Source organism: Trachypithecus francoisi, unplaced genomic scaffold (genome assembly GCF_009764315.1).
Source record: "Trachypithecus francoisi isolate TF-2019V2 unplaced genomic scaffold, Tfra_2.0 Lachesis_group20, whole genome shotgun sequence".
NCBI lineage: Eukaryota > Metazoa > Chordata > Mammalia > Primates > Cercopithecidae > Trachypithecus > Trachypithecus francoisi.
In genome coordinates, this window is record NW_022681466.1 from 42,481,980 (window position 1) to 42,591,118 (window position 109,139).

The 109,139-nt window shown below is 46.6% G+C and overlaps 1 protein-coding gene across 10 annotated transcripts; it reads left to right on the top strand.

Annotated features, from left to right (window-relative positions):
- The first annotated feature begins 314 nt into the window (after positions 1–314).
- Positions 315–101,767, top strand: PECAM1 (platelet and endothelial cell adhesion molecule 1). 10 transcript variants are annotated; one of them, XM_033183966.1, is made up of 17 exons: positions 315–513; positions 35,377–35,538; positions 35,625–35,651; positions 47,782–48,075; positions 50,798–51,103; positions 54,606–54,881; positions 57,615–57,863; positions 60,342–60,617; positions 64,380–64,667; positions 66,037–66,144; positions 67,529–67,556; positions 68,571–68,644; positions 71,504–71,557; positions 73,781–73,843; positions 81,680–81,736; positions 94,211–94,233; positions 100,428–101,767. In XM_033183966.1, the coding sequence occupies exons 2-17, from the start codon at positions 35,421–35,423 to the stop codon at positions 100,455–100,457; spliced, it is 2,271 nt and encodes a 756-aa protein (XP_033039857.1). In that variant the 5' UTR covers positions 315–513; positions 35,377–35,420; the 3' UTR covers positions 100,458–101,767. The 10 variants fall into 10 exon arrangements, with proteins under 10 accessions (XP_033039857.1, XP_033039856.1, XP_033039855.1 ...); XM_033183965.1 differs by lacking the exon at positions 315–513 and adding an exon at positions 17,762–17,840; XM_033183964.1 differs by lacking the exon at positions 315–513 and adding an exon at positions 27,083–27,235.
- The last annotated feature ends 7,372 nt before the right edge of the window (positions 101,768–109,139 follow it).

A 109,139-nucleotide genomic window follows, 5' to 3' on the forward strand; every position in this document is an offset into this window, starting at 1 on the left:
ATGACAAGTGACCTCTGGAATGTCTTCATTGCTCATTATATGCTAATTATAATGGATTAGCATGCTAAAAGACACTCCCACCAGTGCCATGACAGTTTACAATACCATGGCAACATCTGAAAGTTATATGGACTGCCTCAGTTTCAAGAATTCCTTCCCCTTTCCCAGAAAACTCATGAATAATCAACTCATTGTTTAGCATACGATCAGGACATAACCAGAAAAACAGCCAACAGCAGCGCTCGGGGCTGCTATGCCTCTTGAGTAACCATTCTTCTGTTTCTTCACTTCTCTAATAAAGGTGTCTTCGCTGTACTCTGTGGACACATCCTGAGTTCTTTCTTGTGTGAAATCCAAGAACCCTCTCTTGGGGTCTGTATCGGGACCCCTTTTCCAGGAACATCTTGACCCTTTTCCAGGAACATCTTCCTGGCAAAGCACAAAAAGACATTACCAGATAGACCCTTGGCCCGAAAGAAAATCATCTGTGCAGCACTAATTGACCGACTTTGGGTAAGTAACGGGTACATTTTATCCTGGTTAAGGGACAAAAAGTTGGGTTAGAAGCCCAACTTCGAAGGGTTAGATTCCCCCCTAAGACATAGTGGGTTAGAGGTCCTCCTCAGTAAGGCCCCTCTTAGTTAAAAATGGATCTAGTGGCTGGGCGCAGTGACTCATGCCTGTAACCTCAGCACTTTGGGAGGCTGAGGCAGGTAGATAACTTGAGGTCAGGAGTTCGAGACCAGCCTAGCCAACATCATGAAACCCCGTCTCTACTAAAAATACAAACATTAGCCAGGCATGGTGGTGTGCACCTGTAATCCTAGCTACTGAAGAGGCTGAGGTAGGAGAATCACTTGAACCTGGGGGGTGGAGGTTGCAGTGAGCCGAAATAGTGCTACTGTACTCCAGCCTGGGCTACAGAGCGAGATTGTCTAAAAAAAAAAAAAAAAGAATTTGGCACTATGGGATGCTAACAGCTATTCTCTTTGGATTAATCCACCTTGTGTTCTTTGCTGATGACTGCGGGTTTTTTCCTCCATCAAAGGGAAAATTGAGATCTGAGGGGACTCCTGGAAAAGATCCCTTTGTTACTGACAAGCAGTCACCTGAACTTTTGTTTCAGTGTTGCTTTGATGGTGGGTCTTTCTATGGCCTTCCGGTGCTTCTCATCTCCCCTTCTCTGCCACAGGCAATGCTTTACTCCCTCCACTTTCCTCTCTCTGTCTTCCTTTCCTTTCCTTTCCCTTTTCTATCTTTTCTGTCACACAGGGTGACTGTCCACTCTTCCGTCTTGCCCAGAGACCACATGTTGAAACTCCTGGTTTGGAGATCCTTCCACTCCACTTTGAGTAGATCAAAGATAACAGGGGCCAACAGAAGCAAGTTTGAGCCTTGCCAGGTGGATATTGGGTGCTCAGCGGGGTGGCTAGTATCTATGTTTTGTCACATGTATTTTGCTCCAGCCAGAATGAAAAATGTTAATTTGATTTCTCCATGCAGCCTCTTGGGCAGCATCTTGCAAAATTGAGAGGCTTTTGCTTATGGTTCCATGAAACAGAAAAAGATGATTCTCTTTTGTCGCATGGCTTGGCCCCCGTAGCTATGGCACAGCAAGCAGGGCCACCAAAGTCACACAGAGAAAGGGAACCTAGAAACTTGGCATGCTGGCAAAAGGGTAAGGATTTCTTACCAGTCAGAGACCAGGTGCAGTGACTCACACCTGTAATCCCAGCACTCTGGGAGGCTGAGGTGGGAGGATCACCTGCGATTGGGAGTTTGAGACCAGCCTGGGCAACATGGTGAAACCTCATCTCTACAAAAAGAACCACAAAAATTAGTTGGGTGTGGTGGTACACGCCTGTAGTCCCAGCTATTTGGAGGGCTGAGGTGGAAGGATCACTTGAAGCAGGGAGGTGGAGGTTGCAGTGGGCAGAGATCTTGTCACTGCACCCCAGCCTAGGTGACAGAGAGATACCTTGTCTAAAAAAAAAAAAAAAAAATTCTTACCAGTCAAGCTTCTGGCCTCTCTCTGTGTGCAAAATGGTTGAATAAATGGTTAAAAAAAAAATACTGTGTTTCCTCTGCAAGGTTTTGATTAATAGGAAAAATTATTTGTGAGGCTAGTCTTAGGCTGTAGTGAATCTGGTGTACCTTGTGTCATGAATTTGTCTTTCTGTGTTGTTCTGTCATGAAGAGAGGGGTACCACAGGATAGAATGTGGACTTGGGACCCCTATAAGCCCACTATTCAAGCTGGCCCATCAGATTTCCAGTCTTGAATTTTCCTTTCTTAGAGTTACTTTTGGAGATTCCAGATCTTATAAAACCGCTCACCATCTCTTTGAAAATACCTCCTATGCCCATGATTAAGTCACAACTTTAGTTAAGGCTCATTGGTTTCACCTAGGAGATTGCCATTGGTAAAGTTCAAAAGCCAGAAATACTGTCTGTTTGTCCCGGCTAGAGTCTGGTAATAAGAGATTTGGTTAAAACTCAGCTAAATTAAAAGTGGATATTCAAGCTACACATCTATCTGTCTGTCTATCTATCTATCTATCTATCTATCTATCTATCTATCTATCTATCTATCTAGATACCTATTATTTGAGATGACATCTCCCTCTGTCGCCCAGGCTGGAGTGTAATGGCATGATCTCTGCTTACTGCAAGCTCCACCTCTCAGATTCAAGCAATTCTCCTGCCTCAGCTGGGATTACAGGCATCTGCCACCATGCCCGGCTGATTTTTGTATTTTTAGTAGAGACGGAGTTTCACTGTGTTGACCAGGTTGGTCTCGAACTCCTGACCTCAAGTGATCCACCTGCCTCCAGCTCCCAAAGTGCTGGGATTACAGGCCTGAGCCACCTCACTCAGCCAACTATGCATCTATCTAAAAGGCCTTTACAGTTTCTTTCTCTTCTTAAATCAAATATTTCTTTTTAAAAAGTTTTTTTCTTCTCAGTCAACTGAATTGTTTTCTCCATTTTGTCTTCTTGTCACTCTTGATGCCCACATGAGAAGACCTGAGATAATTTCTAGGAACCTGAGACAGACCCCGTTTTGGGAAAAACCTGTTTTCCTCATGGAATGCCAGAAGTTGAAAGCGGAGAGATCCCTCTCAAAATCTAACGCTCTGCTCTGTTATGCATTGCATTACTTGATGTTTTTGACTTTTGGGGGTATCAGAAATGACTGCATTATGAGAGAGCTTTTAGTATTGGTATGTAACAACTTGGTGGGAAATATACTTTTAGGGATGGCTAATGGCAGCTATGGGGGGTACTCGGCTCTTTCTATGTTTGGATCAGAGTCATCTTCTTGGAAGTTACATGCTTTCCTGACCCTATTCCTCAAAGGGCTCCAACCTGAAGTTAGTAATCCAGTTAAGAAACTTAAAAACTGGGCCAAGTGGCTCACGCCTATAATCCCAGCACTTTGGGAGGCTGAGAAGGGTGGATCACTTGAGGACAGGAGTTCGAGACCAGCCTGGGCAACATGGTGAAACCCCATCTCTACTAAAAATACAAAAATTAGCCGGGCCTGGTGGCGGGTGCCTGTAATCCCAGCTACTCGGGAAGCTGAGGCACGAGAATTGCTTGATCCTGGGAGCTCGAGGCTGTAGTGAGCCAAGATCACGGCACTACACTCCAGCCTAGGTGACAGAGTGAGATCCTGTCTTAAAAAAAAAAAAAAGGCCGGGCGCGGTGGCTCAAGCCTGTAATCCCAGCACTTTGGGAGGCCGAGACGGGCGGATCACAAGGTCAGGAGATCGAGACCATCCTGGCTAACATGGTGAAACCCCGTCTCTACTAAAAATACAAAAATTAGCCGGGCCTGGTGGCGGGTGCCTGTAATCCCAGCTACTCGGGAAGCTGAGGCACGAGAATTGCTTGATCCTGGGAGCTCGAGGCTGTAGTGAGCCAAGATCACGGCACTACACTCCAGCCTAGGTGACAGAGTGAGATCCTGTCTTAAAAAAAAAAAAAAGGCCGGGCGCGGTGGCTCAAGCCTGTAATCCCAGCACTTTGGGAGGCCGAGACGGGCGGATCACAAGGTCAGGAGATCGAGACCATCCTGGCTAACATGGTGAAACCCCGTCTCTACTAAAAATACAAAAAAAAAAAAAAAAAAAAGCTCTTCTTCTGTGTGCATATTTATATGTGTTGTGTGTATCATGTTTATATAAAAGATCTCTAGTTAATTTGTTTAAAGAAAAATAAGCACTTAAGTATTTCTCAGAAAAGTAGAAACTTTAATGCCTTTTAGTTCACATGACTTAAATAATCTTTGGGAGATAGATAGTTTTTTTTTTTTTTTTTTTTTTTTTGAGGCAGAGTCTCGCTCTGTCGCCCAGGCTGGAGTGCAGTGGCCGGATCTCAGCTCACTGCAAGCTCCGCCTCCCGGGTTTACGCCATTCTCCTGCCTCAGCCTCCCAAGTAGCTGGGACTACAGGCGCCCGCCTCGTCGCCCGGCTAGTTTTTGTATTTTTAGTAGAGACGGGGTTTCACTGTGTTAGCCAGGATGGTCTCGATCTCCTGACCTCGTGATCCGCCCGTCTCGGCCTCCCAAAGTGCTGGGATTACAGGCTTGAGCCACCACGCCGGCGGGAGATAGATAGTTTTAAAGATTATTGGTAAAATAAAAATTGTCTTCAAAATTTAAACATTTGGTCTAAGTTAGGCAGGTCAGATATTGTGTTTACTAAACTACACAAACTGCTTCTATGACTTTTGGAACCATTAGAGTCTCGGGAAGGCCTGGGGATATGTGAGGGTAGCCATGCCCCTTGGCCATGCTGGAAAGAGTCAGACCTTATCTGCACTACTCGCCAAGTTTTTCACCAAAAATAAAAGTTGCTAAGAGTTACACTGGGACATGCATACAAGGTGTGTAAGAAAAGTCCAATGTTTTTGGTAAAAGTTTACAAGAAGGCATGGGAATGTGGATTTTTTGGCCTAGTTTGGAGGGTTAAAAGATTATTTTGGCTGAGTGCAGTGGCTCACACCTATACATCCCAACAGTTTGAGAGGCTGAGGCAGGTTACTTGACCATTTGAGTCCAGGAGTTCAAGACCAGACTGGGCAATATGGCAAAACCATGTCTCTACTAAAAATATAAAACTTAGCCAAGCATGGTGGCGCAGGCCTATAATCCCAGCTACTCGCCAGGCTAAGGCACGAAAATCTCTTGAATCCAGGATACAGAGTTTGCAGTGAGCCTAGATCATACCACTGCACTCCAGCCTGGGCAATGAAGCGATTCTGTCTCAAAAAGAAAAAAAGAGGAAAAAAAAAAAAGGACTGTGAAATTTAAATAGGATAAAGCTGAGGTTTGAGCAAGTTGTGGATGGTTGTGAAAGGTTAATCTCATAAAAGAAATTCTATGTGTGAACATATTGGCTAAAGTTAAAGGGGGTATTATTCAGTTTTTTCAATAAATCAAATATTGAAATAAAAGCATAACAGTTTTCCTTGGAACATTGATCTGTTTTTTTTTTTTAAAATAAAGAGAGAAAGCAAAAATCTTATAAAAGGTTTATGAGAATCTTACCCCATGGTGAATCATTAAGATTGTATAGATTTGTCTATAAGGTTTTATTAAGAATTGGGTTTGACATTAATAGTACATTAATGCAAAAGTGAAATTTGACTTTCTTTCTTGAACAACATTTTCACATAATATTAAAAGACAATGAAAGATTTTTGTTTGCTTTTAAATAAGCTACAGGAAAAAGAAGGGAGGAAAAAGAGACATTATTTGGAAAGCTGTTTGCCCGCTATCAATGAGTAAAGGTTTTTTGCCTTTTAAAAATCTTTGAGTTATCAATTTGACTAAATAAATGACTTATGGTGACCTGGGATTTTATTTTATAATATCAAGTGCTTTAAATCTCTGATATTTGACAAACTTTCCAAAATCAAATTCTAAATGATGTCTTTTTCTGACCTGATTAATCATTTTAGATGTTAAGTTCCATAAGTTCAAAATGAAATGTTTGGCCTATTTGGTATATTAAAATCATACAGGAAGCATGGTCAAATATAAAACAGTGTTTGGCTTCCTTTGGATTTTATTTGTATGAATGTGTTGTTGATTTTATGCTCCAAAATTATGGGAAACTCCTGTAATTCTGACATGACTTATTATTGTATACTATCAGTAATTATAACTGCAATGTAAAATTGTTGCATGCCACAGAAATAACCAAAATTTCTAGTCAATTGTGTCTTTAACCGTGGCTGCCCTAAGACTTTTTGTCATTGTTAACTAAAAGTATCTGAGACAGGTCTCAATCAATTTAGAAAGTTTATTTTCAAGGTTAAGGACATGTGCCCAGGAGACTGTGCCATTCTCCAAAGATTTTGAGGGCTTCAATATTTAAAAGGGGAAGGATGGATATTGCGGGAAGAGGAAGAAACTTTTAAAACGTCTGGGTAGATAAGAGACAAATGGTTGCATCTTTCTGAGTCTTTGCCCAGCCTTTACACAGTTTACATAAGGCAGGGGAGTAGATGAATAGTTACTTATGCCATTGTCTGACTCAGTAAATCTGCATTTTTACATACGATAATGTAAACAGTAGGGGAGCCGAAGCAATCAGATATGCATTTGTCTCAGGTGAGCAGAGGGATGACTTTGAGTTCTAGTCTTTGTCCTGCACCTGTGAAAATAAGCTATCAATTTACACTGCCAGCGTGAAATTCAACAGAACGGTTCTAAGGTAAAGCTCTTGAGACCCCCAAGGAATTTACTTGTGGGCAAATTGTAAGGGAGGTATATGGCTCTTTTTTTTTAAATCTTTGTAGCTATCTTATTTAAGAATGGGAGGGGCCGGGTGCGGTGGCTCAAGCCTATAATCCCAGCACTTTGGGAGGCCCAGACGGGCGGATCACGAGGTCAGCAGATCGAGACCATCCTGGCTAACACGGTGACACCCTGTCTCTACTAAAAAATACAAAAAACTAGCCGGGCGAGGTGGCGGGCGCCTGTAGTCCCAGCTACTCGGGAGGCTGAGGCAGGAGAATGGCGTAAACCCGGGAGGCGGAGCTTGCAGTGAGCTGAGATCCGGCCACTGCACTCCAGCCTGGGTGACAGAGCGAGACTCCGTCTCAAAAAAAAAAAAGAATGGGAGGCAGGTTTGCCTGATGCAGTTCCCAACGTGACTTTTCCATTTTGCTTAGTGATTTCAGAGTTCCAAGATTTATTTTCCTTTCACATCATCTACAGCCAATTGTCTTGTTTTGATCCTCTTCAAAAGGTGGTTTATAATCAGCTATAGAACTCTGACAAGTACTCTTAAATGCAAGTTTATGATAACTTTGGAACGTGTGCCATTAAAATGGAGAGGAAAGAACTTCCAAGACTCTGTTGGAAAACTAATGAGTCTATAAGCATTCAGCAAAACAGGAACTAACTGCGTAGACTGAACTAATAAAAAGCCAAAAAATCTTCTTAGTTTTTTCTGCAATTTAAACTGACCCTGCTTATTCCTGTGAACCAACCAGTGATTTCTGGCTGCTGCTCAGAAAAAGAGAGGAATGAGTAACATAAAAATCTGGATCAATATCTAATTCTGGGCGCAGACGGAATTGGCTAGCCACTCCATCTCAGCTTGGTTCCAACACAGTTGTCTAATTGGTGGAAAGCCTCCTTATTTGGTTTACTTTGGATAATTTCTTAAATTGAACACTTATTAATCTTCTAAATATCACCTTTTGTCAGAACTCACAGTTATGAATGACCCTGACCATACTGTCGCTCTCTGACTAAGCTCCTCTCTATCCTGAATATAAGGTAACCTAATAGGCAGGAATGCCATCACACGTATTTCTCCTAAAGAAATTACAGAGGATGGATCCTCATCGCTCTACAACACTTAGGATGAAAAGTCCCCTTGTAAAAGGGAGGGGGAATGTGTCAGAGGCATTGGAACAAGAATGACTCCATCTTGAGTAGGAGCTGGGTAAAGTGAGGCTGAGACCTGCTGGGCTGCATTCCTAGGAGGTTAGGCATTATCTCGAAACTAATAGGGCTTATTTAGAATCGAATGGCTCCAAAGCAGGTAAGTTGAACAATTATCAAATTAAAGAAACATCCTGGCCAACATGGTGAAACCCTGAGTCTACTAAAAAAATACAAAAATTAGCCACGCGTAGTGGCACATACCTGTAGTTCCAGCTACTTGGGAGGCTGAGGCAGGAGAATCGCTTGAACCCAGGAAGTGGAGGCTGCAGTGAGCCGAGATCGAGCCACTGCACTCCAGCCTGGGTGACAGAGCGAGACTCCAGTCTCAAAAAAAAGAAAAAGAAAAAGTTAAAGCAGTTTATGATATTAAAGCATTTAGCAAGGCTGGGCACGTTAGCTCACGCTTGTAATCCCAGCACTTTGGGAGGCCGAGGTGGGTGGATCACCTGAGGTTGGGAGTTTGAGATCAGCCTGACCAACATGGAGAAACCTCATCTCTACTAAAAATACAAAAAATTAGCCGGGCATGGTGGTGCATGCCTGTAATTCTAGCTACTTGGGAGGTTGAGGCAGGAGAATCGCTTGAATTCGGGAGGTGGAGGTTGCAGTGAGTCAAGATTGTGCCATTGCCCTCCAGCCTGGAGAACAAGAGCAAAACTCTGTCTAAAAAAAAAAAAAAGGCATTTAGCAAATATTTCAGAGGCATTCGAACCAGAGCAACTCCCTCTTGAATAGGGGCTGTGTAGAATGACGCTGAGACCTGCTTGGCTGCACTCCCAGATTAGACATTCTTAGTCCCAGGACAGAAGATCAGTACAAGATACAGGTCACAAAGACCCAGCTGATAAACCAGGATGCAGTAAGAAGCTGCCAAAACCCACCAAAATCAAGATGGCAAGGAAAGTTGCCTCTGGCTGTCCTTGCTGCTCATTATATGCTAATTATAATACATTAGCATGCTAAAAGACACTCCCACCAGTGCCATGAGAGCTTACAAATGGCATGGCAATGTCTGGAAGTTAACATATATGGTCCATAAGGAAGAGAAATCATCAGTTCCAGGAATTCCTTGCCCCTTTCTCAGAAAGCTCATGAATAATCCATCCTTTGTTTAGCATATAATTAAGAAATATCCAAAAATAGCCAACCAGCGGCCTCGGAGCTGCTCTGCCTATGGCGCAGCCATTGTTTTGTTTCTTTACTTTTCTAATAAAAACTTGCTTTCACTTTACTCTGTGGACTCACCCTGAATTACCTCGTGTGAGATCCAAGAACCCTCTTTTGAGGTCTAGATTGAGACCCCTTTCCAATAACAAATCTATATTTTACTCAAACCAAGGAAAAGGGTGTGAATAACTGCAGTTAAGATTGTAACAGCTCGGCTGGGCACGGCGGCTCACACCTGTAATCCCAGCACTTTGGGAGGCCGAGGCGGGCAGATCACGAGGTCAGGAGATCGAGACCATCCTGGCTAACATGGTGAAACCCCATCTCTGCTAAAAAAAAAAAAAAATACAAAAAGTTAGCCGGGCGTGGTGGCAGCCGCCTGTAGTCCTAGCTACTCGGGAGGCTGAGGCAGGAGAATGGGGTGAACCCAGGATGTGGAGCTTGCAGTGAGCCGAGATCGCACCACTGAACTCCAGCCCGGGAAACAGAGCAAGACTCCGTCTCAAAAAAAAAAAAAAAAAGAGACTGTAACAGCTCAATGGGTTCACCTTGCCCACTGCCTAGTCAGACTGATTTATTAAGAGAGGAGAACTGCAATAGAGAAAGAGCGATTCACACAGGGCCGGCTTTGCAGGAGACCAGAGTTCTATTGTTACTCAAATCAGTCTCCCCAAGCTTTCAGGCAGCAGAGTTTTTAAGGGCAACTTGGTGGGTTGGGGGAAGCCAGGAAGCCAGGAGTACTGATTGGTCAGGAATGAAATCCACAGGGAGTAGAAGTTGTCTTCTTGAACTGAGTTCCTGGGTGGGGACCACAAGATCAGATGAGTCAGTTTATCCACCTGGGTGGTGCCAGCTGATCCACCAAGAGCAGGGTCTGCAAAATATCTCAGGCACTGATCTTAGCAGCAGTTTAGGGAGGATCAGAATCTTGCAGCTTCCAGTTGCATGACTCTTAAACCATAATTTCTAATCTTGTGGCTAATGTTAGTCCTACAAAGGCAATCTAGTCCCCAGGCAAGAAAGAGGTCTGCTTTGGGAAAGGGCTGTTAATGTCTCTGTTTGTTTGTTTGTTTGTGTTAGAGATGGAGTCTTCGCTGTTGTGCCCAGGCTGGAGTGCAGTGGTGGGATCTCAGCTCACTGCACCCTCCACCTCCCAGGTTCAAGCAATTGTCTTGTGTCAGCCTCCAGAGTAGCTGGGACTACAGGTGACTGTCACCACACCCAGCTAATTTTTGTATTTTTAGTAGAGACAGGGTTTCACCATATTGGTCAGGCTGGTCTCAAACTCTTAACCTCAGGTGATCCACTTGCCTCAGCCTCCCAAAGTGCTGGGATTACAGGCCTGAGCCACCTCACCTAGCCACCACCGCACCCAGCTTGTCTTTATTTTAAACTATAAACTAAGTTTCTCCCAAAGTTAGTTCAGCCTGTCCAGGAATGGACAAGGACAGCTTGGAGGTTAGAAGCAAAATGGAGTCGATTAAGTTAGATCTTTTTCACTGTCTCAGTCATTTTGCAAAGGCGGTTTCAAGATGGCCAGGAAAATCTTACACATGGAGAGTTCTTTAAAGTCGTAAGTTAAGGCTGGGTGTGGTGGCTCACGCCTGTAATCCCAGCACTTTGGGAGGTTGAGGTGGGCAGATCACCTGAGGTCAGGAATTCGAAACCAGCCTGGCCAACATGACAAAACCCCATCTCTAATTTTGTAAAAATACAAAAATTAGCCAGATGTGGTGGCACACACCTGTAATCCCAGCTACTCTGGAGGCTGAGGCAGGAGAATCACTTGAGCCTGGGAGGCAGAGGTTGCAGTGAGCCGAAATCGTGCCATTGCACTCCAGCCTGGGCGACAGAGCAAGACTCTGTCTCAAAACAAAAAAAAAGGACGTAAGTTAATTACTGGCTTTAGGGTGGAGCCTTTTAAGGAACAGGGCCAGGAAAGTATGCAGTTTCCAGGGACTAATAGGCAGGCTTGGATCCCTAAATAAAGGGAATCCAGCTATCCCTTATAGGAGTCTTATCTCTCGGGGGTGAGGGGGTGGGTATGTTTCCATACCTTCTAGGTGGTCAAGAGCATGGTTCTCTGATCTAAACATGCAAAGAACTGAATATTCCCCCATAACTGCCATTAGCCATCCCTTGAAGTATATTTCCTACCTAGCTATTACACACTAAGGCTAAAAGCTCTCTCATAATGTAATTTCTGATACCCTAAAAGTAAAAAAAAAAAAAATCAGGTAACACAATGCAAAACAGAGCAGAGCCTGACTTTTAACCAAATCTCTTATTACCACTCTAGCCAGGACAAATAGCCGATATTCCTGGCTTTCGGACTTTACCAAAGGTAACCTCCCAGGTGAAACCAGTAATACTTAACTAAGATTATGACTTAACCATGGATGTGTGTGTGTGTGTGTGTGTGTGTGTGTTTTGTTTTTTGCTTTTTTTTGAGATGGAGTCTCGCTCTGTTGCCCAGGTTAGAGTGCAGTGGCACAATCTCAGCTCACTGCAACCTCTATCTCCCAGGCTCAAGCTATCCTCTTACGTCAGCTCCCCTCGTAGCTGGGATTACAGGCACGCACCACCACGCCCAGCTAATTTTTGTATTTTTAGTAGACACGGGTTTTGCCACGTTGGCTAGGCTGGTGTCAAACTTCTGACCTCAGGGGATCCACGTGCCTCGGCCTCCTAAAGTGCTGGGATTACAGGCGTGCACCACCGTGCCCAGCTGAACCAAAGTCAATAAGGATCTAGGTAGGCCCTTAGCTGCCTGCAGAAGCGATCTATCCTAAGAGATGATTTGTCAAGATTTTGTTAATGGAGAGAAGACGATTCCAGAAAATCTGGGTGTTTACCACAGGCTGCGCACAAGGAAAGAAGGGAGGCTTTGGGATTCCTTGTAGGGGCAGGGAACTAGTAGGGGCTCTGGTGACTCCGTCTTGCTGTCTTGTATCCAGAACGGCCTGGGCTGCCACCTGGGAGAATGCTGTACTCGCTGGGTCCCAAAGTGATGCAAGGAGACCCCCAGATCTCCCTCAGGGAAGGGGTTGCTGAGGATTCTGGGAAGACTACACCAGCTGACCTGGGTGAACTTGTTTCTTGTTTGTTTGTCTTGCTTGTTTGTTTGTTTGAGACAGGGTCTTGCTATGTAGCCCAGGCTAGAGTGCAGTGGTGTGATCTCGGCTCACTGTAACCTCCATCTCCCAGGCTCAGGTGATCCTCCCACCTCAGCCTCCTGAGTAGCTGAGACTACAGGTGTGCACCACCACACCTGGCTAATTTTTTATATTTATGTAGCGACAAAGTCTCACTGTATTGCTCAGGCTAGTCTTGAATTCCTGGGCTCACGTGATCCTCTCACACTGGCCTCCCAAAGTGCTGGGATTACAGGAGTGAGCCGCTGTGCCTGGTCTCAACATTTTTTTCTTTAATTTCAAGTGACTCAAAAGAAAAACAAGGACAAATAAAAATAAAGTGTTAAGGCATAAACAGTTAATGGGCAATCAGTTCCTTCCTAGCGCATTTGAAATTACAGACACTTGACAATGATGCCATCTAGTGGAAGATTAGCAGGTCAGACGAAACTCATCTATTTCTCCTGATTCTTGCTCTGTCAGTCCATAGCTGTGAATAAGTGAGTTTTGGTGGCCATCCCAGGAGTGGAGTGGTGACCTCCCAATTGTGGGGCATCAGCACCCAGGAACAACATCCTGTGAATGGTCTTTCCTGCTTCTCTGAGTTTGCTGGGCTCTCCTCTGGTCTTTCAGGTTCCAAAGAGAAGAATCTAGCACTTACTGAGTACCTCCTGGTTAAATGTCAGTTCATTAGATGGCCAGCTGACTCCATCCTCATGATGACCCTGTGACGTGTTCTATTTCACACATGAAAAAACCCAGCCTGGTCAACATGGCAAGACCTCATCTCTACAAATAATTTAAAAACTAGTCAGATGTGGTGGGGTGTGCCTGTGCTCCCAGCTACTGGGGAGGCTGAGGCAGGAGGAGTGCCTGAGCCCGGGAGCTCAAGGCTGTAGTGAGTCGTGATCACACCACTGCACTGCAGCCTGGGCAACAGAACAAGACCCCATCTAAAAAAAAAAAGAAAAGAAAAGAAACTAACTATAAAGGTAGTCTGTCTCTTTGTAGGAAGGCTGAAATACTTGTTTGTACATAGTGCTAGAAGAGCCTTACTGTTGGAATTTACAGAGGGAGAAGCTGAGATATTTGCTCAAAGTTGCTTGCTATTCAATGGGAATGGTGTTTGGGCTGAAACTCAAGTTTTTTGGGCAAAAAAGTTGCAGTGAGCACTGCAGCCTCGACCTCTGGGGCTCAAGTGATCCTGCTGCCTCAGCCTCCCCAGTAGCTGGGGCTGCGGGCATGCTTCATCACACCTGGCTAATTTTTTTTATTTGTGGAGACGAGGTATTGCCATGTTGCCCAGGCTGGTCTCCTGAACTTAAGTGACCCTCCCTCCTTGGCCTCCCAGAGTGCTGGGATTCCAGGCATGAGACACCATACCTGGCCTGTTTTATATATTTTCAATGTACTATTTCTGTATTACATATTTTATATACTTTTTAACATCAATAGTTTGTCTGTATTAGAAATAACAATGTAAAAGTGAAATAAGCAATGAGAGTGTCCAAAGCTATTTTAAAAGTGTTTAGGGCGGCCAGGTGCAGTGACTCTCACCTGTAATCCCAGCACTTTGGGAAGCCAAGGCAGGTGGACAGACTTGAGGCCGGGAGTTTGAGACCAGCCTGGGCAACATGGTAAAACCCCGTCCCTACTAAAAATACAAAAAATTAGCCAGGCATGGTGGTGCACGCCTGTAATCCCAGCTACTCGGGAGGCTGAAGCACGAGAATCACTTGAACCCAGAAGGTGGAGGTTGCTCCATCTCAAAAAAAAGAAAAGAAAAGCATTTAGAAGCTGCGACTGATAAATTACAAATAGATGTGTTTTCGTCTGACCTGCTAATCTTCCACTAGATGGCATCATTGTCAAGTGTCTGTAATTTCAAAAGGGGGCAGGAACTAACTGCCCATTAACTGCTTATGCCTTAACACTTTATTTTTATTTGTCCTTGTTTTTCTTTTGAGTCACTTGAAATTAAAGAAAAAAAAAAGTTGAGACCAGGCACAGCGGCTCACTCCTGTAATCCCAGCACTTTGGGAGGCCAGTGTGAGAGGATCACGTGAGCCCAGGAATTCAAGACTAGCCTGAGCAATACAGTGAGACTTTGTCTCTACATAAATACAAAAAATTAGCCAGGTGTGGTGGTGCACACCTGTAGTCTCAGCTACTCAGGAGGCTGAGGTGGGAGGATCACCTGAGCCTGGGAGATGGAGGTTACAGTGAGCCGAGATCACACCACTGCACTCCAGCCTGGGCTACACAGCAAGACCCTGTCTCAGACAGACAAACAAACAAGCAAAACAAACAAACAAGCAACAAGTTGAAGTTCCCTTCAGAAATATCCTACTATTTCAAGCCTATAGAGGGTAAACCAAATGAGTTGCTTGTTAAAAGAATTTAGTCCTTAGATGAAAAATACCATCAAATGCATGTAGAGTTTCTTTTAGTCCTGCAGAAATTCACCCCTGATACCTTGATTATCACAGAGAAAAATGTTTTCGGCTGCTTTAAAATGTTCCATAATTCTGAGCAGGCTGGCAGTCCTACCTTTTCACCGTCAACAACCCCTCCATTATTTTTATTATGTATTTATTTATTTTATGTTTTGAGGCAGGGTCTCGCTCTGTTGCCCAGGCTAGAGTGCAGTGGCACAACCATGGCTCACTACAGCCTTGAACTCTGGGGCCTCATCCCCCCAACTCAGCCTCCTGAATAGCTGGGACTACAGGCATGCACCACCAAGCCCAGCTAATTTTTGTTTTGTTTTGTTTTGTTGTTGTTGTTTGTTTGTTTGTTTGTTTTAGTGATGGAGTCTCACTATGCTGCCCAGGCTGGTCTCAAACTCCTGGGCTTATGTGATCCTCCTGCCTCTGCCTCCCAAAGTGTTGTGATTATAGGCATGAGCCACCACTACTAGCCCCTTCATTATTTGTATTTTATAAATCTCATTATTGGGAATATTTTATCCAAAATAGCATTGACTAAGTAGTCAATGATTTTTCTATTTGTATTTACATGTATATTTGATTAATTAAAGTCCTCAGTAGATAAGGGACAACCTTGCTAGGATGATAAAACTCCATCCCTGCTGGGCGCAGTGATTCACGCCTGTAATCCCTGTTAGCCACTGTGCCCAGCCTGTCCTGTGATGTTTCTGACCTTGAGTCTTGCCCTCTGCAGGCCGTGGGCACCGGGAAGACAAAGCTAATGTGACTGTTTAGAATGTATTTCCTATCAGCAGGGCACAGTGGCTCACGCCTGTAATCCTAGCACTTTGGGAGGCTGAGGCGGGCAGATCACCTGAGGTCGGGAGTTCAAGACCAGCCTGTCCAACATGGAGAAACCCCATCTCTACTAAAAACACAAAATGAGCCAGGCATGGTGGCCCATGTCTGTAAGTCCAGCTACTTGGGGAGGCTGAAGCAGGAGAATCACTTGAACCTGGGAAGCGGAGGTTGCGGTGAGCGGAGATCGCACCATTGCACTCTAGCCTGGGCAACAAGAGTGAAATTCCATCTCAAAAAAACAAACAAATAAACAAAAAAGAATGTATTTCCTACCTTGGTGGCTTCTATGGGTTCCTGGGCAGCTGGGATGGTTTTTGCAGTTGTATTTTGCTAGAGGTGATAGTGGGGAGGAAGTGCATGGAAGGTAAAGCTGGGCTTTTTTTGTTTTTTGTTTTAGATGGAGTTTTGCTTTTGCTACCCAGGCTGGGGTGCAGTGGCATGATGTTAGCTCACTACAACCTCCACCTCCCGGGTTCCAGCAGTTCTCCTGCTTCAGCCTCCCTAGTAGCTGAGATTTACAGGCACCTGCCTCCAGGCCCAGCTAATTTTTTTTTGTATTTTTAGTAGAGATAGGGTTTCACCATGTTGGCCAGGCTGGTCTTGAACTCCTGACCTTAGGTGATCCATCTGCCTTGGCCTTCCAAAGTGCTGGGATTATAGGCATGAGCCACCCCGCCCAGCCAAAGCTGTATTTTTTTAAGCAACAATATTATTCTAGGCATTGTGCTAAATTTAACAGCTTTACCTACCATAAAGCTCACACATTGTAAGTGTATAATTAATTCAGGGTCTCTTAGGCTTGCACATAAAATACAGGATATCCAGTTAAATGTGAATTCCAGGCTGGGCACAGTGGCTCAGGCCTGTAATCCCAGCACTTTGGGAGGCCTAGGCAGGCAGCTCACTTGAGGTCAGGAGTTTAAGACCAGCCTGGCCAAAGTGGTGAAACCCCGCCCCTACTAAAAATACAAAAATTAGCTGGGTGTTGTGTGTGTACCTGTAATTCCAACTACTTGGGAGACTGAGGCAGGAGAATCACCTGAACCAGGGAGGCGGAGGCTGCAGTGAGCCGAGATCGCGCCACTGCACTCCAGCATGGGCAACAGAGTGAGACTCTGACTCAAAAAAAAAAAAAAGAAAAAAAAAAAAGTGGCCGGGCGCGGTGGCTCAAGCCTGTAATCCCAGCACTTTGGGAGGCCAAGACGGGCGGATCACGAGGTCAGGAGATCGAGACCGTCCTGCCTAACATGGTGAAACCCCGTCTCTACTAAAAAATACAAAAAACTAGTTGGGCGAGGTGGCGGACGCCTGTAGTCCCAGCTACTCGGGAGGCTGAGGCAGTAGAATGGCGTAAGCCCAGGAGGCGGAGCTTGCAGTGAGCTGAGATCCGGCCACAGCACTCCAGCCTGGGCGACAGAGCCAGACTCCGTCTCAAAAAAAAAAAAAAAAAGTGAATTCTAGGTAAACAGCAAATGATTTCTTTTTTCTTTTTCTTTCTTTTTTTTTTTTTGTTTTTTTGGAGACGGAGTTTCACTCTCGTTACCCAGGCTGGAGTGCAGTGCAATGGCGCAATCTCGGCCCACTGCAACATCCACCTCGCAGGTTCAAGCAATTCTCCTGCCTCAGCCTCCCAAATGGCTGGGATTACAGGCATGTGCCACCATGCCCAGCTAATTTTGTATTTTTAGTAGAGATGGGGTGTCTCCATGATGGGCAGGCTGGTCTCAAACTCATGACCTCAGGTGATCCACCCGCCTCAGCCTCCCAAAGTGCTGGGATTACAGGCGTGAGCCACTGCGCCCGGCCCAGTAAATGCCTTCTTAGTGTAAGTATATCCCATGCAATATGCAAGGATGCTCCATCTGAGACATACTTATATTAAAAATAATATTTGTTGCGTATCTGAAATTTAACTAGGCATCCTGTATTTTTATTGACTACATTTGGGAACCCTACAATTTGTGAAGACAGAGTTATACAAGCAACACCACAATCCAGTTCAGCACATTTTCTTCACCCCCAAAAGTTCCCTCTAGCCCATTGGCAATCGTCCTCCGATCCCTCTCCAAGTCCCAGGCAACCTCTGGTCGGCATCCTGTCTCTATAGATTTGGAGAAGACTGTATTTTTAAGTGGAGAGACTTGGCTGTTACATAACTTTGTTTAAAACCCGAGTATTTGCATGAAGAGTTTTGTTTCATTTTTTCAAGCGAAACCATGCAGGAGAGTGGCTGCCCAAGGTGGGGTTTGTCTTTTGCTGTCTGAGTGGCCCCTGGGATGCAGGTATGTCCCTTATTTAAATCTCTTGGTGTTTACAGACCACATGGGTAACCCCTATTGTGGCAAGGCTGAGGGCCTCTTCACCCGTCACTGAGTGTGGGGACTGTTTTCAGGCCTGGGCAGGGCAGGGAGTCTGGAGGGGATATCAGGCGATCAGAGGGGCCATTCAAGAATGCTGCAGGCTACACTGACAAAATGCTGGTCCTTGGCTACCTGGGACCAGTCCTGGAATGACTTAACTAAATTAACTATTATGAATCAAGGTGCCTAGCACCATGCCTGTTGCCTAAACGGTAGCTGGAAAATAGTCTCCCATGAATCCAGAGGGACATTTGCTCCACACCTAGTAGGGCCTAAACCTCTAGATCTAGAGATATCCATGAAGGATGGCTCTTGCTTTAAGAACTTAATTCTTTAGTGACTAATGTTTCCAGAGCATTAACCACAGGCAAGCATTTTCTAAGTGCTTTACATGTGTTAACGTCCAGTCCTCATAGACACACTGTGAGGCAGATGCTCGCATTCTCTCCATCTTGCCTATGGAGAAATCAAGGCTCAGAGAGGTTAAGCAAATCCCCTGAGGTCACACAGCTAGTCTGGGCCTAGAAGAGCCTTTTCTCCTACTACTACTCTGTGTTGCTTCACCATATGGTGTAAGTTCTGTGGGAGCCCAGAAAGCAAGGCATCTGAGCTACTGGGAAGGAGGGATGAAACAACTCCCCTGAGGAGTTAGCTGACCAAGGAAGCAGGGAACAGTATTTCAAGCAGAAGGAACAGCACATGCAAGGGTTACAGGCAAGAGACCGTGGCCTGCATAAGGAGTGGCTGATGAGGTTTGGGATAAGTGACTTCCCAGAGCATTTCAAAAACTCAAATGTTTTCTTTGGGGAAAATGGTCTGATTTTGGCAAGAGAAAGAATCTCAAAAGAGAGCCTTGAGACCTTCAGGAGCTATTGTTAACTTGGTGAATTGTCTCTGGTGCATCTCTCTCCCTCACAAGGCCTGTTTCTTCTTCTGTGATAAAAGGGCTAATAGCACCTGTGCTGTGGGCTTATTTAATAGAACACAGTCTTGTGTAGGGCATAATATAAGAGAACGGAATGGAATCATGTAGGTGGCATGCATCGAGAGCTTCACATGTGGCATGTGGCCACCCAGTTGTGGCACAGCCCTGGGCCCCGATGCATTTTTTTGGGCATCCATGCTTTACTGACATGTTGAAGAGGAGCTGGGAATTTGTTTTCCATCTGGCAGAGTCCCTTCTGTCTTCCTCTACCTGCGGTTCTGGGGGCTCAGTCTGGAGAGGTGCCAGGCCGCTAACCGACTCTGGTGTTGGGAATGCATTTGCAGGGAGCCAGGGGAAGGGAGCAGTCTTATTGCCGGCTCCCTCCGGGCTCCCTTCCTGGTGATTTATCACTATGGAAACTGAGCTCCTTTCCTCTTCGCGCTGACGGCTGTTGGGGGTGCACATTGTTGATGCCGTTGCCGCACGGGTCAGAAGTTCCTTCCTCTTTCCTGCTGCAGAAATGCCACAGTAACCTACGTGGCCCAAGAACTGCAGCTTACACCTGAAGAGCCCAGTCTTGGGAAAAACAATCTCATCGGATTCCCCAGGGCTCACGGGGGCCTTCTGGGTAAGCAGAGCCGGCCTGAGAACAATGTCAGGGGAGAACAATGCAGCCACCGGGCTGAGCTGGTGGCCCTGCTGTTCCTCTTCCTTCAGCTTCCCTAGCTGGGGGTTAAAAATGGACTTACAGGCAGTGGCAGATAGCATCATGTTAGGCGGCAGAAAACTGAAACTTAGAGTCTCTTAGTGTGGGCAAAGTCTCCCGTGACAGCCCACTTGCGGCCGGTGCCCAGCCCTGCATATGCCACCCATGACATACACCCACCCACTGCATATGCCCACTCACTGCATATACCCACTCACTGCATATGCCCACTCACTGCATATGCCCACCCACTGCATATACCTACTCACTGCATATGCCACCCACTGCATATACCTACTCACTGCATATGCCCACCCACTGCATATGCCCATCCACCACATATACCCACCCACTGCATATACCCACTCACTGCATATGCCCACCCACTGCATATGCCCATCCACCGCATATACCCACCCACTGCATATGCCCACCCACTGCATATGCCCATTCACCGCATATCCCCACTCACTACACATGCCCATCCACTGCATATGCCCATCCACTACACATGCCCACCCACTGCATATGCCCACCCATTGCATATGTCCTTCCATCACATGTGCTCACCCACTGCACAGGCCTGGTGAGAGCTGGCTCTGCTGGACTTGGTCCGGCCCTCAGTAACCACTCCTTAGAGGCCAGTGCCTGGATTAGAGCACCCTGGGCATGGCATCACATGTACCTGTGCCAGGTCCTAGACTCAAGGACACAGGGCAAGGGGGGATTCCAGAGACAACAAAGGAAGCTCCCTGGCCAGGAAGTCCTGAGACACTGCCAGGCCCAGCAGTCCCCTTGCTGGCCACACAGACAAGACAAATGGCCAACCTCAGGGCCTCAGGGTCCTTCTCTGTAAGTTGACCTAAGGGATTCCTCTGTAGGCCTCATCCTATGGGGGATGGGAGAGAGGGAGCTAAGAGCACTTCCTACTTGCCCATCTCTCTCTTAGAGAGGTTCATCTAAGAGTAGTTTTCTGGGGAAACTGGCCTTGAAACGACCTGGGAGAAAAACATTTCATTTAGGAGTTGAGGCTTGTCAATGACATCTCACAATAATTTGCAGAAATCCCCTTTACCTCCCCGAATATACAAGATCTTTTCTAGGTGGAAAATGTCCTTGTTTGTTTTCCATTTAGAATTTCCCCTTTCTGGGAGCATATTTGCTCCCTCTCACCCTCAGAGAAAATTTCCAAGTTCCTTCCACATTCTAAAGAGCAATGTGAAAATTCAAGGTTTTTTTTTTTTCTTTTTGAGACTGAGTCTCGCTCTGTCGCCCAGGCTGGAGTGCCGTGGCATGATCTCGACTCATTGCAACCTCCGCCTTCTGGGTTCAAGCGATTCTCCTGCCTCAGCCTCCTGAATAGCTGGGACCACAGGCACAGGCCACCATGCCTGGCTAATTTTTAGTAGAGACAGGGTTTTACCATGTTGGCAAGGTTGGTCTCCAACTCCTGACCTCAAGTGATCGTTCTGCCGCGGCCTCCCAAAGTGCTGAGATTACAGGTGAGAGCCATGGCACCCGGACTTATTTTTTAAATAGAAATATTTTTATTGAGATAATAGCACATTTGCATGCATTTGCAGTAAATAATACAGAGATATGTACCAGTTTCCCCTAATGCTAACATTTTGCAAAACTACAGTATACCATCACTACCAAGGTTTCTGGTTTTTGTTTATTTGTTTGTTTTGTTTTTGAGACAGGGTCTCGCTCTGTCACTCAGGATGGAGTGCCATGGCCCAATCATGGCTCAGTAGCCTCCACCTCCCACCTCAAGCAATCTTCCCACCTCAGCCTCCTGAGTAGCTGGGACCACAGGCATGTACCCCCAGGCCTGGCTAATTAAAAAACAAAATTTATGTAGAGATGAGGGGGTCCCACTATGTTGTCCAGGAGGGTCTCGAACTCCTGGGCTCAAGTGATCCTCCCGCCTCAGCTTCCCAAAATGCTGGGATTACAGTCACGAGCCATAGCGCTGGCTGCAACTGGTCCATTTTTAAAAAGCTCTAATTAAAGCACGTCCTTGACATTTGGGAGGTATCCATCCGCAGGCCCAGATGTTTTCTCACATTCTGAGTATTAGGAATGTTTACACAGGCTCCTGACATGGTCCTAAATCACATGAATCTCATTTCTGTCTAGAAGCACCATATCCTGTGCATATTCTCATACCCCAACTTGGCTACCTTTTTGATTTTTATGTATCTATTTATTTTAATTTTGTTTAATCAGGTAATGAAGCTGTAAAGAAACAGGAAACATGAAGACAGTTGTATAGAACAAGGTGAAGGATTACATCCTTGAATAACCTTGGTGAATACATATGTTATATTCAGTGTATTTCAACTATTTCAGACTTTGATCCCTTCCATCTTTGTTCTAGACCAAATATTTTTCTATTGTGGAGCATTTCAAGAAGTCCTGAAATGTTTCCTTTCTTCTTTTCTTTTCTTTTTTTTTTTTGAGACAGAGTCTCACTCTGTCACCCAGGCTTGAGTGCAGTAGCGGGATCTCAGCTCACCTCTGCCTTCCGGGTTCAAGCAATTCTCCTGCTTCAGCCTCCCGATTAGCTGGGATTACAGGTGTGCACACCATGCTCAGATAATTTTTTGTATTTTTAGTAGAGATGGGGTTTCATCATGTTAGCCAGGCTAATCTCAAACTGCTGACCTCAGGCAATCCACCTGTCTTGGCCTCTCAAAGTGCTGGGATTACAGGTGTGAGCCACCGCACCCAGCTGTGAAATGTTTTTCTTCTAGAGGCCCTGTGTGAGGAATTGGGGCTCAGGGCTGAAGGCAGGCAGCATCACCACTTCAGCTGTGGGATCGTGGGCAAGAGTACTAACCTCTCTGAGAGTCTTGTTTCTCTCTTGTGAAAGGAGAGTAATAACAGTAACTGACTCATAGGATTAAAGGAAACGTGAGAAGTATGTAAGCACTCAATAAATATTAGTTATTATTGTTTAAGTAAAAGCTCCAGAGTGGAGTCTTATAATTTTTAGGAGTACAATCATAACTCTCATACAAATATAAAATGAACATGTGTCAAATATTTTATTTAACTTATCAATTAATGAGTGAACCAGTGAAATGCTATAACTTACTCAAAGGAGAATCAAAGAGCATATGTATATATGCTTAGATTGATCAATTGATCATTAGATACACAGATATCTACCATCAGGGATGCTAAAATGAATTGGCTTAAAAAATGTAAAACTGGCCGGGCGCGGTGACTCATGGCTGTAATCCCAGCACTTTGGGAGGCTGAGGTGGGCAGATCACCTGAGGCTGGGAGTTTGAGACCAGCCTGACCAACATGGAAAAACCCTGTCTCTACCAAAAATAGAAAATTAGCCGGGCATGGTGGCACATGCCTGTAATCCCAGCTACTTGGGAGGCTGAGGCAAAAGAATCACTTGAACCCAGGAGGCAGAGGTTGCAGTGAGCTGAGATCGTGCCGTTGCACTCTAGCCTGGGCAACAAGAGTGAAACTCCGTCTCAAAACAAAAGATGCAAAATTGCTCAGTATCATTAGGGGAATTATCAACTGCATCATCCCCACTGGACACAATTTGCATATCTCTGGACAACCTGGAAAATTATAAAATATCTCAATGACAAATATCTCATAGAGTCAGATAAGCTGGAATAATGCACTAGACAGTGTCTAGTTTTTGTTGAAGACACCCAGGAACCTTTTAGGCCTATTTCAAACCCTTTCACAATTTTTCCTGATGCTTGTTCATTTGATATGAGGTCAATCAAAGGACAATACTTAAAGTTACCCATATCCCTATAGAATTTTATGATATTGAGGCCCACAGTGGCCTTATGAGGAGCAATCTACAGGCTGGTGAGCTGAGGCTTGGGCTCACATGAGTTCAGAAGTCCACAAATCTCCCCCAGGGTAGCTCCTCCTCCCTCCTCCCTTTCTTTTTTTTCTTTTCTTTTTTTTTTTCCTGAGATGGAGTCTCACTCTGTCACCCAGGCTGGAGCATAGTGGTATGATCTTGGCTCACAGCAACCTCTGCCTCCCGGGTTCAAGCGATTCTCCTGTCTCAGCCTCCCTAGTGGCTGAGATTACAGGTGCCCACCACTATGCCTGGCTAATTTTTGTAATTTTAGTAGAGATGGTGTTTCACCATGTTGGACCAGGCTGGTCTCGAACTCCTGACCTCAGGTGATCCTCCCGCCTCAGCCTCCCAAAGTACTGGGATTACAGGCATGAGCCACCGTGCCCTGCCAGCTCCTGCTTCCTTTCATGGCAGGTGGTGCAAAGCAGGATTGATCTTGGACCCTCAAGGCCGAACTAATGAAACTGTGCTACGTGGAACTGATGCGGGGCAGGTGAGCTCCAGAACTGGGGCTTAGCCTGGCAAGGTTCTTGGCTTTGCCCAGCAAAGAATTCAAGTGCAAGCTGGGGGAGCCAGTGGTGTTAGACAGCAACTTTTATTGAAGTGGCAGTACACAGCAGCAGCAGAGGGGCTGCTCCTTGTGAAGCAAGGCTACCCTATAGGCAGTGTGCCCAGAGCACCAGCTCAGGGCAGTTCTCCATCATATGTGTGCCCATTTCTAGTTATATGCAAATTAAGGGCCAGACTCTACAGAAATTTCTAGAAAAAGGGTGGTAACTTCTGGGTGGTCAGGTCATTGCCATGGAAAGGGGTGGTAACTCCCGGTGTTGTCATGGCAATGGTAAACTGACATGCACACTGGTGGGCGTGTCTTATGGAAAGCAGCTTTCTCTCAGTCCCTGTTTAGCTAGTCTTCAATTTGATCCAGTGTCCGAGCCCTGCCTTTGGAGTCTGGTCCCGCCGCCTACCTCACAACATTTGTACAGCACATTTAAAAAGTAAAACTCGCCAGGCGCGGTGGCTCAAGCCTGTAATCCCAGCACTTTGGGAGGCCGAGACGGGCGGATCACGAGGTCAGGAGATCGAGACCATCCTGGCTAACCCGGTGAAACCCCGTCTCTACTAAAAAATACAAAAAACCAGCCGGGAGAGGTGGCGGGCGCCTGTAGTCCCAGCTACTCGGGAGGCTGAGGCAGGAGAATGGCGTAAACCCGGGAGGCGGAGCTTGCAGTGAGCTGAGATCCGGCCACTGCACTCCAGCCTGGGTGACAGAGCGAGACTCCATCTCAAAAAAAAAAAAAAAAAAAAAGGCTTCATTGAGATATAGTTCACATGCCATACCATTTACCTATTTAAACCGTGCAATTCAATGGTGTTTCGTATATTCAGAGTTATGCAACCATCACCCCAATCAATTTTAGAACATTTTCATTATCCCAAAAAGAAACCTGTATTCTTTAGCTATCACGCCTAATCCCCCAGCCCTAGCCAACCAAACTACTTTCCATCTCCATAGATTTGCCTTTTCTGGACATTGCATAGAAATGGAATTATATAATATGTGGCCTTTCATGTGTGGCTTCTTCCACTTAGCAGGTCTTTAAGGTTCATCTATAGTGTAGCATGTATCAGTATTTCATTCCTTTTGTTGTTGTTTAGAGACAGAGTTTCACACTGTGACCCAGGCCAGAGTGCAGTGGTGCAATCCTAGCTCACTGCAGCCTCAAAGTCCTGAGCTCAAACAAGCCTCCCATCTCAGCCTCTAGAGTAGCTGGGACTACAGGGGTACACCACCACACCAGGCTAATTTTCAAAAATTTTTGAGGGAAGTTGGTGGCAGGTGAAAAAAAAATTTTTTTTTTTGTAGAGCCAGGTTCTGGCTATGTTGCCCAGGCTGGTCTTGAACTCCCGGCTTTAAGCAATTCTCCAGCCTCAGGCTCCCAAAGTGCTGGGATTACAGGCGTAAGCCACCATGCCCTGCCCAGTACTTTATTCTTTTTATTGCCAAATAATATTCCATTATATGGATATATCACATTTTGTTTACTCATTCATCAATTGATGAACATTTGTGTTGTTTATACGTTTTGGCTATTGTGAATACTGCTTCTATAAAGATTTGTTACTTTTTTTTTTTTGAGACAGAATCTCGCTTTGTTGCCCCAGGCTGGAGTGCAGTGTTGTGATCTCGGCTCACTGCAAGCTCCGCCTCCTGGGTTCATGCCATTCTCCTGCCTCACCCTCACGAGTAGCTAGGACTACAGGCGCCCGCCACCACACCCTGCTAATTTTTTGTATTTTTAGTAGAGACATGGTTTCACTGTGTTAGACAGGATGGTCTTGATCTCCTGACCTTGTGATCCACCCGCCTCGGGCTCCCAAAGTGCTGGTATTACAGGCGTGAGCCACTGCGCCTGGCCCTATAAACATGTTTCTATGTGGACATGTTTTCAGCTCTCTTGACTATATCCCCAATAGTTGAATTGCTGCTGAACCACATGGTAACTCTAGTTTTAATTTTGGGGGAATTGCTAGCTGTTTTCAAAGTGGCTGTATCATTTTACAATGCCATAGTAGGCTATGGGCATTCCTGTTTCTCTACATCCTCATCAATGCTTAGCGTCTGTCTTTTTGGTTATCGTTATCCTAGTGGGTATGAAGTGGTATCTCACTGTAGTTTTGATTTGCAATTCCCTAATGACTAAAGATGTTGAGCATCTTTTTATGTGTTTGGGGTCTTTTTTTTTTTTTTCAATCTTCTTAGGAGAAATAATCTGCTCAAATCTGGTTTTTTTGTTTGTTTGTTTTTGTTTTTGTTTTTAAGACGGAGTCCCATTCACTCCATCGCCCAGGCTGGAGTGCAGTGATGCGATCTTGGCTCACTGCAACCTCTGCCTCCTGGGAACAAGCGATTCTCCTGCCTCAGCCTCCTGAGTATCTGGGATTAAAGGCGTGTGCCACCGCCCAGCTAATTTTTTGTATTTTTAGTCGAGATGGAGTTTCACCATATTGGCCGGGCTGGTCTTGGATCTCCTGACCTTAAGTGATCCTCCTGCCTCAGCCTCCCCAAGTGCTGGGATTACAGGCGAGAGCCACCACGCCCGGCCCCTTTGCCAATTCTTTAAAGTGGTTGTGTTTTTGTTGTTGAGTTGTAACAGTTCTTTATATATTCAAGATCCTAGACCCTTATCAGATATATGATTTCCAAATATTTTCTCCCATTCTGTGAATTACCTTTCACTTTCCTAATGCTATCCTTTGCAATAAAAACATTTTTAGTTTTAATAAAGTCCAATTTATCTATTTTTGTTATTTTGTTGCTTGTGCTTTTGTGGTTTTGAGAACAGAATGCACAAATACCTGTTTTGGCTTCAGTGCCTGGGACATGACTGTGCTCTTCCCCAATCAGCGGCCAGGCTGTTGAGTCTGGCTCTTCAACTCTCCAAGACTAATGAGATCTGCAGCTACAGGTGGGGGAAATGGAATGGCCGGTGAATCTCATTTCCCATCACCATCGTCATGAAAAAGGTGATTGGCCTCCTGTGCCTGTTGCTGGTAGCCCTCTGACATGTCTGTTGCCCACCTGCCTCCACCTTCCTCCCCCCACCCCACCCTCAGCTGCTCAGAAAAACCACTTCCTGAAGTTTACTCCAGCAGGCAGCTTTTTTTGTGTGCAGTTAATGAGTTGCTATGTTTCGGAACTGCGTTACTTACCTGGTATTTGAAGGCAGGAGCGCTGCAGGTAGAAATGACTATGTGTCTGTCCTCCTTCAATTCCACTTGGCTGAGGAGAAGAAGTGAACAACACCATGTGAGAAACAGAGTCCTGGGTGAGTTTAAGCCTGGTGGGAACTCTTGGGGTCCCTTGGTTATGTAGGAGTCAGTCACTTGATCAGTTACCAAGAAGCCAAAGCAATGGGGGAATCTTTGCCCCCACCCAATCAAGGAATCCACCAAGGTCAAGGGGAAGAAGCGGGGAGAAAGGAGAGGCCCACAAATAAAAACCCATTCAATTTACTATATTGAAAAAGGCCAGGCCAGGCATAGTGCCTCATGCCTATAATCCCAGCACTTTGGGAGGCTGAGGCTGGAGGATCTTTTGAGACAAGAAGCTGGAGACCAGCCTGGGCAAGACCCTATCTCTACAAAAAGTAAAAAATTAGCTGTGCATGGTGGCGCACACCTGTAGTCCCAGCTACTTGGGAGGCTGAGGCAGGAGGATAGCCTGAGCCCAGGAGTTTGAGGCTGCAGTGAGCCATGATTGTGCCACTGCACTCCAGCCTAAGCGACAGAGTAAGACCCTGTCTAAAAAAAAAGGAAAAAAAAAAAGATGTTGGCTGGGTGCAGTGGTTTACACCTGTAATCTCAGCACTTTGGGAGGTTGAGGTGGGCGGATTGCTTACGGTCAGGAGTTTGAGACTAGCCTGGCAAACATGGTGACACTCCGTCTCTACTAAAAATACAAAAATTAGCTAGGCATGGTGGTGCATGCCTGTGATCCCAGCTACTCGGGAGGCTGAGGCAGGAGAGTTGCTTGAAACCAGGAGGCGGAGGTTGCAGCAAGCCGAGATTGCGGCACTGCACTCCAGCCTGGGCAACAGGGCAAGACCCTGTCTCAAAAAAAAAAAAAAAAAAAAAATGCTAACTGATACACAGATGACAAATAAGCATATGAAAACATGCTCTATATTGTTAGTCAATAAGAAAATGGATATTGAAACCGTAATAAGATATGACTACACCCCCCACTAGAATGGCTAAAATTAAAGGCCTGCCAAGTGTTGGTGAGGGTGTGGAGCAACTAGGACTCAGGCACTGCTGATGGGAATGCAAAATGGCATAACCAGTTGGGAAAACAGTTTCTGAAAATATTAAACATACATACACCTATCGTATAATCCAGCTGCTTCATTCCTAGGTATTTACCCAAGAGAAATAAAAATATATGTCCATACAAAGGTTTGTTCATAGCAGCTTTATCTGTAACTGTGTAAGATTGGAAACAGCCTAAATGTCCATCAGTAGGTGAATGGAGAGGCTGGGTGCAGTAGCTCATGTCTGTAATCCCAGGGTTTGGGGAAGCTGAGGCAGGAGGATGGCTTGAGACCAGGAGTTCAAGACCTGCCTGGGTAACAAGAAAAACCTTGTCTCTAAAAAAAAAAAAAAAAAAAAATTAGAAAAAATAATAGATGAATAAATAAGTAAACTGTGGTGTGTTCATATAATGGACTGCTACTCAGCAGTAAAAAGGAATGAAATATTGGCACATCCACCAACATGACAACATGGAGGAATCTCAAAATAATTACACTGATGGAAAGAAGACAGGCCAGGCTGGGCACGGTGGCTCACACTTGTAATCCCAGCCCTTTGGGAGGTCGAGGTAGATGGATCATGAGGTCAGGAGTTCAAGATCAGCCTGGCCAAGATGGTGAAACCCTGTCTCTACTAAAAATACAAAAATTAGCCAGGCGTGGTGGCAGGCGCCTGTAATCCCAGCTACTGGGGAGGCTGAGGCAGAGAATTGCTTGAACCCGGGAGGCGGAGGTTGCAGTGAGCTGAGATCCGGCCACTGCACTCCAGCCTGGGCGACAGAGAGAGACTCCGTCTCAAAAAAAAAAAAAAGAGAAAAAAGACACACCAAAGATAATGATAATAATAATACAAGGTACATACTGTATGAATCTTTACAAAATTCCAGAACATGCAAACTCATCAGAAAGCAGATCAGTCCTTGCAGTGGGGAGGATGCAGAGGGCAAGGGAGACAAAGGCACAGGATCCTTTTGGGGGTGGTGGATACATTTACTTCCTTGATTGTAGAGGTTGTTTCATCAGTATACACATGTCAACACTTTTCTAAGTGTATACTTTCAACATTTGCAGCTTATTGTATGTCAGTTATACAAAACTTCATAAAGCTGAACAGAAATTCAATTTCTTAATTAAATGTTTAAAGGTAATACTGCCGGGCACGGTGGCTCAAGCCTGTAATCCCAGCAGTTTGGGAGACTGAGGTGGGTGGATCACCTGAGGTCAGGAATTCAAGACCAGTCCGGCCAACATGGTGAAACCTCATCTCTACTGAAAATACAAAAATTAGCCGGGCATGGTGGCACATGCCTGTAGTCCCAGCTACTTGGGAGGCTGAGACATGAGAATTACTTGAACCCTGGAGGTGGAGGTTGCAGTGAGCTGAGATCGTGCCACAGCCTGGGTGACAGAGCGAGACTCCGTCTCAAAACAAAACAAAACAAAAAAAACGGTTAAAGGGTAATACAGTCACATGATTTAAAAACCAAAGTACAGAAAGCTTTACAAAGAAAGCCCCCAAATGCTCAGTTTCTGCCATCCACCCCTCTGCCACAGATAATAAGAATCCTTTGCATCCTTACTGACTTTCTACAAGTTGATGTTTACCCTCCCCTACTGATGGTAAAGTATCCTAGTCTACTGTAAATAGCAAGTCAAACAAGGTTAATACCCTTAGAGAGTCAGGTAAACCCTGGGCAGGCATGCAGTAATCACTTTTGCCTATTTCCAATTTCAGATACTTTTTCTTACATTATGGAAACTGTCTGTTCATATTCTTTGCCCATTTTTCTATTGGATTGTTGGTCTTCCCTTTTTCTTCTTCTAGTTTCTTTTCTTTCTTTTAATCAGGCAGCCTCCCAAGCCAGAGTCGGCTTAGACAGACTCTCGATCTTTTTCTTCTTAATTTATGAGTGTTCTTCACATATTGGGGAGGTTAGCTCTTTGTCCATGATGTGAGTTGCAAACATTTTTTCCAGTTAGTAGTTTTTCTCTTGACTCTTTTTTTTTTTTTTTGGCAAAGCAGAACTTTTTTTTTTTCCCATAAAGTACAATTTATCAATTAATTTTAAGGCTTCTGGATTTTAAGCTTTAGTTAAACCAGCCTCTGCCATTCAAAGTTGTAAGGACTTCTCTTGTGTTTTCTTCTAGAACTCTTTTTCTTTTTTCTTCTTTTTTCATGAGACAGAGTCTTGCTCTGTTGCCCATGCTGAAGTGCAGTGGCACGATCTTGGCTCATTGCAACCTCTGGCTTCCGGGTTCAAGTGATTCTCTTGCCTCAGCTTCCCAAGTAGCTGGGACTACAGGCATGTGCCATCACGCCTAGCTAATTTTTGTATTTTTTAGTAGAGATGGGGTTTCACTATAGGTGGGCCACGCTGGCCTTAAACTCCTGACCTCAGGTGATCTGCCCGCCTCAGCCTCCCAAAGTGCTGGGATTACAAGCATGAGCCACTGTGCCTGGCCTCTTCTAGAACTTGCATGGGTTTATTTGTACATTCATTATCATTGGTCCATTTGGAATGTATTCTGGTACATAGTGTGAATTATGGGATAGAATTTTTCAATTTTCTAAAAAAAAAACATTTATTTTTGAAATAAAGCTTTATTTTATCACGGTATCCTAAAAGTATTAGAATCATTTATGAAGCAATTGCCACATTTTAGAAATTTACTTTGGAACTTGGAGGCACGGGGTCTGGAGTCTCGGCATTTATCGCTATCATTTGAATGTCGCTCTGCAAAAGGTGCTTATTCTGCAATATCTAAAAGTTACCATTGAAGCCAAAATTTATCTTATTACTCATGGTGTTTCCTTTTTTGTTCCCACATCAAAATTTGGTAGATGGGTGAGGGTAATTTCCAGTAGGTTGCCAAAGAAGATAGCTTATAGTGGGGAATGGGGAGCACCAAACAGCAGCAAACAACGCAATGGAAAACATTCCTTTAGAAATAAATGGGTAAAGTGTGTATTGCTGTTCAAGGCTCTTATCAAAACTTCCACTGAACCATAGGTCAGAGAGAGGAATTGTTTTCTAGCTGGAAGCCATTACTTCTTGGTTATTGCCTTGAGGTAGAGGAATCTGGTTTCAACTGTGGCCAGTTTGTATCTGTCTTAGCTTTACCATGGGGAAGTCCTAGAGGGTGGCATTTCAGAAATAACATGGCACCCTAAAGGCAGGGATCATCTGATTCAGACAATACAGTAGCCTGTCTTCATCCATCCAGACAGTCATCCATTGCACTAATGCTTTTTCAACGTCTACTAGGTTCCAGGCACTGTGCCTGTCATCAAGGAGATTGCAGTCCATTTGGGGGAGGACAGGCCATTATGACACATTGTTTAATAAAAGTGTCCAGCCAGGTGTGGTGGCTCACACCTATAATCCCAGCACTTTGGGAGGCCGAGGCAGGCGGATCACTAGGTCAGGGTATCGAGACCATCCTGGCTAACATGGTGAAACCACGTCTCTACTAAAAATACAAAAAATTAGCCGGGCGTGGTGGTGGGCACCTGTAGTCCCAGCTACTCGGGAGGCTGAGGCAGGAGAATGGCGTGAACCTGGGAGGCGGAGCTTGCAGTAAGCTAATATCATGCCACTGCACTCCAGCCTGGGTGACAGAGTGAGACTCCGTCTCAGAAAATAAAAATAAAAATAAAGTCCAACAGCTGGGCACGGTGGCTCACACCTGTAATCTCAGCACTTTGGGAAGCCAAGGTGGGCGGATCACCTGAGGTCAGGAGTTCAAGACCAGCCTGGCTAACATGGTGAAACTCCATCTCTACTAAAAATACAAAAATTATCCAGGCACGGTGGCGCATGCCTGTAATCCTAGCTACTCAGGAGGCTGAGGTAGGAGAATTGCCTGAACCTGTGAGGCGGAGCCAAGATCACACCACTGCACTCCAGCCTGGGTGACAGAACAAGACTCCGTCTCAAAAAAACACAAAAAGTGTCTGACAGAGGGAAAACCAGGCAGGTGAGGGGGGTGCAGAGGAAGGGCAGCTCAGTCTGGGGAAGACAAGGAAAAATTCTGCAGAAATGGATTCCTGAACTGAGTTGAGAAGGTTGGGTAGGAATTTGCTTGGAAAGAAGTAGGGAGGCATTCCAAGTAGGGGAGCAGCCCCAGCAAAGGCACAGACAGATGAAGAGTGCTGGGAACTAGAAATTCTAGCAGCCATAATGTAGGTGCAAGGAAGGAAGTGGTGAGAGACTAGGCTTGAAAGGTAAGCAAAGGCTTTTTATGGCGGGCTGTAAATTGACTTTTTCCTGTCTCAAACAGAGGAATGAAAGGAAGTGGTGTACATCTTCTTTTTTTTTTTGAGACGGTGTTTTGCTCTTGTTGCCCAGGCTGGAGTGCAATGGCATAATCTCAGCTTACTGCAACCTCCACCTCCCAGGTTCAAGCGATTCTCCTGCCTCAGCCTCCCGAGTAGCTGGGTTTACAGGCATGTGCCAACACGCCTGATTAATTTTTGTATTTTTAGTAAAGATGGGATTTCTCCATGTTGGTCAGGCTGGTCTCGAACTCCTGACCTCAGGTGATCCGCCCGCCTTGGCCTCCCAAAGTGCTGGGATTACGGGCCTGAGCCACGGTGCCTGGCAGAAATGATATATATCTTAGAAAGCTCCCACGTAGTGGCCCAGTAGAGTATGCATTTGTTTAGGGGTGCAGGCTGGAGGTGGGCCTCTCATAGGGCTGCGTATGTCATCCACACCAAAGGCCAGGGAGAGCTTACTAGTTCTGTTACCAGATGGTGCCGTGCAGCTCCAGGCTGTTGGTACCACAAACAAAGAATTGGACATGACACACGTACAAACAGCAAAGCAGCAAATGATTGATTAAGCACAGCGCCACTCGGAGAGGGGTGAGTGGGCTGGCCTGCGAGTGGTTATTAGCACTGGTTTGTTACATTTCATGGTCTTTTGCATGTTTTTCCTCACTTGCTTAACGTCACTTGCCTTTCTCTTATTGCGCCTTAACCCTACTTTATTTCTTGTAAGCTCAGCCTTGTTTATCCCTACTTTACCTCTTCTGACCAAATTGCCCATCTTTACTTTTATTTTTTGTGACCAAATAGCTACTGGAAGGCCTTCCAACTTACTTCTCTTACCTTGCATGTCCCAACTTACTGCTTACTCCCTTATCTATTACATTACTTTCTGCAGCAATATTTGATAGATGCTTTAAATTACAGACTATAAACACCATAAAATATTAAGACAGTCTGAGAGATTTTGATGTGCTATTAATATCCACCTGGTTTGCTTCTTTTCCAAAGCATCCCATAACTTTTGACTCTAACAAGTTAGATTTTTAGAAACTGATGCAAAGGGTCAGATTTCAGTAGTTTCTTTCTTTCTTTCTTTCTTCTTTTTTTTTGAGATGGAGTTTTACTTCTGTCACCTAGGCTGGAGTGCAGTGGTGCAATCTCAGCTCACAGCAACCTCCGCCTTCTGAGTTCTCCTGCCTCAGCCTCCCGAGTAGCTGGGATTACAGGTGCACACCTTCATGCCCGGCTAAGGCTAATTTTTATATTTTTTGTAGAGACGGGGTTTCTCCCTGTTGGCCAGGTTGGTCTTGAACTCCTGACCTCAAGTCATCTGCTTGCCTTGGCCTCCCAAAGTGCTGGGATTACAGGCGTGAGCCACCACGCCTTGGCCAGATTCTAGTATTTTCTACCATCAAAATATCTATTACCCAATGAATAGTCCAAAGGCCAATTTTTTTTTGTTTTGTTTTGTTTTGTTTTGAGACAAAGTCTTGCTCTGTTACCCCAGGCTGGAGTGCAGTGGTTTGATCTCGGCTCACTATAACCACCACCTCCCAGGTTCAAGCGATTCTCCTGCCTCAGCCTCCCGGGTAGCTGGGATTATAGGCATGTGCCACTGTACCCAGCTAATTTTTGTATTTTTATTGGAGACAGGATTTCACCATGTTGGCCCGGCTGGTCTGAAACTCCTGACCTCAGGCAATCCAAAGATTACAGGTATGAGCCACAATGCCTGGCCCCAAAGGTCAATCTTAAAGCTACAATGTATTTTCTTTTAAAAGGAGTAGGAATAGTGTATTTTGAGGCTTGAAGGAGTAAGAATAGTGTATTTTTAAGCTTGAAGTCATCTTCTAAAGGGTATGATATTGGGTGAACATGTCACTCCTTATTTCCATGGAAGAAGTTAATTCTATTCTTTTTTTTTTTTTTTTTTTTGAGATGGAGTCTCACTCTGTTGCCCGGGCTGGAGTACAATGGTGCGATCTCAGCTCACTGCAATCTCTTCCTCCCAGGTTCAAGTGATTCTCCTGACTCAGCCTCCCAGGTAGCTGGGATTACAGGCATGTGCCACCACACCTGGCTAATTTTTGTATTTTTTTTTTTTTTTAGTAGAGGTGGGGTTTCACCATGTTGGTTAGGCTGGTCTCGAACCCCTAACCTCGTGATCCACTGCCTTGGCCTCTCAAAGTGCTGGGATTACAGGCGTAAACCACTGCGCCCAGCCATTAATTCTATTCTTACTGCTTACTTCCTTATTTCATATGTTGTTCTTCTACTATCTTACATCTTATGCTTTTGCTATTGCTTAAGCTAACCTACGCCCAGGGGTCCTCTTTGTCCACTACTTCCTCTGCTATTCTCCCGCCTCAGTTCCGCTGTGTTCCAAGCTCAGCCTTCCCTAGCAGCAGGTCTCTTTGACAAACCTGCAATTTTGGGGAAAAGCCAGCCCAGGAAAGGCAGGGGGCCCAGACTTATGCTGTGTGGGAAAAGTCCTCTTTAATGGGGGAAGGGGAGGACCGGAAAAGCAGAGAGATCTTTCTGGACATCCTGGGAGAGAAACCCTCTGGGTGGAGGCTGGAGGTAGGGAGGAATCCCCTCACCATGCCATGAGAAGGGTCCCCAAACCCAAGCGAGACAGAGGGAGGTTTAAGAATGCCGAGGCAAATGTCACTTGTGCCTTGTTTTTTCCCTAAAGAAACTAAACAAAGCGGCCGCGTTCGGTGGCCCCTCAGGAAGGCCGGTCATTTCCTGAGGAGATATCAGGCCAGCCCAGGCCCCATTGTTCCCGGTTTCCAGCCATGGCTGCCATTACCTGACCAGCGCCACAGCCGGTCTCCCTGCAGACGCCGGGAGAAGTGACCAGAGGGGTTTCTGCTTTTCACAGGGCGGGTTTCTCAGCAGTGACTTGTGGGCAGTGCCTTCTGCTGAATGAGCCATGGCCCAAAGGCAGAACTAACTGTGCCTGCAGTCTTCACTCTCAGGATGCAGCCGAGGTGGGCCCGAGGGGCCACGATGTGGCTTGGAGTCCTGCTGACCCTTCTGCTCTGTGAGTGTTTACTCTCTTTCCACATCACTTTAACTCCATGAGCATCGAAGCTTCTGGAATCAACATGTTTCTTCTGTTTCTTGCAGGTTCAAGCCTTGAGGGTCACAAAAACTGTAAGTCTGATGTTTCCACTGTAACAGGTGTTTCTATCTGGTTTCCTCCCTTCTCTTCTGTGATGCCTAAAACGCATGTCAAATTGTTGGGGTTTGTTTGACATTACTAACAATTAAGGAAAAGATTCCAATTGAGAACTAAAGTTTATCCCATGTGGGCATTTTTAGAAAGGCTTGGATCTAAGCCAAGTTCTGGTCAGTGTGCTTTAGAAGTAGCATACGTTTCCTTGGCTGGTCTGAAGGTAGTAGTTTATCTTGATGAGTTGTATAGTCAGTTACAGATCAAACTCCATGTTCTTTGTTCTCACTACTACACTTGACTAGTCTGAAAATATATTAGATTGTTGCAAAGTAATTGTGGTTTTTGTCATTTATTTTATTAAAAAATAAATGGGGATCACAGGTGTGAGCCACCGCGCCCGGCCTCACATTTTCTAGATTCCAGTGCATTGCTGTTTTCTGGGGATGGGGAGGTGATTTTATTTTGTTTTTTAATGAGCAATTCCATAATTCGTTTTTTGGTTTTTTTTTTTTTTTACCATAATGGCTTATTTGAATATTGTAAACTATCCCCAATTGTTTTTATTTGCAAATGAGATATAATTGATCTGTTAGACATATGAAGACAGATCCTAGTTTAAATTATTGCTACTTTTTTACTCCTAAATGATAAAAATCACACACTGGAGCTCATTTTCCATTCACCTGTGAGACTACAAGTGTATCTATAATATTTTGTGCTTGCACATAGGGAAGGGAGGTGCTGCCTATCTTTGAAGCCTGGCTTATCTTCCACTTTAGAGCTAATTTTGAACCTTTGTCTTGAGATGAGAGGGTTCTGTTCTGCTGCTTCTGGGACCACATGAATGAGGGGACTCACTAGTGTTCTGGGGCTGTGAATAGAGGGAGAGGCCACAGAACGCTACTTCCTTGTCAGAAGTCACTGCAATCAGCAAAGAATGGTGGTGACTGGGTTGCAGGCAAATTGCACAGCTCTTTGGAGGTGAAGTCCATGGGCAAGGCTAGCTGGTGAGTCAAGCTTCAGAGCAGTGGCCCCAGGCTGGGGAGGGCTAGTTGGCCACTGGGAAAGCCACTCTGCCAGGCTTCTCTGCTCAACTGTACAGTGCTTCTTTGGGCATTTGATCCCCATGGCAACCCAGGGAGGCAGGATATCCATTATCTTCATAATTATCCTGCTGGACTGATGGTGTCACCAAGCCTCAGAAATAACCGATTTTACCAGCTGCGTTGGCTCACATCTGTAATCCCAGCACTTTGGGAGACCGAGGTGGTTGAATCACTTGAAGCCCGGAGTTCAAAACCAGCCTGGCCAACATAGCGAAACCCCATCTCTACTAAAAATACAAAAAATTAGCTGGACATGGTGGCACATGCCTGTAATCCCAGCTACTTGGGAGGCAGGGGCATGAGAATCGCTTGAACCCGGGAGGCACAGGTTCGGTGAGCCAAGATCGTGCCACTGCACTGCAGCCTGGGCAATGGAGCAGGACTTTGTCTCAGAAAAAAGAAAGAAAGAAAGAAAGAATCAATCTGTCCACGAGAGAGGCAGTTGACTGGGCACTGGCACTGGAACTTCTACTCTCTGAAGCCGCACCATTTGTCTGGAGCCATAAGCCTGACTCAAGTCTTTCAGACCAGTTTTACTTAACCTCTTTGAGCTATTTTCCCAATCTGTAACATGGGGATAAGAGAACTTCACGGGCATGAAGTGGGTATGAGGTTGAGACTGGACAAAAGGAGGTGATTCATTGGCCCCTGTCACGCAGCGATTGGTAAATGACAATGGTGTTTACTACACAGTCCTAGCCCACCTTTACAACTGTGGTTCCTGCCCCACCCACTCTCCCTTTGTCCACTCCAGCCCTGGTACCCTCCCAGACCACACCCTTTGGCCCAGACCCTGCCCTGCAGACACTCATGCTTTGGGGTTCCTCTTTTTCTCACCTGCAACATCCTGTTTCCCAAAACCGTGGTGCTCTCCCCTCTCCCGCTCCATCCCACATGGAAATCAATTACTCCCTTCTTTGGGCTCCTAGAGAACGTTCTTTGTACCTTCAGGGAAGATGCTGGAACTGCAGAACGTGGCACAGGGAGCGACTCTCTCACTGCTTCCTGGGGCCTCAGCCTTGTTTTACACTCAAGGAAACAGATCTGGAGGCCACAAGGCACCAAGCGAGCAGGGTCAACACGGGGGGTGGACAGGGCGGGGGCTGAAACCAGGTCTCCATTCCTTAGGCACCCCCCCCAAGGCCAGCATTTGCAGTGCGTGGCCTGCAGGCTTGCTCTGCGTCTCCCGCTCTGTGGCTGGGGTCCTGGGACAGCCTCAGTCCTTTCCCTTCCTTTCATCTCAGGCCTCCTTGTTCCCCTCCCCGCACCTCACTGCAGCTGCCTCACCTCAGTAGGTGACCGCTGCTCCATCTTCACCTAGAAAACAGTCATCTGGAGGGAACTCCCTCAACTTCCCGCCTGGGCCTGGCTGCTGGCTTATCAGCCTCCCCACCCATCCTCTGGGCTTCCCTCCCGGCCTGGGAGGACATGTGCACTCCGCTCCTCAGCTGATCGGGGCCAGCCAGGCTGAGCCCCTCCATCACCCCCAGGACCCCACACCTACTTGCATTCATGTCCCTCTCCCCTACCACCACTTGTAGACTCTCTGTTTCTGCTTCTGGCTCTGTTCTCTCAGTGTACAAACATGAATGGGAACTCTTTTTTTAGGAGAAAGAAAAAGCACGTGCAGGCACCCAGCCCCACCATTTATCTTGTGTCCCCCACGTCTGGTCTTTCTAGTTTCCTTTTTCAGTCGAACCTCTCTGAAAGTTAGTTTATAATCTGTCCCTACCCCCGTCACCTCTCAGATACTCCTCGCCTCCCAGCAGCCTGGCCTCAGGCCCCACTTCTCCGGCTGTTGGGTCTCCTCTGGCCGAGGGGTCACCAAGGACCACCTGATGCCAGATGCAATGGACACTTCCAGCCCTCGGCTCCCTGTACCCCTTTCCTGCCTTTGACTTTTCATCATGCCCCAAAGCCTCCCTCCTTGACCTTCTCCATCCTCTTCCCTGCTTTGTCTCCTCCTTCTCTAACAAACCCTCCTCCTTCTCCCCCAGGGCTGACTTTGAACTTACTTTGTCTTCTCCTGGAGTCTGAACCCCGTCCTGGTCTCTGCAGGCTCCTGGTCTTATCCTCCCTGGAGACCAGCTCCTCTCTCAACACCTCCACATTCCCCCCTCCCCTAAATCCACACGCCTCCCACCTTCACAGTCCAGCCCTGGCCTCTGCCTTGAGCCTCCAGTTAACACAGGCTGACCTTTGATGTCTCCTCCTGGTCCTCCTACTGGCCCTTGGCACCCAGCTGTACCACCATCACTTTGTCTTCCTTCCTTATCTTTTTCTGTTTTTTGTTTGTTTGTCTGTTTGTTTAGTTTTAGTTTTGTTTTTGTTTTTGTAGAGACTAGGGTCTCATTTTGTTGCCCAGGCTGGTCTCGAACTCCTGGACTTAAGCCATCCTCCTGCCTTGGCCTCCCAAAGTGCTGGGATAACAGACATGAGCCACCACACCCAGCTACGTGTGGCATTTTCTATTTTAGTTTGGTGGCACACACATCCTCCTGGGAATCTAATCCAGGAAGTTTATCTTCCATTCTTTCAACCCCATATCCAGTCAAAAAAAATCTTTTTTTAAATTGTGGTAAAATATAAAATCTTTTTTTAAATTGTAGTAAAATAATATAACATTTATTATTAATGACATTTAGTACATTCACAGTGTTGTGCAACCATCACCATTGTCTAGTTCTAGAACATTTTGTTTCTTTTTTTTTTTTTTTTGAGACAGAGTCTCACTCTTGTCGCCCAGGCTGGAGTGCAGTGGTTGGATCTCAGCTCACTGCAACCTTCACCTCCCAGATTCAAGCAATTCTCCTGCCTCAGCTTCCTGAGTAGCTGCAATTACAGGCACGCACCACCATGCCCGGCTAATTTTTGTAATTTTAGTAGAGACGAGGTTGTTGGCCAGGCTGTTCTCAAACTCCTGACCTTAAGTGATCACTTGCCTTGGCCTCCCAAAGTGCTGGGATTCTTTCTAGAACATTTTCAACACCCCAGAAACAAGTCCTGTTGAGTCCGCTCAAGAGATCCTCAGCCTATCCTTCCCTCATCCCCACTGCACCCACCTAGCTCAGGCCTCATCAGCTTTCACCTGGACCACTTCCAGGTTGTTTACTGGCCTCGGGTGCTGTCGCACCCCTCCTGACACCTTCAGGACAGGGCCCAGCTTGTCAGCACAGCAGGCTGGCCCTCCATTCTGGCACCACAGACCCAGCCACCTGGCCTCTCTAGCCCCACACTCTGGTTTCTGTAATGGGCCATGCCCAGAATGCACTGATTTCTCACACCCCTGTGTCCTGGTACACGCTGTTCTCCTACCTGGAGCACCCCACTGCCTGTCCTTGGCCTGGCAGGTTCAGTTCAGTGGTCACTTCCTTCAGACTCCTTGACCTCTCCTAGGCAGCCCTTCCTCTTGGTGCTTACTGATATCACTGGAGTCCAGCTATGTGGGCCCCACCAACCTTCGCTCTTTGGGACAGCAAGGATGATTTCTTATTTACTCTGTCAGCCCAGCACCTGGTACAGGTGCTCGACACATGTCTCATTGATGGGAACTTGAACTGAACTTGGAGATGCTTGAGATTCGGGTAGGAAGATGGCTCAGCGTGCTCTCTGATGAGCACAGAAGTTCATCAGGGGCTCTGTGCTTCATGGCTCCCAGTAATTTTCCTGATGAGAGTGGGCAGCCCCTCCTTCTCCTGCACCCTCCACTTTCTCTCTGAGTCATTTCCAGGTTGAGGGCCAGGTGGCTGGCCGACTCATGATGCCGCATGTTTCCAGGGAGCGCCACCATCCATTGATGAGTGGCCTTGAGGTCAAGGTCCCACTGTTTTAGCATTTTGGGGTTTGGCACTGTGGTCACTGGCTGTTCCATGGTGACTTTACAACTTTGGATCCTTTTCCGTCAACCTTCATCTCTCCAGGTTGAAAAGATCTGACCTCTTTAGGCTGTCCCACAGCCCCACCCTTCGTCACATTAGTCCTGAACCTTTTTGGGTTCCGTAAGGAAATCTGTGGGCCCTCTCTCCAGAAAAAGCATACATTTGCACACAATTGGAGGTAGTTGATGAGCCTCCTAACACCCACCCATGCACCTCCCAGGGCCCATGTCCCCCGGGTTGTGAACAGTCACTGTGTAAATAGTGAGACCTCCAGGCAGTAATTCAGTTTGCCTGGGCTTGGCTGGTTTATTTAAAAAGAAGATAATGTTTTCCAGATTATCAAAACAAGAATCAAGTAGAGACTTTTGAAGTTTGGTTGCATGGCATATTTGTTACTTACTGCTGCTTAGCAATTTACCTAAAACTTACTGGCTTAAGATAACACAGATTTATTATCCCAAAGTTTCTGAGGGTCAGGAATGCAGGGATGGCTGAGTTGGGTGGTGCTGGCTGGCACCAGGTCTCATTAGATCACGCAGATAAATTGTTGGTCAGGGTTGCGGTTTATCTGAAGGCTTGACTGAGTCTGGAGAATCTGCTTCCGAGCTCACTCCTGTGGCTATGGGCTGGAGGCCTTAGTTCCTCATCCTGGGGGCCGTCCACAGGGCTACTCATGACATGACTGCTGGCTTTGCCCAGAATGAGGGATCCCAGACAGGAGAAGAGAGTGGCCAGGATAAAAACTGCATTGTCTTTTATTACCTGATGGAGTATTTTGTTGGTTGATGTTAATGTGGGAGGCGACCAGAGGGCAAGGATCATTGTGGGGGCATCTTGAAGAGCAGCTATAGCAAGGGAGGTAGTGGTTGTTGTGGCAGTAAAAACTAGGCCACTGTTTTTGTTGTTTTCTCAGTGATATTTGTGTTAAGATGAAGGGCTGAGACTCATATCTTGATAGATTTTATAAAATGCTTTTCCTTTTTCCATCCTGCCCTCTCTTCTCCCTTGTCTCTTCAAGCTAGCCATAGGAATGTGGTGTTCCTGCCAGTGCATACATTGAGTTCGTTTATTGTTAATTAATTTATTTTTTGAGATGGAGTTTTTGCTCTATTGCCCAGGCTGGAGTGCAGTGGCGCGATCTTGGCTCACTGCAACCTCCACCTCCTGGGTTCAAGTGATTCTCCTGCCTCAGCCTCCTGAGTAGCTGGGATTACAAGTGCCCGCTACCATGCCCAGCTAATTTTTGTATTTTTAGTAGAGGTGAGGTTTCACCATGTTGGCCAGTGGGTCTCAAACTCTTGACCTCAGGTGATCCACCCGCCTAGGCCTCCCAAAGAGCTGGGATTACAGGTGTGAGCCACCATGCCCACCTGAGTTTGTTTCTTTGAGCAGATGATGTGTGTTAGAGTTGCTTATCAAAGCAAGATGGTGGAAGTGCCCTGTGCTAGCGGGTACCAGCCCCACTAAAAAAACCACTGCTTGGTGCTTTAGTCAAATTTGCTTTAAAATTGTTTTTTTAAAAAGGGAGGGCTTTTATAAAAATCAAATGAACTAGGACTGGTCACTAGGAGGCTCAGGCAAGGATTGTGCTGAGGCTGGATGGCCCAGAGTAGGAAGAGTTGTGGAGTGCAGACCGAGCTCCCCAAGGGCAGACTGCCAGCCTCACTGTTCTCTGAACCCCCAGTGTGGGGGACAGTGCTTGGCATAGAAAAACCCCCTTAAATGTTTGCTATGAATGGTGCTAAGGAAGAAGGCAGAGAATGTCAACCAGGGGCCAGGCACTGGGCAGTATATACACGGCCCCTTCTGTGCCCTCAATCACTTTAGTGCAGTCACTGTTTAGGTTAAAGATACCGGAGAAGGCAGGTATTCGTGTTCTTATTTTGTAGGTGGAGACATGGTGGCCCAGAGAGGTTAGATAACTCCCAAGATCACCCAGCTAAGGACTGTGGGATCAGGGGTTTGAACCTGGCATGTCTGACTCCCTTCTGTATCCAGCACTGTCTGCTGGTCTAGGGCATGACCAGCCAGGGATGGGAGCTGGTTCAGTAAACAGGAGAGCAGATGAATGACTCGTGTGGAGAGCACGCAGTGGAGTGCGCAAAACTGGGAGGCTGGATAAGTCACTATAAATTAACCTGAAAATGTTAAATATGGTTTTTGTTTTGTTTTTGTTTTATTTATTTTTTTGAGATGGAGTCTAGCTTTGTCGCCCAGGCTGGAGTGCAGTGGCGCGATCTCAGCTCACTGCAATCTCCGCCTCCCGGGTTCAAGTGATTCTCCTGCCCCAGCCTCCCGAGTAGCTGGGATTACAGGCACCTGCCACCACGCCTGGCTAGTTTTTGTATCTTTAGTAGAGATGGGGTTTCACCATGTTAGCCAGAAGGCTGGTCTTGAACTCCTGACCTCAAGTGATCTGCCCATCTCAGCCTCCCAAAATTCTGGGATTACAGGCATGAGCCACCACGCCCAGCCTTAAATATGGTTTTTATTTGGGAAAAAAAAAAAAAACCCTAGAAACATGGAGTGGAGACACAGCTTTAAAGGTCTGAATAGTTGATTTTCGGCTCGTGCCTGTAATACCAGCACCTGGGGAGGCTGAGGCAGGATGATTGCTTGAGGCCAGGAGTTTAAGAACAGCCTGGACAACATAGTAAGACCCCATCTCTAAAAAATTAAAAATAAAAAATAAAAAAGTGTTGACTTTATTTCTGAAACTGGAAGAATCTATGTAACATTTCTCAAGCACTTCATAGGTGCCAGGAACTCTAAGTACTTAAACTCAGGTTCTAATTTATACTTGCGTTCCTTGTGCCTATTGTATGGATAAGCAAACTGAGGCTCAGAGGAATTTAGGGACTTGCCAAAGGTCACACAGCTTTGTTGGTAGCAGAGATGAGATTTGGCCCAGGTCTGGCTCCATGCACTTGATTTCTGCTCTCCTGTTTGAGTCACTGGAATACACAGCATAGCTTAAAATGAAGGAGGAAGTACTGAAGAGGTCATGGAAGGAGACCTAACTGTCTCTGAGAGGGAAGAGATTGGGTGGGAGAGAACTATATTAATTGAGGGGTGCAGAGAAATTAATATGGTCCAAAGAAAAAAACATTTTTTTTGACATGGAGTTTTGCTCTTGTTGCCCAGGCTGGAGTGCAATGGCATGACCTTGACTCACTGCAACCTCTGCCTCCTGGGTTCAAGCAGTTCTCCTGCCTCAGCCTCCCAAGTAGCTGGGATTACAGGCGTCTACCACCACACCCAGCTAATTTTGTATTTTCAGTAGAGACAGGGTTTCGCCATGTTGGCCAGGCTGGTCTTGAACTCCTGACCTCAAGTGATCCACCTGCCTCAGCCTCCCAAAGTGCTGGGATTACAGGCATAAGCCACTGTGCCTGGCTGGTCCAAAGAAAATTTTGTGTCGAGAGCCCATCCAGCAGGCTCCTTAAATCAGGAGCTTGTAAGTTGCGCATAAAGACAAAAAAGAGAGTTTCAAAGAGTAACGCTGGGGGAAATGACTTGAATTTAAACCATCACCTTGTTTTACCTCATGGACTGATCAGACGCCATTTTTGTTGTTGTTGTTGTTAAATTAATTGCTCAGAATATAGCAGCAGACACAAACTGTGGTACTTATTTTAAAATTGCAGATTAAATTTCAATTACCCAAAAAAGGCCTAACTTTGTTAAAAGAGAGGGAAAGGATAGGTTTTGCCAGTATCTCTGGCCAGCTAGCTAACTTTTTTCTTATTTCAAAAAAACGACTTGGGACCACTTATAAAAATTATGTATTGTTGTTTAACAAGATACAATTAATGAGGAAATCAGGATGAGAGAAAAATAAAGGCAGGGAAATAAAGCCATGGCCCGTTTAGCACAAAACACATCCCAAAGACTGCTAGAAGCAGAGGTGAAATTTTGGCTGTGTGTTAGCAATCAAAGCAAAAAGGGGAACAAGGTCCATTAGAACATTCTCAGAATCCACAAGATAGAAATAAATCAGTTGTTCACCATAAACACAGTGTTTCCTGGTGCTGTTGGAACACTTTGTGAAATTAGGGACAACATCTTATCAACATCCCAGACCAACATCCCAAAAGACCATTTCTTAATAGCTTGCATCTATGCTTCTCCCTACCCATAGTCTCTACCTCCAGAGATGACCACTATGCTGACTTGTAAAATATGAATCTTATATCCAGCCACCTTTGCTTGTTTGTTTGTTTGTTTGTGTTTTTGCAGACAGAGTATTGTTCTGTCACCCAGTGGAGTGTTGTGATCTCAGCTCACTGCAACCTCTGCCTCCCAGGTTCAAGTGATTCTCCTGTCTCAGCCTCCCAAGTAGCTGGGATTATGGGTGCATGCCACCATGTCTAGCTAATTTTTGTATTTTTGGTAGAGATGGGGTTTCACCATGTTAGCCAGGCTGGTCTCAAACTCCTGGCCTCCCAAAATGCCAGGATTACAGGTGTGAGCCGCCATTCCCGGCCTTATCCAGCCACCTTTCTAAACTCACATTTATTTCAAATAATTTTTCTATAGACTCTTTGAGGTTTTTACATATCATATCATCTGTCTTTGAGAGTTTTAAACATTTGACTGCTCCATTCACTCACAAATTTAAATAAAAAATTTTAAATTCCATGACTGCATTATTCACACTTCATGGAGATAGATGGGGGACTAACAAAGCATACCAGACATAGTCACTTTCCATCCCAGGTCCAGATGCTGGATGGATAGCTTCCTTGAGAATGGGCATGTAGAAATTTCTGGGGGGACATGTAGGGATTTGGGAAAAACACCTGGTTTTATGGTCATGGGCTTTCAGTACATTTTTTCCCAAATCCCCTACAGATCAGTTACTTTTTATTTATTTATTTATTTATTTTAGTTTTTTTTTAGACGGAGTTTTGCTCTTGTTGCCCAGGCTGGAGTGCAGTGGCACGATCTCAGCTCACTGCAGCCTCTGCCTCCCAGGCTCAAGCGATTCTCCTGCCTCAGCCTACTAAGTAGTTGGGATTACAGGCATGTGCCACCACACCTGGCTAATTTCGTACTTTTAGTAGAGACAGGGTTTCATCATGTTAGTCAGGCTGGTCTCAAACTCCTGACCTCAGGTGACTCACCCACCTTGGCCTCTCAAAGTGCTGGGAATACAGCTGTGAGCCACTGTGCCCAGCCTCTTTTCTTTTTCTTTTTTCTTTTTTCTTTTTTTTTTTTTTTGAGGCAGAATCTAACTCTGTCACCTAGGCTGGAGTGCCCTGCCATGATCATGGCTCACTTCAGCCTTGACCTCCCAGGCTCAGGTGATCCTCCCACCTCAGCCTCCTGAGTAGCTGGGACTATAGACGCATGCCACTATGCCTGGCTGATTTTTTTTGTATTTTTGTAGAGTTAGGGTTTTGCCATGTTACGTAGGCTGGTCTCAAACTTTTGGGCTCAAGCGATCCTCCTGCCTCAGCCTCCCAAAATGCTGGGATTACAGGCGTGAGCCACTGCATCTAGCTTCATCCGTATTTTTTTAGCCATGTATAGAACATGAGATGTTTGAAGTTGTTTTCTGACAGGAATTTGGAGAGTGAATATTTTATGGTGCTGATTAAACCCGGATTCTTGTGCTTGGAAAAGAGAACCACAGGGAAGATAGTGAGTGCTTTGAGATATGTCAAGGGGTATAACTAGGACCACAGGTGGGCTGCAAAAGCACCTACAGGCATTGCCAAGAGGATCTTCAAAAAGCAGGCCACCCTGGTCTGGTCTGAAGTTTGGATACAAGTCCCGACCCATGGGCATGGTTCAGGATCTTCTAGCCTGGAAAATTTTCAGGGCAGTGGCTCACAACCAACCAACTGACAAAAACACGGCAATAGCTAGAGAGCACCCAGTTTTAAGCAATCCACCCTTCTGTCAGCCTGCTACCGTGAATGGGCCTCAACACGTGATCCGTAGTTAGCTGAATTCTATTGACAGCCTATGGTTGCTGGATATAAGCCAATTGTGTTGCGGGGACATCGGCCAGAAATGACACTATTGGCCAGCTGACCCAGAGCCTAGTTCCTGGCAGAGATTGGATAGCTGGTTGAGCGTTGTAACTGTTTTGGGTTTTAACTGGAGATTCCTGTCGTGGGCAGAGGGGAATCTGTAGTCTTTGTTTCTTGGTAGCAGGTGAGGCTGAAAATGCAAGTAGCAGCCTAAAAACTGGTTTCAAGTCCTCACCATCTGGTGAAACCTCAGAGCCCATCAGATAGAAAATGCCAGCTGGGACTGTGCTAATTCGGTAAGGCCTGGGTGGAGAAGGAGGGCCTGGGTATGACCATCTGGTTTTGGAATGGAGGTAGCGGTAATTTATTAAGCACTTAATGTATATCGGGCACTGTACAGGAGATGTTCTGGAGGCTCTCCTGTATGTTTCCTGCAAAGACCTAGTGAGATATGACTACCCCATCCAACAGGTAAGGAAACTGAGCTCAGAGAAGTTAGCTGCCCAGGGTCACACAGTACATGATAAGCCAGGACTTGAACACTTGACTGCTTGAATCCTATGCTCCCTCCAGGGGTCAAGATGTGGCAGCTCACAGGATACCTACATCTTTTTTTTTTTTTTTTGAGACAGAGTCTCACTCTGTCGCCCAGGCTGGAGTGTAGAGGTGCAATCTCGCCTCACTGCAACCCCCGCCTCCCAGGTTCAAGTGATTCTTGTACCTCAGCCTCTCAAGTAGCTGGGTTTACAGGCATGCACCACCACACCTGGCTAATTTTTGTATTTTTTAGTAGAGAGGGGGTTTCACGATGTTGGCCAGGCTGGTCTCAAACTGCTAACCTCAGGTGATCTGCCCACGCCTCCCAAAGTGTTGGGATTATAGGCGTGAGCCACCATGCCTAGCTCTACATCTTTATCATACTCTGCTCCTTTGCCTTGGTGGGAAAAGTTGCAGCTTAGTACCAACTGCCTCCTACTAGAGCCACTATGCACTGTTACTATCAGCCTGGCCCTGTTGGCATGTAGGACCTCTGGACTCAATACTGCATAGGATGGGATAAGATCACATCTGATGTGGTGAACGTCACCGGGATGATGTTTCTGAGATAACAGGTATGTCTGCCTTCCTTCCCTTTGCATTTAGCTTTCACAATCAACAGTGTCGACATGAAGAGCCTGCCAGACTGGACAGTGCAAAATGGGAAGAACCTGACCCTGCAGTGCTGCGCGGATGTCAGCACCACCTCTCATGTCAAGCCTCAGCACCAGATGCTGTTCTATAAGGATGACGTGCTGTTTTACAACATCTCCTCCATGAATAGCACAGAGAGTTATTTTATTCCTGAAGCCCGGGTCTATGACTCAGGGACGTACAAATGTACTGTGATTGTGAACAACAAAGAGAAAACCACATCAGAGTACCAGGTGTTGGTGAGAGGTGAGTCCTTGGAACTAAGCACAGGCAAGCAGATGGAGCATAACACAGTGGCATGAATAACAGCTGTGAATGAATAGTGACGTTGGACTTAACTCTCCACCCATCACCCTCTCATTCATCTGCCTGGCATTTTCCTTACCTGAAAATGTAAGCACTAGATGTATTTCCAATAGGCCAGGCTATTTCTTTTTTTTTTTTCTTTCTTTCTTTCTTTTTTGAGATGGAGTCTCACTCTGTCGCCCAGGCTGGAGTGCAGTGGCGTTATCTCCGCTCACTGCAACCTCCACCTCCCAGGTTCAAGCGATTCTCCTGCCTCAGTCTCCCAAGTAGGTGGGATTACAGGTGTGTGCCACCACGCCTGCCTAATTTTGTATTTTTAGTAGAGACGGGGTTTCACTATGTTGGTCAGGCTGGTCTCGAACTCCTGACTGCAAGTGATCCACCTACTTTGGCCTCCCAAAGTGCTTCTTCATCTCATCTCATAAATTATGATTTCTTCCTCAAGACTCAACTCAGGCCAGGCGCAGTGGCTCACGCTTGTAATCCCAGCACTTTGGGAGGCGAGGCGGGTGAATCACGAGGTCAGGAGATCGAGACCATCCTGGCTAACACAGTGAAACCCCGTCTCTACTAACAATGCAAAAAATTAGCCAGGTGTGGTGGCAGGCACCTGTAGTCCCAACTAGTCAGGAGGCTGAGGCAGGAGAATGGTATGAACCCGGGAGGCAGGGCTTGCAGTGAGCCGAGATCGCACCACTACACTCCAGCCTGGGCGATAGAACGAGACTCTGTCTCAAAAAAAAGACTCAACTCAATGATGTCTTCTCTTTTCAAAACAAAATTGATCTACCCAAGGGTGCCAGTCATTACAGCTCTGATGCTCTCTCTACATTCAATGGTATTTGTGTGTATAAAGGCCACAGCAGTGTGTTAAGACACTGCATTCAGCAGTCTCTCTGCCTGGGTTACAATGTGGGGAAGTCCCTTAACAGCTCTAAACTTCAAAATCCTCACCAGTAAAAGGAAGATAACAAGACCCAGTTCAGGCAATTATTGAGAGGGTTAAAAGCTGTCATGTGGGTAGAGTGCTTAGCAAAATTTCCAGCACCTAGTGAGTTCCTAATAAATGGAAATTTACTTATTTATTTTGAGACAGAGTCTTCCTCCATCGCCCAGGCTAAAGTGCGATGGTGCAACCTTGGCTCACTGCAACCTTCACCTCCTGGGTTCAAGCAATTCTCCTGTCTGAGCCTCCCAAGAAACTTGGATTTCAAGCGTGCGCCACTGTGCCTGGATACTTTTTTGTATTTTTAGTAAAGACGGGATTTTACCATGTTGGCCAGGCTGGTCTCGAACTCCTGACCTCAAGTGATTTACCCACCTTGGCCTCCCAGAGTGTTGGGATTACAGGCGTGAGCCACCATGCCCGGTCCACAAATTTCCTATTTCACTCAGTATTGCCATCCTTTCTTACACATCTGTCTGCTCTTCTAGATAGTGAAATTGTAAAGACAGAGATGGTGGTTGGTTTATTTTTATATCTTGAACAATGAATCTGGCTCATAGTAGGCATTCAGTCAATGTTCATGGAATAAATTAAAGTCAGTCCTAGCCTGTGGCTGCGTTCAATAAAGGGTAACAACAATCACAGTGACACTGACAAATACCGACTACCTTTCCCCTCTAAGCATCATCTGTTGGGAATCCGATTGTGTCCTCTTCCCAATGGGATTATAAACCATTGAAAGAAAACACCAAATACATCTTGACCATATATTATTTTTTAAATTAATTTTTAAAATTAATTTAATTTTATTTTTTTTTTGAGACAGAGTCTCACTCTGTTGCCCAGGCTGGAGTGCAGTGGCGTGATCTCAGCTCACTGCAACCTCTGCCTTCGGGGTTCAAGCAGTTCTCCTGCCTCAGCCTCCCAAGTAGCTGGGATTACAGATGCCTGCCACCATGCCCGGCTAAGTTTTTGTATTTTTAGTAGAGACAGGGTTTCACCATGTTGGCCAGGCTGGTCTCGAACTCCTGACCTCAGGTGATCCCCCTGCCTCAGCCTCCCAAAGTGTTGGGATTACAGATGTGAGCCACCTTGCGTGGCCTTAGTGGTGATTTCTGTGATTTTGGTGCACCCATCACCTGAGCAGTGTACACTGTACCCAGTGTGTAGTCTTTCATCCCTCACCCCACTCCCACTGTCCATTGTCTCATTCTTATGCCTTTGCTTCCTCATAGCTTAACTCCCATTGAGCATATTTTATATTTTTTCTTTTCTTTTCTTTTCTTTTTTGGGACAGGGTCTCTGTTGCCCAGGCTGGAGTGCAGTGGTGGGCTCACTGCTCACTGCCACCTCAACCTCCTGGACTGAAGCAATTCTCCCACCTCCCAAGTAGCTGGGACTACCAGTGTGCACCACTAACTACTACTGGCTAATTTTTAAATTTTTTGTAGATATGGCATTTCACTGTGTTGCCCAGGCTGGTCTCAAACTCCTGGGCTCAAGAGATCCACCCACCTCAGCCTCCAGATTTTATATTTTTCAAATTACCTGGTACTGTGCTGGGTACATACCTGTTCAGTTATTACCTGGTAGGTCGCACTGGGTATTCAGAGAACAAAAAAGAGTCCTCTCATGGGTCAACTACAGTCACTCAGCGGAGGGAGGCTTGTGTCTCTCAATCAGGCTGATACTGACAGACTTTCTCTTTCCCCATAGGAGTGCCCAGTCCCAGGGTGACACTGGACAAGAAAGAGGCTATCCAAGGTGGGGTCGTGAGGGTCAACTGTTCCGTCCCAGAGGAAAAGGCCCCAATACACTTCACAATTGAAAAACTTGAACTAAATAAAAAAATGGCCAAGCAAAAAAGAGAGAAAACTTCTCGGGACCAGAATTTTGTGATGCTGGAATTCCCCATTGAGGAACAGGACCGCGTTTTATCCTTCCGATGTCAAGCTAGGATCATTGCTGGGATCCATGTGCAGACCTCAGAATCTACCAAGAGTGAACTGGTCACCGTAAGGGGTCAGAGTCCTGCTCCCTTTCTCATCGTTCTTTGTGGTTACTGGTTTGGCATGGGGAGAAAGAACCCAGAACTGGAAAGGGGTTGGGCCTTCTGACTGGGCTGTTGTTCTCAGGACTTAAGACCTGTTCTTAATCATTTTAAGCCAGTTATTTTTCAAGCTTTTTTGACTGTGATACAATTAAATTGCATGTAATTTTTCAAACGAGAGTTTCGCCAACAACACTTTACTCTTAATATATATGATGCTTTTTGTTTGGTTGGTTTGGTTTTTTGTGTGTGTTTTTTGTTTTTTTTTGAGACAGAGTCTCACTCTGTCGCCCAGGCTGGAGTGCAGTGGCGTGATCTTGGCTCAGTGCAGCCTCTGCCTCCTGGATTCAAGCAATTCTTATGCCTCAGCCTCCAGAGAAGCTGGGATTACAGGTGTGCACCACCACGCCTGACTAATTTTTGTATTTTTAGTAGAGACGGGGTTTCTCCATGTTGGTCAGGCTGGTCTCGAACTCCCAACCTCAGGTGATCTGCCTGCCTCAGCCTCCCAAAGTGCTGGGATTACAGGCATGAACCACCACAGCTGGCCTGTGCATTTTCAGTTAAAAACTTCAGCATGAGGCCAGGCATGGTGGCTCACATCTGTAATCCCAGCATTTTGAGAGGCCGAGGCAGGTGGATCACCTGAAGTCAGGAGTTTGAGACCAGCCTGGACAGCATGGTGAAACCCTGTCTCCACTAAAAATACAAAAATTAGCCAAGTGTGGTGGTGGGCACCTGTAGTCCCAACTACTCTGGAGGCTGAGGCAAGAGGATCACCTCCTGGGAGGTGGAGGTTGCAGTGAGCCACCGTGTCACTGTATTCCAGCCTGGGTGATTGAGTGAGACTTCATTTCAAAACAACAGCAACAACAAAAACTTCAGCAGGAAAAACTTATCATAAAATAAAAAGACAAATGACAAATTGGAGAAAGTATTTGCATAGTACCTTTGACAAAGAGCTAATTCCTTTAATTTATAAAAGGTTTGGCCGACTGTGCCTGCCTCAATATTGCCAAAGTGCTAGATATTGCCAAAGTGCTCTTCAAGATGCCTGAACATTTTCATCAGAAGTGATGCTAGTGTTTATTTTCCCACATCCTTACCAACAGAGTCTTTTCCTTCCTTTCTTTCCTTCCTTCCTTCCTTCCTTCCTTCCCTCTCTCTCTTTCTCTCTCTCTTTCTCTCTATCCCTCTTTTTTCTTTCTTTTTTTCTAAATAGAGATTAGGGTCTTGCTATGTTGACCAGGCTGTTCTCGAACTCCTGGTCTCAAGTGATCCTCCCATCTCGGCCTCCCAAAGTGCTAGGATTGCAGGCATGAGCCACTGCGCCTGGTCGCAACAGAGTATGTCGATGTTTTATTATTTTTGACAATCTAGTTGAGGTATAGTGATATATATCATTGTTGTGGTGGTTTGTATTTCTTTAGTTTTAGTGAGGTTGAGTTTGTTTATTCATCTGTTACATTTTTTTCCCGTAAATTGACTATTCATATATGCTTTGTCATTTTTATTGTGAATCACAAAACTCCAGTGCCATAAAGAAACAGGATAGGTAAATTTGACTAAAGTCATTTTTATTATTCCTGATTGGATTTGTTCAAGCCCTTTATTTTATTTTTATTTTTATTTATTTATTTTTTGAGATGGAGTCTCACTCTGTCGCCCAGGCTGGGGTGCAGTGGCACGATCTCAAGTCACTACAATGTCCGCACACCAGGTTCAAGTGATTCTCCTGCCTCAGCCTCCCGAGTATCTGGGATTACAGGGGGCTGCCACCATGCCCAGCTAATTTTTGTATTTTTAGTAGAGACAGAGTTTCACCATCTTGGCCAGGCTGGTCTTAAACGCCTGACCTCGTAATCCACCCACCTCGGCCTCTCAAAGTGCTGGGATTACAGGTGTGAACCACCGTGCCTGCCCCCTTTATTTTATTTTTAAAAATATTTTATAATACGTTTTTTTGAGATGGAGGGTCTCACCAGGTTTCCTAGGCTGGTCTTAAACTCCTTAGCTCAGGCGATTCTCCTGCCTCAGCCTCCCAAAGTGCTGAAGTTGCAGGCGTGAGCCACCGCCCCCAGCTGAGTCTTTTATAAATTAATTAGTTATTTTGTCAGTGATATTATGTAAATATTTTCTCTAGTTTGTCATTTTTCTTTTAGTTTTATGATAAGTTTTCCATGCTGAAGTTTTTAATCTTCAGTTAGTCAAATTTACCTGTTTTGTTTCTTTATGGCGCTTCAGTTTTGTGATTCATACTTAAAAGTCTTGACATACATTCTTCACATGTCAAGGTTATTAAAGGAAAAAAATGCATCTATGTTTTCTTTTCCTGTGCTGTGGTTTCACTTCTTTTTCCTCTGCATTTAAATATCTGGTGCATCTGGAGTTGATTTGGGTGAAAGAAAAACACCCTTCAGCTATTATTAAGGTTCCCCAGAAGACCTAAAATTTGAGAGTCCTAAAACATGTAAAGGATGCCTTCCCCTTTTTTACTTTTACTTGAGAAGTCATATGCTATTATTTTATGATAACTTCTTATTATGAATTGACTTTATAATGTTAAAAATCACTAATGAATATTAAAGTATTAGATTACTCTAAATTCACTATTAGCATTTTTTAAATATCCCTACTCTATATTTTACACAGTTGGAATCTGTGTATATATTCCAGTTTATGCCCTGGGCTTGTTTTTTTGTTGTAAGTGGAAACGAAAGCCTAGGACCTATCCCTACTTCCCTGAAGATCCTATGCCCTGGTTGGTATCTGACCTATACTTGATTAAAATTATTTTTCTTTTTTAATAGAGATAAGGTCTCACTATGTTGCCCAGAGGCTGTTCTAGAACTCCTGGGCTTTCTAAGCATTAGGATTACAGGCGTAAGACCCCACGCCCAGGCAAAATTGTTTTTCAACTGTGTGAGTCATGAAATCAGTTTAGTGAGTGATGGCCAGGATTTTAAAAAATGAAATAGAAAAGACTAGAAGCCACTTTTTTGGAGGCATGCGATTATTTAAATATGCATTTCCATGAAGCAGCCCATTTCACATAGCTGAACTTTTTTAAGCTATAGTATCTTCATGCTGAAATACCAAGCTTCCATGAAGTGCTGACAAGAGCCTAGAAAATTCGTAGTGGGCAGGAGGAAGATCATTTCTAAATACAGTGGTTATTTCTGAAGTCATCCGAACAAGGTTCTGCAGGCGAGATCTAGAGAAGGTGTTTGGCCTTTGGGAAGCTTCAGAAAGCCAGAGAATTGCAGTGAAGAAGCCTGAAGATGCAAGAGTGAGTTAGAAGGGAGGGGGTATGAGAGCAGCCCAGGCAAAAGTTTTAGAGAAGAAATGTTGAATTTTTAAAGTTAGTTAGGAACAATAGAAGTTGGAAAAGGGGAAGCAGCAAAAAGAGCAGATGAGGTTCCTCTTGCCCAGGTTTGCACCTGAGTCCAACCGGGTTGCCTTCCTCTCTTGCAGAATCCTTCTCTACACCCAAGTTCCACATCAGCCCCACTGGAATGATCACAGAAGGAGCTCAACTCCACATTAAGTGCACCATTCAAGTGACTCACCTGGCCCAGGAGTTTCCAGAAATCATAATTCAGAAGGACAAGGTGATTGTGGCCCACAGCAGACACGGCAACGAGGCTGTGTACTCAGTCATGGCCATGGTGGAGCACAATGGCAACTACACATGCAAAGTGGAGTCCAGCCGCATATCCAAGGTCAGCAGCATCATCGTCAACATAACAGGTAGGGCTGCTGCTGTGGGAGGGTGTTGGCATATGGTGGGCTCAAGGAGCCAATATGCTGCAATCCAGCATGGCCAGAGAGAGCTGATACATTTCCTGCTCCTGCTTATCTGAATGGATGTGCTCAGGTGGGGCTTTGGTGTTCGTGGGAAGAAGCCAGTGCAGAGCAAGTTAACAGTCGACTGTGCTTGTTGAGGGTACAGGCTCCGGCACCAAAACTCAACCCTGCCGCTCACTGCTTCTGTGACCTTGGGTGAGTTATTGAACGTGCCGCAGCTCTGTGAGATGGTGATGATGACCGCACTCACCTTTTAGGACTGCTATAATGAGATCACTATGTTATAAGCATGAGTGGAGAGACTTGTACAGAGTAAGACTCTATGAATACTGGTTACTGTTTTCTTTACTCTGTCATATTTCTCCATCCCCAGTGACAAGCACTATGCTAGATCCCAGACATGGGTCCTATGTCAGGGCCACAAATGAGAAAGTGTTAGTAAACTCAAAAATAATGATAACATGGTTGGGCATGGTGGCTCATGTCTGTAATCCCAGGACTTGAGAGGCCAAGGTGGGCAGATCACTTGAGGCTAGGAGTTCGAGACCAGCCTGGCCAATATGGTAAAACCCCAGCTCTACTAAAAATACAAAAATTAGCTGGGCATGGCAGCATGCCTGTAATCTCACCTACTCGGTAGGCTGAGGCACAAGAATCTCTTGAACCTGGGAGGCAGAGGCTGCTGTGAGCTGAGATCATGCCACTGTACTCTAGCCTGGGCCACAGACTGAGACTCTGTCTCAAAAAAAAAAAAAAAAAAAAGAAATAACAACAATTACCCTTTGTTGAACACTGTATGATGGGTTTATATACATTTTCTTTTCTTTTTTTCCAAAAAGGGTAGAGTATATGTTTTTCCAAAAATATACTCTACCTTTCTTGTTTATTATGTGTATGCAGTCACTAGAATGTAAGCCGCTGAGAGCAGGAACATTATTTTGTTCAGTGCTATATCCTTAACACCTAGAACAGTGCCTGGCACACAGTAGGAAGTCAATACATATTTGTTGGATGACAATGTTTCAGGGGACAGAGAGAGTCAGCACTTCTTGATTGCACGGTGAAGGTGTTCTCGTGTGTCTGCGTTCATACGTTCATTCATTCATTTGCTCTCTTATTTACTAAAAGCCTCCTATGTGTCAAGCATTGAGTGTGCAGTGTCAGCAACAGTCCCCAGCATCATAAGTAGGCTGCCAACTACCCAACTGGGATACTGGCATATACATTGGGTCCTGCTGGTCTATAGTGTGTGTTAGCAATTTAGTAAATATTGGTCATGACTTACATTTTGATGACTCATGATACTTTTTTGCTGATACAATTTATATTATCTCATTAAAGAAAAGTACAAGTTCAACACATATTGAGCATTTTCTGTATGCTGGGCAACTTACTGGGGATAAAGAGCTACCTAAGACTCAGTTTCACCTGTGAAGAATTCATAGACATAAATAGACCCATCTACAGCATTTTGTGATAGAAGCCCAGATGGACTGAGACATTCTGTCTCAGACACTTTCCCTGGATAACTTTCTCCAAGAGGCCTTTCCCTGATTCCCCAAGGCTAAGTTCAGTGTTTTTTCTTTTCTTTTTTTTTGAGACTGAGTTTTGTTCTTGTTGCCCAGGCTGGAGTGAGGTGGCGCGATCTCGGCTCACTGCACCCTCCACCTCCCGGGTTCAAGCGATTCTCCTGCCTCAGCCTCCTGAGTAGCTGGGATTATAGGCCCCTGCCACCACACCTAGATACTTTTTGTGTTTTTAGTAGAGACGGGGTTTCACCACGTTGGCCAGGCTCCTCTTGATCTCCTGACCTTGTGATCCGCCCGCCTCAGCCTCCCGAAATGCTGGGATTACAGGCATGAGCCACCACACCCTGCCAGTTCAGTGTTTTTTCTATGGGCTCTGCCACAAACAGTGCATCTAAATCAACCATTAAATGTAAGCACTTTGAAATCAGAGACTGTTTCTTATTCACTGCTACTCTAGCAAGGGGCCCACCACAGAGAGAACTTGCAATAAATACTTGTGGGGTGAAATAAGTGAGTGAATAAATAAATGAGTGAATTCATGAATCAATATTTGCTGCATTACAAGCTGCAAAACTTTCCTTTCCTTTTCTTTTTTTTTTTTTGAAATGGAGTTTCACTCTTGTTGCCTAGGCTGGAGTGCAGTGGAGCCATCTCGGCTCACTGCAACCTCTGCCTCCTGGGTTCAAAGGATTCTCTTGCTTCAGTCTCCTGAGTATCTGGGATTACAGGCACCACCATGCCTGGCTAACTTTATATTTTTATTAGAGATGGGGTTTCACCAAGTTGCTCAGGCTGGTCTCAACTCCTGACCTTGGGTGATCCACCCACCTCTGCCTCCCAAAGTGCTGGGATTACAGGTGTGAGCCACCACACCTGACCACAAGTGGCAAAACTTTTCTAATCCTTATCATTGAAATAAATTGGATTAACAAGAAAGGAAAATCTGCCATTGGAATCCTAGGCAAAGAATGAACCCTAATGCCTTACTGGGGTGATCATTAGGTATATGAGAAGCAAAGGAAAACTTGTTGCTGGAAGTTGGAAGTTGGTTCTGCTAAGAGCACCCGACCCAAGGGCCTCTCCAGGAAGGGGCTTTTAGGGTGGTGGCCAGACACATCTCGCTCCATTCCCACTCACTGTGTTTCAGAACTATTTTCCAAGCCCGAACTGGAACCTTCCTTCACACGTCTGGACCAAGGTGAAAGACTGAACCTGTCCTGCTCCATCCCGGGAGCACCTCCAGCCAATTTCACCATCCAGAAGGAAGACACGATTGTGTCTCAGACTCAAGATTTCACCAAGATAGCCTCAAAGTGGGACAGTGGGACATATATCTGCACTGCAGGTATTGACAAAGTGGTCAAGAAAAGCAACACAGTCCAGATAGTCGTATGTGGTGAGTATATCATTGCTGACTCAGAAGGCATCCGGGGTTGAATGGGAGAAAGGAAGTTTATCTGCAGCTGCCGCCCTATCCGGTCTGAGCAGACTCAGGCAGGGTAAGAACTAGAGGGAGAGAAGGGTGAAATCAAAAGGCCAAAGAAACAAGGAGGTATTCCTGCTCAGAGCACTGATTCACTGATGATGATGTGGCCTCTGACGTGCTAAGATTCTGGCAAGATTCTGCCTCCTGGAACAAGCACCCACCCAAAAAGTCAGGAAGGAAACACTACTTAGTCAATGTTAAACTTTTTTTTTTTCTTTGAGACAGAGTCTCACTCTGTCTCCCAGGCTAGAGTGCAGTGGCACAATCTCAGCTCACTGCAACCTCTGCCTCCTAGGTTCAAGCGATTCTCCTGCCTCAGCCTCCCGAGTAGCTGGGATTACAGGTGCCCACCACCATATCTGGCTAATTTTTGTATTTTTATTTTTCTTATTTTTATTTATTTATTTATTTATTTTTGAGATGCAGTCTTGCTCTGTCGCCCAGGCTGGAGTACAGTGGCACGATCTGGGCTGACTGCAAGCTCCGCCTCCTGGGTTCACGCGATTCTCCTGCCTCAGCCTCCCAACTAGCTGGGACTACAGGCACCCGCAACCACGCCTGGTTAATTTTTTTTTGTATTTTTAGTAGAGACAGGGTTTCACCATGTTAGCTAGGATGGTCTCGATCTCCTGACCTCATGATCTTTCCGCCTTGGTCTCACAATCCTGGGATTACAGGCGTGAGCCACCACACCCAGCCAAGAATATCAAAATTCCATTTTTTCAATCTGTAACCTGGCTAACCCAAAAGATAAGATTACCAGTGGACAGAATGTAGGTGTTTGACCACCAGGAGCTGGGCTTCTCAGGCCTGAATGTGCATGCAAGACCTGGTTAAAATACAGGTTCTGATTCAGTATTTTAGGCCCAGATGGGGCCAGATTCTGTATCTCTAACTAGCATTTTGGTGATGTGGATGCTGTTGGTCTCTGGACCACCCTTTGGGTGGTGAGATTCTAGATGATTATAGAACTCCAGTTAAGTTGTCACTGTCACTATATTGTCCAGTCACGATCCTTTCATTTAACCTGTGACTGTGTTTTATCAAGCTAAGATTCTATTATAGCTTCAACTGAAGCAGGATTTTTAGACTATTTTCAGTGCTCTAACCACCTAACTCAAAAGGCAGGAATGCAAGAGACAAATGTGTGTTATTGCATTTTATTTTATTTTTTGTTCCTGGGAGGAGGAAATCTCATTGTATAAGGTTTAAATAATCTAACGCCTAAATAATGACCTAATATAATTCTTATCTGTTAAGAGACTGAAGCACTAAGGAGAATTTTTTTTCTTTCTTTCTTTTTTTTTTTTTTTTGAGACGGAGTTTTGCTCTTGTTGCCTAGGATTGAGCGCAATGACATGATCTCGGCTCAGCAAAACCTCCGCCTCCTGGGTTCAAGGGATTATCCTGCCTCAGCCTCCCTAGTAGCTAGGATTACAGGCATGTGCCACCATGCCCAGCTAGTTTTGTATTTTCAGTAGAGACGGGGTTTCTCCATGTTGGTCAGGCTGGTCTTGAACTCCTGACCTCAGGTGATCCACCCACCTCAGCCTCTCAAAGTGCTGGGATTACAGGCATGAGCTACCATGACTGACTGAGAAGAATTTAAAAACATATATATTGTCTGGACCTGGTGGATTATGCCTGTAATCCCAACACTTTGGGAGGCCAAGGTGGGTGGATCACCTGAGGTCAGGAGTTTGAGACCAGCCTGGCCAACATGGTGAAACCCCCTCTCTACTAAAAATACAAAAGTTAGCAGGGTGTGGTGGCAGGCACCTGTAATCCCAGCTACTCGGGAGGCTGAGGCAGAAGAATCCCTTGGACCCAGGAGGTAGAGATTGCGGTGAGCCGAGATTGCACCATTGCACTCCAGCCTGGGTGACAGAGCAAGACTCCGTCTCAACACACACACACACACACACACACCACACACACACACACACATCCTCGGCCAGGTGTGGTGGCTCATACTTATAATCCCAGCACTTTGGGCAGCTGATGTGGGAGGATCACTTGAGTCCAAGAGTTTAAGACCCTGTCTCTACAAAAAATAATGAATTAGCTAGGTGTGGTGTGCACCTATAGTCCCAGCTACTTGGGAGGCTGAGGTGGGAGAATTGCTTGATTCCGGGAGGTTGTAGTGAGCTGTGATTGCACCACTGCACTCCAGCCTGGGTAACAGAGTGAGACCCTGTCTCAAACACACACACACACACACAGACTGTCAGTCTCATAGGTGTCCTATAAAGGTAAATAAGGCAGGCAGGAATTTGAAATTACAGCAGGGACAGAAAGCAAAGCTCAGGCTTTGGAGGAGAAACTCTTGGGCTGGATGCTTTGCTTTTACCTTCAGTGCCTTTTGGATTGTTTCTCCCTCTGTTTTAGAAATGCTCTCCCAGCCCAGGATTTCTCATGACGCCCAGTTTGAGGTCATAAAAGGACAGACCATCGAAGTCAGTTGCCAATCAATCAGTGGAACTTCACCTATTTCTTATCACCTTTTAAAAACAAGTAAAATTTTGGAGAGTAGTACCAAGAACTCAAATGATCCTGCGGTATTCAAAGACAACCCCACTGAAGATGTAGAGTACCAGTGTGTTGCGGATAACTGCCATTCCCACGCCGAAATGTTAAGTGAGATTCTGAGGGTGAAGGTGATAGGTAAGTTGCTGTGCTATAAGAAGAAATCATGTAGGCTTGGGGCTTTCGTTCATGCCCAGGGACTGTGGGAAAAATAGGAGAAGTAGTGGGCCAGGCACGGTGGCTCACGCCTGTAATCCCAGCAGTTTGGGAGGCCAAGGCAGGCAAATCACTGAAGCCAGGAGTTCAAGACCAGCCTGGCCAACATGGTGAAACCCCATCTCTACTAAAAATACAAAAATTAGCTGGGCGTGGTGGCGGGCGCCTGTAGTCCCAGCTACTTGGGAGGGTGAGGCATGAGAATTGCTTGAACCCAGGAAGCAGAAGTTGCACTGAGCCAAGATGTGCCGTTGCACTCCAGCCTGGGCAACAATAGCGAAACTCCATCTGGAAAAAAAAAAAGAGAGAGAGAGAGAAGTAGTGGGTGCTTATGCAAAGTCCATACACTAGATATGCACCAAAGCAGGACCAAGGCCCGGTAAAGGAGGCTGGAAAATATTTAGGAGCTATTGATGAAGACAATGTAATCTCTTTCCAGAACCTTTCAACGAACTGCTAAAATATGATAAGCGTGAAAGTGTCCTGACTGCAGAAAGCACTGAAGTTTTGCATTTGGGCTCCCTTAGCACTTTCTCCTTTTCAGATATACTGTTCTGAAAATTATAGATCAGGTCTCCGCTGTTGTGACTCCTAGCCGGGCAACCCTGTCTTGTGTGAAATCCACAGCAATGAGAGCTACAGGCTGTGGTCTCATGGGAATTGCTAACATTTGCCTGGGATTCTCATCATACTCAAGAGAAATATACCATTGTCTTGGGTGTGGACAGTTTACTTTAAGCCTCTATCTCATGCCTTTCAGAAGGCCTCAGGAGTGCCATTGCTTACATGTCTTAGATATTTTGCATCCTGTTGTAAAAAGTTTAATAAGGATTCCTCCTCTTCGTCCTTCTTGTTTAGTAACTGCCTATCTACATGTGCTGCTGATGGATGTGAATAGGAGGGAGGGATTCCTGCTTCTATTCGTGTATAGTCTAATAGTAGCCATACCTTTTCAATTGATATTACCATAGGCTGGGTGAGGTAGTTCACACCTGTAATCCCAGCACTTTGGGAGGCTGAGGCAAGCAGATCACCTGAGGTCAGGAATTCGAGACCAGCCTGGCCAACATGGTGAAACCCTGTCTCTACTAAAAATACAAAAAATTAGCTGGGTGTGGTGGTGGGCGCCTGTAATCCCAGCTACTCAGGAGGCTGAGGCACAAGAATCATTTGAACCTGGGAGGCAGAAGTTGCAGTGAGCTGGTATCATTCCACTGCACTGCAACCTGGGCAACAGAGCAAGACTCCATCTCAAAAAAAAAAAAAAAAGAAATTAACATTAACATAGACTAAGCACCTAATGGTGTGAGGCATACAAAAAAAGAAGGCATATTCTTTGTTTCAAAGCTGTAATAAGAAACACAAGATCTCCTAATTAAATGATGGAGAAACATCTGAATCATAATACAAATAAGCATAGAAAAAATGTTAAAGGTAATGTTTGGTTAATTGTCACATGAACTATATCCCTACAGTGATGGATAGTAATTCAGGGTGTGTCAGACATCATCTAGCTTAAGTGGGTAAACATTGTGAAACAGCTGGGCGAGGAGCCAGGGCTTGAGGATGGGTGGGCAGAGAAGGCTGAAGATGGCTGAACATCTCCAGCAGACATATGAGCCAAAGGTTCTGCGGGGCACTTCAAAAGCCTGTGCGGCCAGGTGCGGTGGCTCGTGCCTGTAATCCCAGCACTTTGGGAGGCCGAGTCGGGTGGATCACTTGAGCCCAGGAGTTTGAGACAACATGGTGAAACCCCGTCTGTACTAAAAATACAAAAATTAGCCCAGCATGGAGGTGGGTGCCTGTAGTCCCAGCTACTCAGGTGGCTGAGGTGGGAGAATCGCTTGAATCCAGGAGGTGGAGGTTGCAGTAAGCCAATATTGTGCCACTGCACTCCAGCCTGGGTGACAGAGTGAGACTCTATCTCAAAAAAAAAAAAAAAAAAGACTGTGGCCAAATCAGATGGCTGGAAACAAAGGCTGGATGTTGGGAATGGAGAATCACTGGATATGAGTTGAAAAAGTGGGTGAGCCTAAGTGTGAAGGGCGTCAGGTGCCAGTCTCAGGAGTAGGGAACTGTCCTGCGTACAGTGAAAAGCCGAAAGATGGAAGGAAGGACAGGATGCAAATGAGTTCTCGGAAAGATTCACCTGGTGGCTGGGTCAGGGAGCAGACATGGGGACTTCAGACCTCATGGCACGTTAGAGGCTAATGCAGAAGTCCATGTGAAGCTGTTGGTTTAAACTGGGTCAATATCAGTAGCTCACATTTACCGACCATGTGTCCAACCCTGTGTGAAGTACTGTAATAAATTGGTCCAGTGGAAACTCACAATAACCGCAGAAGACCAGTAATAGCATTGTCATTGTTCTATCATGATGCAGGTGAGGCTTAGGGCAGATAGCTGGTGGGTGGTGGGACTGGGATTTGAGCCCCCTGGTGTCTCAGGCCCGGAGCATGGCTTCTTCCATTGTCTTACCACAGCCTGCATTCACAGCAGAGTGACTCATAAGTCACAATACCATCTGCTGACCATCTGCTCTCACACTAGAAGGAAAGTCTACTTGGGAAGACAATTTAGGATCTGAATTTTGGTAGTTGAGGATAGAGCTAGGAAAAGCAGATATAGGAGGTAGCTGAGTTCTGCTTGGACCTGCAGGGAAGGAGGCTGGCTGGGCTTCCAGGTTGAAATGCCCAGGTGAAAAGGGAGACTTGGAGTTCAGGAAAGTAACCTGGACTGGAGCCATAGGTTTAGGCATCAGTGGCTCGGAGACAGAAGCTCTGCGTGTAGGTGAAATCACCTAGGAGGAGAATGGGGATGGGAAACAGAGGACTGAATTTTGCAAAAAGTTCATACTTCAGGGCAAAACAAAGAATAACCAGTGAATAAGAAAGGGGTGCCAGGTAAGAAAGGAAGAGAATCAGAGTCATGAGGAAGCCCAGAAGCCCAGAAAAAGCTGAGTTCCACAGTAAGACCTGGGCAGCAGCAAAGCTGTGGAGAGCCCGAGGTTGGAAGCCTGGAGGAAGAGCATCTACCACTGAATTTAATCTGCACAGGACTCAGGGACATTGGTTGGAGAATCAAGTGACCTTCCCAGTTTCTTCAAAACTTGAGATAGAGTGCAGTGTCACAAGATTGTGACTACACCAGAGTGCAGTCAGATTTCAGGGGTAACAAGAAAGTGGGAAATAAGGGTGTCAAAGCATAAAAGAAAAAGGAGAAAAAATGGCCGATAGCTAGAGAAGGCAGTGGGTCAGGATTGTTTGTGGCCTGGCACAGTGTCTCATGCCTGTAATCCCAGCATTTTGGAAGGCCGAGGTGGGCAAATCACTTGAGGTCAGGAGTTCAAGACCAGCCTGGCCAACAGGGCAAAACCCCATCTCTAAAACAACAACAACAACAACAACAACAACAACAGCAGCAACAACAAAATCCAAAAAGTTAGCGGGCCTGGTGGTGCACACTTGTCTTTCCAGCTATTCGGGAGGCTGAGTCAGGAGATTTGCTTGAACCCAGGAGGCGGAGGTTGCAGTAAGCCGAGATTACGCCACTGCACTCCAGCCTGGGTGACAAGAGTGGGACTCTGTCTCAGACAGAAAAAAAAAAAGTTGAGTGGTGGCTGTCTCATGTTCCTCTTCCTCTGCCCTTCTTTGCTCAGTGTGAATCCTTTTCCTGCTTTTTCAGCCCCAGTGGATGAGGTCCAGATTTCTATCCTGTCAAATAAGGTTGTGGAGTCTGGAGAGGACATTGTGCTGCAATGCGCTGTGAATGAAGGATCTGGTCCCATCACCTATAGGTTTTACAGAGAAAAGGAGGACAAACCCTTCCACCAAACGACCTTGAATGCCACCCAGGAATTTTGGACCAAGCCGAAGGCTAGCAAGGAGCAGGAGGGAGAGTATTACTGTACAGCCTTCAACAGAGCCAACCATGCCTCCAGTGTCCCCAGAAGCAAAATACTGACAGTCAGAGGTGAGTCAGGGTCTCCACAGCAAGCTGTGCTGTGGGCTCCCAAGGGCAAGACCAGAAAACACACCCCTTGTGAGAGGGAGTTGGGGGGAGTTTAGCTCTTGTGACTGAAGACTAGGAGACTAACGTCCTCCAGGCTCTTGGTTGCAAGTGACAGAAACCCACTAGAATTAAGTGAAAAAGAGGAATTGATTATTATAAGGAATTGGAAGAATGTCACATTGTTCCAATTACAAATTCTTGGAAGACTCACCATTGAGTCACCTTGAGTCAGACATCTACCCACAGACCACCTGTGGCCAAGTGGATTGGGTCATGCAGAACAGACATGGTTGGGGAGCCCACTTATGTGGGTGGGGGTGGTTTCCTGGAGAGGAAGAGAACTGAACATACACGCCAAAAAGGAGTCTACTCCACTTGGGCTCCGGAGTTGGAGACCAGCCTGGGCAGCATGGTGAAACCCCGTCTCTACAAAAAGTACAAAAATAGGCTGGGCGCAGAGGCTGATACCTGTAATGCCAGCTACTCGGGAGGCTGAGACATGAGAAACACTTGAACCCAGGAGGCAGAGGTTGCAGTAAGCAGAGGTTGCCCCACTGCACTCCAGCCTGGGCAACAGAGCAAGACTCTGCCTCAAAAATCAAACCAACAGCCGGGCGCAGTGGCTCAAGCCTGTAATCCCAGCACTCTGGGAGGCCGAGACGGGCGGATCACAAGGTCAGGAGATCGAGACCATCCTGGCTAACCCGGTGAAACCCCGTCTCTACTAAAAAAATATAAAAAACTAGCCGGGCGAGGTGGTGGGCGCCTGTAGTCCCAGCTACCCGGGGAGGCTGAGGCAGGAGAATGGCGTAAACCTGGGAGGCGGAGCTTGCAGTGAGCTGAGATCCGGCCACTGCACTCCAGCCTGGGCGACAGAGCGAGACTCTGTCTCAAAAAAAAAAAAAAAAAAAAAATCAAACCAACAAAAAATAGCCGAGTGTGGTGGTGTGCTCCTGTAGTCCCAGCTACTCGGGAGGCTGAGGTGGGAGGATTGCTCAAGCCCAGGAAGTTGAGGCTGCAGTGAGCTGTGATCAGCCTCTAGCCTGGGTGACAGAGTGAGACCCTGTTTCAAAAAGGAAAGAAAAAAAAGTCTACCCCAGCAAAGCTGGTTTGTTCTCTCCTTGAGGACCACAGCTGACCTCTATTTGTAGCAGAAACAATCATTTCTGCACCAGCTCTGAGTGCAGAAACCCTCAGAGGTATTTGGCAAGCTGCCAGTTACAAGAGCTGTGAGAATCAGTCTGACTTTTGTTGTTTAAGCCCGATATTATGTCTTCCTGGTAGAGGAAGAGCCTATATAAAAAAAATTTTTTTTTGTTTTGTTTTTCAGTCGTTCTTGCCGCATGGAAGAAAGGACTTATTGCAGTGGTTGTCATCGGAGTGATCATTGCTCTCTTGATCACTGGGGCCAAATGTTATTTTCTGAGGAAAGCCAAGGGTGAGCATAGTTCTTTCCTTCCATACTGACTGGTCGTCCTTGCCAGGAAACCAGCCAGGGATGTGTGGTGCTTTTCTGACCCCTGGATTCAGCTAGGCAAAAATGAAAGCTATTACTTTCCTCGTTGGGCAAACCAGAAAAGATAAATTTGGGGGGAAATTGCATCTTCGTGTGGTTAGAAGAAGCCATTTCTGTAGATTTGTCCACACCTAGTCCTGTAATGCATGCAGAGTGGGGTGCAAGCGTCTTGGAGACACACATACATGCGCATCACACCCACATGTTACACACACACATTGATTGCTTAGTAATTAACCTGGCAGTTGTGCTATGACTTCTCCCCTATGCTTGCGGTTAGCTAAGTAAGCCCAGCTGAGCAGCCAGGACCACTCGATAACCAGGAATCAGAGTCAGCTGTCCAAGACTCAAGGAAAAGGGCAGAGCATCAGTAAATTCTGCAAAAAATGTTTTGTGGGATAAGGTAGGTTCTTTTGGAGCCTCTGGTGCTGCTGCCTAGGATGGGAGGGGCAGATGGGATGAGGAGGGGCCCTGGGTTTTGTCAGGAAAGCTGCTACCCATCAGGGAAGAGAGAGCAACACCCTCGCATTGGTCTCAGGCCAGCTTCGAGTTCCAAGTGCAGGGATTGATTTGGCCTTTACTTTTTGTAATTATCTGGAATCAAAGAGAGTGGTCAGGTGCGGTGGCTCACACCTGTAATTCCAGCACTTTGGGAGCCAAGGCAGGTGGATCACTTGGGGTCAAGAGTTCAAGACTAGCTGGGACAACATGGTGAAACCCCGATCTCTACTAAAAATACAAAAAATTGGCCAGACGTGGTGATGGGCGCCTGTAATCGCAGCTACTCGGGAGGCTGAGGCAGGAGAATCCCTTGAACCCAGTGAGCCCAGATCATACCACTGTACTCCAGCCTGGGCAACAGAGTAACACTCTCTCTCAAAAAGAGAGAGAGGGAGAGGGAGAGAGCTGCCTGCTTATCTAGCTGATCTGATTCCTGTATCATTGTCTTTTTTTCCATCACATTTCACTAACAAAAATCACTTCTGGTTAAAATAGTCAAGAGATCATGTTTCTGGGGAAATATCTTGGTATAAGACCAAGAGAATACCTCTTTCTTTTCTGTCTTTTGTAAAAGAGTGAATATGTTTGGCTTCCTTTTCTGTCTTTTTCTGGGTATTCAATCTTCTGGAAAGTCAAATGTAGTTGAAAAGAGTGTTCCTTCACAGCTTACTAGGAGTAAAAGAAAGAAGAGAAAGTGTTTTCTATCTATTAGGTTAGTGCAAAAGTAATTGGCATTTTGGCCATTAGAGTAGTATGGATGTGGGCACCATATACTGACTTTGGTTTTTCTTTTTCTTTTTTAAAGCCAAGCAGATGCCAGTGGAAATGTCCAGGTGAGTGTAGTTGTAAGAAGGGGGCGGCTGCTCCGTGAGCACAGTGGACATGTCTGAAGCAAGATTCTGGTCATTAGGAAGTTTTCAGTGGCTCTGGCAAACTCAGAAAAATATAGGCCTTCCTTGGGTGTGAGTTTGTGTGTGTGTGTGTGTGTGTACGCACGCGTGCATATCTCAGTGGAAGATTGCCAATTGTCCTTTCATGGGGAGGAATGGCTTTTATTCTGAGATCATGTCCTTCCTACATGATTATTTGTGAAATCTCCTTTTCCTTATGAAATTATAATGGTAGTAGATAATTTTTTTTAATTTGGCAAAATAGAGTTGGCATTTAAAAAATAGTTTTACTACCTTTACTGTTCCTGAAATCTCAAATCCAAAAGTAGAGAAAAGATTGCTCTGTTCCAGAGAGAAACAGTAGCACAGCATAAGGAATTCAGGGGCTTGGGAGCAGCCTGTGAAGGACTCCCGGTATTCATGTGCCCTTTGGTCCTGATACTTATTTTAATAGGAAAAAGTTTTATCACCGCCAAACATGGTGGCTCGCGCCTGTAATCCCAGCACTTTGGGATGCCAAGGCGGGCAGATTACCTGAGGTCAGGAGTTCAAGACCAGCCTGGCCAACATGGCGAAACCCCATCTCTACTAAAAGTACAGAAATTAACTGGGCATGGTGGTGCACTCCTGAAATCCCAGCTACTTGGGAGGCTGAGGCACGAGAATCGCTTGAACCCAGGAGGCGGAGGCTGCAGTGAGCCAAGATTGCACCGCTGTACTCCAGCCTGGATGACAGAGTGAGACTTTGTCTAAAAAAAAAAGTTTTTTCACATAATCCTTGGAGCTACCAAAAATATTAGTTTTCCAAATGAGAGAGTGAGTTACGTTTTCCTTACCTTGGAAAACTCTTCCTGGTTTTCTCATGATCTTCCTTTGATTACTTCATTGGTTTGGGGTTAGAACAACAACAACAAATATATCTATATATTGTTTTCCCTTTTTATATTTCATTTTAAGGCCAGCAGTACCACTTCTGAACTCCAACAACGAGAAAATGTCAGATCCCAGTATGGAAGCTAACAGTCACTACGGTAAAGTCATGGTCTCCTGCCATTGCTAATTTTCCCCAACTTGCTATATACTTCCTTATCCCTCTCAGAAGCAGAATTTGTAAGTGGTGGGAATGCAGTTGGAAGAGAAACCCTGGCTTCAACAGGGTACTTCATCTCATCAGCCACTGGGCCGTGAGCTAATATACAGAAACATAAAAGGAAAGGTAGCACATTTTATTCTAACTTCGCCACCTTCTAAACTCCCCGTAGATGAAAGATGGAGAATAATCATAATGCCTTGTTACCTTCAAAGACTTTGACATTGTTCCAGCATAATATTATCATTCTCCATTTTCAAGACAGAGACCAGATATTGAATGAAAACACTGGTAAAACATCTTCTCAGATGGAATTATTACAAGCACAAGACAGTTTTACTTCAAATTTGCCACAAAGGGAAAGCAATTTCAATATTCTCTTAGTAGAGGCATTAAAAAAAAGTGTTCCAGTTAAGAAATGTCTAGTCATAAGGCTCGTCACTAGCATCAGGGTCAGCTCAGCTGAATGATAGCCAGTCCTAGGAGTTCTTAATCCCAGCTTAGTAAGAAAATTGCTCAAGCATTTCAGCAGGGATGCTACTTACTTCCCAGAGGGGGCTATAATTACATCACACAAAAAGTCCTGTCCCACACCAGAACACTCTTCCTCTTTTCTTCCTTCCTTCCTTCCTTCTTTCCTTCTTTCTTTCTTCCTTTCTTTCTTTCTTTCTTTCTAGACAGGGTCTTCCTAGGCCTGTAGTGGTGCGATCTCAGCTCACTGCAGCCTCTACCTCCCAGGCTCAGGTGATCCTCCCATCTCAACCTCCTGAGTAGCTGGGATCACAGGCATGCGCCACCATGCCCAGCTAATTTTTATTTTTTGTAGATATGGCACTCTACAATCCACTAGTTTCAGACTCCTGGGCTTAAGCAATCCTTCTGCCTTGGCCTCCCAAAGTGCTGGGATTACGTGTGTGAGCCGCTGAGCCCAGCCACTTGTATTGCTTTATCAGCAGGTTTGGTCAGAGAATGCTCATGTTCTTTTCTAATTCTATAAATATCTCACAACATAAGAAATTTTTAGGATATACCTTTTACCGAGACATATTTTGCTTGAGAAATATGTTTCAAGAATTGAGTAATTCATATAGTACTGAATCATAAACTTTAAAAAAGGAAAATAAAATATTTGTAGTAATAAAAGTAGTGTGTCAGTAAATAGAAAACAGCAAATATATTGTTTAAGAAACTATATTCTAGGCTGGGCGTGGTGGCTCATGCCTGTAATTTCAACACTTTGGGAGGCCGAGGCAGGTGGATCACTTGAGGTCAGGAGTTCAAAACCACCCTGGCCAACATGGTGTAACCCTATCTTTACTAAAAATATAAAAAATTAGCCGGGCATGGTGGTGCATGCTTGTAATCCCAGCTACTCGGGAGGCTGAGGCAGGAGAATCGCTTGAACCTGGGAGGCAGAGGTTGCAGTGACCTGAGATCACAACATTGTACTCCAGCCTGAGCGACAAGAGTGAAACTCCATCTCAAAGAAAGAAAGAAAAAGGAAAGAAGGAAGGAAGGAACTATATTCAGGCCAGGCATGGTAGTTTATGCCTATAATCCCAGCTCTTTGGGAAGCTGAGGTGGGAGGATCACTTGAGGCCAGGAGTTCGAGACCAGCCTGTGCAACAAAGCGAGACCCCCCCCATCTCTTTAAAAAAAAAAAAAAAGTAAATATTTAGCAAAATGTAATCTGCTACAGATAAAATAATACCTTTTTGGCATAAGGGGCTTCTGTCAGTGATTTGTATTATTTATACATAAGTACAACATTTAATTAAATTAAATGTTGATATAGGTTTATATGAAATAAGATTTTTCTCCAAATTTCCAAATACTCCAATTCTTATTATATCATCTCTGCATAGATTATTTCAATTTACAAATATATTTTAATAATTATGATAGTAATTAATTCAAATACATGATGGAAAACTGTGTGTTCAAGAATAGTATTTGTGACATTTGTAAGAATTATTTGTAATAAAGGACAACTTAATAAAAAAAAAGACAAAAATAGTCTTTGTCCATGCCCACTGAGATGGCAACCTGGAGATACTGTTGTTTCTTTAAACTATGTTTTCATCAATCCAGTTCTCGAACTAGACAGGCTTAATTAACTGGTGTCCTTCATGTTTATGAGTACTAGCTGGTCCCTCCCAGAATTTCTCATGAACTTGCTCACATTGAACAATTCTGAATTCCAAATAGTTCAGGCCTTCAAACAGAAGTGCCTCTGCCATGGGATGGTAGACGTCCCACCAGTGTTAGAAAAAGACCACACAGGCCTGGCGTGGTGGCTCACGACTGTAATCCCAGCACTTTGGGAGGCTGAGGAGGGCAGATCACATGAGGTCAGGAGTTTGAGACCAGCCTGGCCAACATGGTGAAATTCCGACTCTACTAAAAATACAAAAATCAGCTGGGTGTGGTGGTGCGCTCCTATAATCCCAGCTACCCGGGAGGCTGAGGCAGAAGAATCACTGGAACCCAGGAAGAAGAGGCTGCAGTGAGCCAAGATCGCAGCACTGCACTCCAGCCTGGGTAACAGAGCAAGACATCGTCTCAAAAAAAAAAAAAAAAAAGAAAAAGAAAAAGAAAGAAAAAAAGAAAAAGACTACACAATAGGTCAAATGGAGCCCACAGGGAGACCAACGAGAGGACCCAGGACTCAGAAACAATGCTGACTGTCACTACACTGAATAAATCAGACTTGACTTTGTTAGGGGCACTGAATTTTCAAAAGGTTTTAGAAAACTAGAATTTCCCTTGTCACTCATCCTACTTCTTGTTTTTCAACTAGGTCACAATGATGATGTCGGAAACCATGCAATGAAACCAATAAATGATAATAAAGGTAATTATCTAATTACATGTTTTTATTAGAACCAACTTTTACATTAAAAAAAAAAAAAAGACTCACAGGAAAAGAAAACTAAAACTTGAAGGACTGTGGATAATTTCCCACCTCTCTTAATGACTCTGTACCCAGCTGATGCGTCAAGGGAGGTGGCTAGTTGCTTTTACCAGAGATGCTATCTAGTGTCCTCAGGAGGAAAGTCACCTAAATCAAAGTAGGGAAGAACTGGGTTATATCCGAAAAACAACTTCCTGACTCATAATGGGCTACTGGGTAAGGCAGTGGGACCGCTTTTCTCTTGGGTATTGAGGTGGTGATTTTTAAAGACGATTGTACTGCTCTCTTCTGCCTGAAGCACTGAGGGATTGGACTAAATCATTTTTCAAAATTCCTTTTGCTCTGGGCTGCTGCCATGGGAGCTAAGGCTCCTAAGGAAGAGAAAGGATTCCGTGAAGATCTCTTCCTTTCTTTCTTTTTTTTCTTGAGACAAGAGTCTTGTTCTGTCACCCAGGCTGGAGTGCAGTGGTGCAATCTCAACTCGCTGCAACCTCCACCTCCTGGGTTCAAGCGGTTCTCCTGTCTCAGCCTCCCAAGTAACCAGGACTACAGGCGCCCACCACCACGCCCAGCTAATTTTTGTATTTTTAGTAGAGACAGGGTTTCACTGTTTTGGCCAGGCTGGTCTTGAACTCCTGACCTCATTATCCGCCCGCCTCAGCCTCCCAAAATGCTGGAATTACAGGTGTGAGCCACTGTGCCTGGCTCTTTTTTTTTTTTTTTTTTTTTAATACAGAGTCTTACTCTGTTGCGCAAGCTGGATGGAGTACAGTGGCACAATCTCGGCTCACTACAGCCTCTGCCTACTGGGTTCAAGCCATTCTCGTGCCTCAGCCTCCCAAGTAGCTGGGATTACAGGTGTGTGTTACTACGCCCAGTTAATTTTTGTATTTTTCGTATTGATGGGTTTTCACCATGTTGGCCAGGCTGATGAACTCCTGACCTCAGGTGATCTGCCCGCCTCAGCCTCCCGAAGTACTGGCATGAGCCACCACACTCAGCCTGAAATGTATCTTTGACTGCAGAATCATTGTTTTAGTAGCTGATGAGAGTCCCTGTTCTTTAGGGCTTTAAAAACAAAACAGTAATGTTATTTTTGACTTGAAGACAAACTACTTTTCTAGCTTTCACCTTGTACCCTGAGCGATTTCATTCACTCGTATGCCTCATACTTCCAAGTATTTTAGGCTAGTGACCCCTGTTCCCCATTTCCTGAAATCCTCTTGGTCTCGGAGGCAGCTTTGTTTGTCTGTGGCTGTGGAGAAGGCTTCCAGCATCTTGAGTGAGACTGAATTGGGAGAACTGCTGGGGCTGATACTGGGCTGTTTTCTGTCTCTACTGACCTGTTCCAAGTTCCCCCACTGTAGAAACAGGGACCTAGGCCAGGGGGTCCCTCCACATCTTGGTAACAGGAGTCAGGGAGGAAACCATGGGCCCCGAGGCCCTGTGTCTGTCTCCTGGACCAGTGCGGGGGTTTCTACTCCCTTCTTTCACAAATGGAGGTAAGCCTGTGTCTGGCTGCCCCCTCAAAATACAGAATACTTTAGTAAGCTGAATGAAAATCTGGCCAGGCACAGTGGCTCATGCCTGTAATCCCAGCACTTGAGGTCAGGAGTTCAAAACCAGCCTGGCCAATATGGTGAAACCCTGTCTCTACTAAAAATACAAAAATTAACCCTGTCTCTACTAAAAATACAAAAATTAACCCTGTCTCTACTAAAAATACAAAAATTAACCCTGTCTCTACTAAAAATACAAAAATTAACCGTCTCTACTAAAAATACAAAAATTAACCCTGTCTCTACCAAAAATACAAAAACTAACCCTGTCTCTACTAAAAATACAAAAATTAACCCTGTCTCTACTAAAAATACAAAAATTAACCCTGTCTCTACTGAAAATACAAAAATTAGCTGGGCGTGGTGGTATACACCTGTAATCCCAGCTACTCAGGAGGCTGAGGCAGGAGAATCACTTGAATCCAGAAGGTGGAGGTTGTAGTTAGCTAAGATCACACCACTGCACTCCAGCCTGGGCAACAGAGTGAGACTCTGTCTAAAAAAAAAAAAAAAAAACAAGAAAAGAAAGTCTCTACTTCTACGATCTGAGGTGCCCACAAGAGATTCCACCTAAACAACAAGCTGCTGTGGTTTCTTTGAGCAGAGCCTCTGACCTCAGACGTGCAGTACACGGAAGTGCAAGTGTCCTCAGCTGAGCCTCACAAAGGTAAGTGCCACTCGAGTGAGTCCCCAGGCATTGCCTTTGGCTTGGGTGTAAACCCCAGGGGTGGCGGGCTGCTGTGTTCAGTGAGAAGAGTCTGTGCACCCTCAGTTGCTCCAAAGGAAGTGATTAGCAGACCTACCGGCCTGCTAAAACTGGAAGGAGCAAAGGCTCTGGCCCTGGACCTGTCTCAGAACTATAAAATTTCAATAATTTAAAAGAAAAAAAAAAAAAACCAGGCACAGTGGCTCACACCTGTAATCCTAGCACTTTGGGAGGCCAAGGTGGGTGGATCACCTGAGGTCAGGAGTTCGAGACCAGCCTGACCAACATGGTGAAACCCTGTCTCTACTGAAAATACAAAAATTAGCTGGCTCTGGTGGCGTGCACCAGTAATCCCAGCTACTCAGGAGGCTGAGGCAGGAGAATCACTTGAACCCGGAAGGCAGAGGTTGCAGTGAGCTGAGATTGTACCACTGCATTCCAGCCTGGGTGACAGAGCAAGACTCTGTCTCAAAAAAAAAAAAAAAAAAATATATATATATATATATGTGTGTGTGTGTGTATATATATGTTTTCTTTATGTATATACAATATATTTTATCATATATTTTATGTATTTTTATTTTTATATATTTTATGTATAATATTTTAATATTTATATTATTTATATATTTTAAATAATATATATATATTTTTTTCTTTGTTGAGACAGAGTCTCACTCTGTTGCCCAGGCTGGAGTGCAGTGATGTGATCTCAGCTCACTGCAACTTCTGCCTCCTGGGTTCAAGCGATTCTCCTGCCTCAGCCTCCTGAGTAGCTAGGATTACAGGTGTGCACCACCACAGCCGGCAAATTTTTTTTTTTTTTTTTTGTATTTTTAGTGGAGATGGGATTTCACCATGTTGGCCAGCGTGAATTCGAACGTCTGACCTCAAATGATCCACCCGGCTCAGCCTCCCAAAGTGCTGGGATTACAGGCATGAGCCACCACACCCAGCCTCAATAATTTTAAAACTTAATTAAAGAAAAATAGAGACAGGGTTTTGCCATGTTGCCCTGGCTGGTCTCAAATTCCTGGGTTCAAGTGATCTACCCACTTTTGTCTCCCAAAAGGTGGGATTACAGGCAGAAGCCACCACACCTGGCCAATTTTTGATAATTATTAGTTATGATACTACTAATAATAGGTAAAATTTATTAAGCACTTACTAAGTGCCAGGGAATTAGGAAGTACTGAGCAATTTGTCCCTTCCAGAGGTAGACCCCTTGCCCACACCCAGTGTGTTCCTAAAGTTGCTTGTGCAGACTGAATGTGTGTAAATCAAATGCATGTTTCAAGGTATCGAGTGCTTTGCCATTTAGAGGGACACTTAGGTAAAGGCCTTTGAAAGCACAAGATCCCTGTCCGTGTGAGCAGTGGCACTGATTTTACACCTTGGGTTTTGTTTTTGTGTATGTGGTTCTCTCAAGGGCAGGCTGGCCTGGAAGTCCCTGTCTCTGATTCTGTGCTGGGGAAATGGATGCAGAGTGGGCTGCTTCATAGCAAATACTAGAACATCAATCTCGTTTGCTTTGGGCACCATAAAAAAACATGGATCTCCCGGCCAGCCACGGTGGCTCACACCTGTAATCCTAATACTTTGGGGGGCCAAGGCAGGCGGATCACTTGAGGCCAGGAGTTGGAGACCAGCCTGGCCAACACGGTGAAACCCCATCTCTACTAAAAATACAAAAATTGGCTGGGTGTTGTGGCGCGTGCCTGTAATCCAAGCTACTGGAGAGGCTGAGGCAGAAGAATCGCTTGAACCCGGGAGGCAGAAGTTGCAGTGAGCCAGGATCACGCCACTGCTTTCCAGCCTGGGCAGCAGAGCAAGACTCTGTCTAAAAAAAAATTAAAAATGCATCTCCTAACCCTCCTCCTCCTTTGCTAATCCAGATTGGGCAGTACACGGTCCCCGGGGGTCACTGCACACTCCTGCACGCTCAAAGGAAACAGTGGCTCCTGCACGCTCAAAGGAAGCAGTCTCAGAATCTTCCTGCCCAGCTGGGAAGCTCCCTGGGATCACTGCCATCTGTCTCCCTTCCTCTGAGGCTAACCCCAGGCTGCATCCACCTAGCCAGGCAGGCCTGGGGCAGTTTTCCAGACTGTGCAGGCTGAATGCGTGCAGTTTTCCAGGCTGCGCCAGCCAGACCACACGGCAATGGGGTCCTGAAATCACCCCTTGCTCCGTGACCTGGGAGGAGTCTTGCATTTCTCCTTTTCTTCTCTTTTTGAGCCTGGGCTGAGTGTCAGCAGGTGTATGCACAGAACCTTCCTTACAGAGATGCCCCGCAGAGCCGCTGGGCTGTATGCTGCACCACTGGGGCACACTCCCATAGCCTACCAACAGAATGGCCCCCGGGGACTGTGTACTGCCCAATCTGTACAACTCACTTCCGAGGCTAGGCTGGACCTGAGGGGGTAGGGAACATGGCAGGCCTGAAGCTCTCTTCCTCTTTTTTTTTTTTTTTTTTAAGACAGCCTTGCTCTTGTCGCCCAGGCTGAAGTGTAATGACACAATTTCGGCACACTGCTTCCTCTGCTTCCCGGGTTCAGGCTATTCTCCTGCCTCAGCCTCCTGAGTGGCTGGGATTACAAGCATGCCTGGCTAATTTTTGTATTTTTAGTAGAGACAGGGTTTCACCATGTTGGCCAGGCTGGTCTAGAACTCCTGACCTCGGGTGATCCACCTGGCTTGGCCTCCCAAAGTGCTGGGATTACAGGCGTGAACCACCATGCCTGGCCTCTTCCTCTTTATTTCATTGTAAAGTGATTCACTTGTTGAGATAACAAATTGTGATTAAGGCTCGTGATGGACCAGCCACTATGAAGGCAGCACAGGCACATACAGATCCTCCTTTGTGGAGGGACAGCCTGAGAGGGAGCCAGGAACACACTGCAGCAAAGGCTGGGTGGCATCAGTAATCATAAGTGCCTGGAAGGGGAAGAACAGGGTGCGATGAGAAGGCATAAAAGGTGACACCTTTTCTGGCTTGGATGGCCCAAAGAGGCCTCTTCGAGGGGTGACATTTAAGCAGGGCCAGAAGGATGCAAAGAAGGTAGCCCCACCAGGAGGGAGGGGTGTCCCTCCTGGAAATAGGAAGTCCCAGGAAATAAAAAGGACAGTGTGAGGCAGTTCAGAGCTTGGCTCATCCAAGATTTGAAAGGAGGCCCTTACGTCTGCAGAGTGAGCAGGACAGAAAGCAGGCGCAGGAAGCTGGGGAGAATGCAGGGCCTCTGAGGATTTCTTTGCATTCTATTCTAAGTGGATTCGAGAGCCTTTGGAAGGATTTAGACAAGGAAGTAACAGCTTTCAACTTTCTTCTTTAAAAAATGTTTTTGGCCGGGCACGGTGGCTCACACCTGTAGTCCCAACACTTTGGGAAGCCGAAGCAGGTGGATCACCTGAGGTCTGGAGTTTGAGACCAGCCTGGCCAACGTGGTGAAACCCTGTCTCTACTAAAAATACAAAAATTAGCCTGGCATGGTGGCATGTGCCTGTAATCCTGGCTACTTGGGAGCCTGAGGCAGGAGAATTGCTTGAACCCAGGAGGCGTAGGTTGCAGTGAGCCGAGATTGTACCACTGCACTCCAGCCTCAGAGATAGAGTGATACTCCATCTCAAAAAAAAAAAAAGTCCTCGTGGTTGGCATGGAAAACAGACTGAAGGAGGGCAAGAACAGAAGCAGAGAGACTAGTATGTTATCACCAGGCAAGAGGGATGGGCGGGCACAGTGCTGGCAATGTGTGGATTCTATTGTAGATATATCTTGGACTCAGATTGCAGCACCAGATGAAGAATTGAATGGCCAGGATGGGAGACCTAATTACTGCCTGCTGCTGCTGCTGCTGCTGCCGCTGCGTGTGTGTGTGTGTGTGTGCGTGTGTGGCAGGGTCTCGAGCTGTTGCCCAGACTGGAGTGCAGTGGTGCCATCTTGGCTCACTGCAACCTCCACCTCCCGGGTTCAAGCCATTCTCCTGCCTCAGCCTCCCGAGTAGCTGGGATTACAAGTGCCTGCCACCACATCTGGCTAATTCTTTTAATAGAGACAGGGTTTCACCACGTTGGCCAGGCTGATCTCGAACTCCTAACTTTCACTGATCTGCCCACCTCAGCCTCCCAAAGTGCTGGGATTGCAAGCATGAACCGCTGCACCTGGCCCTGGTTTTCTTTTTCTTGCTTAAAGATGGGGAAGGGTTGAAGGGACAAGAAGGAGGTATTGTAATGCCAGCACTTTGGGAGGCAGAGGCGAGAGGATCACTTGAGCCCAGGTATTCAAGACCAGCCTGGGCAACAAAGCAAGAACTCATTTCTACAAAAAATTTTAAAATAAGGAGGTATCGAGACCAGGATTGGGTGAAGCAGAAGTGGTCAGCATGTGTCCTCCTTGCCAAGCTGTGCAGCTGCAGGGCTGCCATCACCTACCTGGCCCCTCTTTCCCCATTTGCACAAACGCTGTGGGGGCTGCAGAGGTCCAGACCCACAAGGAGGGTCACTTGGGGGCAATGGAGAGCTTTCTGGGGATTCAATATGAGTTTTCTAGACCCATCCTCCTCCTTGGCAGCTGAGGAGCAGTGTGGGACGTCAGGCCTGAGCCTCAGGTGTTCCCTCTCTGCCTTCCTGTGGGTGGAGAGCCAGGTATTACCAGGTAAGAAAAGGGGCTTTGTGGGTACAAGGCCAGTGGTGAGTACATTTGACCTGGTCTTAACCAAGCCAGTTCCCTGTTCTCAAGGCTTCTTCCTCCTATGGAGGAGGGGATGGGAACCACATCCAGCTCTGACCCTAGTGGCAGCCAACCAAGTAGTCACTTGGGGTGGAGGAGGGGCAGGAAGGAACTCAGTAAATCCTGGTATGCTGCATGTTTGCTCTGAGACTAATTGCTGGGAAAACCCCATGACGTTGAAGCCATCTCCTTCTCTGTTAACACAGAGAAAAACAGAAGCCAAAATAAAGCCCCATCCGGAAACATCCCTGACAGCAGAGACAAACAGCCTGCCAGCCTGGTTTACTCATTAGCAGGCAGCTGCTGCCGTGGAGCGGGTGGGGAGGGGAGGTAGTGATAAGCTACAACTCTGCCTGCCCACCCGTCACTAAGCTGGGCAGATTTGGGAGCAGCTGCAACTCTAGCAGCTCCACCAAGAAGCAGAAACCTCCCCTGCTGCCCTGGCTGGTATGAGTGTTACAGCATCCCCAAGGCCACCAGAGAGGTCTCCAGCTGCCCCTTGTGGGCCTGGGGACCATGGGGTTCCCAAAGTGTGCAAGGTGTCCGGGCCCCCAGGCCCAAACACCAAGACCTCTCCCCCCATTTATTCCCTACCTGTCCCAGCCCCCACTGTAGGCCTGGGTCAGAGGGTGAGCTGGCCGTGACTGCCCCCGCACCATGCACCTGGTACATGGCATTCGGCAGCATTTATTGCAGTGTCTGTGTTGTTTGTGCACCTGTCTGCCTTGCAGCCTGGAGCTCCTGAAAGCTGGGACCAGGCCTGATCACCTTTCCTCTTCCACAGTGCGGGGTTCACACTAGGTGGCTAGGATTCTGCTGAGTGAGTGACTTGGCCAGGCCTGACATCAAGCAGAGGGTGTCTTGGGGATGTGGAGGATCCCCCAATAGGGATGGGGATCCCTACAGCTTCCCTTGAGGCCCCCACATCTGGCGCCACAGAGAGTGAGGGGTGTGTGGGCATCTCTGCTGTCCCAGCAGTGGGGCACCCTGGTGGCTCAGTCACTCTACTGAGTTCCAAATCCTGTTTGGTGCCCTGGGGAAGTCAGTGTAAGGCCCTAGTCTCCCCAAATGCCCCAAGTTCAACTGTAGGGATCTGACCCACCCCCAGGCTTTCACCTCACAAATGGTTCCTGACACAGGAACCACCACCATTATTGTCACTTCAAACTTGGACAGGTGCCCCTGGGCAGCTGAGCAAGCCCAGGAATGGGACATGTCCAAGACCCCAGCTGTCGCCCCAGAGGAGGTGCCAGGGAGATGGTCTTGGGAACAAGTCACGTCAGTGTGTTGTGGACAAATGTCACCAACATGCTATGAAGCTTAGGGGGCCCTGTAACTTCCCAGGACACAGAGGGAGGGTGAGTGTGGGGGTGCTGGTACATGCGTGAAGCTCTCCCAGGGTTGCAGGGAAATGGGGCAGGGAGAAAGGGCAGTGCTGGCTGTGGAGGAGTGTATGTGGGGCCAGGAGGTGAGAGTGGGGTGCCCCTGGAGCATGGTGAGACGAGGGCATCTCAGTGCAGGTAGAGTCCAGGGTCACACCCCGGCTACCCACTCTGAGGAGGGAAATGCACTGACCGTGGCACAGGAAGTCCCTTGCCCTATCTGGGGCTCCCTTTCCCCATCTGTAAAAGGAGAATAATGGCCCACACGACATCAGGCTCTTTTCTACAGAGAGGCTTCCTGGGCCTCTGTGCAGGTGACAGGAGCTGGGAAGTGGCCAGGTTCCATCCTGTTTCCTCAGGGTTGGTGGGTAGGTATGTGTGTGCACACCCTGTGTGCGTGAGTGCGTGCACACCCAGCTTGCATATTTGTACATACAGTGTGTATGTACGTGCTGTACGTGTGTATACAATGTGTGCAGACACACCCAACACACTGTATGAGGGTGTACATAGCACATATACACATTGTGTGCATGAGTGTGCGTGTGTGTACGCTGTGTGTGTATTTTTGTGTACACATCCTGTGCCCATACCCCAGTGTAAGGTAAACAGATGGCAGGAAGGGCGCCCTTGAGTCTCCCCCGGGTATACACCACACCCTGGGTCAGTCATCGTGCTGCTGTATTGAGAGGGTCTAGCCCAGAGGATCTCAGCCTTGTCTGCATATTAGAGCCCCTGAGGAGCTGCTAAAAAAACCAGCACCAGGGACCCGCCCCCAAGACCGATCCAACCAGAAGCTGCAGTGAGTTTCAGGAGCCAGCAGTGAAAACAGCCAGCCCAGCTGTCTAACCCTGTAAGAGTTCTCAGTCCTGGCTATTCCTGGGGTCACTGACAACCCCCAGGCTCTAACCCAGACCTTGGGATCTGGTTCTGGATCCCGGGGTCTGGGCTCTCAGGTGATGGGGAGGCCATAGCCCAACCCTGCATTGAGGGACCTGGCAGAGTGTCTGGACAAGGGTCACGGTGGCAGGGGAAGAGGAACGGGGCCACCAAGCTGGAGGCTGCAGACCCTTGCTGGGGCCCCTCCATCCGTGGCCCCTCAGGTCCAGGATTCCTCTGGAGCATGTGGCCCTGCTCCACAATGACCTGCTGACCTCCTATTCCCAGACTAGAGGTGATGCTGGTTAAACCAAGATCTTCTTCTTCTTCTTCTTTTTTTTTTTTTTTTTTTTTTTGAGATGGTGTCTCACTCTGTTGCTCAGGCTGGAATGCAATGGCGCAATCTTGGCTCATTGCAACCTCTGCATCCTGAGTTCAAGCGATTCTCGTCCCTTAGCTCCCGAATAGCTAGGATCACAGGCACGCATCACCATGCCCAGCTAATTTTTTGAATTTTTAGTAGAGACTGGGTTTCGCCATGTTGGCCAGGATGGTCTCAAACTCCTGACCTCAGTGATCTGCCGCCTCACCCTCCCAAAGTGCTGGGATTACAGGCGTGAGCCACCACGCCCAGCCAGGATCTTCTAATATCAGAAATGACAAGGTCTCCGGGTGCTTCTGGACCTGGTTCTGGTGGGGTGCAGTGGTGGGGTACAGCCTCGCCTGCAGAGCCTCAGACCTTTTCCTATGACTGCAGTGGACTGACCTGGTTCCCAGAGGCAGCTACTAACTTATGCCTGGTCCTTTTTCCAGATCTAGTAAAGAAGGGCACAGAGACAGTGTACAGTGAAGTCCGGAAAGCTGTCCCTGGTGAGTGAGGTTCCCCAGTGCCCCAACCTGGGGAATGCCCCTTAGAATCACTGATGGGGCCTTGGGAGTGGGCAGAGAAAAGAGGAAGCAAAGAAGGCCAAAAAAGGGGTGCCACCTCTTACACCAGTGCTCTGGGCTCCCTCTGTCCCACCCCCCTTAAAAAGTCACTCGGATTATATTTACTATTCATTTAGTCAACGAGCACTTCTTGAGTGCCTGCTGTCCCCAGCCAGTGACCCTTACCTGCTCCCCACACAGGCCCTGGTGGCTGGGGTTCCCCAAGGTCTTGGACGTCGAGCGTTTTGCTTTGGAGACTCCCAGTAGCTTCAGCCTTTCTTCTTTTTTCTTTTTTTTTTCTCTTTCTTTCTTTTTTTTTTCTTTTAATATGGAGTCTTGCTCCGTCACTCAGGCTGGAGAGTACAGTGGTGCAATCTTGACTCACTGCAACCTACACTTCCTAGATTCAAGTGATTCACCTGCCTCAGCCTCCTGAGTAGTTGGGCTTACAGGCGCCCACCACCATGCTCAGCAATTTTTTTTTTTTTTTTTTTTTTTTTGAGACAGAATTTCGCTCTTGATGCCCAGGCTAGAGTGCAATGGAGCGATCTCGGCTCATCACAACCTCTGCCTCCCGGGTTCAAGCAATTCTCCTGCCTTAGCCTCCTGAGTAGCTGGGATTACAGGCATGCGCCACCACACCCAGCTAATTTTGTATTGTTAGTAGAGACGGAGTTTCTCCCAGTTGGTCAGGCTGGTCTCGAACTCCCAACCTCAGGTGATCCGCACGCCTCGGCCTCCCAAAGTGCTGGGATTACAAGTATGAACCCCGTGCCCAGCAGCTTCAGCTTTTCTGACAATAGACTGACTTTGGGAGTGGGTGTGGGTTGCAGGTCTGCTCTGTTTCCTTTGGTTTGGCTGGCCCCACTTCACTTCCCGTGATGACCCACTGCTTCCTCATGGAGGGCTTCTCCCGGCACTGAGCACAGAGCTTAAGCAGACCCGGAACTGGGGGAGTTCAACAAGTCCCTTTTTTCGGGGGTGGGGGTTATAATAACTGTATTCAATTCTGGTGAAATGAGATACACAATGACAACTTTTAAATTCTGAAAGTAAGTCAGCAATCTAAAAGACATAAACATTTTAGGGGAAATAGTGACTATGTGAGTATCTCGCTTTGTACAGCAGACCTCTATTTAAGTGGATTCTTGAAAAGGGAATCATTAAAATGGTCCAGGACATTTCTGCAAAGGGTAGCTACTCCGGCTGGGAGCGGTGGTTCATTAAGCACTCAGTAAGTGCTTTATTTATTTATTCAAAATAAATAAATAAATGTAAAAGGATGGCTCCTCTGATTACAGTCGGCAAACCAGCAGCAGCAGCAATATCAGGCCCGGCCCAGACCCACAAAAGTAGTCTCTGGAATCTGAACTTAGCCAGCCTCAGATGTTTCTGATGCTGCCAACATTTGAGATCACTGTTTGTGTTTTGTTTTGTTTTTTGTTTGAAACGGAGTCTCACTCTGTCACCCAGGTTGGAGTACAGTGGTCCCATCTCAGCTGACTGCAACCTCTATGCAACACCCCCTGGCCCCTAAGGCTTGTGATTCTCCCAAGTAGCTGGGACCACAGACACACACCACCATGCCCAGCTAAGTTTTTGTATTTTTGGTAGAGATGAGGTTTTACCATGTTGCCCAGACTGGTCTTGAATTCCTGAGCTCAAGCAATCCACCCCCTTCGGTGTCCTAAAGCACTGGGATTACAAGTGTGAGCCACTGCACCAGGCAAAAAGCATTGTTTTAAAAGAACCATCCAATTCTCTGAAGACCCTGCTTTTTATCTGAAACACTGATCACTCCTTACTTCACTTTTATTTTTTTTTTATTTTTTTATTTTTTTTGAGACGGAGTCTCGCTCTGTCACCCAGGCTGGAGTGCAGTGGCCAGATCTCAGCTCACTGCAAGCTCCGCCTCCCGGGTTTACGCCATTCTCCTGCCTCAGCCTCCTGAGTAGCTGGGACTACAGGCACCTGCCACCTCGCCCGGTTAATTTTTTTTATTTTTTAGTAGAGACGGGGTTTCACCGGGTTAGCCAGGATGGTCTCGATCTCCTGACCTCGTGATCCGCCCGTCTCGGCCTCCCAAAGTGCTGGGATTACAGGCTTGAGCCACCGCACCCGGCTTTTACTTCACTTTTAAAAGTTGGTATATTTGTAAGGAGAACAGAAACTCAACCCCTTGCGGAATTTGACCCTGAATAATTATTGAATAACCAATTCTCTGGGGAATTTTTGGCTCCAGTACCTCATTTCACAATCTCCATATATTCAGAGCTAACAAAATGCAAATCTGACAATAAATAGGCGTTCTCTATTTGTCTAGTGTAAGGGAAAGTTATAAGTGAGGTAGGGTTCAAGGTTGCTCCCATTGTGCAATTGTACAAAAATGCCCCTTCTGCTTTCTTGGTGGTCCCTGAGGTTGTTCACTTTCTTGGACAGAGCTGAAGAGTTCACTTTCAGTTGCTTTGGTTATGCAAAAGCTCCTATTTGAGCACTTACTGTATGTGCTAAGTGGTCTAAGTACATCATCTCTTTCAATGGGATTTGTCAATGAGATTCACAACAAATCCCATTTTACAGTTGAGGCTACTGAGGCATAGAGAGGTTAAGACGCTTGCCCAAGATCACACAGCAAGCAAGCCCCTGAGAATCGTTCCTCCCCGGAGTGGACTCCACGCTCTGGATCACTGAGGTATACTGTCTTCGGTTTTGGGAAGTGGGATGGTAGAAGGTGAAAGCTGCAGGGATCCTCACTGCAGGAGGCCAGCTCCTTCCCACCTCTGCCTCGAGGCCTCCAGCGAGGTCTGTGATCATCTGAGGCTACTGGTTGGAGGCCCTTTTATAGGTGGAGCGAGGCACCTTAGTGTGCGTTCTAGAGTCTATATAGGAAGGGAAAAACTTAACTTTTTTTCCTTTACTCTCCTAAGTGCTCCGACTGGGGCCCTGTGAATTGGACAAGCAGATTAACAAGAGAAAAACAGTTTATTAACATACATAATGCAAATCACACAGGAGAAACATCAATGATGAGTAACTCAAAGGGGCGGTTAGCACTTGGGGTCTATAAAGCATCTTAGGCTGATAACAGTGGCTTATGCCTGTAATCCCAGCACTTGGGAGGCCGAGGCAGGTGGATCACCTGAGGTCAGGAGTTGGAGACCAGCCTGACCAACATGGTGAAACTCCATCTGTACTAAAAACACAAAAAATTATACAGGCATGGTGGTACATGCCTGTACTGAGGCAGGAGAATTGCTTGAACCCGGGAGGCAGAGGTTGCAGTGAGCTGAGATCACGCCATTACACTCCAGCCTGGGCAACAAGAATGAAACTCTGTCTCAAAAAAATAAAAAAAAAAAATATATATAAAGCATCTTAACAAAGAGCAATAAATATGTAGAGAAATGACAAGACAAAGGAAAAATGGTTTTTGGCTTCCCAGGGTGGCAAACCAGGGAAGTGAATCAAGTGGCCACAAAGCTTCTATGGGGACATTTACAGCAGGCGTCTTTTCTTAGGAGTTTCTGCTTTTAGGGTTGGGCATGGTGGTTCATGCCTGTAATCTCAGCACTTTGGGTCTTTTCTTAGGAGTTTCTGCTTTTAGGGCTGGTGGGCATGGTGGCTCATGCCTGTAATCTCAGCACTTTGGAAGGCTGAGGTGAGAGAATCGCTTGAGCCCAGGAATTTGAGACCAACTTGGGCAACATAGTGAGTCCCCATCTCTACAAAAGAAGTAAAAAATAAAAAAATAAATAAAAATAAAAATCAATAGAAAAAAAAATTAGCTGGGTGTAGTGATACGTGCCTGTAGTCCCAGCTGCACAGGAGACTGAGGCAGGAGGATAGCTTGAGCCTGGGAGGTGGGAGGTGGCGTCTGCAGTGAACCGTGATTGCACCACTGCCCTCCAGCCTGGATGACAGAGTGAGACTGTGGGTTCCAAAAAACTTAACTTTTTCCCTTTACTCTCCTAGGTTTTCTGACTGGGGCTCTGTAAATTAGACAAGACAGATTAACAAGAGAAAAACAGAGGCCCTCTTTGTTTTTCTCGTTAATCTGTCTCAAAAAAAAAAAAAGGAAGAAGTAGTTTCCACTTTTAGTCAGATGAAGAAGCTCTGGGAAGACTTCTTTCTACATCTGAACCAGCTCAAGATGATCCTTATACCAAACGGCCATATTTTGTGGTGGCATATTCTGATTTCCTTCATCTGCTTTAGGGCAGCTGGCTATTCAAGTGGGTTCTCTCGTGGTCTCCAGGTTGGTGTCTGGGCTGTTGGAACCTGACCCCTCCCTCAGGCTGAAACCACAGGCATTGTAGAACCCATTCTTGTAGGATTTGAAGCGGTGTAGGGCACAGACTTTGCTGGGAGACATCGCAGTCCCATTCCGAGGCAGCCCCCAACCAGCTGTGTGACTGTGACCAAGATGTCTTACCCCTCAGAGACTCAGTTTCTTCAACTGTTAAATGCAAATGGGGTTAAATGAGATAGAATCATGGGAGATGGTACTGGTTATCCCCACAGTTATGGTATTATCCCTGCCACAGAGTGAGCATTTAATCAATTTCAGTTTAAAAACACAGGAGAAACTTGAGCCCTACAGAATTCAGTGTCTTGCCCAGAGTACTACTAGAGCAATCTCCTGACTCCCAGGCCAGGCCTCCCACAGCACCACCTGGGCCACCTGGAGTCGGGGCTCTGTCCCTCTGCAACCTGGTCTCTAAACTGGCAGACCATTAGGGAACCTGCCAGGTCTCTAACCTGCCCAGGGTTGAAGGTAGAGAGAGCCCTGGGTCCTGCATGGGCTGTAGCCCTTGGGGCCTGCAGCTGTGTCTCCAACCCACCTAGAAGCCTCTGGTCCTGGAAGCCAAGGGATTTCTTGTTTCTCAGTGCTTCCTTGAGGAGAGGAGCCCGTAGGACATGGCTGATTCTCTCTCTCTTTCCTTTTCTTTCTCTTTCTTTCTTTCTTTTTTTTCTTTCTTTCTTTCTTTCTTTCTTTCTTTCTTTCTTTCTTTCTTTCTTTCTTTCTTTTTTTCCTTTCTTTCCTTTTTCTTTCTCTCTTTCTCTCTCTCTCTGTCTCATTCCTTACTTCTTTCTTTTCTTTTCTTCTCTTTTCTTTCTTTTTTGTAAGACAGAGTCTCACTCTGTTACCCAGGCTGGAGTGCAGTAGCACAATCACGATGCACAGCAGCCTCTACCTCCTGCTCAAATATTGGCAGCATCAGAAACATCTGAGGCTGGCTAAGTTCAGATTCCAGAGACTAGTTTTGTGGGTCTGGGCCGGGCCTGATATTGCTGCTGCTGGTTTGCCGACTGTAATCGGAGGAGCCATCCTTTTACATTTATTTATTTATTTTGAATAAATAAATAAAGCACTTACTGAGTGCTTAATGAACCACCGCTCCCAGCCGGAGTAGCTACCCTTTGCAGAAATGTCCTGGACCATTTTAATGATTCCCTTTTCAAGAATCCACTTAAATAGAGGTCTGCTGTACAAAGCCAAAGTGCTGGGATTTAGGCGTGCGCCACCTGAATGCTGGGTTTTTCTTTCTTTCTTTTCCTCTTACTGGTTTGCTAGAAAGCAGGCATCCATTTGAGGAATTTTTCTCCTAAATTCTCTGGGACTTCCTTAATATAAACCATCTTCTAAGTAATCTCTTTTCCTCCACTCCCTACATGAAATCAGAGAGATTCTCTCCTGTCTGCCTGGGGGAAGGGAGATGATTCTCCAAGGAGCCAGATCCTTTAGCCAGCAGTAACCCACCCACTTAGGCTTCTCCCACACTCATCCTCAACCTCTCTTTGTTCAAGTCCTCCCCAGAGCCCAGAGCTCATTAAGGATCATCATTTCTTTATTTCTTTTTCTTTTGTTCTTTTATTTTCTTTTTTTGAGACGGGATCTTCACTCTGTTGCTCAGGATGGAGTGCAGTGGCGTGATCTTGGCTCACTGCAAACTCCAGCTCCCAGGTTCAAATGATTCTCCTGCCTCAGCCTCCTGAGTAGCTGGTACCACAGCTACTGCCACCACGACTAGCCATTTTTTGTTGTTGTTGTATTTTTAGTAGAGACAGAGTTTCATGATATTGGCCAGGCTGATCTTGAACTCCAGACCTCAGGTGATCCACCTGCCTCGAACTCCCAAAGTGCTGGGATGACAGGCATGAGCCAGCACGCCCAGCCAGATCATCATTTCTTATACATCATCATAACCATCCCCAGATTCTTTCTCATTGCTAAATTCTTCAGCAGCTCTTTCCTCTGGATATTATTCCACCTCTATAGACTGCAGATTTCTTTTGTTCTGTTTTGATTTTTTTCTCCCTATACTCTAATTCTCTTGTGGTTGGGAGAGTCCCTTCCTCCTCGGTCACAGTTACAGCTAATATGTATTGAGCACTCCCTGTTTGTGAGACACTTGGAGCCCTACCTTAATCCTCAAGATCATACGGCTGATGGGGGTTCTATTATTATTCTTGCTCTGCAGATGGGGAAACGGGCCCAGAGGTTAATTAACTTGTCCTTGTTCCACAGCCAGTGGTAGAGCAGGGATTGAACCCAGGAGGCCTGGCTGAAGTCATGCTCTTCAAAGCCTTCCTGTTCCCTCTCTTTTTTTCTCTCAATTGGTTTGTTACCAATTGCTGTCAGTTGTTTGTTGCCAAACCAATTGACTGCATTCTTCTCTGTTTTCCATCTTTCTTAGTCTAGTTTTCATGTTATCTGCATAATTGGAGAACTCTGTCTACTTTTTTTTTTTTTTTTCTTCCAGACAGGATCTGGCTCTGTCACTCAGGCTGGAGTGCAGTGGCATGATCTTGGCTCACTGCAACCTCCATCCCCCGGCTTCAAGCATCCTCCCATCTCAGCCTCCTAAGTAGCTCGCATCTACTTTAGACTTTAAGAGTAATATTCTACTGTGGCCTGGGTGACCCTGGGCAAGTCGTAGAGCCTCTTGAGACCTTGATCACCTTCTCTGTAAGATGAGGGATGGTCTGGATGCAGGTCAGTGGTCCTCGGGCTTTATTAAAACATCGATTGTTTGGCAGCACCCCAATCCCTGTGAATTTCCCATTCACTAGGTCTGGAGCGGTGCCAAAAATGTGCATTTCTAACAAGTGCCCACATGCAGCTACTGCAGTCACACTAGGGCCCGGGCTTTAAAAACCACTCTTGGCCAGGCGCGGTGGCTCAAGCCTGTAATCCCAGCACTTTAGGAGGCCGAGACGGGCGGATCACGAGGTCAGGAGATAGAGACCATCCTGGCTAACACGGTGAAACCCCGTCTCTACTAAAAATACAAAAAACTAGCCGGGCGAGGTGGCGGGCGCCTGTAGTCCCAGCTACTCCGGAGGCTGAGGCAGGAGAATGGTGTAAAACCCGGGAGGCGGAGCTTGCAGTGAGCTGAGATCCGGCCACTGCACTCCAGCCCGGGTGAAAGAGCAAGACTCCGTCTCAAAAAAAAAAAAAAAAACCACTCTTGATGCTGTGTGTTCCTTTCCGGTTGTGCCAGGCTAAGGCTCTGTTCTTGTTGGAAGGAGTAGGGGCTTTCTCACCCTCCAGAAATCCTGGAGGGATCTTGCAGCATTGGTGGGCAAGTAAAACCCAGAAATACTGTGCTTATTGGAGGGAAGGTGGTATTGAGTGAGCCCCCTAAAACAGGGGGGCCGGTGTGGGGTAGGTCTTGGACAGATCAGTGAGCCAGCTGGGTGCAGAGTGGAGTCTTAGCTGGCCTTTCTTCCTCTTGTTCGCCATCATCTTCTAGCCTGCAGTACTTCAGGGTTGCCTATTTTGGGAAATGGCTTACAAGGCACAGTTCTGGCCCTTAAACCCCCTTTCACCCCCTGACTGATACAAAACAAACCCTCCCCTAGATAAGCAAAAGGGCATGGGGCAGGCCTGCCTCCAAGGAGCAGGCCCAGGGCCGAGGAGAGAGAGCTGGGTGCTGGCACAGGAGGCTGGAGTTTGATGGGAAAGCTTGCAGACAGCGGGGAGCTGCCTGGTCTTTCCGGTCTTGGCTTTTGGCTCTAAGCACAGCTTTTTTTTTTTTTTTTTTTTTTTTAATTGTTGTATCATGAGGCCCCTTCCACTCAGCTGCCTCCCCGCTTTAGGGGATGGACACAGCACTGGCAGGGATCCTGTGTGTCTCAGTTTCCCTATTGACTTTCTATGGCCTAGAGATATACAGTAGAATTCTACACTATGTTTTTTTCCCACCTTTTTTTTGAGAGAGGGTCTCTCTCTGTCACCCAGGCTGGAGTGCAGTGGCACAATCTTGGCTCACTGCAACCTCCGCCTCCCAAGGCAGGCCCCTCTGACTCAGCTGGGACTACAGGCGTGCAACACTGCACCCAGCAAATTTTTTAGTATTTTTAGTAGAGATGGGGTTTCATCACGTTGACGAGGCTGGTCTTAAACTCCTGAGCTCAAGCAATCCGCCTGCCTCAGCCTCCCAAAGTGCTGAGATTGCAGTGCCTGGCCCACTTTTTTTTTTACTTTTTACAATTTTATTCTTAAAATTGTGGTAAAACACATATCACATAAAATTTACCATTCTAACTCTTAAGTGTCCAGTTCAGTGGCACTAAATACTACACTTTTGGTTGTCACTGCGTGGTGGACAGAGAAGAGAATGCTACTGCGTCTCATGGATAGAGGCCAGGGATACCACTAACCATGCAACAATGCACAGGACAGCCCTCTCCCCACCACAAAACACCACCCAGCCCAAAATTTCAACAGGGCCACCATGGAGAAACCCTGGCTAGAGGAATTTACCTCCGCAACTCCTCCAACAGGAGAGCTGGTTTTTCTCTCCAATGCCAGCTCTCGCCTGCCCTCTGTCTTGGTAGGTGACTTGGGGCACATCCAACCTGATTACTGTGGCTCTGGATGGGTGCTGAACCTTGCTCTGGGCACCAGCCAGTCAGAGAGGCCCACCTCCCCATCACAGAATCTGTTCACTCAACGGTCCATCTTCTACTTTTTTGTTGCTGTTTTCCGGTTTTTTTCTTTCTTTTTTTTTTTTTCAAGACTATATCTTGCTGTGTCACCCAGGCTGGAATGCAGTGGCATGATCTTGGTTCACTGCAACGTTCGCCTCCTGGGTTCAAGTGATTCTCATGCCTCAGCCTTCCAAGTAGCTGGGATTGCAGGCACGCACCACCACGCCCAGCTAATTTTTGTATTTTTAGTAGAGATGGAGTTTCACCATGTTGGCCAGGCTGGTCTCAAACTCCTGGCCACAAGTGATCTGCCCGTCTCAGCCTCCCAAAGTGCTGGGATGACAGGTGTGAGCCACTGCGCCTGGTCTACCTTCTACTTTCTATTTGCCTGGAATTCAGACTTCTAGGATGTTGCTTAAGGAGGCAGAAACCCTAGTCCTCACCACATCCCCTGCCACCTAGTATACCAAGAATGACTGGGCTGAGAGTAGCCGTGACAGGAAATGGCTGAGAAAGAACTGAAGAAAAGGAGGCCTCTGTGCCAAGTCTCCCATGGGAGGAAGAGAAGAGCACTTGAGGATCAGTTCCCACCCATCCTGTGAGGCCCAGAGCCAGTGAGGCCAGAGGGGCACTGCCAACCTTACCCCTAGGGAGGCATTTCCTACTTTGGCATGCAAGATGGTAAAAGAGCATCCCATGAAAAAAATGGATGCTACCTCCAATTCTACTTTGGTGGTGACTGCTCTGTTACCAAAAAAACAAGAACTGCAAGTGTGTGTGGAGTGAGTGTTCCATCAGTATTTGAGATTTTAGCATTGTGTCTTCAGATTGCTTTAGAAAATGCTGACTTGAGGTTCTTTCTCTGTTGGGAAGGAAGTTCCAGAGCCCTTGGGAGAATAGGAGGTTCCAGCAATCACGGGGTCCTTTGGGTCCTTGCAGGTCAGATTTGCGTTGGGGGTGCTGTCCCCAACCTCACTCAATGCATGGAAGTTGACACAATGGCTCAACATTACCCTTGGGCTGATTCATCATTTGGCTGTTGACGCCAGCCTCTGGCCCAGCCAGGACAGAAAAAGGGCCTCTGAGGAACTTCTGGCTCTGTTCCCTCTATGGGGGAGGAGCAATGGACTTGTGATAAGACAGGGTGTTAGGGTGAGGTGGACTTGGGGAAACAGGATATTTCTAAATTAGAGAAACAGAAGGGTTGTGACCCCCGCTGTGACAGATGGGCCCTGAGCCTGCCCGTGGTCCAGGAGGACCTGTATGTGAGCTTGGGGCTGGCTCTATACCGAGGCCCCTTGGCATGCTTTTCTCGATAAGACTGAGGACTTATGGCCCTCCCACCATTCCCTCCACCACCTTCGAGAACAGCAACCATCCCCAGTGCCCACATCACTTCTTGGGGTCTCCCCCAGGCAGCAGGTGAGGTTTCCATGACTTCTCTGTCTTCAAGTCAGGGTCCACAGTCGGCTGTTTGGGAATCTGCCCCAACATATGGGCCGCTGACCATTGGGTGGGGGTCCTGGGGCAAGCCATACCCATCACTTGCCTCTCATAGTGAAGACCATCTCTAATGAATGCAGGCAGGGATCACCCACCACCCATGCAGAGCTTCCTGCTCTCATTGGCTTTTCTCACCCTCACCGTCCTCTTGCTGACATCTGGTTGGGACCATTTGCGCAACTGCAGACTGGCAGGACCAGGCAAACACAGTGGGTCGCCTGCCAGGAAGGTGGTGTGAGACCGGGCGCGGTGGCTCACGCCTTGTAATCCCAGCACTTTGGGAGACTGAGGCAGGTGGATCACCTGAAGTCAGGAGTTTGAGACCAGCCTGGCCAACATGGCTAAACCCCATCTTTACTAAAAATATAAAAATTACCCAGGTGTGGTGGTGGGCACCTATAATCCTAGCTGCTTGGGAGGCTGAGGCAGGAGAATTGCTTGAACCCAGGAGATGGAGGTTGCAGTGAGCCACTGCACTCTAGCCTGGGCGACAGAGCTAGACTCCGTCTCAAAAAAAAAAAAAAAAAAAAAGAAGGTGGTGTGGGCTCCTGGGCAGTTGAGAAGAGACTCCTGAGGGGAAGGGAAGGGGAAAGAGTTGCCCAGACCTGCTAAGAGCATTGGCAATGCTTCTGCCTCCTGCTCTGTTGAGTCTGCTCCTGGAAGGGATTGACAAAATAGTATGAAATCTAGAAATAGCTTTATTCCCAAAGAGGATACTGGTGGTGTTATTGAAAAGAGCAAAAACTTGGAAAGAACCTATATTTTTAAAGTAAGGAATTGGTGAAGTCAATAGTTGCACATCCATTTAACAATTATTTAGTAGCTAATTGGACAATTATGCTTAAGAAGTTATCAGAAAAAGTTTATAAAGCCATGTTACATGAAAAAGTTAAGTTATAAAGTGGCATATACTGTATAATTATAACTGCTCCCCTGCCTCCCTGCCCCCTAAAAAGTCAAATCATAGTGGAAAATGACTAGAAAAAAAAAAAAAAAGCATCAACAGGGTTTGGAGAATGAGGCCAGAGATCATTTTTATCTGCTACTTCCTACTTTCCCATAGTTTTCATTTTTTTTCTTAAAAAAAAATGTGCTACTAATTTTTTTTTTTTTTTTTTTTTTTTTTGAGATGGAGTCTTGCTCTGTCGCCCAGGTTGGAGTGCGGTGGTGCGATCTCAGCTCACTACAACCTCTGCCTCCCAGGTTCAAGTGATTCTCCTGCCTCAGCCTCCCGAGTAACTGGGACTACAGGTGCCCACCACCACGCCTGGCTAATTTTGTATTTTTAGTAGAGATGGGGTTTCGCCATGTTGGCCAGGCTGGTCTCCTGGCCTCAGGTGATCCGCCCACCTCTGCCTTCCCAAATGCTGGGATTACAGGCATGAGCCACCACACCTGGCCATGGTACTACATTTTTAAAAAACTGTTTAAAATATTAAATGAGACCGGACATGGTGACATAGCCTGTAATCCCAGCACTTTGGGAGGCTGAGGTTGGCGGATCACCCGAGGCCAGGAGATCGAGACCAGCCTGGCCAACATGGCGAAACCCCATTTCTACTGAAAATACAAAATAATTAGCCAGGCATGATGGTGCGTGCCTGTAATTCCAGCGACTTGGGAGGCTGAGGCAGGAGAATTCCTTGAACCCGGGAGGCAAAGGGTGCAGTGAGCCGAGATGGTGCCACTGCACTCCAGCCTGGGTGACAAAGGGAGACTCTGTCTCAAAAAAAATAAAGAAAATTTTAAATGAAGTGCCAGGGACTTTATATGCATGTCTTGTGGAGCTAGAGGGTCCCGGGGAACCTGTCTTTGCACACAGGAGCCATAAACCTCTAAGGGCACCTGCGGGCTGATGTCTCCCGGCTCTTGCCTCCTCCCTCTTTTCTCGGCCTGCTCCTGCTCCTGTGACGTTGTTGGGGCGGTTGAACTGGGTTCTTTGCATTGCTCACTGCCATGTCATCCTTTGTTTTGCAGATGCCATGGAAAACAGATACTCTGTAAGTACACATTTCATATACATTATATTTAAAAGTACTCCACTGAACAGTGAAATATTTCCAGACTCACCCATGTCCTGCATTCCCACGAATTCTTCCCCACTCCCTACTCTGTTTCAGACCAGGAGCCCTGGGCTTCTCTGACTAGCCTTGACCAGTTCTGATTTTGAATATTCTCTCTTGCAATTTCCATCATTACATCTCAGCCCACATGTGAGGGATTGGGACTCTAGGGTGCTTAGCACCAAACAAGCAAAGCACACATTTCGATTAATGGCAGAGTCTAGGCTCTGGAAGTGAGGCAGATCTAGGGCGTATGCTTGGAGGAGTGGAGAAGCTGACAGCTCAGTGCAATTTAGCCGATACCAATTACCCACTACACACCAGGCCATCAGCTGCAGGAGACACTCAAGGTTCTCCTTCTCAGTTCACCTCCTGTTGAGGGAATCAGACATGTGATCACTTATCATAAAGCAAAGTGAGCTATGCCAGAGCCTATGGGAACATAGAAGAGAGACCTGGCTAGTGGCCTCTTCCCCGAGGAATCATTTGGATGGGCCGTGAAGAATGAATGGAGCGATGGCAGCATCGAGGGAGAAAGATCAGGAGCACAGGGGTGAGGGATGACCAGTTTCAAGCAGCGTGGGATGGGAGAAGAAGAGTGTGACAGTGACAAGTGATGGGAGAAAGATAAGTCGGGGCTTAAATCCAAAGGACTTACATGCCTTGTCTTGTTAAGAAGTTTCATTCTGTAGGAAATAGAGTTAGGAATCTGCTATTTGGCAGATGGGAGGGTTTATGAAAGACACAGAGGCCCACGTTCAACTTTTGCAAAGACCTGTCTTCCACTCCCAAACTCCTGAGGTCAGGAGTTTGAGACCAGCCTGGCCAACATGGCTAAACCCCATCTTTACTAAAAATACAAAAATCACCCAGGTATGGTGGTGGGCACCTATAATCCTAGCTGCCTGGGATTTTTTGTGTGTGTGTGAGCTACCCAGCAATGCAGGAGTTAACTGGGTAGCTAATATCTTAAGAAATGAGGCATTTGCCGTATAAACTTCTTTTCGGTCTGGGAAGAACCTTCAGCAAGATTTCTGGTAGCTCTTCCAGTGAGCCCCTGGCTTCCTTTGTTTTGCCCATGTCTGGACTCTTGTAAAACAGAGCTCGTTATGCCTTTGACAGACAGGAAGCCACTGATATTCCTTTTATGGAAGAAAGCTATGAATTTAAGGAAAAGAGGAATGAAATGAATGGTTGTTTTTTGTTTTGTTTTGTTTTGTTTTTTTCTAGCCAGAACCCACTCAGACTCCTGAAATCAGAGATTATTGTGTCACTGGGACAAGGAGCCCAATTGACAGATGAGGAAACTGAGGCCTGCAATGGTAGAACAGCATGCCTGGGGTCACCTGGATAGCTAATAGAGTGAGGAGCCCGGGCCTCTATACTCCGTGGCCAGTCCTCTGTCATGACAGAGACTCCTTCCAAGATGTGAAGTGCTGTTCCAGCAATAATCTCTTTGAGAGAGTGGAAAATGAGGTCTTTGCTCCCTGGGCAGTGCGGGACACAGATGTGTTCTCCTGGAGCGATAAACATGGCCGGGTCCACCCAAAACACCCTGTAGGACCAACTTATTTACTTTGTCTTGAATCCAAAGGGTGTCTCTGGACAAAGGCTCTGAGCTCCAGATCAGACAGAACTTTCCCCAGAAGCTGGCCCTTGGGCATCAAAATCTGCTCCCAGGATGGTCCTGAGAGCTCACCCATGGCTGGTCCTGTCCCCCCAGAAAAAAGAATAAAGTCATCTGGTGGGAGCACAGGGTTTCCAGCCATTGGGAAAGGAATTTTGAACCTTTAAGCAAATGGGTTTTGTTTATAAAAGAAGCAGGTATAGCTTCCCTAATAATCAGCTGGTGTGGGTCAGGAGAAAATTAATTGAATTGCCTAGTGGGGAAATGGGAGGAGATTTCCTTCCTGAAATCAAACCTGGCGATCATTCCCAGTTGTTTAATGGCCGTTGCCTCTGAAAACATTGGAGGAAATATCTTAACAATGAGATAGCCACTTAGCCAAAGACTAATTTGGTATTGTTTGACTTGCTTCAATGGCACATTCTGACTTCATTTTTCCTCTGCCATTTTTACCTTGTTTATAAATTGTGTGTGTGGCCGACGTAGACAGATAGCGTGGAAGAGAACACCCTGTACTTAAATGAAAGGGGTGAATCTGGACCTATGACAGTCTTGGGATCTTGGAGAGAACCCTGCCTTCTTACAGAAAGAAAGGCAATTGCCAGCTATAGCTCACCTCCCCACTTCCTGGAGGCCAGGAGGCAGCTGGGCTACAGTGGAAACTGCCCAGGTGATAGGATCAGGGGATGGGAGGGGAGCTCCAGCTTTCCAGCTGTCTTTTGGGTGATCCTGTCTTCCTCAGGCTCAAGCTTCCTATTCTATAAAGTGGAGGAGATGGTGATGACGATGATGATAACAGTAACCTCTTAGGATTTTCTTAAGGATGAAATGAGCAACTGCAACCACCATATAAAAGCTGTAAGCTGCAAACCACCACATACAAGCTGGTTGATTTCAAGCTCTTTTCATCACTTGCACAATAGTAGGTGTGGATGGGGGAACTTAACTTGATTTGGCCATGAAATGACCCTGCCACATATGGAGAACGTAGCAGTTGCTTACCTAAGGCATAGGATTCAACCAAGGCCAGGCTTTGACTTAGGAATCAGAGACCCACATTAACACTTGACTTCCTGCTTCTTAGCCATGTCACCATGGGCAGATTTCTTGGTCTCTCAGGACCTCTGCTTCCTCATCTGTAAATTAGGAATCATAAACTCCCTCATCTGGTTGTTGCAAGGGTTGAATGAGCACCTGGCACAGACCTGGTCTATTGCAAGTACCCATAGCAGCACTTTGTAGAAGCAGGAACTGGAGATCCCAGAGTGTGTTGAAATCAAAATGACACCATATTCCGGGTACAAGGCAGGGCGATTTCACAGCTGCACTTGGGTGGCTGATGGCTGGCTTCTGATTTAAGCACAGCAAGCCCAGGCCTTGGATGTGAGTGTGTTAACCTTTACTTCGAAACCCCTAAGGCCCTGTTGACTGTGGCCCAGCCCTTCCTGTCTGTGGCTTTGGTTCTGCAGTGGTGCCCCAGGCATTGACTGCCCCCACAGAGGGAGAGCGGAGGTGTCTGGGGAGGGACTTGGTCTGGGGCCCGCAGAAAGGCTGGACACCAAAGTCATGTCTCCCCCATCCAGGCGGAGCAGAGGAAATGGAGCAGGGTGGCTGCCAGCGCTGGCAGGCCTCCAGCCTCTGGGGCCAGCACGGCTTGCTTGGCCCACTTGCATGGGGCTCTCCTGGCAGAGGAGGGGCCAGAGCCTTGGCTTTCTAGTTGGGGTACCTCAGCCCTGGGTCATCCTCCGGCTCCTGCTCCTGCTTTGCTGAGCTCCACCTGCAGCAGTGTCCTGTGTACATGGATTTCCAGAATAGTGGATTTAGGTGTTGCCTGCTCTTCAGGGCCCACTGTTGCCCAGGAGCCCCCTCTACTCTGGTATCTCCCAGCATGCCTGCTCTTTTTCCCTGCAAGGGCTCCTTCCATTTGTCAAAATCCAATCTTTAGGCTGACTCCAGAGTTGCTTCTGTGAATCCCTCACTGCCCAGCCCAGAGCCCTCTCACTGCCTCTGAACCCCTTCCACAGTTTGGTGAGACCTCTTATACCTTCTGCTTCATAGTGGTGTTATCAATAATTGATACAATATAAAATTCTTGGGAACAGCTTCTTGCATCCCCAGCATAGAGAACAGCATATGGGTCAGATAAGGGTCCAGGCACTGATAGGTGGATAGGTGACACAAATACCATTTGAAGCTGTTAGAGAGCACGACAGGATGGCAGAAGGAATCCAGGAATCCTTTTGTGGGTGTTTTCTTTTTGTTTTGTTTTGTTTTGTTTTTGAAATAAAGTCTCACTCTGTCACCCAGGCTGGAGGGCAGTGGCACTATTTCAACTCACTGCAACCTCCACCTCCCAGGCCCAAGTGTTCCTTGCACCTTAGCCTACTGAGTAGCTGGGGCCACAGGTGCACACCACCATGCATGCCTAATTTTTGGCATTTTTTATAGAGATGGGGTTTCGCCATGTTGCCCACACTGGTCTGGAACTCCTAAGCTCAGGGGATCCACCCACCTTGGCCTCCCAAAGTGCTGGGATTACAGGGTTGAGCTACCATGCCCAGCCAGGAATCCTTTTTGTTAAATTGTCATAAAATATACATAATATTAAATTTACCATTTTCCTTCTTTCTCTTTTTTTTTTTTTGAGATGGAGTCTCACTCTGTCGCCCAGGCTGGAGTGCAGTGGTGCGATCTTGGCTAACTGCAAGCTCTGTCTCCCGGGTTCACACCATTCTCCTGCCTCAACCTCCAGAGTAGCTGGGACTACAGGCGCCTGCCACCATGCCCGGCTAATTTTTGTATTTTTTAGTAGAGACGGAGCTTCTCTATGTTGGCTAGGCTGGTCTTGAACTCCTGACCTCATGATCTACCTGCCTTGGCCTCCCAAAATGCTGGGATTACAGGCGTGAACCACCGCGCCCGGCAAATTCACCATTTTCAAGTGTATACTTAACCATTTTCAAGTATATAATTCAGTTGCCTTAGGTCCATTCACATTGCTGTGCAACCATCACCACTATCCATCTCTAGAGCTTTTGCTTTTTCTTTTTAAGTGAAAGCAAGTTTATCAGAGAAGTAAAGGAACAAAAGAATGGCTACTCCATAGGCAGAGCAGCCACTAAAACGCTGTAGCCATTAAACACTAACTCCCCATTGCCCCTCCACCATCCCCTAGTAACCACTGTCTACTTTCTGTCTCTATGAATTTGACTATTCGAGGTACATCATATAAGTGGAATCATCTATTTGTCCTTTCATGTCTGCCTTATTGCATTTAGCGTAATGTTTTCAAGGTTTTTCTGTGTTGAAATATATCAGAATTTCATTCTCTTTTTAAGGTAGAATCATATCATTTTAAAACATTTAAGTTGGACCACCTAAGTTCAGTCCTTCATTTTTAAAACAAAAAAGAGGCCTCAAACAGGTACATCTTATGTTAGTTACAGGCAGAACTGGAGCTAGAAGCCAGATCTCTTACAAAATTTCCTTTCTTCTTCTGTGGGTGGGGCACCCTTGGGGCTCTGTGCTGGGTGTACATGGGTGCTTGATGAAGTTACTTGGTGGACTGATGTGATTGGTGTCCAACATGTATGCTGGGACAGAGGCTATAGTCCCTACAGAGTAGGCATGGAGAGGAGACATGCATATGGGCAGGAGCCAGGAGAGGGAGGGTGTAATAAGCAGAGATCGCGCCACTGCCCTCCAGCCTGAGTGACAGAGTGAGAATCTATCTAAATAAAAAAAATTGCTTGCTAAAGAAGTGGTCTCCTGAGGTCTTAAGACGTTCCTGACAGTGTCTTGAGTGGGTGGGAGAGAGGCTGCAGTCATTGTACTGTGGAATTTCACAGGTGAGAACCATGCCTAACCAAAATCACGTTCCGGCCGGGCGCGGTGGCTCAAGCCTGTAATCCCAGCACTTTGGGAGGCCGAGGCGGGCGGATCACATGGTCAGGAGATTGAGACCATCCTGGCTAACACAGTGAAACCCCGTCTCTACTAAAAAAATGTACAAAAAACTAGCCGGGCGAGGTGGCGGGCGCCTGTAGTCCCAGCTACTCGGGAGGCTGAGGCACGAGAATGGCGTGAACCCGGGAGGCGGAGCTTGCAGTGAGCTGAGATCCGGCCACTGCACTCCAGCTTGGGCGACAGAGCGAGACTCCGTCTCAAAAAAAAAAAAAACAAAACAAAATCACGTTCCCTGTTTGCCTCAGTGACACAGCTACAGGGACCCTGGTGGGTGTTGTATTAAGTAAAATTTGACCTTTACTCTTTGCAGATCTGTGAAATGTTGTCTTCTGAGGGGCCACATGCATCTGTAGTGCTGAGGACTCCTTGGGCCTCTAAAGTCACAGAGAGAACCCTGCAGGGTGGGGGACCAGTGCGTGACAGCCCTGCTTTGCATTTTCTTCGAGAAATGCTGTCTGCCATTTTGTATCTCTCCACCAGGACAATCTTCAATCTTGAGAGGTGTGATCATAACTTGCCTTGTTTCTTGTCGCTACAGAGAACGGAAGGCTCCCTTGATGGAACTTAGACAGCGAGGCCAGATGCATATCCCTGGAAGGACATCTATGTTCCAAGAAGAGCAGATGATCCCTATATTTCAAGAGCTCTGTGCACTTATTTATGAACCTGCCCTGCTCCCACAGAACACAGCAATTCCTCAGGCTAAGCTGCCGGTTCTTAAATCCATCCTACTGAGTTAATGTTGGGTAGAAAGAGATACAGAGGGGCTGTTGAATTTCCCACATACCCTCCTTCCACCAAGTTGGAGCATCCTTGGCAATTGGAAGGGCAGAAGGGGAGATCCAGGGCAAACAGGCCATTGGGATATTCTGAAACTTGAATATTTTGTCTTGTGCAGAGATAAAGACCTTTTCCATGCACCGTCATACACAGAAACCAATTTTCTTTTTTGTAGCCAATCACTTCTAGCACATGGCCTGATTAGAGGCTAGTTTTTTCTCTTTTCCTTTGGTCCTTCAAAGGCTTGTAGTTTTGGGTAGTCCTTGTTCTTTGGAAATACACAGTGCTGACCAGACAGCCTCCTCCTGTCCCCTCTATGACCTCGCCCTCCACAAACGGGAAAACCAGGCTACTTGGGAGCACCGCCTTTGAAATACCGACCTGAAGACACGGTTCATTCGGGCAAAGCACATAACAGAAAATGAAGGTGGAACAAGCACAGATGTTCTTAAACTGTTTCTTTCTACACTCTTTTTCTTTTCTTCTACCATGCTGAAGGCTGAAAGACAGGAAGATGGTGCCTACAGCAAATATTATTCTTAATTGAAAAATTGAAATGTATATGTTTCTTACTAATTTTTAAAGATTTATTCCTTGCCAGGGCAGGCGAGGTGGTTCATGCCCGTAACCCCAGCACTTCAGGAGGCTGAGGCGGGCAGATCACCCAAGGTCCGGAGTTTGAGACCAGCCTGGTGAAACCCTGTCTCTACTGAAAATACAAAAATTAGCCGGGTGTGGTGGCGCATGCCTGTAGTATCAGCTACTCAAGGGGCTGAGGTGGGATAATCGCTTGAACCCAGGAAAGAGGTTGTAGTGAGCGGAGATTGCACCACTGCACTCCAGCCTGAGTGACAGAGTGAGAATCCATCTCAAAAAAAAAAAAAAAAAAAATTGCTTGCTAAAGAAGTGGGCTCCTGAGGTCTTAAGACGTTCCTGACAGTGTCTTGAGTGGAAGAGAGGCTGCTGTCACTGTGCTGTGGAATTTCACAGGTGAGAACCACGCCTAACCAAAATCACTTTTCCTGTTTGCCTCAGTGACACAGCTGCAGGAACCCTCGTGGGCGTTGTATTAAATAAATTTGACCTTTACTCTTCGCAGATCTGTGAAATGTTGTCTTCTGCCACATGCATCTGTAGTGCTGAGGACTCCTTGGGCCTCTGAAGTCACAGAGAGAACCAAGCAGGTCTATGTTTTTGTTTTGTTTTGTTTTGAGATGGAGATTCGCTCTTGTTGCCCAGGCTGGAGTGTAGTGGCGCGATCTCGGCTCACTGCAACCTCTGCCTCCTGGGTTCAAGCAATTCTCCTGTCTCAGCCTCCTGAGTAGCTGGGATTACAGGCTGGTGCCACCACGCCTGGCTAATTTTTGTATTTTTAGTAGAGACGGAGTTTCACCATGTTGGCCAGGCTGGTCTCAAACTCCTGCCCTTTGGTATTCTGCCCACCTCGGCTTCCCAAAGGGCTGGGATTGCAGGCGTGAGCCACCATGCCCAGCCTAGATTCTTCTGACAATATGATGAAAGCTGTTGGTTCCTTTCCCCAACACACACACACACACACACACACACACACACGTATCACGAAAATGTCATACAATTTCCAAGTTTTCAGAGTGGTGGGCTCAGATTGAGGTCAAAGGATCAGACGACCTCTAACAACCTTCACATCTCTGTTGATGATCTGGGGACAGCTGGAGCCCCTGTGTCCAGGGAGTTCCTTAGTCCCTTGCCCTTACCAGAGAAGGGCAATTGCCACAGGAGCTGCAAAGACCCTATTCCTACTCTCGGTGTCTTATGCAGCACGACTGAATTTTTTTTCTTTTTTTTTTGTTGAGACAGGGGCTTGCTCTGTTGCCCAGGCTGGAGCGCAGTCACCGCAGCCTCGAACCCCTGTGCTTAAGCCATCCTCCCACATCAGTCTCCTGGGTAGCTGGGACCAGAGGCCTGAGCCGCCATAGCTGGCTAATTTTTTAATTTTTTTGCAGAGATGAGGTTTCATCATGGTGCCCAGGCTGGTCTCGAACTCCTGGGCCCAAGTGATCCTCCCTCCTTGGCCTCTCAAAGTGCCGGGATTGCAGGCATGAGCCACCATCTCCGGCCTGTGGAGCACACACGAGTTTAAAATTACTTTCCCTTCCGCCTGTATTTCCAAGGAGGAAACTTCATGCGCAGGGATCTTTCTTAGTGGATTTAATGGCTAAAAGGTCTGTCTGAATCCAGGACGCTGGCTTCAGCCTTCCTATGCAGCTGCGGTAACCCCAAGCCTGAGACATCCCAGGAGCACCCACTCCACTTTTCTCGGCCGCGGAACTCATTAGTTAGAGCGCCCTCTTGTGTCCTCACGTGGTAATCGGCCATTAAAGGACTTAAAACGGTCCTTAGCCAACACACAGAACTTTCCCTCTTCTGACCCCAAGAGGTCAGCCACCCATTTCATGAGCATATACTGGTGGCCCCATCAGCGTTCTCTGATTGGCTAACTGAACTCACTCCCCAGCCTAGACTCAAGAGAGGCCAAGTGACGCTAAGGTCAACGCTCACTAAAGCAATGACTCTCGGGCGATTTTGTGTCCCGTTGGTTTTGGAATGGTGTCTGGAGACATTTTTGGTTGTCACAGCTGGGTGGGTGTGCTCCTGGCATCTGGTGGGTAGAAACCAAGGATGCTTCTAAACATCCTACGGGCACAGAACCGTCTCCCATGACCAAGCATGATCAAGTCCCAAATGCCAATAATGGCCAGGTTGAGAAACTCTGCATAGAAGCATCCAGTTATTTGTCTGTTTGTTCAACAAGCCTGTGCTCATCGTGCTCTGTTGTTCCTGACACTGTGCTGAGTGTTGGGGGTGGGACGATTACAAGAGTTACATGGCAGCTGTCCTCCTGGAAGGTACAACCCAGTAGAGATGCAGACGAACAGAGAGCCAATTACAAAGCAGTGTGACAAGCGTCATGCTGGAAAATTAAAAGCTCAAACAAGGGCACATGGGAGGGGCTTCCAACACAGACTCTGGGAATCCAGGAAGGTCTAAGAGAAAGATGAGTCTCACCAAAGCCTTGACCACAGGCAGAGGGTACCAGGTGGAAAAGGTGGGGTGAAGAGCATTGAGGACAAAAGGAGAAAGTGCAGGAAGGTCCTGAAGCAAGGAAGTGGGGGGTGCCCTAGAGGGATGGCAGCAGGGCAGTTTGTCAGACTGAAGTGGCCTCCAGCCCTAGAGGCCAATTAGTCTTCCTCAAAAAGCTGCCACTGTCCCCTAAAAATTGCTGCCATGCTCCCAATGGCCTGACTCAGTCTTAGAGAGTCTTACGGAGAAGGTCTCTGAAAGGTACACAGCAAGAACTCTCCCCAGCACAGCTGTTTTTAAGACTCTCCACCAGCGTCATTAGCGTGTTGGGAGGAAAACCTCTGCCACAGAGGCCAGCTTCAGCCTTTGCCTAACACCGCAGGGGCAAATGGAAAGGTAAACGGGAAGGAGATGTCTCCTCAGCAGGTTATTTGCGGACAGTCTCCCCTGCAGAGGATCTCAATCTGGGGTCCACAGAGTGGACATGTTAGAGTAGGGAGCTAGGCAAACATGAGCAGGACAGGAGAGGGTCCCCACAGGAACGTCAGGCGACCATCAGGTGATGGTCTCTGTAAAACTGTCTCTGTAAAATAACAATTGGTTGCAGCCAGTTCCAAGCAAGGACAGTCTCTCAATAGATACAAAACACCCGGATCTGGTGATCAGCCGCTTCCCAATAAGATCTCAGGACCTGGGCAAGCAGGCTGGAGCATGCGCACCAAGAGGCAAAATGGCGGAATTTAACCAGTGTATGACTTTGCTCTGGGAACGCACGCCTGGTAAGGGAAAAATGCCTCAAGTGAGCATGCGCACAACTTCAGTACTCAGACTGTGCTTGCGACCCCTCCCAAGTGCTGGCAGGTCACCACATACGCGGACAGCCTGCTCCAAGGGAAGAATCAGGGGGAGATGAGATGTAAATCCCAGAACCATGCCAAATATATAACACCCCAAGTTAAGGGTCAGGCAAGGCACTTAGATCTCTCAAGTTGCCTGCCTGAGCCAAGCATACTGTACTTCCTTTTGTTCCTGCTCTAAAACCTTTTAATAAACTCTCACTCCTGCTCTAAAACTTGCCTTGGTCTCTCCCTGTGCCTTAAAAAATCACTTAAAACCACCTCTGCCCCTCAGCTGAGTTCTGTCTTTGAGAAGGCAAGCATCGAGTTAGCTGCAGACCCGTTGGATTCACCACTGGTAACAGAAGTTGGGGTAAGGCGTGGGGCCTGAGAATTCTCTAAGCGTAGGTGCAAAAGGTTATGAGGGTGTGCAGTTTTCTGTGGGAGAGAATCCATAGCTTTTATCCATGTCTTTGTTTGTTTTGAGATAGAGTCTTGCTCTGTCACGCAGGCTGGAGTGCTCTGGTGTGAACATGGCTCACTCACTGCAGCCTTGACCTCCCGGGCTCAAGCAATCCTCCTGTCTCAGCTTCCCAAAGCTGGGACCGCAGGCGCCCACAACCATGCCCAGCTAATTTTTAATTTTTTTGTAGAGATGAGGGTGTTGCTATGTTGCCCAGGCTGGTCCCAAACTCCTGGGCTCAAGTGATAAAACTCCTGCCTCAGCCTCCCAAAGTTCTGGGATCATAGGTGTGAGCCACCACGCCTGGCCTTGTATCAGTTTCTTAAAGGGAGATAGGGTCCAAAAAAGGCTTAGGAACTTCTAAATAATTAAAAACTCACATATGCTTCATATTATTTGATGTCAGTTAAAACCCCAAAATAGTGATCAATACATTTCTTACCAAAGGATCTGCTTTAAAGACAGTTTTACATCCGATATCCTCAGCAAGACTTGGCTTGCCTTCAGAAAATTGCTCAGAATAAGGAAACAAGTGGTGATTTCAACATTTGAAGGGGGTAGCCCTCATCTCTCAAAAGTAATAAGCTATTAGAATGTTTTGGAGTACCAGACCAGGTGCAGTGACTCATGCCTGTAATCCCAGCACTTAGGGAGGCAGAGGCAGAAGGATTGCTTGAGCCCGGGAGTTTAAGTCCTGCCTGGACAATATAGCGAGACCCCATTCTCCACAAAAAGAAATAAGAAAAAGAAAAAAAAAAGAATATTTTGGAATATCAAAGAACCAGCAGTAAAGTATTTCTAAAGCCTAAATTGTCCCTTCATATATATTTCATAATTCAATAAGAAGTGAACTCTTGGCCGGGCGCAGTGGCTCAAGCCTGTAATCCCAGCACTTTGGGAGGCCAAGACGGGCGGATCACAAGGTCAGGAGATCGAGACCATCCTGGCTGACACGGTGAAACCCCGTCTCTACTAAAAATATAAAAAACTAGCCGGGCGAGGTGGCGGCGCCTGTAGTCCCAGCTACTCGGGAGGCTGAGGCAGGAGAATGGTGTGAACCCGGGAGGCGGAGCTTGCAGTGAGCTGAGATCTGGCCACTGCACTCCAGCCTGGGTGACAGAGCGAGACTCTGTCTCAAAAAAAAAAAAAAAAAAAAAAAAAAAGAAGTGAACTCTTACTTCAAAATGAACGTTGACAATAGAAAAGAAACATTATTTCCACATTCAGAAACGATGATGATGCTGGAAAGCAAATACACTTTTTTGTTTGTTTGTTTTTGAGTTTCACTCTTGTTGCCCAGGCTGGAGTGCAGTGGCTCTTGGCTCACTGCAACCTCTGCCTCCTGGGTTCAAGCAATTCTCCTGCCTCAGCCTCCCAAGTTAGCTAGGATTACAGGCATGTGCCACTACGCTTGGCTAATTTTGTATTTTTTTAGTGGAGATGGAGTTTCACCATATTGGTCAGGCTGGTCAAACTCCTAACCTCAAGTGATCCACTAACACTGGCCTCCCAAAGTGTTGGGATTACAGGCATGAGCCACCGTGCCCAGCCTTTTTTAAAACTTTTTTTGAGACAGAGTCTTGCTCTGTCTCCCAGGCTGGAGTGCAGTGGTGCGATCTCGGTTCACTGCAACCTCTGCCTCCCAGGTTCAAGTGGTTTTCGTGCCTCAGCCTCCCAAGTAGCTGGGATTACAGGCGTGTGCTACCATGCCGGCTAATTTTTGTATTTTTAGTAGAGATGGAGTTTCGCCATGTTGGCCAGGTTGGTCTCGAACTGCTGACCTCAGGTGATCCTCTCACCTCAGGCTCGCAAAGTGCCGAGATTACAGGCGTGAGCCACCAGAGCGCCTGGCCTATTGTTTTCTTTCTCTGACCTTCTTCAAAGTTCTCCCTCACTCTCCTCTCTCATTCTTTCTCTGCATCCTCCTTTCCCTTCCTTTTTCTCCTCTATTTCAGCTTTTCTCTTTGTCTCCCTCCCATTCATTGGCCAGAATACGTAACTGAAGTTTATAAACTTCTTTTTTAAAATTTAGTTTTATTTATTTTAGAGACGAGGTCTCCCTTTGCTGCCCAGGCTGGAGTGCAGTAGCTGTTCATAGGTGTGTGTGATCGTAGCACACCACAGCCTCAAACTCCTGGGCTCAAACGATCCTCCTGAGTAGCTGGGACTACACGTGCGTGTCATAGCACCTGGCCTGAAGTTTATATATTTCTTGTATATCCTGAAGAATTTTGTATTCCCAGGGTTGTTCTTGTTGTGTTGTGTTTTGTTTGTTTGTTTGTTTGTTTTTGAAAGCCAATGCCTGGAATATTTTTTACTTTTCTCTCTTTTTAGGGAAAAAAGGCTCCAAAAGCCTTCAAAGTTGTTTTCTACATATATTTGACCCTTGGTGGATTATTTTTCCAAGGATTTATTGGACTCATTAGGAAAAAGTCCCCAGTTGCTGCCTTACTTCCTCCCAGTCCTGGGATGTGCTCGTTTTCCTGGAACCTCTTGGCACAGGAGGGTCTGGCGTGACGCCGGGCACTGTTCCATCAGTTTCTGGTACACCAACACACCCTCCTCGGGGACTGGGCTGTTTGGGCCAGAATTTGTAGCATGAGGAAATCTCCCACTCTCCTCCCAAGACTTCTACAGAGTCTGGGACTGGATTCTAAGAAGGGAAAAAGAGTGGATTTCAGTGCCTTCCAACGACAGACCTAAAGCAGAACCTAACACTGTCTCTGGAAGCCCATCACACCACCAGCCATTGATTAAAAGTGTGTATCCCTGGGCCAAGACGAGCTCAGTTTGCAGATGGTGTCTCTGGCAGGGTTAGTTTAAGATGAAAAAGATAGCAAATTTTAAAAGTTCTTTTCGGCTGGGCACGGTGGCTCACACCTGTAATCCAGCACTTTGGGAGGCTGAGGCGGGCAGTTCATTTGGAGTCAAGAGTTTGAGACCAGCCTGACCAACATGGTGAAACCCTGTCTCTACTAAAAATACCAAAAAAAAAAAAAAATTAGCTGGGGTGTGGTTGTGCACGCCTGTAATCTCAGCTACTTGGGAGGCTGAGGCAGGAGAATCACTTGAACCCAGGAGGTGGAGGTTGTAGTGAGTTGAGATGGCGCCACTGCATTCCAGCCTGGGCAATGGAGTGAGACACTGTCTCAAAAAGATAAAAATAAAAAATAGGCTGGGCACGGTGGCTCATGCCTGTAATCTTAGCACTTTGAGAGGCTAAGGCGGGCAGATCACAAGGTCAGGAGTTTGAGACCAGCCTGACCAAGAGGGTAAAACCCTGTCTCTACTAAAAATACAAAAATTAGCCAGGCATGGTGGTGCGCACCTGTAATCCCAGCTACTCAGGAGGCGGAGGCAGGAGAATTGCTTCAACCCAGGAGGCGGAGGTTGCAGTGAGCCCAGATCGCGCCACTGCACTCCAGCCTTGGTGACAGAGCAAGACTCTGTCTCAAAAATAAATAAATAAAAATAAAAAAATAAAAAGTCCTTTTCATCAGGAAGCTCTTGACTACAGTCATTTCAGTAGACCCTTTAGCATGTGCAGATTAAACATTTGAGGTTTTGATTATTTAGAGAATGACCACAATGATTTAGATTTGAGGCAGGCTGTCCTTCCATTGGGTCCCTGTGGCAGGGTCATTTGCAGAATTAATTTGTTGTTAATCTCCCTGGGCTCCTTCGTGTCCCTGCTGCCACACATACCTCTAGAAATCCCAATTTGTGTGCTTCTCACCCCAAGAGAGGTTGTAGAGCAGGAAGGGGCAGAGGTGGGGCAGCAGATAATAAACTGTCCCCAAAACTAGAAAGAGAAAGCTGCAGGGATCCACTCTCTGCCTCTAGGTGATGGAGAGTCTCTCAGGAAAATGGCTGATGCCCAGAGCACCCAGGAAGGCTAGACTACAGGCCCTGGGTTACCCAGGTAAGCTGGATCCCAGGCCCTGGGTCTTACAGCCTTGGCAGAGATCCCATGCACCTCATGTGGCCGGGAGCCAGTGGACCACCTGCCTTCTGTGGACCTTGGAAGCCTGGACTTCAAGGAGCTTGAGCAGTGACTATAACCAGAGTCCCTTCCCCTTCCTCTGTTTTCTAGGAACCACAGGAGCCTTCC

Excerpts from the sequence above, each read along its gene's own strand:
- PECAM1 (XM_033183966.1), top strand. The coding sequence starts at position 35,421 with ATGAGCCATGGCCCAAAGGCAGAACTAACTGTGCCTGCAGTCTTCACT. Across the intron at positions 35,539-35,624 it reads CCTGCTGACCCTTCTGCTCT|GTTCAAGCCTTGAGGGTCAC; the intron begins GTGAGTGTTTAC and ends TGTTTCTTGCAG. Across the intron at positions 35,652-47,781 it reads CCTTGAGGGTCACAAAAACT|CTTTCACAATCAACAGTGTC; the intron begins GTAAGTCTGATG and ends CTTTGCATTTAG.